Source organism: Pholis gunnellus (genome assembly GCF_910591455.1).
Source record: "Pholis gunnellus genome assembly, chromosome: 16".
Classification (NCBI taxonomy): Eukaryota; Metazoa; Chordata; class Actinopteri; order Perciformes; family Pholidae; genus Pholis; species Pholis gunnellus.
In genome coordinates, this window is record NC_136543.1 from 5,727,081 (window position 1) to 5,870,910 (window position 143,830).

General features: G+C 42.3%; 7 protein-coding genes across 9 annotated transcripts in view; 5 read left to right on the forward strand and 2 right to left on the reverse strand.

Moving 5' to 3' along the window:
- The window catches only part of epha10 (EPH receptor A10), a gene marked incomplete at both ends in the record, with an annotated part of 131,647 nt that extends 118,481 nt beyond the window's left edge, over positions 1-13,166 (forward strand). The window contains 9 exons of the mRNA XM_079176719.1: positions 2,575-2,700; positions 3,656-3,841; positions 7,228-7,289; positions 7,860-7,976; positions 8,313-8,399; positions 9,328-9,480; positions 11,574-11,764; positions 11,867-12,031; positions 13,052-13,166. Coding sequence (XP_079032845.1) covers positions 2,575-2,700; positions 3,656-3,841; positions 7,228-7,289; positions 7,860-7,976; positions 8,313-8,399; positions 9,328-9,480; positions 11,574-11,764; positions 11,867-12,031; positions 13,052-13,166 — 1,202 coding nt within the window. The remainder of the gene's footprint in view (positions 1-2,574; positions 2,701-3,655; positions 3,842-7,227; positions 7,290-7,859; positions 7,977-8,312; positions 8,400-9,327; positions 9,481-11,573; positions 11,765-11,866; positions 12,032-13,051) is intronic.
- A 9,237-nt stretch (positions 13,167-22,403) lies between these two features.
- On the reverse strand, positions 22,404-32,834 carry LOC306708788 (prolyl endopeptidase). The gene is made up of 15 exons (XM_079176722.1): positions 32,529-32,834; positions 31,275-31,349; positions 31,040-31,173; positions 30,793-30,923; positions 30,473-30,682; positions 30,229-30,350; positions 29,236-29,341; positions 27,979-28,170; positions 26,179-26,376; positions 25,989-26,092; positions 25,553-25,689; positions 24,774-24,868; positions 24,354-24,485; positions 23,176-23,332; positions 22,404-22,893 (listed from the first exon to the last, which is right to left on the reverse strand). The coding sequence occupies exons 1-15, from the start codon at positions 32,568-32,570 to the stop codon at positions 22,599-22,601; spliced, it is 2,130 nt and encodes a 709-aa protein (XP_079032848.1). The 5' UTR covers positions 32,571-32,834; the 3' UTR covers positions 22,404-22,598.
- Positions 32,835-49,594: 16,760 nt separating this feature from the next.
- On the forward strand, positions 49,595-56,887 carry prdm1b (PR domain containing 1b, with ZNF domain; the record flags this gene model as incomplete). Of its 2 annotated transcripts, none has more annotated exons than XM_079176723.1 (5): positions 49,595-49,711; positions 51,229-51,469; positions 53,233-54,152; positions 54,273-54,401; positions 54,882-56,887. In XM_079176723.1, 5 exons carry the CDS (start codon positions 49,595-49,597, stop codon positions 55,455-55,457), a joined length of 1,983 nt encoding a protein of 660 aa, XP_079032849.1. In that variant the 3' UTR covers positions 55,458-56,887. The 2 variants fall into 2 exon arrangements, with proteins under 2 accessions (XP_079032849.1, XP_079032850.1); XM_079176724.1 differs by lacking the exon at positions 49,595-49,711 and adding an exon at positions 50,757-50,891.
- Positions 56,888-64,710: 7,823 nt separating this feature from the next.
- Positions 64,711-105,152, forward strand: crybg2 (crystallin beta-gamma domain containing 2). Its single transcript, XM_079176718.1, has 24 exons — positions 64,711-64,983; positions 70,862-70,964; positions 75,304-75,459; positions 76,384-79,025; positions 86,501-87,668; positions 88,044-88,934; positions 93,926-93,973; positions 95,725-95,843; positions 97,476-97,728; positions 98,301-98,440; positions 98,583-98,709; positions 98,821-98,856; positions 98,950-99,089; positions 99,256-99,382; positions 100,419-100,576; positions 100,674-100,800; positions 100,892-100,924; positions 101,522-101,634; positions 101,760-101,889; positions 101,978-102,117; positions 102,362-102,485; positions 103,309-103,467; positions 103,593-103,752; positions 104,119-105,152. The coding sequence occupies exons 1-24, from the start codon at positions 64,817-64,819 to the stop codon at positions 104,205-104,207; spliced, it is 7,350 nt and encodes a 2,449-aa protein (XP_079032844.1). The 5' UTR covers positions 64,711-64,816; the 3' UTR covers positions 104,208-105,152.
- A 1,791-nt stretch (positions 105,153-106,943) lies between these two features.
- On the forward strand, positions 106,944-112,748 carry anxa14 (annexin A14). Its single transcript, XM_079176725.1, has 13 exons — positions 106,944-107,023; positions 107,273-107,312; positions 107,962-108,058; positions 108,197-108,285; positions 109,493-109,606; positions 109,714-109,804; positions 109,909-109,988; positions 110,210-110,248; positions 110,576-110,666; positions 110,781-110,876; positions 110,965-111,020; positions 111,844-111,951; positions 112,117-112,748. The coding sequence occupies exons 2-13, from the start codon at positions 107,286-107,288 to the stop codon at positions 112,174-112,176; spliced, it is 948 nt and encodes a 315-aa protein (XP_079032851.1). The 5' UTR covers positions 106,944-107,023; positions 107,273-107,285; the 3' UTR covers positions 112,177-112,748.
- A 12,253-nt stretch (positions 112,749-125,001) lies between these two features.
- LOC306708793 (mediator of RNA polymerase II transcription subunit 30) lies at positions 125,002-129,502 on the forward strand. The gene is made up of 5 exons (XM_079176729.1): positions 125,002-125,136; positions 125,467-125,702; positions 126,406-126,564; positions 126,666-126,755; positions 127,267-129,502. The coding sequence occupies exons 2-5, from the start codon at positions 125,481-125,483 to the stop codon at positions 127,360-127,362; spliced, it is 567 nt and encodes a 188-aa protein (XP_079032855.1). The 5' UTR covers positions 125,002-125,136; positions 125,467-125,480; the 3' UTR covers positions 127,363-129,502.
- Positions 129,503-130,390: 888 nt separating this feature from the next.
- The window catches only part of ext1c (exostoses (multiple) 1c), a 70,688-nt gene continuing 57,248 nt past the window's right edge, over positions 130,391-143,830 (reverse strand). For both annotated transcript variants that reach the window (XM_079176720.1, XM_079176721.1), the window contains exons 3-12: positions 141,964-142,057; positions 139,342-139,449; positions 137,268-137,387; positions 135,164-135,296; positions 134,721-134,839; positions 134,505-134,600; positions 133,978-134,064; positions 133,704-133,864; positions 131,165-131,336; positions 130,391-131,065 (exon numbers count right to left, since the gene is read on the reverse strand). In XM_079176720.1, coding sequence (XP_079032846.1) covers positions 130,880-131,065; positions 131,165-131,336; positions 133,704-133,864; positions 133,978-134,064; positions 134,505-134,600; positions 134,721-134,839; positions 135,164-135,296; positions 137,268-137,387; positions 139,342-139,449; positions 141,964-142,057 — 1,276 coding nt within the window. In that variant the 3' untranslated portion in view covers positions 130,391-130,879. The remainder of the gene's footprint in view (positions 131,066-131,164; positions 131,337-133,703; positions 133,865-133,977; positions 134,065-134,504; positions 134,601-134,720; positions 134,840-135,163; positions 135,297-137,267; positions 137,388-139,341; positions 139,450-141,963; positions 142,058-143,830) is intronic.

Genomic DNA, 143,830 nt, shown 5'->3' on the forward strand with positions numbered 1-143,830 from the left:
GTCCGGGGAAATGAATGGAGAAAGATAGCGAGGCGTGATGAAGGCCTTTTGTTTAGAATGAAAATATATGAGGCTGGAAACGCTCACTCTGTGGTCCACTGAAGGTTTATGCAGCCGAGTGTGAATACGCTTTAGTTTCCCCTCAATCGCTCATGACAGTGACACAGTTAACCCTGAAACTAATCAGCCACAGAGCCGATGAAGCGTGTGCGTGCGCGCGTGTGCGTGTGTGTGTGTGTCATACGTTTATCTGAGCATTTGTAGCCATTTTCAGACGATATTGGTCATTTATATGAGACATGTGAGCACCCCCTCTTGTGTGTGTGTGCAGGTATGGACTGCACAGCTGGTTGTAAGCCACAACAGTGGGTTTGGAAACCCTGTTTGACAGAAAAGAGTCTTCGATCCTTCACTCAGCCCTTGCCTTGAGTAGAAAAGGTTTAATTTGCCTCATAATGAATTGTATTTGTCGATGTGTATGTGAGTGTCCGTCTCTCAAACATACTGTGTGTGTGTGTGTGTGTGTGTGTGTGTGTGTGTGTGTGTGTGTGTGTGTGTGTGTGTGTATGTGTTGGATCAATAAGCCGTTATGAGGCAGCCAGTATATCCGTCAAGTCGATCTAGAGCTGTAATCACATTTCGGAGCCTCGTCCCGGGTTTTGGGAAAATGACCAGCCCCTTTCCTGGAAGAATAGCCTTAACGCGCAGTAACCACGGTCAAAGGTCATCTAATTGAGAACGGTAGTTCATCGGTTAATGGTTATTGGCGATCTGCTGGCTAGTTTATTTGCTAGTTGTTAGCATTCGGTAAATACAATTGGCAGTTGATAAAGAAAACGAGAGGCCAATGGAGGAATCCGGTAGTGCTTTTGTTTTGTTGTGTACCGTCGAACAGTCGGGGTGAATATCACTTACAGGTTTAAATGTCAGACGAAATTTGCAATCGCTGTGTCTCATCAGTGTCACGGAAGAGATTTTGTCGTGGTTCTTGAAAGACATTAGCTCTGGTAATCATTCATAATAGCCTTTTTTTCCTTTGAGGCAATATGAAATAATTAATCTTTTTAGAATTTAAGACTCTAGGTTTGTATTTTGACTGATATTAAACCCTTTTGTTGTGTGTTAACATGTTGTAAAGCCCACAATTCATCACTTGCTAGGCTACTCATCAAATGTCACATGATGGATAGAGGACATGCTATTTTTTTTTAATTCTTTTGCCTAAGCTGTCATTATTTTTGGGAATCCCCAGTAGCCAAACTCTAAAACTAACAACAAAGAAGCAAGCCTACTACAAGTGCTGTGACACTTTAAAGGTTTTCAGCCTCCGAATTTTACTGTCTAGCCTGAAGATTATATTGTGTTTGTCTGTGCATGTTATTTTGCATATGTGTGTGTGTGTGTGTGTGTGTGTGTTTAGTGAGATAACATTGTGAATGCAGAAAAGACAAAAAGCCTCGTGGAAGAGTCCTGTGATCTGACTTAAGCCGCATGGAGGAAACCCAAAGTCAGATTTGAACACTCAAAGCCTTTGATCTTGGTCCTCATCCTCTGGAGATGCGCAAGGTCAAAACTTACAAAAACAGAGAATTAGTCAAGTTATGAAAAGATAAACGGGAGTATTTTGTATCTTTTAAATGAAAAAAAAAAAGAAGTCACCCAAAAATCAGGTTTTTTTTAAAGTATTTTTGATTTTGTTCAGTTATTATAACCACAGATGAATGGCTAAACGTGTCAAACGGAGATGTTTAAAGTAGGCCCGCAGTCAGAGTGTGGTTTGTTAGCAGAAAATGTTACAGCTCTCTCAAACATCATTGGTAAAACTGAGGTATTGATTTCAGTCTCTGGATAAAAAAAAAGAGCACGGACATTCTCGGTCTTATGTTCAACAATCACACAGAGAGAAATTCTTTATCGAAGGAGACAGGGGTACCAATTTCTCCACTGACTGTAGCCTCAATAGAGCACAAAGCGATGCACACATGAGAAATGTTTTGCTTTGTGTCGAGCGAGAGGCACCGCCATGGCAACAGACGTCTCTTTTTGGTCAGCTCTCCGTATTTATGGTATTAATGGTATCTCAATCTGAGAGTGGCCCCTTTTTATCTGGATCGTGCCTCATGTGGACGTTTTGCCGCCGGGACTAGTGCCGACCTTTATCTTTTAATGTATTTTCTTTGTGCAGACAAATTATGGGTTGCTGTCCTTGTTGATTTTTATGGACTATGGAAAGCCTCACCGTTCTGTTATTCTTAATCCTCTTCGTCCCTGATGGGAATGCAAGCTTTGCCTCGCCCCATGTCTGGTCCATGTCCCGGCCGACCTCGATTCCTCTTCTCTGATGGAGTCCAAACCAGTACGATAGTTTGTTACACAGAACCGTCATTAGAAACTGTTTGGTAAAGGGGAGGCCCGTTCAAGGAAATACTTGGTAGGTGATCGGATGGTGCGTCTGGAGTGGCATTAATGCACATCACTTGGGTTTTGGCGGCACCGATGTTCAAGCCTAATTGTTCAAGCCTGCAATCCATTTCTGTGAGGAATGACTCATATTGCATGTTTGTGTGTGTGCAGTTAAGATCCCGACACGGAGGACCTACATTGACCCAGAGACCTGCGATGACCTGCTGCAGGCCGTGCACGCCTTTGCCAAAGAGCTGGACAACTCGAGCATCAAGATAGAGAGAATTGTGCACACAGGTACGTGATTGTACTGCACAGTACGGTAACAACGCATGATCGTTTGCACTTTTCAAATCTTTGATGTTGCTCTTTTTAAAGGGGTACTTTGACATTCAGCATTCAAGGCAGCAAAAGATGAGATATCCTGAGTTTCTTGATTGGGTCAAGCTCCTAATACACTCCACTTAATGTTTCCCAGAAGGCAACTTTTGTTAGAGCCTCCCTGCCTAGCGAATTCCCATGTCTTTCAAACTCCACATCCCAAGGTTACAAAGCTTAAGTTTCAAGCCCAATCCAGTTGTTTTTCAGACTTTAGAAAGAGAGACACAGAAGCCATTTCACTAGTTTTCACTGGCTGAGTAATACTGCTTGTGACGAGTAAAATGATCTAGTTTTAACTTGGTGTGCACAATTTCAGCACTTCATTGGGTATAGAAAGATACAATAGATATGAGTGCATGGCACAGTAGAAATTGTGCATTTCCCTTTTTCTTTACCAGAAGCAAAATCATTTTTAACCATTTCTATTGTAAAATATGGAAAGACCAGGCGAATGAAGCAAACCGAGTAGAGACCTTCAACAGCTGCAGTTGCACTTTACTTCAACCTGCCTTGAGACAAATTGGAAAAACCAGTTCAACCAGTCTGGCGACTTACTGCTCTGCCAGAATCCAGCACCACTGTTTGCCACCTGCACCCTACCCCCCATCTTTGGTCTCTCTTTGATCCCTTTGTATTTCTCTCTCCCTCAATAGTGTCTGTTCATTTGCGTCATCTCTCTCCCTCCTCATATTCCTCCATCTGATTTTGCTCCAACCTGATCCCCACCCACTATTCATTCCTTCTCACTTTCTTTGATTCTTTGCACATTATTACTCCATGTCGTCACTGTGGCCCGCAACGCCGTTTCCCCACTTTCTCCCTGGTTTCTCATCAATCAATAGAGGGATCATGTCCTCTGTTTGTCCTACAGGCGACTTTGGGGAGGTGTGTCGCGGCTGCCTGAAGCTCCCCAGTAAGAGGGAGCTGCCGGTGGCCATTAAGACATTACGGGCCGGCTGCTCTGACAAACAGCGGCGCTCCTTTCTCAGCGAGGCCGGCATCCTGGGGCAGTTTGACCACGCCAACATCATCCGGCTGGAGGGCGTCATCACCACCGGTAAGGAGGATGGGGAGGGAGATCAAGCAGAACGCGAAAGGCAGTTTGGTGAGCGGGTGAAGATGAAAAGAGGCACAGAAGGGGAAAAATGCCAGGTATCCAAGGATCAAAGGAGGAATGGAATAGTTTGACCACTTCCAGTATCATAAAGGGGGTTCGTCACCTCCATTACCGAGGAGGCAGGGGTGGGAAAAAGGGAAGTGAGGCTGTAGGGAAGCAGAACGGGAATTGGAGTTTGACCATTTCAGCATCACACATGCTCAGAGGGTTACCACTTCTGGTAACTATGGAGAGAGATGAGAAAGAAAAAAAAAACAGGAACAGGAGCATGGACAGGAGGAGAGAGGATCGGGAAGAGCACTGCGATACTCCACTTCAATATCACACGCGTGGAGGGGGGGGGGCGGGTCAACTCTCACAGCGTAGAGGGCGGGACGGGAGGATGGAAAAGAAGAAAAAGGTTGAATAGTAGAGAGTAGGGTTGCGGGATGGATGCCATACGCTAGCAGCAGCTGAGCGACATCAAGGCCCATTTTCCGCTGACAGATAGCAATTGAGGTCCTAGAGCGAAAACAGGATGGAAGAAGTGGGATGGAGGGGGGAACAAACGTGAAGGGAGGAGACGGAGGAAAGAGACGTGAGAGACAGAGAAGATGAGGTAGAGGTTAATGGGAATGGCAGGTGAAGGGAGAAGCTTTAAAGAGTTTGTGAAGTTTTTGTTACTGCCGCAGTGATGCTTGTTGTGGTGCGTGTGTGTGCGCGCGCGTGTGTGTGTGTGTGTGTGTGGGCATGGTGCCTGAACACACTCTGTGCTCAGTAGGATAGCAGCAGATGTGCAGGGTACAGTAATTGGTGCTAGAGACCCAGCGGGGCACTGAGATCCACTCCAATCTCTCCCACCATCACGTGCGCAAACACACACACACACCACGCACGCGCACACACACACACAGTCATTCATAGACAATTCACGTGCATTCTACCTCACACACCGTATGCTCACTTTCTCTTTCACTATCATTGACACACACACACACACACACACACACCCCTCACTTGGCATGAGGTACACACACACCCACACACTGTTAGGGTACAAATCACCTGCTTTACATCACTTACCCCCCCACCACATTCTCAATCAGCCCTCTTCCATCCCCTCCCCCACACCTCGCCCACCTGCAGGCAGCCTCCTGACTAATCTTCGCATCCTCGCGCCGTAATTCAAGTCCACGTGACAACATAGGTGCGTCCCATTGACTCATGATGTTTGGGGGGGTCTTTAAAACCATAAGACAATTATATGTAATTTGCAACGGTCACTAAAATGTCTTTTGAAAGCTTACTAATGCCCAGTATTCATTATTCGAACTGATAAATATTTATTAACAAATAAGAATAGTCGTAAATGTCACAGCAACAGGTAGTTGCGTCTGTTTGTGGACCTAAACGGACCCCTTTGGACAAATGTATTCAGTGCCTTACGTGAGAACCTGCAATATAGCAGGACATTGTCTGTCATCTTCTTGGATACCAGGACGGCAACTAGAAGAAGCCAGATTATTATCAGCTTTATGTTCTCAAAGTGCCCTGCGATCGTCTGGCCACCTGTCCTGGGTGCTTTCTGCCTTCGCCTTATAATGTCAGCTGGGATCGGCTCCAGCCCCCCCCGCGCCCCGGTTACGGATAATGGCTGGCTATCACAAGTAAAAGTACTCATTCGGATAATAATAAGAGCTATGAAACCATGGTTTACATACGTTTTAATATATAATCTGTGTGTATAAAGTTACCAGCAGGTCCAGTTGTCAGATAAAAGTAGTGGCGTAAAAAAAGTACAATATTTCCATCTGAAATGCAGCCGAATAGAAGTATAAAGTCACAAAGAATGGAAATACTCGAGTGAAGTACCTCAAAATTGTACACGAGTACAGTAGTAGAGCAAATGTACCAAGTTACTTTCCACCACTGATTGTGTGATATGACAATGAGGTGATTTGATACCGACCAGGAGTGTTTTCACACGCAGCATCTCAGGGTAGGAACTGTTCTTACCTCCTGTCCTCAACCATCGGTGTGTTAATCCAATCCACCGCGGTTGCTATTTCAGCGCATAATGATAAAGATCAGAGTAGGATTGGCTGTGATGATGTTTGTCCTCTTTTATGGGATATTTTCCCCTCAAGTGGATATTTCAATTTTCTTCGGCTCCTCCATTGAGCCCACACGAGATGTAGTTTTGCCGCACGCCGCTTCGAAGCAGGATTTGCTTTTCAATATGTATTCAAATTATGACTTACAAGTGAGTTTGACTTTGTCTGAATTTGTATTTGTGTGAGGAAGCAGAAAGCGCTGATGACCCGGTCCCTGTTTCTGTCACACAATACATTTTTCCCTCCCTCTGCATTTCTGTCAGACATCGTCTGAACACAGCGTGTTTCAGCAGGTAATCAGGAACACAGCAAACACAAATTGTATAATCCGTTTTAAGTAGCTCCTTGTTTGTAGCTAAATGTATCTGTCATTCCCGCCCTGAGCAACCCACCGACACAGTTAAACCCCCGATTCACTCTCCAACTCGCATTAATTACGTGATTGGCTGCCGCATTATGGCAGTGTCTCTGTGCCGACTCACAGTTCCCTCGTGTTGTTGGTAACCTTTTCCAAATGGCTTCCTGAAAGCCCAGTGATTCTGGCAAACCGTGAATTGTGGATGTCCCAATGCCAAGTTATCATTTTTCGTAATGTGCCTGCACAAAACTGCCAGGACTGATTGCGTATCACATTTATTTTCTACATATCTAGGTCTTTGCATTCTTAGCGGCTTCCATATCCGTGAAGGTTTATTTTACTCTCTCAAGCTCCCGTAATCCACTCCCCCCCCCTTTCTCCGTGTTTCCTCTCCACTCCAACTGCTGCAGTCTCATTTTCCTCCTCTGTGCACTTCATAGCACTGCTGGATCCCTGCCATCTGTGCCTGGCCACAGTGTGTATGTATGTATCTGTCGTGCGCGTGTGTGGGCTATACGAACGCGCACGCCTCGGGCCACATAGGTCTGTGTGTGTGTGTGTGTGTGTGTGCGAGTGAGTGTTTGAGGGTCGTTAAACTTGCTGAGACAGCCAGGGCAGCACACAGGTTCTCCTGGCTTCACCACAGTTCACTGGGTGAGGAATGGCTTTGCACAATGCCTGCCGTGCTGCCAAGTGGACTAGACTTACTTTATTCTCTCCCTCCCTCCCTCCCTCCCTCCCTCCCTCCCTCTCGGTGTCTCTGTCTCTATTACCTCTCTCTCACTTTCCTTTTTTCTCCCCTCCATTCTCTCCATTTCACCTCAACTTCACGTCTTCCTCTACTCTCCTGTCCTGCTCTCTTTCTCTTTCTCCAGGGAACACCATGATGATCATCGTGGAGAGCATGACAAACGGGGCCTTGGATTCCTTCCTTAGGGTAAGTTTTGCGCAATTTGTGTGCGTGTTTATGCGTTTTATCGTAAACGCACTTATGCAGCAGACGCGTTTGCTCATTGTCCAATCACAAAATTAAGCCCCGTCATTATCGTCCGTTCCGGAGCTGTTTTACAAACAAGGCATTTTGCTCCAATGATCCTAACTGCACTATTATTATAGTGCAGTCCTGGGGCAGCTGCACTTGCACTTATTACAGTAATAAGGAAATGCACCATAATTAACAGCACAAATGGAGTGTTTCTGCTGTAAGCTTCTGTAAACTGTTATTGTGCCCCTCTGCTCTGTGAACCACTGCGGCGTGGTTTATAATGATATGAATTAATGGCCTGTTTGTTTTTTATCCTCCAAATAAAGGGATTTAGCCCAGTGAGCACATCATTGTACTGTAGTAACAGATGTGCCGCCTCTTCGGATCACTGTACCCACACTATACATGCTCTCAACTCTCCTCTCTTCCTCTTTCATTCCTTTTCCATTCACCTCCTCCCTGGTCGTCTTTCCCTTCTCCGTCGCCTCTCTTCCTTTCCTTTTTGCCTCACAATAACCTCAGAAGCACGAAGGCCAGCTGAGTGTAATGCAGCTGATGGATATGCTGACTGGTGTGGCATCGGGGATGAAGTACCTCACCGATATGGGCTTCATCCACAAACGCCTGGCCGCACACAAGGTAAGGGAGCAGGTGGGAGGAGTTGATGGAGGGGACTGCAAGCGTCTTTGACAATCCCTTTTGACTGTAGGTTGTTGTTACAGTAATGCGCAAAACTGAAAATGAGAAAAAAACGCTGTCGAAAATCGTTTTGTCACATTCGGGTTTCACTGTGTGGCATTTCCCGTCTGTCGAACCTGCAAATGGCGGCGGTCACGTTGCAGAAACATGAAGGACAACTCAATTTGTTGTTGTAAACAATCAATTGTCCGTGGCGCGATAAGAGCTTTGCCCACGCTGAGATTGTTTGCTCTCCAAATGTGACCGATGCTAATGAGTTTGTTTTGCCCCTCTCAGGTGCTGGTTAACTCCAACCTGGGCTGCAAGGTTTCTGGCTTCAGACCTCTTCAGGAGGACAAGATAGAGGCCATCTACACCACACTGGTAAGAACAGAACGGTAACAAGTTCACGTGTAAACCTTATAATGTGTTATAATCTGCTTATAGCATTGTATGGTCATAGTTATAAGCCCTCATAAATATTCGTACTTTAATTGCACATTCTCCATAACTATTGGTCCCTCACTGACATTGTTTTTGAAGTATCATAGTTTTATAATTCACATAGTTGTAATACATTATTAAAACTGTTATAATAATATAATAACAATTATTATAGTATGATTATTAGTAACTCCAAGTGGTCATTGTTTGCATTAAATAAAGGTGAACAACACTCAAATGTAAAGTTAATTTTCACTTATAATAGTGATTATAATGCATTATAACTATGAGAGTTATAACGCACTAGCATCCTGAACAGTGTCACTGAGTGACCAGCAATGATAAAGTATTATGATATTTGACCTAATAAGTCATGATGAAATCTTTTAGAATGTGCTATGGTCGTTGTTATTAAGCATTATGGATATTGATGAGTGCTGATAGCGTTGATTATACAGTAAGCAGATTATAAAGCATTATAAGTGTGTCTTAGAAAGTGACACCAAAGAAATGATGGTAAAAGCTTTTTAGGTTCAGATTGTTAGATTCTACATTCCTAATTAATGACCGTCAGAGTGGCACAAAGCCTGTTGGTCGCAAGTTCACACATGATATTTTTATTGAGCCAAATGAGAGATGACGCATGGCGGTTGAGGTCATATAAAATGTAATAAAAAAGGTATTTCGGTGCTTTATTTCCGCGGATATTTTTGTGTTCCACTTAAGGTGAACTAACTCCTCTAAAGAGTCTTTTGATCTACTGAGAATATGTTCAAAAGCTGTTCAAAGAGAATATTAAAGCTTCATTTCTACGAACTCTCCACACCCTTTTTACTCCACGTCTTACCTCCCCGCTTCTCTGCTGCAGCATGGAGGGAAGAGCGTGGTGCTGTGGACCGCTCCCGAGGCCATCCAGTACCACCGCTTCTCCTCGGCCTCAGATGTCTGGAGCTTCGGCATTGTCATGTGGGAGGTCATGTCCTATGGAGAGAGACCCTACTGGGATATGGGCAACCAGGATGTAAGTGTGTGTGTGTGTGAGAAAAGCTTAGAGATAGGAGGGGGCTTTTCCATTAATCTTCCCAGTCATGTCCTTTATATTTCTCCCTCCCTTCCTTTTTTAGAGAATATCTGCACTTTAGCAGTCTCCGTCCCTCTTTCACCTCCCTCTATCAATGAGCTCCGTATTCATGCCCAGCTTGGATGTTATTAAAAGAAAGCCAAAGAGCCACAGTACCTCTGAAAGCTTTTGCCGAGCCTAAGTCCCCCTCTTTAAGTCTGCATCAGCTCCATGACCAATCCTGTTTTCTCGTAAGGACGCATTGACCCCCTTCTAGTGGCCCCCCCGTCGCCTGTCCCAGAATGCCATCCTGGTGTTAAAAACTCCTCATTCATGTAAATGTAAAGGGTTGAAGAGGTCGACCGGTCGACAGGACACCTGCCGCTTGTCACCAGAAACCTACGATTTCCAAGTCAATGTGGGTTGGTGCTCGGTTTTGCTGTCGTCACTCCTACATCCTTTGTCCTTCACCACAAAATGTGACTTTGTGCAGGAAGTCATGCTTGTAGAGTGCAGTTGAAAGTGTTATGCAAGTCTGCTGAAGAGGCAAGAGAGCAGATTACTCTTTGAGACTATTTTTCTTTTTATTGAAGCCGACGACACACGGGGCAGTAAAAGGATCATTTTAAGGATGATCATCCTTCATCAAGTCCAACCGCTTCTTCATGCTAATGCCCTATCAAGTGACTGGCATCAGAACACAATGCCTCTTCTTTATGCAGACAGGTGCATAGTTTAAAAAGTAACCGATTATTTGCATGTTTCTTTTCCGAATGTGCCAAATTGATACGCATTAGTTATTCAGCAGGCACAATGGTTTGTTTTGCTTTGTTGCCCTTTCACCAAGCAGGAGAAACTTTCCTCTCCGCCCGGTTCATATTATCAAACTTTCCAATTGAGAGGCCAAAGGTCAAGCTTGTAGAGCGCCGGGGACATTAGTCCACTTTAAATTGATACATTATATCATAACGGGATTGTTGGTTGGCCCGTCCAACCTGTGATCCGCCGTGCCCTTTACCTGCCGGCTTTGATTAAATGGAAAATGTCAAATGCTGAAAAGGCTTTCATGACTGCTCTTTAGTGAGATAGGAGCTTAAGGGGCTGAGAGGAGCGGTGGAGTGGGGCTCCGCGTGGGCGGGCGGAGAGAAGAAAAGAGCGTTTTAGGAAATAATGCCGCTGATGGATGTCATTTCTCTGATTATGCTTCGACTATTTCCTCCTTTTCAGGAGATTGTATCTCTTAGAGCGATGCGGGAGGAGGACGTATCGCGTGTCCCTGGGTTCACTGAGAGGAGATCTCCTGCGAGGTGTGGCAGTGAATGGGTTTTGAATGGGGACAACATTAGTTTGATGGAGGAACATTGAGGAAGTCTGGAGGGACGCTTTTCATGCGCTGCTATTTGAAGACTGTGAGGTCTCACGGGGCTGGATTAAAAATGCTGACCTGAGACTCGCTGTATTTAGTAGCTTATCTGTTAGAGTGGGTCCGGTATTAGGAAACAATCGCTCTTGCGGTCGGTTTGTTTCGTCTCTTTAATTTCTCTTCTGTTTTTTTCTGTTTTTTTCCATCCGCTGGCGGGCAACATATTGTATTATAGGAAATTCAAATGTTGGGAGTAAAATGTTCTGCTGATAGCAGCCCAACGTCGTGATACCCCATCAAATATCCTGTGAAGTGACACTGAGACATTGAATATCCTGTTAAGTGACCTTTCAATCCGCTGACAGAGTCAGTTTGCCAGGATACCTTTCTTCTTCTCTCTCCGATAACAGCTGCACACTCGCTGCACGGTTCTAGTTGTTTTTTTGTTGTCGTAGTAGTTTGGAGTCGAGACATCGCTGCGTGTTTGCAGTCGGCTCATATTGTTCAGGTCAGCAGCATCTCTCTGTGAAATTCTGTTTATTTTGCAGCTGGTGCCGACTCGCAGGGTGACCTTAAAGGACGCTGCCTCGAAATAAGTTCAATTAACAAAAAGCTAAACAATGCGATGGAACCTTGTAGGCAAATGTTCTAACCTGATTTAACTATTTGCCTTCGTCTGCACGTCCTGTAGGTGATCAAGGCCATCGAGGACGGCTTCAGGCTGCCGGCTCCGGTTAACTGCCCTCCGCATCTCCATCAGCTGATGCTGGACTGTTGGCAGAAGGAGAGGACCGAGAGGCCCAGCTTCAGCCAGATCCACTCGGCCCTCAGCAAGAGCATTCGCTCCCCCGATGGCATCGGTTCCTCCACGTTGGCCCGCAGGTACGGCCCCGGTAGTGCATCGGCTCAGTAAACGGATGGCTCTTTCATTTCAAGAGATTTGCTATCAACGTGCAACCAAACCCCCCGTTTCTTCTTCTGCAGAACCCTGAGTTCGTCCATTACTCTCGCAGAGAGGCCTCTGCCCTCCTTCCCATCCTTTAACTCGGTGGGAGAGTGGCTGGACGCGGTGGACATGGGCCGATACAAGGACAACTTCACTGCTGCAGGATACTGCTACTTGGAGTCTGTGGCACGAATGACTGTACAGTAAGTGGCTTTACGCGTCTGTGTAGCAGTGACCTTTCATTTCCTGTTTTAGAGAAGGCTTAGTTAGACAATTAAGAGAACAGATCATTAAAAAAATATATAAATATTCTAGTTTCTAAATTGTGAAGATTTACTGCTTCTACTGCAGAACATCACTGTGGGCTTCTGGGAAAGTATATAGACTTTTCAACAAACAATGAATTGAGAAAATAGCAAGTATAACTCTTGATAATTAGATTAATAATTTGTTGCAGATAAGGTAAATATACTGTATAATGGATAAAACTAACTTAAGATGGACTAGTATTACCAGTGGACCTCGAGTAGAAATCTGTATTCTTCTCAAATTTACTGACATTTTCCCCCGGATGTGATGTCAAGGCTCTGCCTAACATCTGCTTATACTAAAGATATTAAACAAGATCATTGATATTCAATATTATGAATACAATGATATTGCATAGGCCTATTTATGTTTGTGTATATTCACAAAGACCTCTTGTTTTGGTGTCCATGCTGTGTAGCGAGATGAGCCTCCTGAATTTTCACCCAAAATGCCGTCAGAACTTTAATGTATAATGTCCCACATGCTTCTCCGCTGGGTCATCAGGCAGGAGAAAACATAAAAACCCAAATCCCAGCGATGCCTATTCGCACGAATCTTGATTTCATCACATGAGCTCAGTGTTCAGTGAAGTGTAGCAGGTCATTTGTGGTGGGATTTCTAATTAAGGACAAAGCAGATTTACACGAGATTAAGACCACAGACAAACTCCACAATTATTACAAATGACTATTGGGCCCCAGGTAATACTAGTGCTGTGCAAATAGGGAGCGAGCACAGCCCAATCTATTTCTTACATATGGAAACTCCACGCAGCAGATACATGCTGTTTACACATGCAAAAATAAACCTCATTTATTTTACATTTACATTTTTGAGGAGCAACTTAAAACAGCTGGAAAACCTTTTGCTGATCTGATTGATCTTCCCTTTTTTTCTTTTTTTGTGCTCCACAGAGATGTATTGAGTCTTGGCATCACTTCCCTTGAGCACCAGAAGTTGATACTGGCTGCCATCCAGACCCTCAGAGCCCAGGTGATCCAAATGCACGGCCGCGGCGTGCAGGTCTAACGAGCAGTCGACATGCCTACTCTGCCACTGCTGCTGCAGACCCACTCGTGTGCACAGACGGATGACGGGGGGGGAGGGGAGAGAGAGAGACCTATTCCAAACTGAAGGAAAGATGAGCAGATCTTCCAGATCACCTGCACTCTATCTACTCCTCCTTCCCACGCTTCCTCATGCCTTCCTTGATTCCTTACTTCCTTTTTTTCTATGAATCCCCTCAGAGCCGAGCGGCGTTACCGTCGCGTTTGAGGGACAGCAGAGGAGTGACGTCACCTGACCTTTTTTTTTGTGACTTCTATCTGCATTTCAATAAACTGTCGGCTCCACCTCACTGGCTCTGGATCAGTGCGTAAAGACGTGTGAAATGTTGTCTCAGGCAGGAAGGGGCTCTGCCTGAAGCTGACCTCTGAGCAGGAGGCGGGCACGGATTCAGTGCGCCGCAAACAAAGAAACGTTAACATTTTGGATGGAATTTCCCTTTATCACAGCATTGAGTCACTAAAAACTTCAAGTCGCCAAAGCCAGGAGCGATTGTACCGGTCCTGGATCAAATCCCTCTCCTCTTATAGAACTGGCACAGCTGATTCAAAGCAGGAACTGATTTACTAAGCGGGATACAGAATCATATCATTGTACGTCAGAGCTGATCTCATGTCAGATGGTAAAGCGACGTGTTTGAAACCAGTTTAAACATGGCTGCAGTAGCTTAAGAAGACTGTGCTGTCCCATGTCAAGGGACAAGAGTGAGGTGATGAGAGTTGGATGAGGCCTCTAAAGAGGCTCAATGAAGCAGAGCTAGCATCCAGTCCTATAGTCAGCGTATAAAGTGTGCTGACGTGATGGACAACGCTACTGTAGCTTATGGGCGATGATATACTGTACTTTCAGGAACGTCAACCTGTGTGTTCTTTTTCTTCTTTGGGGCTACTGATGGTTAAAGGAAAGCTGCAGGATAGAATTGTAAAGGTTGGACGTGTGTTTGGTCGTCATTAGTTTGTGGTATGTTGTCTGTGTCACTCCATCATAGTATCTTCTTATTTCCTTTATATCCGGTTATTTCTGTTTGCATTTCAAACAGCTGCCGTTTCCCTTTAGCCTGCTGAATGTCATCTCGGTAACACAATCCTCCTCTCCAAAGCCTCTCTCACGACCATGTTTAATACTCTGCATCGAGCACGGGGCCACCTCTGGAAGATGGCCTGTTTCAGATATTTATTTATGTTTACAGACTGTAACACACACCTCTGCAGACAAGAGGTTAGGAGCGTTTATTTAACTTGTGGTGTTTGGAAGAAGAAGAAAAAAAAAAAGAAAAGTCAAGCAAAGGAGTTCATGGCCTCTTGTTTAGTTTCTGTTTAGTTGATTTTTATATGACTGAGTTTATATCTGAACAAATTAGTTGTTTGTACGCAGGAAGTGAGAGGAACACTGGAGGGTTTTTACTGTCAGCACACAGTATCTGTGTATTCTTGAACACTGGAGTTGGTACAGTTAGGTTTAGGTCCATTATCATTGGATTTGCTGTATACACTACGGTGCGTGTGTGTGTGTGTGTGTGTGTGTGTTGCAGTAAGGACACAGTATTAAGGAATGTCTAATGGACTTTTTTTTCTCTTTGTAGCTGTTGGATTATCATGTTTAATTTTATGTTGCTGTGAATATCATGCTATCATACTACATGGTTGCACTTTCTCCCCCAGATAACTCCTAACTTCTCTCTGTACAGTGATCTGCCCCCCCCCCCCCCCCCCTCTCCCCCCCCTCTGACCAACTCTATACTGGAGACTTAGAGGACGTTTATCGGGGCATAATTTGATTAGCATACATCTTCATTAAACAAGGTACATACATTTTTGACTGGAATATAGTTACTGGTTTATCTTTGGTGCAAAATGAGTTTTGTTCGTTCTCCTTGTACTCTCCTCGCTGTAACCGTTTTGTCAAATTAGTAAACTCATATGTCCTTATAGATGTTATCACGCACATGTTAACATCTGAAGAAACACTCTGATGGTCTCTTTGACACACACACACACACACACACACACACGCATACACTAGACTACAAACACACACACACCACAAACTGGACCTCGTCACCACGATGAATGAAACTTTCACATCTCTCTCTCTCTGTTACTGTGACCATTATGATATATGTTTAATACTGTAAATATGTATTTGAAAATGCGAAATCTATTTTTATAATTTGTTTGAAGAACAATGTGTTGAATATAATATATGCTGACTGTGTAAGGGTTTTATTTGTTTGAATTTAGGGCCATAGCCGAGAAACTCTGGTGTTTGGAATATAAAATTGGAAAAAAAAAAATCTTCTTTTTGTTAGTTTTTTGATGATTTCTACCTGTTAAAAGAAAATCTGATGGCTGTTGCAATATTGAAACGTGTTATTAAAAAATCTCCAATACAGGCACATGTGTTTTGTCCTTGTCTTCTATTTTAGGATGGAGTGTAAATTGCACTGAAATCATTTGTTAAACCTCAGATACACACGACGCATTTGAGGGATTAAGACTGAACAGTTTCCGCCAGAATATTGCAAACCTGCCGGGCCTGTGATTTACTATGCGACGGCTTTAAGATGACGTACTATGACTTTTTATGATATACTATGACTTTGTATTTGACATACTATGGTATGGTTTTTTTAAAAACTTTTTTATGACAAACTGACTTTTGAAAGCCTTTTAACGACATAACATGACTTTTTTGTGATATACTATGCTAAAACCTTTTTTATGATGTACTATGACGGCCTTTACGACTCCTTTTATGGCAAACTATAATCTGAACTCATTTGTGACATACAACACTGACTTATTTATTACTTTTTTATGGCATACTCAACGAGGACTTTTTAATGAAATGTATTATAACTTTTAAAATATATTTGAAAACAAACTATACATTGACCATTTAGCTGTTTTATGGCATATCTATTTTAAGATTGTTTTAGTGAATACTATACTATGACTTGTCTTATTATTAAAGACATTCAGTGACTTTATGACAAATTTGACTTTGACTTTAAAATGTGGTTATGACGATACTATGACTTGACATTTGATGGCATACAAGAAGATTTTTTTAGTTTTGATGAAATAATACTATTTTTATTTTTTACTGTATTTATTACCTTTTAGTACATTTTCAACGTGCTATACTATGACCTTTTTACTATTTTGATATACACAGCGCCTTTTAAGATTTCTTTTGACATTTGTACTGTAACTTGTGACTTTTGTGACAAACTAGTACAACTTAATGATTTTTTGTGGTAGTATTATTTTACCTTGTTTTGACTTATACTAAGTTTTTATGGCTTTTTCTGACTAAACTATGACTTTGTTGTGGATTTTCTATACTGTTACATTTTGATTTACTTTTTTCGACACGCTATACTATGACTTTTTTCCCCGACATGCTATACTATGACTTTTTTCCCCGACATACTATACTATGACTTTTGTATGACTTTTTTCTACATACTATATTGTGATTTTTGTGTTTGTTTTTACTTTCATTTTTCTACACACCATTTGTTACGACCCGGCTTAGGGTTAAAGCTGGCACAACACGAAAAGTGAGAATCCCCTCTGCCCCGTTTCCAAGAACCACCAGCAACCAGGAATATGAAGGCGTTTAATAGTATATTTAAAACTTGCAGATTCAGAGTGATTAAACAGCAAAACAATAAACATATGAACTACTGCTGATCTACTCAAACAATGAAACAAAAGACAAGCTGCTAACCTAACTCCTAAAAGGAGAAAAGGGGGTTAGCCAAAATGCTAACCACCCCTCAGAAACCTGGGCTGTGTATGTCAAATGACAGAATATGAACACTTCACAGAGAACATGCTGACTGGCATTTCAGCTGGAAGGGAAGATAAGCGAGTCCTGCAGGGGCTGAGGGAAGCCGGCCTCTTGAACCTCAAGCTTGGAGGCTGGAACCAATCCGCTCCTGGGAACAACCGACACACCAACAATCATCCACTCAGCCCATCAGCCCACCTCGCCTGCAGCACATCACACACCAGAGAGGGAGCTCAACAACACAACACAGAGCATGAGCATTATACACAAATACATGGAACAGTGCACACACAATCTCTGGGTGGATATGATACGGTTTTTCACTATACTATACTAAACTATACTATGACTTCTTTGTTTTTTTCAATGTACTATTCTATGACTTTTACATGACCTTTTCAAATACTATACTGACTTTTTTCAACATGCAATACTGTTTTTTTTCAAAAAGATTTCGACATACTATGTTATGACTTTTGAGAATTCTTTCCAGGTACTATACCACGACATAGTTATTTACTTTTTTATATTGTTTGTATTCTTTTTTGACATATTCATTTTTTTCAACTAGGACTTCAACATGCTATACTATGAATTTTTTTCAGACTTTTTTCAACTTGCTATGACTTTTCAGTTTTTCGACATACTATACTATGACTTTATTTAGACATGCTATACTATGACTTTTATTCTACCTACTGTACTACATTAGCAAACGGCAGTTTGTGGTCACGCGAGTATGATGTTGGCTGAGTAATTGAATTGCTGTGAACGTAGTAGTGCAAGGTGTGTACAATTTAGGCTGTCTGTGAATAAACGAAACTCCTCAAGACCCAGGACAACTTTCCATCTTTCACCTGCTGATCAAAGTGAGGGAGGGGGTTAGCGCCAAAGTTAGCCACAACCCGGCTCAGGTTCGCAAAGTTTTGAGCTATCCATCTGAGATTTGCGCCTCCCTTAAAGAGACAGTCACAGTAGATTCTGGGTTTCAGTGTCTTGCCAAAGGGGAACAGGGTAGATGCATTGAGCAGCTAAATTCTAAGTGAATGTGGTTGAAAACAAACTCCCAATGGTCCGTCAACTTTTTCACCTCTGGTGCAAAGACATGAACCGACGGCCTTTAGAGCTCACTCGGTCCTCTAACCTTAAGGCTACCTGGGCGTCTTGTACTACTTACTCATCTACGTGTACAAGGTTAATGCACGTTTCCTCTTGCAACACAATTGTGGTTTTCGCTCCGAGCCTACTTTTGAGGCTGGTGGGGTTTTTTTTTCTCTCTTCATGTGAACTTGAGTTTCTCTCTCTGGGACTGAGGTTACATTACTCAGGATTTATTACAAAACGCCCACCTTCAGACTAGCACTGTGCATATGGGAAATGATTGTAAATGCAAATTAACTTAGCGTGGGTTTGCTGTGGGCAACTGTGTGGGTGTGTAGAAGTGAGTGTGCCGTATGTGCCTCGGTGCTTGCTCGCACAGGTCAGTGTGTGTGTGTGTGTGTGCGCAATAAGGTGTGTATGTGCATATCATGTTTGTGCAAATGTACTTCAAGTTTGATGACAGTCCATGGGCATGCATTTGAGAATGAGATTTGTATTTATTTATCTCATACAGTTGCAGCAGCGATCCATACTTTTGATATTAAATTCTTATTGGAGCTGGAGACTTAATGAGTTTCATCTCGGAGCCGGCGCCGGCTACGGCGTTCTAAAGCTCCCACGCAAGCAAACATCACCTATTTCAGACGGTGCCGAGCAGAGCAGAGCCCGGCTAAGCAGCAGTTGAACTCCTGCTACAGTAACACCGGATTTTCATAATTCATTATCGGAAGCTTATCGGGAATTTCTTGCATGCTTTCAAGATATAATGTGAAGGAGAAAAACAAAAAAAAGCTCACACGTCAGGCTCATCAAGATTATGTGTGTGAGAATGAAACTGTGTGGCTCTAAACAACGTTTGTGTATTTATTTAGAACTAATAAAACGTGGATATGAATTAAAAAGTGTAAGTGCAATGCTGCAAAGTGCCATTCTATTTGGGTAATAAAATGTAAAAGCTGGTCTTAAATAAAGCCACCGGCTCTTATCTACATAATATAAATCAGGAGATCTTAATAGCCTCGACACTTGACTCCTGCCTGCTCGGGGTCATGAGCCATCTTCCAGCTGCACACATGCCAAATGAAGTGAGTAGCATTCCGCATTCTACTCTCTTGTGGTATAATATAATAAATGCCATTAGTTTAAGTGTGACATCTTAGTATGCAAACAACATAACTCACAGTAACTCTTCTCAGTGGCGACGGGGGGGTTTGTCGTAGCTGGTATTTGATCAGGCTGCTCACGGTTTGAGTGTAAATCTTCAATCAGATTTGCCTGTTTATTCACTGTAAATGAGACTGGGACAGGGATTCTTCAGAGAGATTAAAGCAAATTGTGTTACATAATATAGATAGTTTTCAAAATCAAGACCACACTCAAGATGTGTTTAAGGCCTTCAAATAACTGGTTAAGTGGTAGATTTCCTTTTAGAGTCAAACTCCTAAAGGCCTGGGCGGGAGGGCCAAGAAGAAAAAACCTTTTCAAATACATTACTTAGAGCGACCTTGAAGCGTACAACTATAGAGACAGCTGAACCCAGACCCTCCCACATACAACGCATGGATTCAAAAAGTGCGGGCCCTTTGTCAGATGGAGAGGATTACATACATATTAAAGGCTCTAAAAGTCCATCTCCACTAAGAGATGGAGCCCAGACAGACAGACAGACCAGAGTAAATATCACCCCTGTACTTTTATCTTACAGCGTATGTTAAATACTTGCATATCATGACATATACAGCTAGAAAATAAAAGTATATTGTATTGTTGATGTAAACTAAATATTAACCATGAATCAAAACGCAACATTTTTTTTGAATACTACTGCAAGAATCTAGACCTCTAGTGCTGAAACAGTTTATTAATAAATTGTAAATATGAATCGACAATTCTGATTTTTCAGAAATGCCAAATAATTGTGGTAGAGCTGAAATGATCAGTTGACAAATGTTTTAATTAAATATTTGAGTCAATTATCAAGCAAGAATGCCTAATGTCCTTTTGTTTAATCGAAACAATTACATTTTGAAGCGTTGGTTGGAAAAACATTTTTAAAGATGTCACCTTTGGTTCTAGGAACCGGTAATTGTAAAACTAGTAAATCCCCGATACACTCTCTACATAATGCCCTGGGCATTACACGGCTCTCTGATCTACATGAGCACTATAAGACGCAAACCTCACAATAAAAGAAACCTTTTAAGTTGGAAAGGCAAAGAACAAATGAGAGTCCAGAAATGTAAGAGGAAGAAATGCCAGAGAGGGAACAGGAAGAAGCCGGAGGATTCAAAAGAGGCACACGGGAAAGCAGACGACACCTCTGTAGAAACATTAGTGATTCCCAGCTGTGTGTTGAGAGCCCTCTCCCCTTCTTGTCCTCCCTCTATCCCTCGCTCCCTCTGCTCCCGTGTGAAGATTAAAGCGAGCGGCATAAAGGGGGAGAGCAGTCCACCTCTAAGCTAGTGTGAAGGGGAAACTTCCCCTCAGCACAAAAGTTCTGCTCTCCGCTCTTTGCCGAAGCGTGCCGCAGCTCAAATCGGCTTTGGGAAATTAATCCCTACATTACGGGGGGGGGGGGGGGGAGTCGAGTAAACAAGCGGAAGACAGGATGGGGACCTGCGAGTGTGAGACGGTGGGGCTTTTGTAGGTAAGAGCTTGTGTTCCTCCAGAGAGAAAGAGCTGTGTAGGCTGCATGTGCTTGTAACATGTGTGAACGGGGGGAGGTGGGGGTGATGTGAATGAAGGAAATGAAGCAGCAAAAGCCTGCTCAATCCTCTGGGGCACTCCTGGGAGCAGAGCGCCACAGTCTTTTCTTTTTTCCACCCTGCATGGTCTTAAACCTCTTTCTCCGTGTCTCATATGTCCGGCTTATTACTGGCTTTGTCTTTCCCGGCTTCATTCAGCCACTTTGCCCCTGTGGCGAAGAGTCATTGTCTGCAAATCCTCCTCCTGCAGCCTTCTCTGCTTTCCCTCTCTCCTTTTCCCATCCTATCTATCCACTGAGAGGGTACTTAGATAAAGCCCGGGGTTCAGTCTGACCAAATCACAACTTTCCACTGAGCAGAGATTAAACTCTGAGTGACCGAATAGACAACTTCTCTCACCGTCTGTGGTTGGACGGCAGTGTTTCCATCTTTTCTTTTCTTTTTTTTTGACAGTTTAAACACCCGTCTGTCCCGAGACTCTCCATAAGTGCACTTTCAGTCTCTCTCTCCGCTTCTTGCTTCTCACTGTCTCGCCATATATCTGCCGTCTGTCATCGCTCTCCATCTCTCGGCTTTTTTTGCACACTTTAAAGGATTTCCACCCATCCTCCTCTCCGTCTCCCCTTTATACAGACAAGCCGTATGTCGTTTCATGCGCACGTTTCCTACTCGTCTCAATCCACCAGAAGACCGACCGTATGAAGGACTTAGAGTGCATCTTGCCCTCAACGAAGCAGCCGAGCAGAATGACACTAAAGTGACCTTCAAGTGTTTGGTACACAGTGAAGCCTACAGGGAGTGTTTGTGTGGTCCCATACTGCCACTTGCTGAAATATATGAGAACTGCACTCTACAGATAGGACTTGTGTTTTGAACAGTGGTGTAAAGCAACTAAATTCACTCAAGTAATGTACTTTTACCTGATTTTTTGTTTTAAATGTTATGGTACTTCTACTTATGTTACATGTCAGAGAAGTATTAAACTTTTAACTCCTAATATTTGACAGTAAAAGTTACTAGTACAGATAGATATTGCATATACAAAGCTAATTATTACTCAACAAATCATTGGTTGTTTTTCACAAGGGGTTTTGTGGAGGAACAATTTATTGACCAGGTCACAAGTTTTCTTAATGGGCGACATTTTACAAGATATACTGCGTTCATAAGAAGATTTGTTCAAAGCCAGTCAGGTCTCGTGGAGAGTGCTCTCGTCTAATTCTTTTCAGATTTACTGATTAAACCAAATAGCAAATAAAGAAAGCAGTTTCAATACATTTTTACTTCAATCAGCTGCAACAATAGAATTCAGCACTAACAATGTATTCAAATATACAATATAACACTCGGGGGGGAAAAGTGCCATTTTAGTTAGTTATATATTATTTGGCATTTTATGCCTTCATTCGATAGTTAACTGAAGTGGAGAATGTCATGAAATAAACAGGGGACGTAGCAGTAAATAGACTGCACCCAAAACCCCGATGTCACCAGGGCACTTTTGATACTTAAAAGAAACTTTTGATGAACTTTTGTCCTTTTTCTTAAGTCTATCTTTTGTTATCTATCAAAAAAACAAAACATGTTGATGTTGAGAAAGTGCTTCATTTACTTTATTCAATACTTCTTCCACCAATGATGCTGTACATCTTTCTCTAACCGTTTACTTTAGTTGCACCAGTGCATTCCTCTGTCTTTCACTAACTAGTAAAAGCATGTTTCCACAGAAATAAGACCGTAAATCATTCATCCTTTAAACAGCCCCACTTCATCGTGCATCATCCTTCTCTCTTCACTCGATCCAGCTCAGCCCAAGAGTCTCAGCGATGAAGGAAAAGATGTGCGTCTCCTCCAAGATGGCCTTGGTGGTGGGCTTCCCGGCACCGTGCCCACTCCGGGTGTCTACCCTGACCATCAGAGGCTGCCGCTGCACAGGGCTGCTGCCCACCCCGTGCTGCAAGGCCGCACAGTACTTCAGGGTGTGGAGAGGCACCACGCGGTCATCGTGATCTGCCGTTAGGAGCAGGATGGCAGGGTAGGGAGGGCCAGAGTAAGGTGACTGCGGCAGATTATGGAGAGGGGAATACCTGGAGAGAGGGTGAGAAAGACAGGTTGGAAGGATAACTGGAAGGGAATCCGAGAGAAGCGGGATTTGTGAGCTGTAATGTGTGAAGCTGATGCTTTGCTGCTAATTTATTACTTATGTGGGTAGGTTTTAGATTATTAGGGATGTCCCGAAGACCATATTTCGGGCTCCGGAACTTCGGTTGTATAATTATTGACATTTAGTACATCCGGAGGATCCCGGAGGAACGTGTTCTCATGCAGCAGTTTATTCTAGTGATGTGCTGAGTCTGTGTTTTTCGTACTTGATGAGCCACTTGAACTGCTCCGGGTCGTCTGAACAGCCGTAGTCGGTGGTCCAGGCGTGGCCGATGGTGAATTTGTGGAACTTCAGCATATCCATCACCCCCACCTCTGCCACAGCACAGCCGAACAGTTCTGGACGCTGGTTCACGCACGCCGCTGTGTGTGTGTGTGCATTTAAAATTTGCGTAAAACATTCCATTTTGCTTTCAAACTCACACACATCCCCTTTGCTTCACACGGTAGGACACAATCACTCCTACATCGCCACTTACACACCAGGGGAGAAGTCATTAGTTGGGTTTGTGCGACGCCATATGGCAGCCAGCCTTTTGGTAAATGATGTGACAAAGCTCGGTTTAATGTGCTGTTTAATAGCAAAATTAATTGAAGCTAAGCAGCTAACTACTGTTGAATTCATTTGAATTCATTTTACATTATTAATGCCAAAGATGTAATAGAAAGAACACATTGTGATCAATGCAGCTGAGACTTGCAATGGGCCAGTGATCTTAGCTGGCTCTTAGTTTGCTTTTATGAAACTGTAAAAACATGGCTATGTCCAGTAAAAGTGTTGCTAGTAGCCTTGAAGGATAAACTGCATAAAAAGGGCCAAAAAGCAGGACAATATACGCAGCATCCACACCCATCCCTCACCACACACACAATACCACCACGGCCTGACCATATACGCCCTCATATATTATATTACTTTTTACTTATTTAACTTGTGGATCTTACAATAAGCAATCATTCTGCCTCTCTAGCACATCAAATAGGGCTCATTATTAAGCTTTTTTATTGTTGTGGAGGAGAACTCTCCCTCAAGAAAAGTTTTTGGGACTTTTGGAGCATTACCATCACCATAGACAACACCCAAAAAGATTAAAGACAATACTTGCTATTGGTGAATAATTATTCTATCATTTACACATACCACAGCCTTTGTCTGAACATGCTATGTTGCCCTCTAAAATCATATTCTGTAAATCAGAAGAGCAGACTTAAAACAAAAAAAGTAAGATTTCCCCACTTTCAAAATTCCAAACCCCTAAATGTAACATAATGTACAGCGGCTGCATAATAGTTTCCAGGGTGTACCTTTAAAACCCTTGTACTTGTTCTCCATGTCTGGCTTTCACAGTAAACACATGAGGCACACGGTGGGTCCTGTACTCACCCACTAGCAGTCCTCCATTAGAGGCTCCGTTGATAGCGATGCGGCTGGCTGTGGTGTACTTCTCCTGGACCAGATACTCTGCTGCACACTGGAAGTCATCGAAGCAATTCTGCTTGTTCCCTAATGTACCAGCTGCAAAAACACAATAATCAGCAGAAGTTCTTGTGAACTACCCGTAGTTGCCATGATCTGAACAGACAACAGCAGGCCTGGAGGTAGCGTACAGTTCACGGTTTGTGTTAAGCTAATGTTAGCACTCATACGGAAAAAAGATGGAGCGAACTGCAAAAACACGCTTCGTCTGATTAGCGCATGAAATCACACACTGGGGCAGCATTATGGCGCCATTGTTTGCTTCACTGTAAAAAAAGCAGTCTGTACAGTAATGTCTGTCTGGGTGCATCCCTTGGTTGTCTGTACCTTTGTACCAGGTGAGGCCGTACTCTCCTCCCCCTCTGATGTTGGCCACTGCCAGGATGCCTCCCAGGTGTCTCACATACAGCAGGTAAGCAACACTGAGCACAGACAAGACAGACAGAGGAAATACAGCCATGAAAGTACAATCAATGTTACAATAGCAGCATAAATGTGGAAAATCTGAACAAAAATGAAAAATATGAAATGTAGTTTAAGTAGGATACAGTAAAACCTATTAAAATATGACTTTAAAATCTCAATGTTTGATTCTTGTAACGTCACACACAACATGGAAGTGACGAGCCAGCAGAGGATCAGGTGAAGAGCAGAGCAAACATGGCAGCTCTGTTTTATAGAAAGTTGGTATATCCGCTACTCCAGTGGTTCTCAACCTTTTTTCAGTGATGTACTCCTTGTGAAATATTTTTTCAGCCAAGTACCCCCTAACCAGCGCCAGATCATCAGTGTCTGATTTATTAAACTGTCAACACTGAAGATTGCATTGTTAAACTTTAGGATAATGAAATTGAATAGCCTACTGAATATAAAATTCAGTTTATGAACTTACACTTATATTTTATTTTTCAAGGATTTTTGAATGGATGCTAATTTTAAATCTATTTAAAAAAAATCTCACGTACCCCCTGGAGTGCCTTCACGTACCCCCATTTGAGAACCACTGCTCTACTCCGTTACCCCCACACTTGAGGCATTTTGGAACGGATTAGTGTTCGTCTGTGTCAGTGAAAAACAGAAGAAGAGAGTGGTCCCATTGTACTTACTTGTAGTACGGTTGGATGGAAGCCTCAAAGCCCCCATAGCCATAAAGGAAGACGGGATGAGTGGCATCCTTCTTTAGGCCCTTGGCGTGAACTAAGAACATGGGGATCTTGGTTCCATCTTTACCGGAGTAAAATACCTATAAATGCAAAAATATGTACTTTTTTTTTTTTTAAACATCATTTACGTCAGTGTTCTAAAGTTATACAGATTTCATAAAAATGAAGTCTAAGATAAACTGTGCACAAAAAACATTTACCACTTCCTCAACCACAGTGAATACAGTTCTGGTAAATATGAATCATGATATGAATATGCAGTAGATGCAAAGAGACGACACGAACAAGAATAACCTGTAGGATGACGGGAAACTAAATAACTTAGAGGGTAATGGGGGAAGTATGGGGAAGTAAAAGAGATAGAACAGCAGGGCGTCACCTGGCTGGTCTCGTAGTCCTCTTGCTTGATGCCCTTCACCTCCACCTCCCTGAACACGCGGGGCTCTGGGTTGGACTCGCTCAAATCACAGTGGTAAATGATACCTGGCCACACAGGTCAGAGGTTACCGTGTTACGCATTGAGAGAACTAAAATAAAATGTATGGAATGAAAAGAAAGAGAGGAGTCACCAGGTGTAGTGAAGGAGGTGAACTTGTAGAAGAAGTCAGTGTGGTTCTTCTTGCAGCTCACTCCGGCCACTGAGCCGACGTCCAGCGGCAGGTCCCTGACCACCAGGCCGGTGGACAGCTCACACAGCTGCAGGATATCCTTCACGTCGTGCAGATAGTTGACCACCAGGTGGTGCTGGTTCACACAGGAGACAAAGCCTGCAGAAGGACATGAAAAAGGAAGTGATAGAAAGTGAACATAACATGTGAAAGCTGCCTGGTGTTATTGAAAACACCGTGTCCAAGGGAAACGGTGTACATGTTGCCTGTTTTCCTTTCTCCGTTACTACCGATGTCAGCTTCCTCTCTGCCAATTATCCCGATATATCTTGAAAATAAGAAGTACTCTCATGATCCTGGGATGAAGCCAAATATAATGGATAAGCATTGAATATGACCAAAAATCGATTAGTTCAGTTAATTCAGATGTTAATGCACAGGTAGAGCAAAGAGTGAATACAGGTAAAGACTGTGGACTGTGACGTGATGAAATCTCATCGACTGCCAGCAGGAGGCAGTCTTAAGATACAATAGATGCTACACAGGCCGTCAAGCTCCTCTCAGTTACACACAGCAAGCACAAATCCATATATGGCCTTTTGCCTTTGAGAGCCGTCAGTGTCAAGACAAGGACAATGCAGAGTGAACTGATGAATCAGTGGCTTCATACTTTAAATCAGTTAAAAGGCTAGTGTAGCACAACAGGTGATTTATGCAACAGTAAGAGCTCTCTTTAAAAGGGAACGACATGTTATCAGACGCAACTGTCAACTCCTTAGTGTGGACTGTGTGTACCGTGAACATTTGATGTGTGTAGTGCTGCTTTACTACTTTTAAAAATGGCATACATTAATATTGATTGTATATGAATATTAACATAATTCAATTCCTATTCATTTAAAAACTTGTAAAAAAGGGAAATGTGAGAAAAGATCATTAACTTGCGTATCACTGATATCACTATCATTGACTAAACATGCAACTTTACTGCTACACTCAACCACGTTTAGAGAGGCTCCAAACATTCAATTAAAATAATGCTTTATAGCACATTATTAAGTAGCTATTAGGACATTTTAAGTGCTTATTAAAGTGCAATAATCGTCAGCAATTATAAGTTATACTATGTAGACCTATCTTACATTGTTAGAGGTGCCATTCATTATCTGTTTATACCCCAGGCTACACTTATTGGTGCCCGCAGATGAAGTGATTGCTGTGTCTGCTTACTTATTATAGTGTGCTATAAAACATCGACTGAATGTTTAAACACGGTTTATAAATGCTGAATACTTCAAATAGAGTGTTGCCCAAACATTCAAATGAGCTTCCTTAACATAGTTTGTACCTTTTTTTATATTTCTGATGGTGTGTGCATGAGTTCAGCACATATTTAAGCAGAAACTTGGACATTTACTGCCATTTCAGTGATGTCTTGGTGCCGTTACCATCATTCAAATGAGTCATAATTTAAAAAAAAGACGACGACAAAGACATATAAGCCAAGTTTCACTTTTTGAGCAGACATTCCTTTGACGACAGTCTTTGACCACAGACAGAACTTCCCCAGTTGTTGTGGTTGGACTGTCATCACATTACGACAGGATATTCTGTGAAAAACTATTTTGCAAGATTCTTAAAACAAGCCCACAGCTGTCGTGCCAACGAAGGTCCGTTTTACAAATCGCCAAACTGCTGTTTGGACTTCAAGACTTGTAGTCTTCTCCAGCATATTCTACAGAGGTTTCCTCTCGCACTCACCCAGGACATCCTTGTCATGCTGTGGGATGAGGGTGGTCCAGTGCTGCCTGTCTGGTTTCTGGATGTCTATGTTCAGGAGACAGTAGCGAGGAGCATCCAAGTTGGAGCGGAACGTGAACACAGATCCCTCGTTGGTGACATACGAGTACTGGGCGTCAAAGTTGTCTACAAGTTTGACCCACGGCAGCAGACCTGGAGCAGAAGATGAATAAAAGAACAAACAAACAAACTCCATTATAAAAGATGCATGATGTTCCTTTCATTATTATCACTGACCGCTATGAGTTGCAGTGATCTAAACTTCTAGGAAAGCCAAAACCACACCTGTCATTCTGAATGATGATGGCGTGTAAAGAGGCTTACACTAGAAAGTGTCCACATGCCTTTGCGTGTGGGAGATTGTTGTTTTTTTTTTTAAACCAGAAAACATTTTGCAAAGTGAATTTTGAAATCTCAACATCTGGTGAAGTAACCGGTGAGTCAGCGGCCTCGCTCATGTGGTGCCCTGAAGATGCAGAGGTATCTTAGAAATCTGTTGGCGTGGTTTTCCAAGAATGTTTAATTTGGGAAATGACACACTTTGTTTTTTTTCTGCAAACCTTTTGCAAGAGAAGCAGCACTCACTCATATCCAGAATGTGGTGAGAATACTTCATAGCAAAACAACATAAAAGAGACCCAAACCTGACAGATAACTCTGCTTTAATGCTGCAGCTCGGGTGCTACTGACAATTGAAATAAAAACAATTGGAATTCTAGTTTATCAATTAATTAATGATTTCTGGTTCAAGCTTAGATGTGGAAGAGGTTTTGCTGTATTTATTTATTTATTTCTCATATATTATTGTTAAGTGAATAACTTTGGGTTTTGGACTTGTGATTGAACAAAACATTTTACTGGCAGATTAATCAAAAAAAGAATGCCTTTTAAAATAAATAGACACTTCTGATGATGATGACTTTTTCCAGAGACATTTACTTCTCACAAAATGCTTTATTCTACAAAGATATCTTAATTTGGGGATCAATATTCATCAATACTTGGGAGACTTTGACGACCTAGTTGACAGCTTACATCAACTTAAAAATCAATTTAAGAGTCACAATCATATTTTGTTTTTGTGAGCAGGGAGGGGATTGTTGGGGTGAATAGACGGGGCATATTGCTTTCTAAGAAGAAAGAAATCCAGAATACTATATCACATGTGTAGACAGAGGGCATTGTTCTCAGTTGGGAGTGCTTCATAAGTTTACAGACCTGCGATGCCATCGGGGAGCAGCTGAAGGTCACAGTACCACAGCTGGTTCACAGGTTCACAGCCTTCAGTGACGGACAGAACAGCGAATCGGCCGTCATCAGATATCTGGAAAAGGGAAGGAATGAAGACGGGAAATAAGTCTTGTAGTCTTTGCTATGACAACTTTTAACTTCCGCACAGCAACTATTGCTGGACATGGCACACGCACTAAAGTGTACATAACTTACAGCAGAATTTCTCAAATTAGTTTTTGTCTATTTGCAATTCTGTACAAGAACTTCAAGATGAGCTCTAATGAAGCTTTGAATTAAGTTGATTCAGTAGTGGAATGTAACTAATAAACGGACTCTCAAGTACAGCAGTTAAGTAGAATTCTGAGGTACTTGTACTTTACTTGAGTATTTACTTAACTACATTTATTTGACAGACCTTAACTTCTTACTTTCATTTGATGTACAAAATCAACTGATGACATATGGTTCGATGCCAAGCATTACCACACAGGTGTGTGTGTGGTTCTAAATCCATCACTGGAGACGAGGTAGACTTCACATGTATGAAGCTTTGTCAGCAATGGCACAAGTGATCTCAGCACAGAATCAGATCCATTGTTGTATTCACATTAGAGAGATCATCACCACTTCTACACAGGGATTCACTGCTATGACTAATCGTTTCAGTGCAGATGGAAACAGTGAAAGCTTTTTCTTTTTTGTTGGAAGGGCAGTATTTCTGCACGGCTGCAGATAAATATTAGGCCTTGGTCTACCATTACAGTAGACCAAGAACCACTAAGTCGCATCTACAGCAGACGAAAGGACTACAAATAGCTTCCATCTGACTCATTAACGCCCGCGTTAACTTGTGTGCTTGATCCTATTTATTATTCATTTATACAGAATGTAAAGCACCCTACTAGTGGACATCCTAAACGGTTTTAAGCTGCACTTGTGTGTTGTCGGTTGATTATAATGAGTGAGTCGAGGACTTACGGTTACTGAGCTGTGCCACTTGGGATGTTCGGGGAACTCTGCAACCAGAACGTCCTCTGACTGCTTGGTGCCGATGACGTGGTAGAAGAGCTTCTGATTGATGTTGCAGGTGGTCTCTGTGCCTTTAGTGGGGGGGGAAAACACAAGAGGGGTTAAGCCTTGAATGCATTTGTAATAGGCTTGTAGAAAAGGTGTCGTTTCCTGGATGGAGCATGCGTTTGAGAGTACGGTGAATCTTCCTAACCGTCAGTTTTGCCTTCCTGGCGTAAGTAGCAGTTGTAAAAGATGCCCTTGGCATCGTGAGTCCAGGCCAAGCAGCTGAATTTAACCCTCTCCAGTACATCGGGCAGCACCGTGAGATCATCCGCCTTCATGAAACTCACCGTCACCCAGTCTGAACCACTGCTGCTCAAACCATATGCAAAATATTCACACTCCTCTGACAGACGGCCCACTGGAGGAAGAGAGAGAGGGACAAAGAGGAGGAGGAGGGGATTCAGCACTGAACATCTTTACGTCTGTGCACAATAAAGGGCAGCACGTGTGCTCTGCAGTTGGACTCACTCTTCAGTGCCACAGTGCCATCTTCAGAGAGTTTATTGGGGTCAAAGAATACAGTGGCATCTCCATCCAGAGAGTCCTGCACATACAGCGCATCCTGGTTCTGGAGACCTTTGTTGTGGAAGTAGAAGTACCTGGAAATAACATGACAAGTATAGTTTCTTTTCTGTTTTTTTCAAATTCAAGTTAGTCCCTCTCATAAGTGTTTATCAGTCCATGCAGTGCCTATTCTATCAATTTCATCTAGTACCTCTTCCCTCTTTTGTAAGGGCAGCTGTATTTGGGATAGTCATAGAGCTCAGTGAGACGCTGGTGGAACTGAGCCCGGACAGCACACCGCTCCAGGTACGGCATGGTCAGATCGTTCTGCTCCTCAACAAAGGCCTGAGATACAAAAAGGAGAGAGAGAGAGAGAGGAGTGACGGGATTTGCAGAGATTTTGGTAAAGACACAGCTTCAGCTTTCTGCAAGAGACCAATACATACCTTCGTTTCTGCACTATTCGGGTCTTCCAGCCACGTGTAGGGATCGCAGATCTTAGTTCCATGGTGGTCATCCACCTACAAGTTAGACAAGAACAAGCGCACACAACACAGCTGCGTTCAATCCTCAGTATTGAAACTGGACTTTCCTCGACAGAGAGGATTCTCTTGTGCAGTGGTTGTAACTTCCCTCCAGGAGCTATTTTGTGCGGAACTGAAGAGCATGCGTACTTCTGCCAACTGTCTCATCGATACTTTGGCTTGTCGGCTTAGGGCTGTTCAACAATGGTGTACTCTGAACGCCCACCCAATAAAATGCTGTGGCAAACGGGCAGGTTTCAGTCAGATATGACAAAAAATGTATATCCAGGGCCGTACTTACCATTTAGGACACTGGAGGCATCACCTTAAGAGGAGTGTACATTCTACGATTACACAGAAGTGAGGTGACTGACAGTATGCTGGGTTTGAAAAGGATCCGTTTCTTGCGTTAACCATTACAGGCAAAAAAAAATGATATAAATAATCAGTCATTTATTCATTCAATTAGAGCTGAAAATATTTTTGACAGAGGCAACAACTTTTTATAATTGTTTTCCTGCAATTTTTAAGAGCCTAAAATTCTTTGTTCCAGCTTTTATTTTTCCCTGGTTTTCTTAGTTGTCTTTGGTAGCAAATTAAATATCTTTACAGCACTACATTAAATTCATATTAAACAGATTTCGACCAGTAATTCATTCTTTGAAACAGCCTTTAAACCAGCCTGTCGGCGGTTAATAAAAATTCTGAAAACCAAGCGAAACAGTAGAATGAAAGGGGTGCTTATTAAAATGCTTTTACGTGGCTGGGGATGTTTGCAAACAGTGACTCGGCAAAGTCCTGACTACAGCCCTGCATACAAAGTAAACGTGTATTATCAGAGAACAGTGGTTATTAGGAAGCCTAAAGCAATGCTACTTTGACTGCGACACACCTCAATGGAGCTCTGTCAGTATTCGCATTATGACCACATGTGTCTCGTGGGGTGCTAATGTCAGGGCGTTTGACTCATTTGTCACGAGGAGGCAAAGTGAAACAGTCAACGTTACTTCTCGAAGTTTTGTTTTTGATTCTCTCTCTCAAGTCAGTCGCCATTTGGCCTTTCTAACCCTCAGCCCAGTGTCTGCCGCTTCCTGGTCTCGCTTTTCTTGCTCGTGCGTTCCCACCAGATCATTTCACGGAAAGACAAACGGACAGAGAGAGAAAGCAAGCACTGACCTTTCTCTCATCTCTTCGTGCAGCCGGGTACTCAAACGCCATCTTCCTAACGTGTTCCTCTGTCTCCCTGAGTTGATTTTCTGTTGCTACTTTGTTTGTTTGTGTTGTTTTTAATTGTTGCAGCGTCACCACCGAATCAATGGCGCCTTGAAGTGAAAGTGAAAGAATTATTTTCTCGCACACGCAAACCCACACGCGCGTTTGTACAACCCGCTTGCGCTCGCTCTTCAAACAGGAAATGATGTGTCACCCGAGACAAGGCATGGCATATCGGCACGGCCGTAGTACCTATGCACGCGCGCATTTTATTTAGAGGATCCTTTGCGCAATTTATAAAACATCCCCCACCCAAAAGAATTAACCCATAATTTGTGTCCAAAAAAGTAGAACTGCTAAAAAAATGTTTTTTTTAAATGAGATGAAAATGTAGAAAAGGCACAGCAGAAACGCCTCAATCTACACTAAGCTGACTAAAACCCACTGAGAGTCTTAAACTGAACGGAGAAAGGGGGATGTGTTTGCAACAGGTCTGCATGCAAGCACGTGACAGAGCATGAGCAAGAGGAAGTTGTACATTTATAACAAAAAAACTTCAGGCTTCAGGCATAATCACTGAGTCTGTTGGATTCGTAGGTAAGATGAGAGAACCTGCTTACTGACATCCAGTCATCAGAAAACATTTGGCAAACCAGTGTCTCTCAAAACCTGGCAAGTTTTCTAGGCTGCACCTAAACAATGTTTTACTGATTGTTTAATTCATCAATCACAATTTTCCAGATACGAAGATTATGTTTTTAAATGTCTTGCTTTGTCCAACCGTCAGTCTGGAACCTTAAGATATTTGATTTCCAAGGACATAAATCTGAGAAAAGCAGTATATTGTCACATTTGAGAAGCTGCTCCCAAATGTTTGGCACTCTTTCTTGACATTTCACTTCAATGATTTATCGATTATCAAAAGAGCTGATTATTTTCAGACGACTGATTAAACAACTACGAGCTCTCACAAAAGGGCATTGTCATTATTCCTTTGATAGAGTGAACACGTCATGTGTTTTCCTGGTAAAAGGTGTTTCCAATGAATTATGACTTCAACCTGTGATTAACATGTAGAGTGATAATAATAATGACAACCATATTACTGATCTGTCTTTCTCTTTTTTTCCCCTGCTTCTTTCTTTTTTTCTTTCGGGAGGGTAGAGTAGTATTTCTGATGACAAATCAAATCACTATTTATATCATCTGACAACAAAACTAAGGCCATTGTGACACCTGGATTAACTGGAACACAAAATAACACATACAACCTGAAAACCACAATCATATGTGTTCCTGTGTTGGGGAACATCCACAATTTTCAGTGCCAAGCCAAAGAAGCACTTGATGGCATTTCCATGTTATTTAGTTGTTGTACAGTGGCACAGTGAGTCTGTCACTGTGCCACTCCTAAATGTCAAACCACTTAAAATAATTCCCAAACGAGTTTAAAGGTTCTGTATTTATACAGTTGAGCTTCACTTATTCCCTAACTGCTTTTCCAGTATCGAGGTAAATAGTGGCAGCTTTGTCTCACAATATAAAAATGAACCCATGTCATTCCACCACTTTAGCCATTGATTGATTACTGAGCGGGCACAGGCCCAGCGCCCAAAGTGGCGGGGGACCCACTGGCCTTCACCAAATGTCAGTCAAAGAGACATGTCCCAACCAGGAATATACTTAAATGACCACAAAGGAACATAAAACAACTCAATGAGACACAAGAAGACCACAAAGGAACTCGCGACGACTATAAAGAGGGGCAAAACAACCACAAAGAGACACAAGATGACTACAAAGAGAGACAAAGCAACTACAAAGAAACGCAAAACAAACTACAAAGAGACACTATAAAAGGACCACAAAGAGACACATGTCATGTGTTATAAACTCATCTGTAACAGGTTTCAAGGCTAAACAAGTTGAGACAATTTCCATCCTGGCTTAACACCCCTCAAGATGGAAAGACGGGGACTGAAACAGAGAGAAAGAACAAAAACAAAGTTTCAGACGAGTAATCTGTCTAATCCATAAAGCTGTAAAAATGACTGGGGTGGAAAGGAGGGGAAAGATGGAGGACAGGGAGTTAGAAAGAGGGCTAATTTCAAACTAATTTAGCTAAGGTGATTAAGTGAGACTGGCTTGATGAGAAAATAAGCTGTTAGAAGGCCTCTGACCTTGAGTCGGTGTATTTACCTCTCCGTCTCGTCAGACAGACGCCATATAAAATAACGAGGACATCTACAATGTATGCACGGACAATGCAATTTATTTTATAAGTAAAAAATCGAAATAATTATTAGATCACATTATTTCTACTTTATTTACAAATAAAAAAAGCAAAGAAGCATCTTTATAAGTCCTAAAGAATAATATAATGCATGTTACATGCTCAATAGGTCATAGACTTTAAAATGTTGAATACAAATATTATGAAAATATACTTATAATAGCCACACCTAACTCATGTTATGATAAATTGTGATCAAATTTGCATATATGAGTTTAAAACCTTGTTACTTATTTCTGACCGTCTGAGGTTGTTTGAAGAACCTGTACTGCTGTATTGTTTTTTTCTGGACTACATCCAAAAATGTAAATGCTGAAAGTTCACGTTGTGAAATGTCATGTTGTCTTACTTTGTAGAAAAGGAACCTTTTCTGAATTGTAGAAGCAATATTGATAAGGAGACATTTGGTGTCAAAGTAGCCCATTTAGCCACAACTCACTGCTTTCGTAATTGCCTTACAACTCTATGGCAAAAAGTGCTTTAATTAGCAGTTAAGTTAGGGGAGGATCCCTAATCTTTTGGGCCACAGGGGATGAAAGTGGACCAGGCCAAGCCATGTGCAGATGGGCTGTTATGGAAGCAGCTATATTGGGCCCTAGACAGCCTGAGCCCTGCAGCGGCCCGACTTGGCTTGCCGGGCCTCCACGGTGGCTGGCTTTGACCTGCATGGCGTGCTGTACAGATGGGCCATAATTGGCTGGAAAGACCCAGGTAGTTTGCCAATCTGCGAAGACAGAGAGATTAGATTAGCCATGTCAGATTACAGCAGAGCCGAGTCAGACCGTGTCATCTGACTGTTATGCAGCTCCAGACTCACCCACTGAGAGAGAGGGACAGAGGAGAGGCGGAGGGAGGGGCTGAGCTGTTGATGTTGTAAGACGGGAAACAAGGATGGTGATGACAAAACTGTGTTGATTAATAAAGGTGTGTTATTAGAGACGACATTAAAAAAAAAGAAATAATAAAAACTATGTGCCAAGGAGTGAGTTGAAAATACACGAGGGTAAAAGAAAAAGGAGAATTCTTATTCAGTGGACACACAACATCTTGAAATACTGTAATGGACCCAAAATTACACACATATGCATATTGCAAAAAAAATATATATATACATATGCCTACATGTAAACACACTTACACACACAAGTGCACACATTTAATCACCCGCTGCCCCACTCCTTCACAGATGGTGCAGAGTGCAGCCACTGAAACAGATAATCCGTTATTATTCGGAATATTTTGATTATCATCCCGGTTGTCATTTCAAAATCACACACAAATCACCGCCTAACCTCCGCTTGATCCTGGGCTTACCGCTGCTCTGAAGCTAATATCTTTGGCTCAGGGCCCAAAGCCTTATTGTAATATAACTGAGAGTGCTATTCCATAAGCTTCTCATTTTAGAAATTGACAATGTTCAGATTTGTTTTATTTAGAGAGCATAACAAAAGGGCTTGGGGAAGATTTGAAGGTGTTTACAATTGCTGGCTTGTGCTGCTGCTTTCAGGTTGGATTTAATCCCCAGATGCACAAAATGTGGATATTATCTTCACATTTCCAAAATTTGAAATATGTTGTCCTTCACCTCGGGTCTTACTGGGATTCATCTCTTTATTCAATGTTGCTCTCCATGAAACACTGAATGATATCAGATCCTCTCAGTGAAATATGATATTGAGATTTACGAGATTCTTCGTTGACAAAGGACAAAGATTATGTTCTCTATTAAAATTGAAATGCCCTACCCCCTTTATGTTTTAATTAAATCCAGAAGCAGTGCAGCCTAATCTTAAATTAGTGAGAAGAAAAAAAATCAATAAAGACGGTGGTGGAAGTTGCGGCCTGATGCCAAGTATTGATCTGTGGTTAATGTTTTTGTTCTGCAGTGCGCTTGACGCCCCGGGGACAATAAAAGACCAGTGAGATTAAGACAATTAGGGGGTTGATTGTTATCCAAAAGACGAGGAGAAGAAGATGAAGATTAAATAAGGGGATTTAGGTCAAAGCGGTGATGTCCAGAGGAAGGAAGGAGGAGGGGCAGGGAAAAGGTGGGAGGAGGAGGAGGAGGAGGAGGAAGGATTGGGGTCAGAGAAACTGATCGCTGTAGCCTGGGAGGTTGCCTCTGACTGGGGAAGAGAGTGATGGAGGGAGGGAGGGCCAGCCTGATTCCTGGCAACCTTGGCTTGATCCAAAGAGCGAGGTGAGCCGTCACCTAGTGTGCCTCACCTGATTTCCACAGCGGTACGCCTGTCTGGGGATTTTCCTTATCCGTCTAGACTTCTGAATCAGCACTAGCTGATCTGATGTTTTTCTTTTCCCTTGTCTTCTCCTCCTCCTCCTCTGTCTCACTCTCATCCCCCCACCTCCCACCCCACCTCCTTTTCTGTAGGGCCTAATTAGCAGACATTTTGTATTGATCCGCTGGATTTGGTCCTGAAATCCCCTTCTTTGTCTGCCAGACAGATCTTGGCTAAAGTCTTCCTCTTTGGCTGGTGTTCTGTGAGATAGGGGGGGGTGGGGGTGGGGTGCATTGGCCCACCTGTTGACCACAAGCCAGAAGCGTGCAGATTTTTGCTACACGCTTATATCGCCCCTTTCTTATCCCTATTCTCCCCATCACAACATCTTTAAGTCTCCAAATACCCGCTGTAGCCCCTCACTCTGCTGTTGGTGGAGCTCCTGTAATTTGGGCCCGCTAGATAGTAATTGTACATGCTGTAGGGCATGGCTAGAGTTAGCAATAATTAGGGTTTCAGGCTATTAGAGTCTCATTAGTTCAGAGAAAGAGGTGGATTCAAATAAACACCCTCTGTTAATTGAGTGTCATGGAAAGATTATGCAAACTCTCAAAATCCCAAATTAGCCACCGTGCACTAGCTAATAAAACAAAATCTGTCAGCGCAGGCGTCATTTGTAAGTTTCCGTTCCTAGCAGCAGATATAGATAAAGTCTGCAGCAAGTTACAATATGTTTTTTACCTTTAACTGAGGTCAACTGGAGCAAATAGACAGAGATATTAAAACCAATACCCCCCCCCCCCCCCCCCCCCCCCCCCATCTAATCCAATACTCCAATACTGTACCGAACGTTTTGAGGGACCTGGACTACTTGAGTGTTTCCATTTGCAACTACTTCTATTTTTATACTACATCACAGATTACAAGCTAAAACAACCCAATATGAATAAGAAGGTATTGTAAAAAATCGAGCAACCGCACAACGGCATCGTACATTTCTTCAAACCACGGCTGTTTGAATAACATGATTCACATCAGCCTCATATCACATATTGCAGAAATGCACAATGACACGTAGTTAGTGCTGTGCAACACTTAGGTTTAAGCAAAACAAAACAACACTACTTGTTTAAGAATAGAAAGAAATCATGGTTTATGTCAAAATAATAATGTAAGAAGGTACCGGAAGAACAACAGAAGATTCAAATTTCCACAGGTGGAACGGGGTCTTGGAGCTTTTTCATTTTACAGTCAGTCAAATGTGATGACTCAGAGAACAGGCACTCATTACAGTAGACCAGGTGTAATGTGAGATGTGTATATGTACCTGGATGTCCAACACAGAGTGTCTGCATCGTTTGTTTGTAGTACTGTGCTACTAACAATTTTTGTCTGACTCGACACACATTTTTGAGGAACAAAGATTGCAATCTAATCTAATCTAAATAAAATGACAATCATTTGAGTGCAGTTATAAAAATCAATCCAACCCCGTCAGGTAAAGAACATACAAGCTGGTAAAATACATTTCTTTTCAGAGAGAAGTAACTGTTGTAAATCGTGTGCAAATATCCCCCAACTGGTCCTGTGCTGCACCATGCATATGTTTCCCCTTCTGCTACAAGTGTGAACATTCACATGTCTAAACTGAGAGAATCACAGCATCAACTTACAGATACGTCTCACACTCATCCATTGGTTGAGTCTTTTTTTTCTCTTCTTTACCGACAAATGTCTCTCATATCACGCACAAAAAGGCAAGCGCTAAAAGGCTCGTTGTGTTTTCTGAAAAAGAAGAAGAAGACTGTGCCACAGAACAAGAGTAGCCAGTAGATGAACATCACTGGCTACTATCACTGGAAAAGAAAAATAATCCGCCAATGTTTGTGGTAGCACATTTTAAGAGCAATGCATTCCGCTCATTGCTTCATGGAAAGATACAAGGATGCGTTTGCAGTGGGGCATGGATTTTATACAGCCTGCAAAGCAGAGTGGGAAGACAAGAGATCATATCAATTTACTTTTAGAAGCAATTTCATGTAGAATGTGGATGACTAAATAGAAAACAATTCACAACACCTCTTCAACATACCAGATATACTCTGCTGTTAGACTAAATTAGAAGTGGTCAAAAGTCCCCTGTACCAGCCCTCACACGGTTTAAAGTTATTGTATGCACAGTAAACGGACTGATACTGATGATGATTGCAGATAAGGATGTTGCTTGTTGCCATCGTCTTCCTTCCTCCTCTGTGATGGCGTGCAATCCAGAGGAGGTGTGAAAATGACAAGTGTTATTTTGGTTTATCGGAGTCAGCCTCTGAGAAACATGTTGACATATTGCAACAGATGATGATGAGAAAGTGTGAGCTCTCACTTCACGTAAGTGTTTTAGGATAAACAGACATGCAAAAGGCAGGCAACGACATTTTTCTTTTTTTTACTGTTTTACCATGATCAGTTTATTCAGTGTTGTATTTTCATTTATTAGGTTTTTTTTCTTAACTTTATTTGGTGTGCATTAGCCTCTCCACCTTCTTTGCATTTTCGTCTTGTTTTCGAATCGTCTTGTAAAGCTCTTTGAATTGCATGTAGTTTTGTAAATACAACACATGCTCCTCTATTGAATTTGTGTAGATTTTGACTAATTGTAGTAGTTGTAGTAGTAATTGTAGTAGTTGAGTTATGCGTGTGTGTCATGCACAGTTATAGAAGTTTTTTTTCGCAGTGTCAGCTTTCTCAGCTTTGAGTCACGGATGAAAGAGTTTTCAAAAATGCAAAAAAAGCAAATGCATGTTCTGAATAAATCCAGTGCCGGGAACACAAAATGCAAAGCAATGTGTCTGCAACAGAGTGATGCAATGGTTGTCGGCTAATAATAGTCACGCTTTGGCTCACGGACGAGAAGTACATTTCATCTCTAATCTGTACCTTGCATCCCTTCATCGCTATACCACAGATTCAATAAATGAAATAAGATGAGAAGTCTAAGTCATTTCGAGGCCGCAAGCCTGTTTTAGCTTTTTCATGTCCACCAATTGCTGCAGCTTTCACATGAATCCACTTTTCAAATGCTCATGTTGAACCTGTAGCAATAATGTGACCTTTTTCAACTGTTTTGTCGGTTGCGTTTCCAAAGAGCAAGGCGTAGTTCCACAGAATTTAATGATCATTCATCCGAATAGAAGAAGGCAATGAGGCGGAATATGACCGACGAAAACAATGTCCAGCACATTATGCAAATCTTTAGACGGATAAGGAGATAAGGAGAAAAGATTTAGGTCTGTTGTTTGTTTTTTGAACCTCTTAAGGAAACAAGCATTTGACAGCACATCTCAGAACACCGGAGTTGCCCATTGTCCTGGACTGACAAAGATTATACGTCAAGATTAATATGATGATAATATTTCAAATCATACCTGGATTATGTATGTTGACAACCTTTGACCTGTAGATACCACATAGGATGTTTCCCCCCCCCCATATATTTACATGATTGCTTCCATAAGCTTGGGAAGCACTACATATTTGTCATTTCATTGTTGTTGCCGCACAAAGGCTTCTTCCAGCGAATTTTCCTGTAACACCTGGAGCCGTAAGCAGGTCGGACAAGTTCAGAATTACTTGATGGATGCTCACCAAGTCACACTGATATGATGTGTATGAACTGGAAATGAAACACCCTGCAGTATAAGAAGATGCATTTTAACTTTCTGTTGACATCACAATACAATAGATATGAGAAGATGATTCATGAAATCAAAGCATGTCAGGGACAAACTCTGACTTCAGGATATCCCACTCACCCACTGATAACAACGTGACTTCCGTTCGCTAAAGACCTCTATCCATTAAAAAACAAAGATGCTTCCAGGAAAACAATTGCCCCTGCTTGTTGGTATTGAAATACAATAATGTAATCTTACATATTTAAGGTTGAGCCAGCGGGGATAATCCCTCCGGTTAAAGGGATCTCATGTAAAACTAAGCTGGCCAGGCTTAGTAAACAACAACCCCCTGAAAAGTGATGTTTCTAGGGCTACTTCCTATAGGCCATCCATTTCCTTGTAAAGTCAATGTCGTTGTTGCCAGGGACAACATCTACACGGTAACAATGCATTATCAGCCAAATAATCCTCTGCCGCTCAGCTGTTTACTGTTTACTATGGAGGAACTGGAAAAACACCAAGGGAGGGGAGCACCAGTACAATAAGAAGGATTGGGGCCCACACAGAATAATGAAGATAGAGTGAGGGACGTTGACATTGTCGTCAGCTATCCATACGTTTCATATTTACAGTATATTGGGGCATGTTTCCTCGACAGAAGGACAGCGTACTGACTCTTTGCCAACAAGCAACAAGAAGTAAACAAACATTGTGAGCGGTCACATTTCTTTGCATGACTGGTTTGCTTCCAGCTTCATTCTCCCTCCAAGACAAACATGTCCCTGGACTTGAAATTATAGATTACCTGTTAACTTTACAGTATGTAATACAGCATAACGTTTATATCTTTAAAGGGATGGTTTATGATGTTTTGAAGTGGGGTTACTTAGTGTCTTGCCCACAGTAGATAGTAGTCAGCATGCCCTCAGCTTGGAGAAAAGCAATCTACTCCTGTCAACTTGGGGATGTACTATAGCCTATACTTTAAAAAATCAATATCAGTTTAACTGTTTGCTATACTTGGAACATTTTCTCTGCTTTACCTTGCTGCCACACATCTCTTTCTGACTCTTCGCTGTCTTAAAATCTGCTGACTCCTTTTGACAAAAACAGTATTTCGACCTCGCAGAATACAGGAGTTGCTAGTCTAACGCTGCCTTGAGCAGCTATCCATACGCCAACGTTAGTTTGTGTTGTTGTATGACTTTGGTGAATCGGAGCTAACCTTTTAAAACACCAACGTCAGGTAAAATTACTGTTTTTGTCAAAGAAGTCCTATGATTAGATATATACAGTTGGAATTTTCAAAAATGAAAGTAATAGGGCATTTAAGCTTTCCTTGTCACTTCCTTCATTTTATCTTGATCTTGTATCTTGAATTGTGTTTAAACGACACCATCAAACTTGGATTCAATTAGGCAAAGGTACAGCTGCACAACACACATTTTAAGAGCTGGTTGCCCATTGGTTTGGGTACATGTGGACAGAGGCTTCAGGGTGGTGCTAGTTGGTGGAATCCCTGGTTATTGATGGGTAAACAATAGGATTATTTACTTTATACTCCTAATTGCCCTGTTTGTTTTCTTGTAGCATATTGAAACAGATGAACTACGTCCCAAATGCACCATTAGTTCTTTGTTGTTCTATGATAATGAATACATTATTTCACATGGTATATCATGTTTATTCATATATAGGGCTGGGCGATATGGCCACAATCTTACATCACGATATATAGGTCATTTCACATCTTGATAACAATATACATAAGGATATTGAATGTTCTTGGTAATTCAATAAATGAACAGTCAATATGAAAAACCACATGGGTTGGTAAACTCTTGTGTGAATTAAATGCATGACAACTGAGTATTTTGTTATTTTATCAAGAATTTGGCCAATTTAGGTTAGTATATGCTTGTTATTATCAATTTAGACGACGTAATTGTGTATCAGAATATCTGGATATATGATTTCATCACAATATGACACCAATGAAAGACGATCGATTATTATATCGAATTATCGCCCAGCCCTATTCCTATGGGTTCACTGGACCCCAGAACACATTATGTTGGTCGTCCAAACATGAGAAATGAAATGTTATTACATTAGCAGTAGTCACAGTAGGTTTTGATTTGCTCTTGTTGGATAACCCAAACGACCTTTAGTCTAATGAAATACTCTACAGTGTCTCCTTTACCACAGCAACTTTAAAACTCTCTTGTTAAAACCTCTTTTAACAAGCAGTTAATAAAACTTGACTGTGTAATCAACAGTAACAGGTGGCAGCTTTCTCTGCACGGTTACTGACAGCAGTACAGACTTAGTCTATTGCATGGCAACAGGTGTTCATTTAAACTAGACTATTACCAAACACCCAGGTAACATTTACTAAGTAGCATCACGTCTTCGGCCACATTACTTTGTCTAATTTTCTCTGACTCAGACAGCTTCCGTTTAGCCGACCTCAGGTCTTTCCTCCACTTAGCCTTTTCGGCTCTCCTGGTGCCGTTATCTCTCTCCCTCCCCTTCTGTGCATGCCCTGCATGTGAGGTTTCCCTCCCCGGAAAAAAAAAAAAGTGTGTCTGAAAATATCTAATATCCCGGATGTGATGTGTGTCCAGTGTGAGATGAGTCGGCTAGGCTGCTATCCTGGAGTGCCGGGTCTTTAGGCTCTGAGCCCTGAGCCTGAGCCCAGACTGTCTGCAAATTAGAGAAATTAGCCCAGCCAGTGAAAGAGCCCAAATCCGTACCCTCCCTCTCCACCACACACACACACACACACACACACACACACACACACACACACACACACACACACACACACACACACACACTCCTTCTACCATCACCATGAACCCCCACGCCACACCGGGCAGTAAAGCTCCACTCTTGCCATATGGCAGCCAATTTACTATTTCACCAGCCAAGTTAGGATAGAAAGGGGGGAGAGGAGGGGGGCTATTTGTGACGGACACGAATACAGTTAGTGTTTAAATAAATATTTGGCTACAACCATGTAAAAATATATATTCCATTCTTTGCACTTCAACAATATTCGTGAACTACATTTTCCTTTTCTCTTTAACTATTACCTGAGTCAAACATCTTGTATTGTATTGTTTAAGCTTCCTAATTGTTTTCTTGTGGCTTTTGTGGTAAATGTTATATTCTACAAAACAAAGAAGAAGCAATTGGGAGTTGAGTCCAGCATTGCATCCGTCATTTTAACATTTTTAGCCTGCAGGTTATGTAACATTTGATCATTTAATTTGAATGTGAATTACAGTAACACAATCTAAATGGAGAAGTAACTTGTGTTCTGCAGTTATGTGTGTCATAGCTACAGGTGTTTGATTTGTAAAATGTCAAGTGAAAAACTTGATTCCACATTATGTTTTTTTATGTCAAGAAAAACTGATTTATTTCACCTGTGATCATTTTTTGTGGAATTTACGCAAATGAAAGCATACTATATATACATGTGCATCGCCAAATATAGAAGAGTCCACATGTATCAACCGCTCTCTCCTGTCCTGGCTATCTATATGCAGGCCGCCAGGTAAGGTGACCCAGAGCTCTGTATTATTAGACTGTGCGTGTGCGTCTGAAAGTAAAGGGGATGCTCCCTAGACACGTGTAAGTCCTGCGTGTGGGGATGACCTGCCCTACATCTGTACCTGTGAATGAGCGAACGCACCAACCAGCCCAGGCCACGTATCATTGCATAAGAAAAAGAAAACATTATTATTCTTTTTTTTACCTTGTTCTTTCTACTTTTTCCCTGATTCAAAATATAGAAGAAACATTGCGTTCAATGTGTGTTTGTATAAGTTCTGGATTTATTTTGTCATGTGTGTGTTGCAGGGGTCTTAAGACTCTTTAGTTAAAGATGTTCTACAGTGAGATGTAGGTCAAGGAGATACAGTGGCAGCAGATTGCTCATTAAGTGCCAAACCAAGCAAAAGTCTATGAGTGTGTTTTTCAGTGGCAACAGGCCAGCCATCTGCTCTTCCTTTATTCATTCATTAACATGTCTTCTTTGTGTGCGCATGGACGTGTGTGTGTGTGTGTGTGTGGTGGTGGTGGTGGGGGGGGGGGGGGGGGGTATCAATGTGTAAGCATTCATCACAACAGCCACTTGCTGGCTAAATGTACAACGTCACTGATGTTGTTGTCCACAGCCAACAGTTGTGTGTCAGATGGCACAATCACATGACCACAGTGGCTCGTGATTGGCCGGAGCGTTGAGCTAAAAAAGGTTGGCGCAATCCAGGCTCATGAGTTTCTGGTGATGGTGACAGAGTGGCCACAGCAAGAGTGGATACCCAGAGGATCTAACTGACAGGCATCCCTGAAGAAAACACTGGAGAAAGAAGAGAGAGTATAAAGAGGAGGAAGCGGATAAAAAACAGTCAAGGGATGACATAGCCAAAGGCATGAGGATCCTACAGCTGAAGGAATGTGTGAAAGTAAGTCAAGTCTCCTTTTTATTTTTATTTTTATTGCTGACAGAATGAGCAGAAAAGGACAAGATGACCTGCTGGCTTCATAAGAAATGACTGGTTAAACTGAATGACGAGTGCTGCATGGGACGCCAATGAACTTTGGCTTTTCATGAATGGAATCGGCTTCCTGAATAATGAATGGCTGCCAGGAGGCATTTTAAATAATATAAAATATTGAACATTTTGCATGGATTTCAAACAGTTTGGATACTGAGATTACTTGTATTCAACTTCAGGTCAACCTACTCTAGTTGTGTCTGACTTATATAAATAAGTCACATAAAAAGGCTTAAACAGGCTTTACAAGAAGAGTCCTGCACTGCATATTTTCATTCTATGCAAACATGCACTTTGCCTCAAACTCAAATTGATAACAGTTGATTTCTGTGGCACTAAAATCTGTTTCTCTCTCTTTCCTTTCAAGATCTTGAGCTTTAACCAGCGTACCTAAGACAAGGGACCTACCCGACCAAACCAAAGTACTTCTATACCAAAGCAACCAAGACCAAACAGAGCCAAACCAAACTAACGCTCTATAAAGCCTGAGTCCATCAGCTACTGTATATTCCATATTGTCAAGATGAAGCTGGAAAGCACACCAGGAGACATGAGTGGGTGGCGGGAGGTGGACTTTGTCCTCAACTGCACCTACATTGTGCCAGACCAGGTGTCGGACCCCAGTTTCAACCTGCCCAAAGCCATGACCTCCATCCCACGCAACCTCACCTTTGAACACAGCACAGACAATGAGGTGAGAGCAATTCAACTCCTTCTCATTGGAGGTACAGAATAGAGTACTCATACATTTAATCAAAATACAAAATCAAATCTCGTAAAATCAATATTCATCATTTTCTGGCAGCCAAGCAGCCCACTGATGCTATAGAATAAAGAGAAAGCTCATATTCTAATCTGACAAACCCCGACAACTTTAACCCTCCTTTGCGTTCGCTCAATCCCAGATGCCGTTCTTGAATGGTCAGTTTTCTCAGATTAACGTTTTTGTGTTTACACTTCCAAATATTAATTCTGTGTTGCGTAACATTCTGTTGGGCCATCTGCATTGGGCTCCTTGGAACAAAAGATCTGCTGACTAATGAGCTCTTCGCACATACAGCAGAGTGCACCACGCAAATGAGCATGTGGGGGCGCGGCCACTGGCAGCTTGAGGTCAGGGGCCTTTTTATGTCTCCTGGCCACCTTAACTTCCATTACGTCACCCCAATGTTTCAGCCATTGTGCAGCTTGTTTGCAATTCTGTGTTACGCATATAATAATGCCTGCAGGCACTCTCTTCCTCAGAATACACACTTGTAGACACAGAGTAAGTTGTCATTAATCAACTTGGCTTCCACCACGTCATCCTCTCCCATTTATCTCCTACGTCCTCCTCTCCCACTTAGGTGAGTTAGGAGGAACAAACGCAATACCCCTGAGCTATTTCCATCAGCTGACTGTTTGGCTGGCAGTGCAGTAGGATCCGGCATCTGCCCGGACATGTCTCTGTAAAGCACCGCAATCATGTCTTCAAGCAGGGTTGTAAAAGTGCAATTTGTTCTGTAACTGAAGAGAGAATGCTCTTCTTTAAAAAGGAAGAGAGAGAGAGAGAGAGAGAGATGTCACACTCACTTGTTTTGGAGACAACACTGTGATGTTTGCGGTTGACTTCGCTGTCGCCTTCCTCTTTCTGTCCTGTCCCAGGCGACACTTTCTGCCGTCGTTCCCCTTCTCTAGTTCTCTCTGCCTACTTTCTGTGCAGCATTTGCTGCTGCAGGAAGAGAAAAGCATGCAAGCAAACAATCAATTTAAGGGCTACTTTCAAACCCCCCCAGCCCTCGCTAACACATCTTACAAACACCTCACACACTTGCACTTGACGCAGCCGAACTTGACGTCCGCCATTGTTTGTGCCGACATGCATCGGTACTAGCAATTAGGTGAAGGTGTGTGCATAATGTGATCAGTGACATGAAAACGAGCACAGGCACAGACTCACATGCTTGCCGGTAATCAGCTTTGCTTAAACTTGCCCTTGTCCATTGAGTGGTTTCCCTCACTGAAGACGGTTTCGTGTGAATCCTTCTCCTCGGACTCGCTGAAGCTAATGTTGGGAAATACATTTTCTGCAGTGACCATGAAACACAGCCGCTACTGTCTGTGGTTTTGAAGGACAGGCGCACGTACATGTTTGACCTTAAATGTAAGGCACAGTTGACGTAGCTATCAGGAAGGTTTGGAAGGGATTTTTTTAAACACAGGTCTGATGCACTTGTTTCAGTTTGGCAGATGAGTCAAATAGAAAGAGTCTGTATTAAAACTGAGAACGTAGTCAACACACGTCATCATGCACATCCCCACGCTATCCATACTTGTTCAGCACCTGCTTGGCTACCAGGAGGGATGTCATTCATCCTTCTATTCCATAACGTTGCCACACTTTTTCTAAACCTCCTTTTCCTCATCCCGAAGCGTGCCAGGAAATGCAAAGAAAGGTGGAGGGGGCACGTGGCAGATGGGGTTGTTAGCCAGTGAGCTGGGAGAGAGGGCAGCGCAGGGGACGGATTGGGGGGTGTGAGCTAGGGAGAGGAGGGTGGTGTGCTTTGGGGGGGGGGGATTTAGGTTAAAACCAGATGATTAACTTTCGTTGGGGACAGGCAGCCAGCCAGGCAGCTCGTGTGTCCGCCCGGGCCTCAACCTGGCAGGCGCACAAGCTATTTCGAGGGGGTTAAGAAAAGACAAGGGATTGGGGGAAGGCAGGAGAAAAGGAGGGCGTTCAGAAGTGTGATAGAGCGGGTCCATTTAAGAACGCTCATCCTCCTTTCTTCCGTTCTTCAACACGCATCCCCCGCCACACCCCTCACCCCAAACCTCCCTCCCTCTCCCATCTCCCCAACCTGGCTGAACTGAGCGGTTATTAAGCTACAGCGGCGGCCACAGCGACTCGTTAGTCACGCAACGCCAGCAAAGCACAATGTCCCTGTCACACTGTTTCATCGCATCGAGGAATCACCTCACTCGCCTCCATGGCCGCTCGACCCCCCAAAATGCACGCACACACACACACACACACACACACACACACACACACACACACATACACTCTTGCCGCCCTCAGTGACCTGTTGTTCTTCTAATGAACTGCGTTTACATAATTTGCAAAACCCGACTCCTTCCATCGTCTGATAAACAACTGCTCGGTGTTCAGGTGTTTGTTATTTTTGTTTGCTCAGGTTTGATCTTACAGGATGCCGTAAAAATCCTTTTGAGAGTCAGTTTGAATTAAAATGCCTTAATGGTAGGAAGAAAGAGTGTGTGTTTATTTATGGGGGGGGGGGGTTAAAGGCCGGGGGGGGGGGGGTTTAAAGATGGAACACAAAGCTCCTCAAGACACGGAGACTGTGCGTACACCGCAGATGCTGTTGCCGGATGGCTTGTGTGTGTGTGTGTGTGTGTGTGTGTTTGGGTTCGTTTTGAGAGGGGTTGACCCTAAGCCTGTTCACTTTCTATGAAAGTGTGAACCATGAAGCTGTTCTGAACAACAAAGACAACACTGTTCATCCTCGCTTTTGATTTCTTAGTCTTGCCAGCACACTCCCCTCAAAACGTCAGAAATGACTCAATAACCTGCAGAACAGGACACGTTTTGCTCTTAACATAAAAAAAATGACTTGCTCATGATGAAAAAACAAAAAATCCATGGCACACTTTCTTTTTCCAAGGCTTTGTTTGGGCACGCTTAGAAACACCTATTCCAGAGTATCCCACTATAGACAAAGGTGTGACTAATTTGACACATTATATAATCAGGCCTTTGATGCAACCGGTCTAACAAGCAAGCCGAGTCAATATTATGATCTTTTTTAATCGCTTCATATGCTTTTGTCTTTGTGGTTTTAGAATCAAAAGTCTAGTATTGTCCTTTATTACCGCTGAAACAGCTGACAAATGAGAGCTCAGCATTCACGAGGTTCACAAGACAAACAGGTGACACGGCTTGCTCTCTCTGGAGTTTCTGACGGCCGCAGGTCAGAGATCAGTGGAGTAGGTCAGAGAAAGTGTAATTCTCTTCATTCGATTAGCTAGTTAGTGTCGAAAGTGTCTCACCTTGTGGGTTTTAACCTGGCTGGAGAGCTATCTGAGGCAACATGACGAAGCCACCACGATTACAGCTCAGGCCTGCTGGACACAAACAATGGATAAACAAACGTATCGAGCTATTCAATATGTAGATTTAAACGTGTTGATGTGTAATATTCCTCACAAGAGGGGAAAGATGGAAAATGGATGAATCTAATGATGTATTTGGTCTGTATTCCAGGTGATGGGCGTGTTCAGCAAAGAGTACATTCCTCAGGGGACTCGCTTTGGCCCTCTGCAAGGAGTCATCTACACCAAAGACAACGTTCCCAAACAGGCCAACAGGAAATACTTCTGGCGGGTAAGGGATACGCGCACGGACATGAAAATATACATACAATATATACGCAATCTCTATACATAATCACATTTATGCATCAATACTGTCACCCAGCTCAGTGTGATACTAGTAAAACGTGAGAAAGTCTCAAATCTGGAGTAAGAAAATGACCCTGGGATCAGTCGAGGAGCAGCTTCTTCCTCTGTTATTCATAAAAAAAAGAAAAAAAAAGAGAGACATCCGTTTTTCAGAAGTTTCCCATCAAGAACAGATCCATACGTCAATAAGGGGAAGATAATACTTTCACACACTCCACCGCCGTACAGGGATTTTGGTCAAACTTTCAGAGGAAGTTAATGTCGCTGGCACGTAACAAAGGGTTCAATCTCACACAGTCATCGAAGTCTTACCGTCACAAAGGAAGGGACTATTGTTCAACATACACGAACACACATTCAGACTACCCTCGCCCCCCCCCCCCCCCCCCCAGTTTAGTCTTCAAGTCTCTTGTATCTTTCCTCTCTCTCTCTCTCTCTCTCTCTCTCTCTCTCTCTCTCTTGCTCGTTCGGTCATCCAGGCACAGCTTGTGTCACTCAGGAAATTTTCTATTCTTGCTGAGTCAATTCCCATAAGGAGTTTTTTCTGCCATCGTACGTATTTTCCTTCCGGCTCTATTTCCTGTAAACCTGTGCAAGGGGCGTTGCAGCGGTGCAATAGTGAAAGTGTGACGTTCTCTGGGAGCGATAATGTTTCGACCTCATGACACAGGTGGAGGGACGTGCTGCCAAAGGCATGCCTGCGATTGCGTTTGGCTGCCTGACAGACAGCTGCTGGCAAACAGCCACCAATCACAACTTGTTTGTTTTCATAAGCAAAGGCCTACTTCTTTTGATCATAGTTGAGTGTTCCACTTGCATGTATTCCACTAAACTAAATTACAACACAGGAACAATCATAATATTCTCCAAAAAAAAAGTGAGAAAGAGAAAAGGAGGAAAGAGAGGAAATGAGAGAGACAGCCACTGCGGTGAGTGATTGACCACGCCTCCACCATGCCTCACCGCCCACTTGTATCCTCATATAAGTATACACCGACACTAACTCAGCACACAGAGAGCAGAGCTGTTGGGTGCAGCAGGCCAAAAGACCAACAATATACTGTGACTGACAGCTGAAGGATATTTAACTGTACATGGCAGAGGTGATCATTCTGACTGTTTCCTTGATAATCTTGATTGATTTGAATTGTTTTCTGTAGTTTAAAAAAAAAAAAAAATTGATGATGATGATGATTTTATGTGGATTTTAATCAGCTTTTGTCAAATTTCAAAAATTCGAGCGTCACATGCTGCAAAGTCTTTATCAATGGTGGATGTGGTCACTGCCATGTGAGCAACAGATGGCCAAGCATTATAATCTATGGAGCTTAATATGATTAAATATGTAACCATTTAATATTTTAAGGACTACAAACAAATCAGTTGCTTCAAGTATGTACATGTTTTAATCTCATCATCTCGCTATTTCTTGTCCTGCAGATTTACAGCAGTGGGCAGCTCCAAAACTTCATTGATGGCCATGACGTCCACAGGAGCAACTGGATGCGTTACGTCAACCCGGCCCGCTCTCTGGCCGAGCAGAACCTGGTGGCGTGCCAGAACAGCCGGGACATCTACTTCTACACCATCCGACCGGTGGAGCCCAACCAGGAGCTGCTGGTGTGGTACAGCCAGGAGTTTGCCCAGAGACTCTGCGGCCAGCAAGTTGACATCAAACAGAGTGAGTGCAAGATTTAAAAAATATCTTGAGGCAGAGGAAGGAATGATTTAGAGGTGATGCAGAACATTGACACACACTAGATCTGACAAAGTGACAGATTTACATCTGTGGCCATGACTAAACACATAGCACAAAGTCTGTGTCAGGAGATGAGATCTATTATCAGCAAAATGATACGTCCTCAAGATGAATAAAGACATGTTTATACTTCCTTCTTGTGAATAAGACCTGATGTTATCTTTTACCAACAGTAGAGATAGTTGGTTTGATGCTATTTCTTCCTGTCTGTGCTGACTGTAGACAGGCAAATATCTATGCAAGATCATGGGGGAATACACGTAGACCAAACAAATCTCCGTAGATGTGATGAATGACGTGGGATTTTAAGGAGAGAGGAGAAATCTAAGAGGGATATGCCTGGTCAAAGTACCTTTGTGAGTCATGTGTTTGCAGCCATTGGTAGAACGGCAAGTCATCATCCTAAATGATTGTCTGTTGCCACAAAGTCCGATGACTCATACCAACTGGATACACCAGATGGGTCACGATTCATCCTGGTGACTAATTCTAAGGCGGTATCATTACGTTTTTATCAACATATCTTAAAAGCTTTAGCTTTCCTTTCAAGTTCAGGTATGCTCATTGTTTGCCTCCCGGGGTTTGATTTTCTGATACATCTACGTCTCCTTTGGCAGTTACTGGCTGTACTGGAAGCTTTGGGCGGCAGCGCTAGTACGCTCAAAGCCAGAAAAACTAAAATACAGCTTGAGTCTCTGCAGGTTCATTTTAATACTCAGCTAAAGGAAAAAGGAAATTTCAAATCGCATGTAGAAATGTACTACATTATCGTGTGATTTAAAGCTACATTTGGTAACTTAAATAACAATAACCTTTTGTCATTTCTTCTCAAACTGTCACTGGATCCTGACAGTGGTACATAAGGGAAATAATCTATGAAGAAAGAAATCTGGTTCCTCTGCCTTCTTTAGTGCCCCTAACGGCATTTGCAATATTATATATATTAATAATATTCAAACAGAGTTGAGGAGCCTCTAATGTACATCGGTGCTGGTTAAGTGTTTTGTGGAATCTTGCAAATGCCACTAGGGGCACTAAAAGGAAACGGAGGAACTTGCTTTTTTTCACAGATGTACTACTGTCAGGATATAGTGACAGTTTGAGCAAATATGACAAAAAGTTGTTTTTATTAAAGTTACCACCTGTAGCTATACAGTACAAATCAATCATAGTTGATGAGCTAAACCGTGCAAAAACACTGGTACGGCCTTTTAAATTACCCTGTATGAATTTTCACCTAGTTAACACGGTACAATAACATGACGCGTGAAAAAGCAGTCGACACACTCAAAAGAGAACAAAAAGAGAAGGGAAAAAGGAAGAGCTGTTTCACATTATCTTGTGGCGAGTACGACAGCTATACCTAGAAAAGGTTTCGCAAATGAAACTCAGAACACACATGGACTCCCACACACTTTACCACTTAACTTATTCTCACACATCCAAATCACTACTGCGATTGACAAACCGAAACCTATACCTTATGATTTACACGTCAAGTCAAACTGAAACTACTATCATTTACCATAAGAGGGAGTGCCGTTTGTGGGTGGATGGGTGTCTGAGTGTGTAAGGCACTTTAATTTGAACCAGATATTATAATGAGCTTTTTCCCCCTGTTTGATGCTGTTATTCACTCATCAAACTCTGCGACAATACTCAATTTTGATTTAATTTCTTTACAGAATACATGAGTTCGGATGAAGACCAAGAGACGGAGTACGCCAAACAGCACCTACCTCAGCAGACGTGGCTTACGGACAGAACAAAAGAGGAGGTGAAAGAAGAGAGGGATGAAGATGGAGAGGAGAATATCGACGTGGAGATTTTGGAAAGAGACACACCGCCTGACACGCCTGATGACCAGATCATGGACTTCAGCAAAAAGGTTGAGAAGGAGGAGAGCGACAGACATCCAAAAGACCGGGTGATCGTTCCTTCCCCTAAGCCCGAACACAGAGAGCCCAGTCTGGGTTTAAATCACCGGTACTTACCGGATCTTCATCCTTCGCTCCCATCACAGCACCGAAATCTCCCTCTTCACCTCCACGGCCTCTACAGGGAAGGTGTTTCATCCTACCCCATTTACCCCCAATCCAGACCCCTCCAGCCCAACTACCAGCTCCTTCCTCCCTACGGCCCACACTATCCTCGCCTCCTCCTTCCCTCGTACTCCCCTCCCTTTCCTGGGATGCTGCCCTCAAGAGGATCCCTCCGATACAGCAGCTACCTGGGCACCGACGGCCTCCCGTATCCACCCATCGGCCCGCCTAATCTACTGCCAGTGTCCCTCCCCTACCCTCCGTCTTTACAGGGAGGTCTGAAAGAACTCAAAGCAAACGTGTCGCCACCACGAGGCGCACCAGCCACCCCGGAGCTCTCCCCTCTCCCCAAGCCCGACAGTCAGCACCATTCTGCCGAGCAGTCTCCCTCTGGTTTTGAAGAAGCCATGAATCTAAGCCTGGCTACGATCAAAAGCAAAACAGCGACACGCAACGGCCCCGGCCACAAATCGCTGCCCTACCCACTGCAGAAGCAGAACGGAAAGATCAAGTATGAATGTAATATCTGCTCGAAGACTTTCGGACAGCTGTCAAACCTCAAGGTAACCGCTTCAATTCTCTGTCTTGCGCTTGAAAATTGTGTTCATTGTGTTCCAATTTTTCCACACCAGTTGACACCAGTGCTCATGATTTTTGTTTTTGTATGATCTTTGTAATTGTAGGTCCATCTTCGAGTGCACAGTGGCGAGAGACCGTTCCAGTGTAACCTATGTAAAAAGAGCTTCACTCAGCTGGCCCACCTCCAGAAACATCACCTGGTCCACACAGGGGAGAAGCCACATGAATGTCAGGTATGTTGAGAATCACAATCTAAGTGCGGGTCCTCTTCTCGCACTACACGCTTCTTTCGAGCCGATCTGAACATGAATGACGCAGATGTCAAACCGAGAGTGTGTAAGACACAAATAGAAACACTGTAAACACAATACACCTCTGACTCACATACCTTCCTGGTAAAGCATTGTCTGTTTAATGTTCAGTGAGCCATTACCCACTTGGTCATGTAATTGTTGACTAGTGTGACTCCGTGGGTGTGAGTGTTCAGAGTGAGGACAGAACAAAGAAAGACATTTTGCTTTATGGAGGAACCCCACAAAACTGGAATAACATGGTCAACCCATATACTATAAAGTACATGACACATCAAGATTACATCATACTGTGGTGCTCAGTTTTTCCAGAATAATCCCAAACACAATCCAAACGTGTTAATAATCAGCCAAGTGAAAGTTTCTCACAGAAGCCTTATCCTTTCACTTCATGTTTTCCAGGTGTGTCACAAACGCTTCAGTAGCACCAGCAACTTGAAAACACACCTCCGCCTCCACTCCGGGGAGAAACCCTACCAGTGCAAGCTGTGCAACACCAAGTTCACCCAGTACATCCACCTCAAACTGCACCGCCGCCTCCACAGCAGCCGCGACCGGCCCTACCGCTGCCAGCTATGCGCCCAGGCCTTCTTCCACTGCTTCTCCCTCAGCATGCACCAGTGCAGCTGCTGCCTGGCAAACACCAACATGTCCGTCAACGTACACATGAAACAGATGGTGGAGCGGTTCGACGCCAGCCAAGAGGCTGACATGCTCACAGAGGTGGCGTCGGCACCGCAGGTGGAGGAGGCGGTGGAGCGCTGGTTGGAGCGCACCTTGGAGGGCGAGGGAAAGGAGTACCAGAAGGAGGCAACCCTACTGCTGAAAGCACTGACGGCGGCTATTAACTCACCAGCTATGGCCATGGCCCAATCAGCAACACCCGCGTCACTTCACAGCCCTCCACTGGCCTATCAGGAGAGGGCCAGCGTTGTTCACCTGCACCAACGGCCAACAGTGAAGACAGAAGGACAGTGAGAAGGAATAGAGGAAGGACGGAATTTGAAAAGGACATACAGCATACCAGAAACCAAGAAAACAGACGTTTCGCCAAATAAAACTCCCTAAATAGTCCATGAAGGGTATTAAAGGGAAACTTTTTATAATCAAATGAGCGCAGCACCAAAACAAGAGCATTCCAAAGACTGGGCGAGGATATTCAGTGATTGTACTTCCTCTTAAAACTCAGTTTAAAAAATGAAAATAGAGGACGATGTTGTTAAGCTGTGAAGTATTGAAAACTCTTTTCACTCAGGTAGAGAATTGTTTGCTTTTTTTGTGCTTTAACTTATTACTGTTCTTAAAATTTGAGTCATCTTTATTTATTTAGTTGTATAATATAATAGTTTTTTTTCTGTTAGTGTTTTTTTTCTGTGTGTTGACACTTTCAGAGATGTGATCTGTCAGGAAAACCACAAATAGACTCAGGAACAATGATGTGGCACAAACCGGGGATTGAGTCTTCACTTGTTAAATTGTGCAGTGTTTTGCTTTGTGTGACAGCGTGTTTGAGCTTCTGGGTGCATGCGTACAACGAGTGGACGTTTGTACGAACGACGAGGGCACAGTGATGATGGCACAAACCACATTCCTGCTCTTTAACTGTTTGCAACTATTTTATTTATTTATGATTTTAAAAAAAAGGGAAAAGAAATCAGGTCTCTTAAAATTGTGTGTTAATGAGCAATTGCCAAAACTACAATCAAAGAACATGAATGTGTAGTAATGTTTTTTGGATCATTATTCAACTTAGTGAAGAAAGAGGTTAAGAAGGAAAGCATAACCTTGACTTTATTATTCAGCAACTTCTCGCAGGTAATTTAGAAACCAATGTACAGTATTAAAGACACACTGTGCTGGACAAAACCAAATACCACCAAAAGAAACAACAAATCCAATGTGATCACAGTATCACAATGAAATATGTACACAAAGTCCTTTGAAAATGGCTTTTAGTCTTTCTTATTGCAACGTTTTTTTATGTCAGTACTGTCAAACTAAGTGGATTGCTGTGTAGCTTTTTACTGGATTCATGTTTCAGATATTTCCTACGTACAAAGCTTTACTGTGAACGTTTTGGACGACGAAAACGAGCGACACAGGGGCACAATTTTCTAACATTGTTAATATTTTTCTCACTCGGCACTGGACACAAATGCAACCAGATCTGTGTGCTTTTGGTTGTTGCCCAAAACCAGAAGGCAGGTACTGTTCTTAAAAATTGTACTGCTGAGTCAGTGATGTACTTCTTCTATGATTTTGGTAGTGTTTTTTTACTTTGTACAATATGTTTGTCCATGTAGTTTATTTTTGCAAACATGATATGAGATGTTAAGAATTTATATGTGAGAGACTATTTTGATGATACTTTTATATTTACATGATGTAGCATATTAAAGATATTGTTTCTATACATCCTGTATTTTGCGTGTGTTTTCATACCGGTATAAGATTTGATTAGGGGATGAAATATAGCTACTGGGATGGCAGAAAATAAATCAACAACCCTCCGCAACACAAGTCCTCCAAATTAAATGACGAAATACATTATTAGTCCATGCCCAGAACGACACACAAGAGTTTTTTTGTAATGTCTGGCCACGACCTCCAAAGGAATGGGGGGCAGCATTTCACCTACTGGGTCAATACAATCGACATTTACAGTTATAAAAAAAAATAGAAGCCTACTCCTTATGTAGTGTCAGCCTATAGTTTAAAAATGATGAGTCATGTTCTTGTTTCTACCACTTTGGATTTAATCCAATAAACAAAAACACACACCTGTACCTCCAACGGGATTACCACCCCTCGAGGCAGCTCTACTTCGTCATCTCATGTTGAACTGAGGGCAGACTGGACGTTATGGAGACTCTCTATTGCCTCTTGAGGTACAAGTGGTATTACAAGATAGCTGCTTAGCGCACTCATTTCATTGGATATCTCTGCAAAACAAGACATGTGTTATGTCTTTGACATAACATCAACACTGTAACTGTAAACTTAGTTCATCGTTTATGTTTTAAACCAAAATTCTGGCCAGATCTTACACACTGCCCCTTTAAGGTTAGGAAAACATCGTGCTTTGGGTTAAAATTAGGGATGCACTTATACCAATACTGATATTGGTCCAATAGCTAGGTCAGGTATCGGATACCATTATCTCAATAAATCACAATTCAGTACAGGTATATCTACTGTATGTATTTAGACGTTACACTTTGTTTTTAGGAAACAATGTTTAAGTTGAGCCTGTTGGTGCCTTACAATTAAGAGAATGATTCCAATCGCTTCTACACAGTGAGGCATACAGCTTATTAATTAAATACTGGTATCAGATCGCTACTTGGTATTGGGAAGGCATAGTAGCTATTGGCGGCCACTAAATGTGACTTGAAATGCATATGCATTTTAATTATTCCAATCCTTTCATATGATGAATCCCCAAATTGTCACTTAGTCATCAAAACTTTGAGAACCACCGTGTTAAAGTCCAGGTTGTAAAAGCCTCGTCTCTTCTTTGTCTTCTTTTTTAAATTCTTATTATCTGGTAATTTGATATGAGACTATCACCGATATCTCATAACAAAGTAGCCAGATATGTGGCAATTCTAACAAAACGCTCTTTCCCTGAACACAATAACTACATAGTTACTGGACCTGTGTATTGTAGGCAGGAACACAATGCATACGCCCTTGCGACATCCTGCTTACTAACCCTCTCTTGCTGGTAATAAACTCTAGGAAGTCCCACGTTACAGTCCCCTGATTTGCTCACTTTTCAAGCTCTCTCTCCTTGAAAATACAGGAAATGAAACTAGCCGGTCACCAATGAAACTCAGAAAAAACACTGCTTACGTCACATCATTTTTTATTTCACAAAATCAATGAGTGCGACAATAGGTACTCCTGTTTCATCATGGTTACTTACTGTCAAGTAACTTTGCAGTGTTTAAAAGTATAACCAATGCCGTCATTAAGTACAGCAGGTGCTGGGTTGTATCACCTGTTTTGATTCTTTAACTCTTCAGCTTCAGATTTGAGTTTGATTAAAAGACATTCATCGGAAGAACTGCTCTGAGGTCAGAAATCGTATTCGCTCAAAGTAACGGATTATTGCCTCGAGAGCACCTTCTTCTCAGACCCGACATTTGTAGATTTTAAACCTGAATCTTATCCTCTGCTTTTCTCAACAACAGTGTGACGGATTTACGGGCACAGCAGGCACACCTAAACGAACATGAAACCCCAAAAATATGATTCTAACTTAATCATTGTCGTCCCATGACAGTGAGACATACTTTCAATCTACAACATCTGTAGCAAAGTTACTGTCAGCAAGGTTTGCTCTTTACAGTAATTCTCTCGCAGTCTCCCTCTCTCTCTCCTTGTCTTAACCACTTTCTTTTTGCCGACAACTTCTCATTCTGCAGTGTTTCCTTTTGTGAGCTGTGTGGGGGAGAACCCCACAGCAAACACCTACGCGCCTCTGACCAGAATAAAGGCACCTCAGACCTTTAAAATGCACAGTCAAACTGCAGTGGTGACAGGAAATCCTCAACGTTTGGCAGGCAGCCAGTTGCACTGCCAGCTACAGGTTCACTCTATTGCGCAATCAAGCAATAGAAGCAGAAGCTGTGGTGAGCGTGAGAGACAATGTCAAATACCTGTGTGCTGTTCTGATAAAGCGCTGGAGAGAACAGAAGAAAGACTCAAACTGCAGACAGCCTCGTAGAAGCACTTGCACGTAATAATCCACTCCGCCCTAATTCAAATCAATTCAATACATCTTTATTGTCCTTGGAGGGAAATTGGTGCACTAAACAACAAAGAGAAACACGGCAGAAACATGGAAAAGAATGCCGTTCGGTGTCTGTTGTACAGAGCTGAGAGGCTAATAGAAAAGATCATAATTAGACAAAACCAAATAAATTAGAAACACCGTCAGTAATTAAACAACATGGCCGTTGGAAGAACTGTTGTCTGCCCGGTTGAGAGGACAGGGCTAATGCGAAGCAGACATCCTGTTCTTAATTTCTTCCTCTTATTCTTCGAAAACAGACAGCCCATAGTTCCCTTCTGCAGTAGTTCACGCAGGCCCTGAGAATCACAACAGGACATCCTTTAACTTGTTACATAGGTAGGTTGACAGGCAAAACTTAAAGAAACACACCAAACACACCACACCAAAAAAAACAAAAAAACATACACACACGTGTCTCAGTATTGTGACAGTTAATCAAGTAAATGTAAAAACATGTTCTGAGTTATCGCTTCACAAATTCACACTTCACAGTCACTGGGATGTCTAGTGATGTATGCATGCACCGTGCTGTCTGTCTGGTGTGTTCTTCAGAAGGAAGTTGGCTTCTGATTACACATTACAATGACAATTTCCAGGGAAGTCACTATCTGGTCTCAGATCGTGTCAGGCATCTAATTTGCATATAAGGAGCTTCTCCTCTTTACACTTCATGACTCCAATGAAGTTTCCAGTTTCTCTGGGAAAATGTACTCTGAGAGTCCTGAGTAGATCCCTTACAGGAAGCATCATCAGCTGTACAGCACGATGACATGTCCAACTGGCGTCATTTCTTTTGCTTTGACTATTCCAAAGACTGATGCAACTTTGGGGGAAAACGCACTCGCACCGAGAGCTTTAAGTCTCACTCACAGTGCAGAGAGCTGGACTGCTTTCCTCATTTGCATGTGTCCAGTCCAGTCCAGCCACAAGACAACGTGCCGTGCTTTGACATTTACTTTCAAAAAAGCCGTTGCCACTCCATTGAGCGTATTGTGCACCATGAAGACTAAACCCCCCCCCCCCCCCCCCCCCCCCCTTTATTTTTTGTTAACATATAATGGATGCTACAGCGACATCCCTGACTCTGGTGCGTGGCCCAATGTCCAACCTGCTTGAACTGTGCAACTGATAAAGAGGAGTGCAGGAGGAGTTCATCCGACTGAATTAATGCTACTGCAACCCACCAATTCCAGACAGATCAATGCGTCATTACCATTATGTTAACAGGGTATTTAGAAGCATTGACATCTGCCAGACATCACATCCGATCCTTTCCTCAGAAATAATGACAATACTAAAGTGAATCATTCTATGACAGGGACAGAGAGAGGAGGAGAGACACAAAGGCAAAAGACAAAGAAAGAAAAGAATTATTATTATTATCAGTTATGATGACCCTTAAATGAATGAAAATAGAAATAATAATAATCAGAATTATGAACCTGATAGAAAATAGCAAGTAACTAGATTGTGTTTTATAACTTAAAGCGTGCAGCACTTCAATTTCGGGATTGCATCATGATTTTAAATGTTTGTGTATTAACTAATTGATGTGGCTATCGTAAAAATATATTTACCATCACAGATGTGACAGAGTAGTAGAGGTTGCTTTTCCACGTAGTTTCGACTTGAGGATGCGTTCGAGCGGTGGAGCTACAGATGCACCGATCAGACGTTTTCTGTCCCGATGCCTTTGGCCATCGGCCGATAACGAGCACCGATACACCGTGTTTAATTATTAAGCTGTATGCCTCACTGTGTGGAAGTGACTGGGTTCATTCTTTTATGTGTGAGGCGACATCAGGATTGGATTAAACATTGCTCTCTTAACTTTGTAAAACTAAATATAACAAATAGATACATAGATATACATTGAATGAATTGTAATTTATTATTTAAAATCATACACCAGCAACTCGGTGAAATATCTTCAAAATGTATAGAAATTTCAATTCATTTTAGCCAAAACTTGAACAGGAATTAACATTCCGCTAAACAATGTGTACAGTGTATAAACAGAATGTAATCAAATAGCTCGGCCCCATTTTTACAGATACCTGAAGCAGCTATTTGAGTCAGTCTTTGCACAATATCCGATATCAGTATTGGAATCGATGCGGAACATTGTAAAACACACTTCATTAAAACTCACTAGAAACAAATAAATATTGTTTGTAGTATACTGTTACACTACATCTATTGAATTACCTAAATGAAAAAATAAAATCAGCTGTGAGCTTTTAAAATAATGTCCTATGATTATTAACAGTCAACATAAACTGGAGGTGCGTGACAGCACCTGTTTCTACCTTTAACTCACACACACAGTCACTTATGTCAGGTTTTTTTCAATACCGTAAATAAGCAAATGTACACGATATGATAACCATGAATGTATACCGTTACAGCCTTAACTTGAGGTGCTGTGCTGTTATTGTGTTTCAGCCTACTTGCAACAATAGTCAGAAGATGCATCACATATGCAGCATACCACACCTTCTTTTGGACATAAATCTGATCCATACACTGCATTATGATGATGCAACTCAGTACTGCTGTCTTTGATAAGTTTCCAAATAGGGACACATTGTATAGAGAACATATGTGTCATGTCTATCGGCCACTGACAGTATCAGTAACCCTCTGCTCATGTAGTTCTGCATCACATTTGACCTCACGCCTACATCTTTTTAACAACTACTAGCAAACACTTCACATACATTTCACACTGGTTTTTAATGTGGCAACACCCATCCATCCATATGTATTTGGTCTAAGTGTTTTCTACATGGGGTAAAGTGCTGAATGTCCTGTAGTGTGCAGTTATGTCATAAGTATGTGTATTAAATGTAAATCTTAGCCAACTTTGGTTACTGCGCTATATTCTGAGAATATAACCTTTTTTTTTTTAAAAGAGTTTTTACAATATATCTAAAAAAATGAGGAGGGGATTTTAAAAGTAATTACTTAAATTTCAAATGTTTTCAATTGTGTACATCCATACAAACTACATGATCAAATGATAGTGGTTTAGTAAAATAATTCTATGTAAAAGATAAAAACATTTATACAAAACTTCCATTTAATACATGGTCCTCTTGCAATACAGTAAATGAAGTGAATAAACCGGTGCAGCAGCAGTCGTTTTGTCAGTTGCCAAGTCCACTTAGTTACTTGGAAGATAATCAAGAAATACCTAACATCTAGTAGCTGTAACTCTTGAGTGTCACTACAGGAAACTTTCTGTTTTACTTCAACAGAAAGATGCCGAAGATAATGTTAAATGGCAGAGGTGTGTGTGTGTGTGTGTGTGTGTGTTTTATGAGGGTGCATTGTGCGTGACAACATACTTTGTTCTGATACCAAAGTTCACTTGTGGTTTGAGTTACTAATAGTCAGTGATTGATGTTTAAAAGACAAGGTGCACACCTTTAATCCGTATATATCATCAGGGTTCATCCCTTCATCATTAGCTTCAGTTTGACCTCAATGTTTGACTTTCGATTGTATTTCTTTTTTTAGTCAGCAGTAAAGGCCATATACATGGGTGTAGGGCTCTGAGTAACAGCACGAGGTGGTGACGCCGCAGCAATCAGCTAAATGGGTCTAAAGGTTTACCGCGTCGAGATAATAAATGCTGGTTTATAGCACCACATTTGGTCAGTTTAAGACACATAAAGTAGCTATATTCAATCATTCTCTGGCACACATTCCTGAATGTACTTGCGTATAATCACATTACCAAGCAGCAAACCAAGGGAACATGCAAAATGCCAGCATAAGAATACTGTACACAATGCCCTAACGCATGAATCCAGCCGTGGATGTGTACATGTGCAGAGATCTGTCTTTTTAAATGTATCATTATTAGATTTTGTTGACCATGAGCTAATTCAGTGTCACTGGAGGTTGCTGCAGGGGAATTCCAGCACAATGAGGGATACCATGATATCACTTTAATGACCCTTACTGTAAGAGATAATGTAGGATTTGTTTTCAGTCTCTTATCTCCTTGTGAACAGCAGTGCAACCAACGTGGGCGGCTACTGTTACAATAAAGCAATATAAGGCCAGTGTTACATTATCAAAATTATAACATTTTACAGTATCACATAGATTGCAATTCATCACTTTTTGCATGTGCATATATTGATCTGGGAATTTAGTGTTTTTAATGATAAAAAGGTACAGAAAATATTGACAGTAATTGGCAGACATTTTCATATGTCACTAAGAGGGCAAACAACTCATTGCGTCAGTATGTTCATGTCCTTATCAAACAAGTAGCACACACTGGAACTTACTTTTACTTGTGACGCAGCAGGTTGCCGTCTTTGGTTGGATTCAGCACGCTGGCAGCGCCATCGTGAGGCGGACACGCACATGAACGTGTGCACATCTGTGATCAGGTTGCGAATTGCACAGCGACCGCAAGATGTCACTGTTCATCCGCTGTGATTGCACACTGTGTGTGGAGGTACACATAATTAGGAGACAGTATAAGATACCAAATCTGAAAATGACTATGTTAATATATGCTTTATAAACGCATATTAACACTGCAATTCATGATTAATTCAGGTAGTTACTAATCATTAGTAAAGTATTTTGTGTGACCTCATCTAAAGTGAGGACTATCTATGCATTACAAAGCATTTATTAATGACATTGAAAGGCCATCAGTGCCTCAAAACCCACACAAGTCTCAGTTATCTTCTCAGCAGAAAAGGCAAATAGACAAAACACAAAGTGATCAAGAACATATCAATATTTATTGCAAGATGCCAAAAAAAACATTTATAACTGTTGTAAATTCTATAATAATGAGTGTTAATGTAGGAACAATGCTTTATAAATGATTAATTAAGTGTTTACTCATACTTAACTAATGCTTCATAGTGTGTAGTTATTATAAAGTGTTATATATATAATTGATAACATATTCATATATATTTATAAAACATGACATCATCTGATTTTTGTCAACATAAACTGATAGCCAGGGTCTTATTTCCTTCCTTGGTGTTTAGTCCGTCGACCTTTATCAAAATGGAGAGACAGATATTCCATACCTGACCTATGAAATACTGAAAGATAGGAAAACTAGGAACATCTTATCAGAAAGACAGACTGCCAATACAAAATAAAACATTTCATGCAACTTGGGCTTGCAACTTGGAGAAACCCGTCATCTAACATCCTGACTCATTAGAGGAGTCATTTAAATTCCGACTTATTATTTGTGCGTAACACGGTAGTGGACAAAGGGTGATCTGAACGCTGTTATTGTAGGCTGTCTGGGATCTGGGAGTTGCTTTTAATGGGCGTGTCGCAACACCTGAGCTCTGCACATTGCACAGAAAATGAGGCAGTAGGAGCAGCTGTTATCTGTCAACAAGTGCCACCCGTGCAGTTTTCTCCCACTCCATGATTATTTCCATCAACTTTGAATGAACCGATCATCCTTGGGAAAGCGGTTTTTGTCTCGCGCATCAGTCCTGCTCTGCCCCTCGTTGTCATCACGCACAGTGTGGAGATGGCGAAGAGCTCGACCATAAAGTCTCTGAAAAGTTTGTTCTCCAGGAGCGAAGTCAGCCTGGACGAGTCGGTGGAGAAGGACGCGAATAAGGGAGAGAAGACGAAGTTTAAATTCTTGAAGTTCAAGAAAAAGAAGGCGGCGAATGAGATCCCGCATTCGCTCAGGTACGCTTGCATAATGCAACAGTGGCATAAGAGCCATTATGTTTAAATGGACCCGTACTGAGGTTGCAGTCTTTATTGTTAATACACACAATGTGTGCGTCTGGGGTGAAGTTATGGACTTTTGGATTGATGCTTTTCTCAGTTGAGCCGTTCACATACTTTCGTTGAATGGGACATGCCCTTGTAGGTTAAGTCAGATGTCATTCATACAGTTGGCTGTCCAGCAGTCAGTGCGGAAATGTATCAGGCAATAAAGTATTTAATGAGGTTAATGACAGCTGAAAAGGGTTATTTCCTGCACCATGCCAAATCCATTTCCTTAGAATTAACATGACTTTGAAGATGATTGAGTTGATGGAGATTTAGATAGCCCACAAGGGCATCTCTGTCCAGACAGGACTGTTAAAAAGGGGGCTGTGAAATCCATAATATGCCAGTCCATTCTTTCAGTCATTATGCAATTGTGCAAAAGAGCAAATGGAGTATGGGGAAATTAAACCTCCTTCATTTCTCTGAAAGCTTGTAGAATCCTTAAGGGACATGCAAGCAAATTGGTTTGTGAAACTTCTTTGGAAAAGTCAAACATGTAGCAGCTACAGCACTTTAAAGCATTTGTTTAGCCGAAGACAAAATACATGATTGAGTATATATTTGTAAGGAGAGCGGGGTCAGTTGGAACACTTTTGTGCCCAACCCAAAAGCCCAATTTCGTTAGTTGCACAAGGAGTGCATCGTCTGAGTCTCCATCTGTCGCTTAAGTAAACATTCTCTCAGTGACAGTGTAAGAAGGTTTTACTCAGAGTATTTGTCTTGTCTTTTGTTTGGCATCAACCGGTGGGACAGAAAATATGTTTTTTTGTTGTCTGTGGCATAGCCAAAGAGCGAAGATGGCAGAATAAAAACAACAAAAGACCCCAACATTTTACTTACATGCTATAGATTTCAAAACGATCAAAAACATGTGAAGAATAGTCAGAAGGTCTCCACTCTGAGGTTGAAAGTGAAGAGGGCGCTGTCCCAACTGTCCGCCTGTCCCAATTGACCCCGCTCTCCTTATTTCATAATTTTGAGGGTACCAGCAAGAACTGCTACTCTGATCACGTTATTAAGAGCTGAAGTGAAAATACCTGAAGTTCTCTGGGTCTAGCGTCTTCATGTTTATATTTTCTGGTTTAAAAGTCTTCTGTGATATTAAATACTGAATATATTTGCCTTTTGGACCGCTCTTTGGGTGGAACAAGCAACTTAAATAAGCCAACGGTGGCATTGAGCAACTGTATTGAACATTTCTCACAATTTTCTGTCATTTTAAAGACCACATATCTGATTAAGATTAAGATAGGCAGCAGATTCATTGATAGTGAAAATAATTTGTTGCAGCTAATCTTACAGAAAAGATAGATAAAGAAAATGGCAGAAAGAGACACAAAAACAGAGCGATGCATAACAGAGTAACAAGTACAAAAGGCTAAACAACTCTGAAGTCCCTGTTACTTGCTCTGTCTTGTAGACTGCAGTGTCACACATGCACATAGAACCCTTTTTTAAATGTCACTTTTGACTGTCAACTTCACCATAGAGGCCTGGACTGTTTATAAAGGAGACGCAGTGCTCTGTGGGAACACAATACACACAGTATATAAGCAAAGGGGTGTGAAGATACACACAGGTGGTTGAGCCACTAAGTCAAATGCCGGGATGATGTAATCATGTTGTCCGTGTGGTTGTAGACCAGACTCGGTGACAGTTTGTGTTTGCACAGGGACCTAAAGAAATGATGGGCTGACACTGCGAGGAGCGCCTTTGCATACAGCAGCTGCACACAGGGGTTACGCAAAGCTAACGTTTAACAGTGCACACATTCAGTTCAAACTAAATAAAAACAAGCTTAATGTTAATATTCATTTTTCAGGACATCAGCCTCTCATCCTCTGATTGTTGATCATAATCACTTCTTGAAAGCGTCAATGAGCTATTATCTTATATTTTCTGTGAAATTGATTTGAGTGCGTTCCTTAATTGTTGACGTCAGAATGAATGTCCTAGATCAGACTTCAATCCAGACATAGACTAAATCTGTTTTTGTTGTTAGTTAAGGATTTATTTTTAATCCATGTCCAGGGTCTTATGACTTGAGGATTTCAGGGTCTAAGGAACATATCTTGTCGTTATTTTTGTTTGTTTGTTTTGACTCCATAGCATTTCATACAGTTCAAGGTGATGTCAAAGTCGTAATGGACTCGTTTGAAACTGTACCCCTGCTGTATAAGATGACGGAGGAAATACTCAAGTTGCCTTTTCAAACAAGCCAAACACACCCTGAGTTCTGGCTAGGTTTGTCTGGCTTTCGAGTGAAGTTGTGGAGCAAAAGAGGTACTGTGTAGAGAAACCTGCCGCTCCACATGCCTGCTGTATTGTCATGGGATTACGTGCACCATCATCATTGTGCCAGGGATACATTTGTAACATATTAGTCACAGTTGAAGCGTAGATGTCTCAACTCAGCTATGGTTACATATCTGAAATTATTTAGAACAATTGTGGTCAAAATGAGTCACCGTATCGTTGGACCTGTTGTCTTTGTGTAGAAACTGTGGTTACATAGTGAGTGTGCTGCACACCTCTCAGTTTATTGAAGCAGAGTGAACTATAATTGAATCCAAGTATCAGACCAATGTGTTGCAATATCATTCATAGAGCTGGATTCAGTGAAGTTCTAGATAGCTTTGTCAGTAAAATCAACTGTGGGCTTCAAATAGTAAATTGGGTTTTGGGTTAATGTTTTATCTGTTCCATTCCGTCCATTGCTTTTTGTTAAATGGGGGCAAATGACATGGCAGACGAAGCAAAATGCCTGACTTACATCATTCAAGCGATAGTTTGGTTTCTTTGAAGAGGAGATGTATGACATACGTAGCAGTACATTGCTTTGCTCCTGTGCGGGTAGTCCCGTCTGCTCTGGGGGCGCACAGACCGTCCTCTACTGTGGGTGACAATATTGGATTCATCTGATTATCTTGCACGATTCACTGCAGAGCAAGAGGCAGCATCAATCTGCCGTGTGCTCTATCTATTTAAAGCAGAATGAGCAAATAACTGTGATAATGAGTCCCAGCATCAGTTAGTTGTGACAGCTGTGTGCTCTGAACAATGAAAAATAGTTCAACATCAACTTAACTACATCCCTTTCAGGCAACTTGTGTGATGATAGTAGCACATGTGGGAATACTGCAGTGAGGCCCTCGACAGATGACGGCGATTGTGATGCTGAAAACCTTTTAAATTTAGTTGCATTTAGGGCCCGATTAAAACGCCATTGTTTGGCTAAGGAGTCATGGCATCCTTTTACTAAACAGACTGTAGCTATAGTACATAGGAGGATGACCTACATTTGTCTGTCATCTTCCTACGGTCCGGGTTACGCATGTCTGACAAGCTTGAATGTGGCAACATGCCTAGCCATGCATACAAAGGTTAACCAAGACTGCTGAGGTATCGACTTGGCTTCCTAAACGTATTTTTTACTTTTATATCTCAGTTAAGTCATCCAACCGAATTTTAAGAGGAAATAGTTATTTGTATAGTTTGTGGAGAGGTAAATGAGAAGATGGATACCAGCCCTGCCTGTAAGGCAAATATGAAGCTGGAGCTAGCAGTCGGGTAGCATAAAGACCGGAAAGGGGGAAGCAGCTGGCATGGGGCCGAAGATAACGAATTTGCCACCAACCAGAAACAAGTTTTAGAGGTGCTGGGAGGCATTTGTTATATTAGTACAGAGCCAGGCTAGCGGCTTACCCCTGTTTCCATTCTTTATGCTCAGCTAACAAGCTGCTGACTCCAGCTACATATTGACCATGCAGACTTGATGCAATCACGCTTATTCCCGGAATTGTTGAACAGTTCCTGTTAGATGAACGAGATCCTTCCTATTTAAGTCAATCGGCATACAGAAAACGTGGTTTGGCTGTATGCTGATTGTTTGCTGCGTGCAAGTGTCTGCCAGTTTGCAGATACAGATGCAAATGTGTACGTTTCACTGCTGGAGGCCTCACTTTCTCTCTCTCTCTCTCTCTCGTTCTCATGCAAACAAACATTGCTACATTTTATTACACAGCCAGAGAGAAAGTAAAGAAGGCAGTTACATCCTGTTGAACTTCATCCAAATCAAGATCATTTTTTCAGTATGGCAAGTGTCTGCGTTGCAAGTTCTCAGAGTGAGAGGCTTGTCTCTTTGTGTTGATATGTAAACACACACCACCTTGGGAAAACGATATGACTCATCCTCTTATCTCTCAACATCTTTTATGTCCCCAAAGCAGCTTATTTCTCTCACAGACCGCAGCTGTAAATCACTTGCCTGATTGGGAGGGCTGCTGTTGGCAAAAAAGACAAATGCACAACTTTTGGAAGCTGTTTAAACTCAAAAAGTGTGTGTTTGTCTATCTGCAAGTATTTGTGTGTCATATCATTTATCAGTGTCAAATCCCATCTGTTGATGCTGCATTAGGCCTTTATACATAGATGGAAGGGTGTGATCAGTTGTCACCTATTTGGTTACAGGAAAATGTCCCGCTCCTACTTGCACCACAGCAAATGGTGTTCGTGTTTGCTGCGTGCCGACTCGTGAACATGCATGGGTTTTGAAGTCACAGTGTTCTATAAATGGTGGCTCTGCTACTAATGTTTGCTCATCCACTTGTGCAAAGGAAAAGCACCTTTGTGTTTACAGCAACCTTTGTTTGAATTGCTTGATGTGATGACAGCTCGTGATTATTGATGGCGCCTCTCTGTTGACTTTGAGGCCCCTGTGGCCTCACACTGAGGCCGACGTCCCAGGATATGAGTCAGGAAACAATTCTAATGACTGAACAAAGCCAAAAGCAAGTTGCTTCACACAAAGAGAATTTAATTCTCTTAATAAAAAACTAACTTAATAAAAGAATTACCTTCATCCTCATTGCATAATCAGCCTGTGCTCTGTATAAAAGTCATATTTAACATGGAACGCTGTTCCAAGGAATGCAAACTCACTCTCTGCTCAGCCGGTTCCATTCAACATTCCCTAAGCAATGATTCACTACTTTATTTTGCTCAGCAACATATTTTCCTTCTTTTTAAAGCCACTGCTTATACTGATGCACAAACCGGATGCCCTGTATGTATAGATTTCCCCCACTCCCTCATTGTTTCAGTATACTGTAGTGTATATGGCATATTAACTCATTAATTCCAGGGTTCAACATTAGCCATGGCCCCAAAAATGTACTCTGTGGCCACTAAATATGTAGGTGGCCTCCTGTGGCCGCCAAGTTTGATCAGATCCCTCCTGGGAATGAAACTGTGTGTCTCAATGACATCACCTCTCTAAACAAATAAATTGAAATTACCATACTGCCTAAGGCAAAACAATGTTACCGTTCTACAAACACTGCGAGTCATTTGTGCCTTCAGTTCAACATTTGATTAAAAACACAGCACTCGTCGCTTGGCAGCAACTGAAATGTCGGGGCTACTGAAGTATGGGTTCGCTAAGCCTTCTCAAACTTTTAACGCGATCCTTACAGAAGAACCACAAACACAAAAGAAAAGAAAACAGGAATGGAAGCAGGATATATGTCACATTTAAGGGCATAATGTTTTACGATGTGCTTAGAAACATGAGCGTCCGTCCGTGGATTCGTCATTAAAGGTCTTCTCTATTCATATAATTTGAAAAAGATTGTTAAAGTGTCAGATGTTTGACCATACAGCTTGTCATAGCTCACGCTATTTACATATTTTTTTCTGCTGTGGGACACATTCAGCTGTAATTAACTTCAAAGTGCTTTGGTTGGTAAAAACTTTACTAATTTCACATTTTTAACTGTGTACCCCTCAGTGCTGCTGAGCCCAGCGACACTGCCAAGGATGGCGAGGCCTGGGTTGACACTATCACAGCGGACAAGAAGAGTTCTATCTACGCCACCACATCCAGGTCAAAGGTCAGCCAAGCTGTTTGTTGTGCATTTATAATAGCATAATCTGGTTTAGTGGAACCATATGAGTATAGTATGGTGAACTTGATTGCCTTTACGGTTTTTACAGTCTGTTAAACTTTGACAAAGTCTTACAGTTACACGTCTTTCTGTTATGTGACGTACAGTGAAATATCCTTTTTTAAGTAGTTATTCTTATGGGCATAGAAGCTGTATAACAGCGTTTCTGTCTGAGTTTGCAAGAAAGGTTTGACATGAAATAAAGTGTCCTATTTTCATTGACATTATTCTGGGTATTTGAAACAGACGGATACCGCTTGTATTAATATATAATAATAATAATAATAATAATAAGCTTTATAGGACCAGATCAGCATTGGTTTCAGAACCTTCCCAAGATACAAACCAGATAAATAAACCTTACTTTAAAAAAAGAAATGTTAGAAACCTCAGGAGAGGCAGTTTCAAGAGGGATAGTCCTTCCTCTGATGAAGGGGGATGCAGCTGTAGGTGGGAAAAGGAATATATATATATATATATATATATATATATATATATATATATATATGTACGTATATATATATATATATATGAACATGAATTAACTGTAAAGCAATCGTTCTTCCATTGAACATTCTGGGCAGAAGCTCCATAGTATGTAGAACTTTCTTAGAAACCTACGGTAAAACAGGATTGTGAAACTTTAAATAAATAAGGTCAGCAAGGTCAAACCCAGCAAAACAACCTCTTGGCAAAACAATATTAATTTGCTTGATTTTTTTTAAAGCAGGTAATTGTTCTGCATATTGTGTGTTTACTTATAGATAAACTTGCAAAATGCAGTTTGTCTAAATGTAGCAGGCTAATGTTAGACTATCATTATTTTCTGTAGAAGTGATGGTAAAGCTGAGCCATTATTTTTGTGTGTGAGACACACACAGAGAGAGAGAGACATACATTTGTGCAAACTTAAAATAGGTTTAATCATCCTGAGGATCAGCATTCCTTTATGAAATATGGCCTGTAATTACACACGGCCATTATGAACACAATCATAAGCAATACATATATGTCAACTGCTCAGTCTAGGTTGTCAATCAAAAGCTGATGTCAATTGCCAGTCTGGTAACCAGTTTTAAAACGTAATGCTTTGCCCTGCCCTGAAATGTTTTGCATTTAATGTATTACCAATTTCCTCATCAGTTCACGTCGTAATTATAAAATTGTCTTCAGCACAAACTGTTCCCCTGATTTGACCAATCCACAAAGGTTTAGAGACAAAAATATTGAATGACTGAGTTCTGACAAGACAAACTTTTACCTCTGTATGTGAATGATGCAAAAACATTTTAGCTTTGGGTGTATTCATATCTGTGTTTTGCTCCGAGCTAGCAGAACGGGCCTGTAGGTTCTCTTTCTCTTCGTACTTGTCGAAACAAGAATATCCTTGGGGCCGTTTGAGAAAGTTGCGTACCCCTGTCAGACGACTTCATGAACCCCCCTCTTCAACGGTAACTGCATTCCACGCTATGTAGATTCTCCCTCCGGGTCTTGCTAACTAAACTATAACCCCCTCACACTCACAAGCACACACGTACAGGCGACTCTAAAGCTACGTTCAGCCTGCTGGCAAATCTTTTTCTCTTTCATCTCAGATCTTCAAGACAGATGGCACGCACAGTTATTTGCAGGTGATCAGATCGGATCACCAAACCCATCGGCATGTGTTGTGGTAACGATGTAGGGGTCAGTAGGAAGCATGAGAAAGGGAGGATCATTTCAGCCTACAAGACTACTACATGATACACCCTGAAAACGGTTACATTCTGGTTAGCCTTAGGCTCCCAAAACTACTTGCTTAGGTTTGGCAGATAGATCGAAACCTTGTGTGAGTGCGTAACTCTTCCGTTGCTGAGTTGGTCTGGTACAGCGGCAGACATTGCGATGTTTAGTGCTGCAGTCTGCAGGCCTCACTGTGGTGGTAACAGGTAGTTCATCGGGATGCAAAAGAGAAGTTCGAGATTCGACGTGTGTCGCTAAAGCGTCCTGACTGAGACGCATCTGGAGAAATCCAATTGAAATTGCATTACAATCCAAAGATTGCATTTCAGGTGTTGATCTATACGCCAAAAATTGGATTTGGACTGACAGTCTGAAAAAGGCCCAATAATATGTACTGTGCAAATAAGCACAATCTTACTATTTATTATTATTCTAATTAATATTATTGTTGTTGTGGTTGTTGTTATTATATTGTTATTTAACAACACTTATATTCTCAATTGGGTTACACCCACAAAAAGACATCATATAGGACTCCACTCACTTGTGATTGTTACATACTTTATGTCCACAAAGTTATTGTTTAACTGTATCTACATTACTCTGGTCTTGTTTCCCATGTATGCCTGCCCTAGATGTGACACAGAGTTAAACAGGAGAAATGCAACAAATGGTTTTCATTCCCTCCAGAAGAGAGCGCCATTGCTTTACTAAACAGCAGCGTCGTTGTTGCCGCGAAGATCAATTCTGATCTGACTGCATTGTAGCTGAGACCTGCAGGACAGATTGCGTTGAGGAACAAAGTAATCCCACTCTTATGTTTTACTTCTTAAATTGTAATCCATTGGTTTGGCAGATTCTAAATGCAAAGCAACAATAGGGGCGTGAAATTCAGGAGGTCTTAAACTGAAAGCTCTTAAACTGGAAATGAACAGTGATCAGATCGCTTTGCGTGTGAAAAATGATGCAGAGTTTAAAAAAGGGCGTCATGACGCACAGCAGCTGCGTTTCTTTGATCATTACCAGTGGACCACAACATGAGATACCTTATCTACACTTGTGGGTGGAAACCTTTGGTGGACATGGGTCATTTCAAGGGGTTTGGGTCATGTAGAGTCACTCACATTAAATATTGGATTAAGGATCATCCAGGTGAAATGCATCCCTGACCTCGCTGCTACAATCCCTCATTAATGCATTGAACACCTTGGGGATGAACTCAAATCCACCATCAGTAGAAAAGAGCATCTCATTCGTCTTTTGTTTAGCCGCATAATCCAGCGATGGTCAGGTTTAACACCAATAAGGACTGCTACAGGTGCCTTGTGTGAGTGTGTCGCTGCAATGTATTATTTACATTGTGTATTTATGTCACCAGTAATAATGAAGTTTCCACTCGTCATCTTAATTAGTACGTGCTCATGTGGCCACCTGACTGCACTGTGACTGACAATTGCGAGAAAATGGGAAATGCTAATAAAGTTGCGTAACAGTTTGTGATTTGTTTTTAAGGAAAGGACCTTTCTTATTGATTAATTAAGGATTTTTTTTTGCATTTAATCATGAAAAAAAGCCAGTGAATGTTTTATTTAAACTTGATCTGCATTTGATTGATTGCTTACATTGTTTAATGTTTCATTCACTCCTTCAGCTGAAAGTCCACTGTGATTGTTGACTTTGCTTCTAGTGCTTTCGAAACAACAGAGAAGGAAGCATTTTGACAGGCACACCCAGTTAGACATCTTGCAGATGGCAGTGACCGATGACCTTGAGTTCCATTCTCCCTCAACAAAACATGCGCGCACAATCACCAGAACAGCATCGCCTCTATCTTTGCAATCAGTGTTTGGGCTGAAGCGGCACGCTTAAGCGTCTTTTTAGAATATCTGATAAGGAAAACGTGGGTCATAACAAAGTGCTCACCCAAGATATTTTGGCATCTTTTAAAACCTTTGTGTAGATTCACACTTATCTCAATAATTTAGACAAAACATTTGTTGTAGCAGCAATGGCACTCTGTGACAGTTGTGACTTGTACTTAAAAATCCATGATTTGTCACAATTATTTGGTGATTTCACTTGCTGCAGATGTAATTTGCCGTAAGTCTATCTACTGTTGGTTACAGGCTATGTAACAGTATACTGGATTAATTGGAAAAGGACATCAGGTTCAGTAAATCATGTTCTACAAGTCTGTCATTTTTTGTCAGGGTGGAGCAGCTGACATCCTTGGAATGAAGTTAGGGTGTCAACTCTTGTAAGATGTTAGGAATCATCTTTCATTGTGCATGTCCTTCTTTCCACTCAAAGAGGCAGTGTGTGGAAGTTTGTAAATTGTTAGGTATGTTTGGTATGTTTTTGCTGTTTATATGTTATTCAATAAATGGTCAAACTCACAATTATTAATCACAATGTACAGTTTGGGGTTAAAGCAATATATATATATATATATTTATATATGCTTTTAGAAACATGTCATGTTTATGGTCTTGCATTTTGCACTTCTTGCTCTCTCTTACCCCGTTTAACGTTCCATCCCTCCATCTCTCCCTCATCCTCTCAGGGCAAAGAATTCAGCTACTCAGAGTTGGACCTCCGTAAGCCAAAGAGGTTTGCCACCTTCTCCTTTGGTTTTAAAAAGAGAAGGAAGCATGATCAAGGGAATATGTCCAAGAGCAGCTATGGGCTTCATAGCACCAACATTGAAGAGCAAGAGGAGGTAACCCCTGTTTCCTTGAGTGTTGTGCTTCTCAAATTCATGTGTGGCAAATGATTTTTAATGTAACTTATTCAATTTGGTGAGTCAACTGCATAGCTAGGATCAAGTTTTTTTCTGATTCATGAATAGCACCAGTTTGTGCCTCTTATGTATCATCATTATATTTGTGTAATAACCAAGCAGGGTTCAGCCTTTTTTTTCTTCACCCAAATAATATTCCATATACGTCATAATTAAAATTATTTTTAACAACACAAAAGAAATGGTAGAAAGAAATTAAATATTTCCACAAAAAGCTAAATTTATTGCCATAGTGATGAAACTACAGAGAATTATTGCCCCAAATCTGCAGCTCCCTTTAGCTTTCACAGAGCTCGATGGGGAGTTTCAGCTCATTGTTCAGCTCTCAGGCCACAACTTTACTGTTTTAGTTTGCAGCCACAATAAGCAGCTGTTATCAGTGAAAAAGCCTTAAAAACTCACCGTACACAACCTGTTCAGCAACAAGAGAAAGATAAATACAGTTAGAGATCAGCTGGTGAACATAGTGGAGAGGTGGTATAGAGACCAAAAACAGAGCAAAAGGAAAGTCGGTTTAGACTTACAATTTCCAGGTGGCCAAAAAACTGCAGGATGTATAAATAAGCAACTGTATGCCAACAAGTTGGCAAATCAACCTAAGAGTCAATGAAATGTCAATTTTGTTCCGCTGCCCGAAAGTGGCCAAAACCAGACAGTTATTGCAGGTTTAAGGATTCTAAAGACTAAGTGTTGTTTTGAAAGATCACCAGGGATTTTCTTTTTTCAGAATGACATGAGGCTTGGCCCTGTGGTTCCATTGAAATGATAAAACAAGAGAGGTACAAACTGAGGCTAACTCCTCCATATCTAAGATTTCAAATTCTGTAAATTATCTTTTTCTAGACTCCTCCGAACCACAGTCGGATGGATTTGGATGAGATCAACGTAAACAATTTTTTCAGCATGTCTCAACCAGAGCTTGACACCATTGATGCATTTGACATCCCTTCTCCTCCCCCTGTGGTCACAAACCCATCAGAATCAAATTTTGCTTTCCCAAACCAATCGCAGTCAATCGTTGCCTCAAACACCCAACCAGAGACGATGGAGCGTCTGACAAAGGGCTCCAATCTGTTTGACGTACATGCGGAGTCGCAGAAAGCACCGATTGCAACTGTCGATGAGCTGCAACTGGATTCAGACTCATCAGAGGAGAAACTGGATGATAACACCAATCCATCTGCCTCCACGACTCGTACAGAAACCAGCCCTGCTGTTGACAACCAGACTGTACTTAGCCTTCCGGCTAGCCGGCCTCCAACCGTGCTTGACACCTCGGATCACAAAGCAGCAGTTGTTAACTCCGTCGCCACAAGCAACGGTCCGTTCGAAAATGACATCCTCTCACAGAGTCAGTCTCGCACAGACACAGAAGTCTCTCTTACTGGATCCACCAGAGTCACATTAACACATCATCAACCTGACGCCCCTGACGTAGTTGACACTACAAGTCAAAACGGTAAACTCTCCCCGGCAAGTGCTGACTCCAAAATTGACGGCGCAGTTACACAGTCGACCCCTGTTCATCGCGCCGACGACTCGGCTCTCGACTCAGACCCGGCTCTCGACTCAGACTCCGCACCTCTCCATCAAGGAATCTCAATTTCTCACACTGAAAGATCTGCTCCCGTAACCGCCGGGAGTGTCACCCAAACCTCGGCTGTTAGCGGTGAGAAAAGTGCTTCACCTGTCAGGCAAGATGTAGTTTATGGAGAGTTGTATGAGTCCCTTTTCCCCCAGAGTTTCAGCTCGGCGGTAATGTCATCCGTCTCGAACCCGCCGCCTCAAATCATTACCGAGATAATATATCATAACAGCAAATCAGAACCTGTCATTGTTAAAATCCTTAACGAATGTCACACAGAAACTAATGTTCAGTTTGACTCTGCTGCTCCCAGAGTGGATGATGCCGTCGGTGGTGATACTAACGTAAATGCCACCTTCAGCGAGACAACGGAGATTCATTCTAGCGAGAGCTCCAGATTGAGCTCTGACCAAACATCTACTGCTTCGGAGCCACTAAGACACCCAGATATTTACATCAGTTATGTACCTTCCTCTATCAATTCAGGTTCCGAACCAGGTGATGGCGATAAAATTCCTTACTCAGAGCGGACCCGCTCCCTTTCGGAGGTGAAATCGGACAGTTTTAGCCCCATTCAAGACAATGCCAGGTCAGTCCCCATGGTTCAAAACTCTGCCCCTCCCGTCTCTGACTATGTAACATCCCAAGGGGGAGACACTCGGGTTACTCGCTCCAAACGGAGAGCGGTCCTAGTCAAAGAGTTAGTCACGGACGAGGCGAGCACCGATCCTGTCTGTCCCTCTCCCGTGGCTGAAGAAATGAGTGCAGCGAAGAGTCTTGTGTTGAGAATCGAAACAAGAGAGACTGTTTTCACTCCTTCAAGACAAGCTGATGTGTCTGATGGGCCTCTAACTCCAGCATATCTGAGCGTTGGATCGGATGACGGCAGTGCGGTGGAGATCTACTACAGTGCCGAAGAGGATAACGGAGAGGGGAGCGGGAGCGAAGAGATGTACACGGTGGACGAAAGAGTAGAAAGCTACGCGGTAGACGGGGTGAAGGAGGCCGGGCTGTGTGAGGAGGTTCCACAGCAGGGGGAGATTGCAGACAGAGGCATAAGAAAGGGAGAAGAGGGAGAATTTCGGGTGGTGATTGTTAAACTGCAGAATGAGGGAGACATAACGTCCAACGACGAAGAGAAAGAGGAGGTTAATAGCCAATTTGAAGTGGAGGAAAAATATGGAGGTCAGAGGTCAGAAACTCCAGTGCAGAAGATTGAAACGTCTGAGTTTCTTGTTGGCAGTGATACAGAGAGTCGGGAAAAAGAAATAGAAACCATGGTGTTGCCACAGGCGAGAGATGAGGAGTTACCTGCCACACCGGTTCAGCAGGCGATGGTATGCGACTTTGCTCCACCCTCCAGTGAGCCGCATGGGCAGGGGGAGGGGTTGGAGGGAAACTTGACCGAGGGGTTGGAAACAGAAGACCACCCTAATGGAGAGACGCAACTCCCAAGCCAGGAGATAATCTACCTGGCTCACAAAGACATTATGAGTTCTGAGAACATACACACTGCTTTCAGCAGCACAAGAGAGGGAGACAAGTTCACACCCAGATTTAGTGAGTCAGAAGAGCAAGTTTCACTGACAGCAGAGGCAGCCCAAATAAGTGAAGTGAGCAAAGACGGCACAAAAAGTGCCAGTAACGCCACAGGTAGCGCTGTCACGGGCACTCTGACACACAGCGCTGAGCTGCAATCAGATTCCACAGAAGTTGAACACAATAGGGCACCACAGAGTAGTGAGTGGGAGGATACAATTGCTCAGAGCACAGACAGAACCGCAACGGCGCAAGAACAGGTGGCAGCCAACGCAGACACACGCCGTCCTGATTCGGAGGCTGCAGAAACGCGATCAGAGACACATCCATCAGAAGAAGTGCAACCTGATCCGAATCAGGGGTAAGTGGAGAGTCTTGTCTTCCTTGAGAAAAGACACAAATGATATATGTGATTGATCCGATTGCTCTTAACTATGTGTGTAATTTATAGTTTGCTTGTCGGTAGAGTTCAAGTTTAGGGGGCATTAAGGGTAAGAGCAACTGGAGAAAGTTCTGTTACATGTCGATTGGTGTCATTTACTTAAATTGCAGGTCTGTCGCCTCTGTGCAACGTGTAGCCTGATGGGGATTTCAGACACATGAGTGAGCGTTAAATTCTTCTAAATGTGTAAATCAATGTACCCGTTCAGCCAAGATGAGGCACTTTAAATGAGGAATGTTAACTTTTTCGTCTCTGATAAATAAGTCTTGTTTACCAACAGAGCTTTCTACCTGTACAGTTTTGAACACACCCTTTTTATTGCACCATATGTCAAGTGATAGAGGGCTTACTGTCACATATAGCCTCAGCTCTGTGCACTAATTGACTAATCCAAGGAGCATGTGCAGTCCATAAATCACCTGTCACGATTCACATGAGTTTGTTTATTCTATTTGTTCAACCCTGAGCTATCACTCGTGTAACAACTCAGTCACTGTCTGGCACAATTTACCACAGATTCTCAAAGTGGGGTCAGTGACACTCAAAGTTTTAATTCATCAATATGTTTTTCGTTCAATCAATTAAACGTTTAGATTATAAATGTCAGAAAGTAGTGAGAAATGCACATCACAAGTTCCTCCATGGAGAAGGCGACGTCTTCATGTAGCTTGTTCTCCGCGACCAACAGTCAAAACATATTTTACAATAATGTGAAACCGAAAACAGCAAATCCCCTGATTTATTTATGATTTTTTTTTCTAATCAAAGTTTTTGACGGACTTACGATTTATCGATTACACTATTAACTGTTTCAGCTTTTGTCACAATATGGATAAACCCTCCATACCTCCATGTTGCATTTGAAAACAGTGAAAACGACGTACTAATTTATTGTTACCGATATGATTTCATGTCCCCCACATCTGCTGGTCTCTTCATGAAGAAACAATACCACGCTGTACAGCCGCCCCCCTTTCAAGCAATGGGTCCAATGGTTGATTCTTAAAGGATACCTTTTGGTGAAAGCACCACTTAAAAAAGCCTTCTTTTCCATACACAGTATATAATGTATGACCAATTGAGCATAATAAAATCATTTATAATCATAATGAATAGATTTAGGCACTTATTGCACCGCAGCACCCTTCCCAGCAATATGACCTGCCTCCATCTCCCCAGAAGAGCGTTCATCTCAACATCTGTGAAGTGGTTCACGCGCTCAGATTCTGTCACGCTTCCAATTTTCTTTTCTCTTTCTGGCGTTATCGCTGGAGCAGAGCCACACAATACCCACATTGTGTCATTGGCGCAGTAAATGTTTACAACTTAAGATCATCATCCTTTCTCCTGACACCCGTCGCGCTCGGTCTCATGCCAGAATGTTGGGGACTTGAAGCTGAAACCTTTGATCAAACATCAGAATCCACAGGCACAAGCGACGTGTGTTGTTGCTCATGGTCACGTGTTTTCTTGATGCTACTGGTTTGTTTGGTGTGTGTCAAAAGCGTTAACAGTTGCAGGTAACGACCGTGGCTTCCGTTGTTTTTCTGCCAGATGATCGAGAAGAAAGATTTCTGAGGAAGGGTTTTCTCAGGAATTTGGGGCAAATGATGACAGACGCAGATTAACTATCGCAGCTACAGAATGTCGCGTAAACACGACAGGAGCTTAATTTAGCACACAACCCAAAGAATCTGCCTGGTCTTACTCGCAATATAAAGGAATCCAGTGGCTTTGCTTGCATCACTACGTGTGTACTCCTGTATAGTATGCAGCTACTTTCTACAACTGCTGTGGAACCAGTTGTGCATCAAGTGAAGTCAGTTTTAATTTATTTCTCTATCACAAGAGGGCAGCAAAGACGTGTCTTTTACTTGTTTGGGAAACCGGGTAGGGAAGAAAAGGACATCTATTATATAAGTAGTAAAACAAGCCTCTTATTTGTGAATGGACAAAAAAACGAAACGCATGAATAACAATAGAGAACAAAAGGTAGTTTCCCAAGCCGTAACTTTATCGCTGGCTTTTTATTCATGTTTTTTTTGTTGCTTTTTTTTAAAGTAGGAAAATAGGAAAACAGTTTTCCTCCGTGGTACAAATGGAAAGGACAGATTCTGTGGAGCTATAATGCAGGTAGAGTGAAGGGGAAATATACCCACAACCTTAAGGCAAATAGTGTAGGAATGAATAAGCACAAAGAAGGAGTTGTTCTGCAGGTTTTCTCAATACGACGTGTGCGTCTTTTCTTTCTCCATAAACCTGCCCACTAACTTGAACACTTAAAACAACACCGTCTCCAGTGAACAAGCCTGCTGATGCACATTGAAAGATGAGTTAATTGGCCGGCCCCACCTGTCTGGTTCCTCTGCAGCGTTGTCACGAGGAGAAACACTGGGCATCCACCCAAGGAATGTAGTGACTTAGGAACCACCCGCCTAGAACATGTGGAGAAAAGAAACAGATATTTCCTAGCTTTTGAATTAGGTCCAGCAATTTACTTTTCTTGTTGTTTCTATACCCAAATCCGACAATCTGCTAGGATAAGATCTGAAGCCAGTCGTGCCTCTTGTGGTACGTAGTCAGAACTCTGCACTGGCAGCTTCATCCTTTATCTTCCTTTCATCTGTGACAGACTGGCTGTTGCCTGACAACTTACTTGAAGCACAAGTGGACTGACAAACTTGTGGCAAATTCTTTCTCTTATAATTCACCTAATTCAAGATTTTAGGCCTGGAGTCCGTCTGAGTCCCTTTTTATAGAGATTATTCATGTAATTACACCATTTAACAATAATCAGACCAACAGAAATATTCCATTTTTTTCATTTGGTATTGTCTCACGACCACCTTTTAAGCCAAGTTCACGATGAAAGACTATCAAAGTCTTCAGATCGCTGTACTGGTTCACGCTGCACAACTTGCTGTCTTGTAATCTGGGGTCTTGAAGTCGGTGTGGTTTTCTGGACGACACACCACAAGATCTTTCACCTGGAAAGTAATCCGGGGGACTGCTATAGTCACGCATGTTGATGTTGTAGTTGGCACACGTGTTCACAAAGTCTTGCAAACTTTCGCTTATTCATTTTCAATCTTTCATTGACATGACTTGAAGCAATTGACCTAATTTGGCACACCTTCCTTTGGAGCCACAAAAGACTTCCTGCTACTTTTTATTTCACAAATGTGATGGCACTCCCCAATAAACAGTGTCAAATCTGTGGAATTCCCCTTTTAATGTTAAACCCGTATGATGTCCAATGCTAATGCGTTATGTTATCAATCAATCAAGTTTTATTTATGTAGCACATTTCATATATGACAGGCGTATACTCAATGTGCTTTAAAGACAATGTTTAACAAGGAGTCATAATGATTACATTCAACACAATGAGGAATGAGTGCAGTTACCTTTTAAACACAGCAGTGATTGATGGTGTGTAAACTAAACTAAGCTCAGCAAAGCTGCAGGTCTTGCTTGGTGTTTGACAGCCGCACAGGTGGTAGAGATCCGAACAGTCACAAGTTACGCTACCGTACACTCAGTCAAGCGTTCTTTAATCCCCTACAGAAATGTTGAGAGGAGGGAGGCTAACGAGAAAGACATGCTACTGGAAAAAAAACGTGCCCTCTTTTCCCACGCATAGATTATTAGAGAGAAATCATATATTTGTAGACGTACAGACTAAACAAGATCTAACAAGTGTTCAATCTGTAATTATGGAAGGAAGCACTTTTCGCCTGCATGTGTTCTGCTTGCTTGAGTTCAGGTATTGGCACAGAACTCTGACTGGCAAAAATTCAAAATCAATGTTAATAAAGGCTCCACCCTAGACGCCGCACTGTTTCCAGTTTTGGATTTGCCGCAAAGACTAAAATATTCGAAGCTTCCGGCTGCACTTGCTTGACATTCTCTGACCAAGATGCCTTGACAGGGGAAGGGTTTACAACAAAAGGAGTGTTTGTTTCTTGCTATTGTTTTGCATGTTCGGCATGGTCTACAGTAGGCCTACAGAGTGTGTGTGGTGACTGCATTCCAACATCTTTGTTCACCTAGGCGGGGACATAAACAGCGAAGTATTGTTAGGATGTTAATCAGTAAAAAAGAGTTTTTTTCTGTTAAAAGGAGTTAAACGTTGACTCAGAAATGACATGGAGGAAGATGTTGTTCTTTGATCCGCAGAGCTGTGTAACCAGGCGAGATGGAGAGCTGCAAATTATACCATGCTCAAGCGTAATTACGTTGTACTTTTTACTTTGATGTGCGACGCCCACATTCCCCAAGTGTCACTCCATGTACTAGTACATATGAACTCCCTGTTGACGCAGGTACATGTTCTCGCACATGTGTATAGGTTTACAGAATGTCCCTGTGCACACAACTTAATGTGCTAATGTACGTTGTGTGCCCCATCTTTATCCCTGAGGCTCATGTTGCCAGGTGGGATATCATTTGCATGTTAGAGTGCAGTCCATGAGAATGTTTAGGATCACTGATATAACTTGTAGTTGCCCTCAGGGAAAGGGGTGGTTCTGTGGTTTGAGCAGCAATGTGCTCATTCTGTCTGAGGAGGAGCTCTTATCCTCCTGGGTGACCGAGGACATGACTGATATCTACTAATGATAGGGGGGGGGGGGGGGGGGGGGGGGGTGAAACATGCAAATACAACTGTCTGTATTTATAATGAGATATTGTTAGATGGATTTAATGGAATTACATTTATTTTGTATAGCCCAAAATCACAAATCTCAAATTTGCCTCAGAGGGACAGACATATATACATATATACATATACATATATATATATATATATATAACAATATATATAATTAAATATATAACTGCTGACTGCTATATAGCATACATGTATTTTTTGTTCATTTTGTCCCCTTCACTTCTGAAACCGTACCTACTCCTTTTGTGGGTGAACGAAAAAATGGTACAACAAAGTGGTTGTCAAGAATATATTTTCAAACCCGGAAACTTGATACGCCGTCCCTGACTCCAAAACTGACGCTATAGGTACCTAGAGCTTCATAGTTTGAAGCGTAGGGCCACTGACCAATCTGCAGTATTTAAGGAGTTGCGAGTGTGAACATGTTGTACGTTACAATATCTGCCAGCGATAATTCTAGATTTGCATTTTAGAGTTCAGCAATGACAAGTAGCTGCCTTTAGGCTGCAAACTAAAGAGTAAGTACACTCTGCTTTGTGGTTTAGTTCCCATTTGTTATGTAGATCCAGTCTTGTCTTTATACTAGCAGGGAAAATTTACCAGCGTGTTCATTTCATCATAAACACCGTCTCTATTGACTCTATGTGACCACTATGACCTTTTAGCTTGGATGTGCATAATAGACAGAGATACAGAGAGTGACTGTTCAGGCCCACTGATACTCAAATGTTTTACAGCCATGCACTTAATGATGCTTTGCAATGCAATGCACAGTCATTTAAAAACAAAAACAACTGCAGCTTTCTCATGTAAAATGAACTTTTGTCAAATACTTCAAAAAACAAGTGACTATGTGGCAAGAGAATAAATAAATACTTTTGCTTTTTGTTAATTAGCAGCAAATTCTGCAAAGCAACTCACTGAAGCATTTATATTCTCATGACCTTTTAAATAATCTTCCTCTGGCATTGCGTTGATGAACGCCACCTGTTTGATGGGACTGAGTCACGCTGTGCATTCTTTGTGTAGTTTCACAACAGTTTCACCTTTTACTTAGTTAGTCAATCACACTGTGAGAACAATGTGAAACCGTTTGCCATTTAAATGAACAGAGTTCATAATCTTACCACTCCTTGAAGCGTGTGCATAGTTTCTGAAGGTCTATAAAGGTCAAATGATTCACTGATGAAAGCTCAACTGCTTGACTTATGACTGCTTTATGACATTTGAGCTAATGCATATTTTGGTTTGGCAAAGAATACTGATGACTGATGATCTTTTATTGTACTTTTGTGCATGCAATTATGCCAAGCCTACCACTTTCAAGACTCCACAAGTCAATAGAAACCATAGAAGTTCCAGTTTGCCAAGACATTTGCTTCTGGATAAACCTGGTATAATATATAATTCAGAATTACGTTTTCACTTAAAGGGGTATTCAATTTAGTATTGCACTTTAATAAAGTTGGGCGACTTATGAGAGACATTAAAAAAATAAAAGATCTATTTTGAAGCAGCAGAGGCAAAGATATCCAGACTTGTGTGGATCAAACTCAGGCGGCTAACGTGAAAGTGCCTTTTAACTTGCATTCTCTCTTCTGACCAGCAGGGAGCGACTCCTCTGGTTGCAAAAAGAAGTCGATGAGAAAATGACCCTACTTTTCACTTGATTTATGACCTCGGTAAACATTATAAACATGAGTTTATGGTCTCAATCGCTAATTTCAAGTCTACTTCAATACAGCAGGATGATCATTTATTTAGTAAATTATAGTCCCATTCACAGTAAAATAGACGATAAAGCAGGGCATGCTTCAGGGTGTGGATACATTTTGGTTGGCTAAAAATATCTTGTTCGTCGTTCGGTTGTACATAGCTCCATCCTCTTGTGTCCCTTCTGGTTCCAAAAAAACAAGATGTCCACAAACCAATGGGTGATGTCACGGTGACTACATCCACTTCTTATGTACAGTCTATGGTCAAACTCTTTAGACTGCTAAATGCCCACTTTTTCTCAAAATCCTTAACTCCAGTTTTTAACACAGACACAGCGTATTATTAACACCATCTTCATGGTGTTGTTATCTTTTTTACCATAATGTAAATATCCAGCATATCACTCTTATAATCAAGCATCACACAGACAACTATGTAGTATCTCCGTTTATGGATGCTACGATCTGATGCCACTTTGCTGGCTAAGTGTGTTGAATGGCACTTGTACAGGAAAAGAAAACACACACGGTGTTGAGTTAAATCGTTTGGTTTGCACAGTTCATACGCTGTAAATGTCATTTTGACTTTGAGTAACCCTGAAAATGTCAGCAGACAGCATTTTGCTTTTGCACAGATCCTCCCAGCGCAAACCGTTTGTTGTTTTTACGACTGTGTTTGTGCAGATTAAAGTTAAACCAGCTGAACTGTTGCGTCATTTAAATGTGTTACTGTGTTGTTCCAAACTCCAGTTTCTTCAAGACTTCAACCATGTCAAAAATGCAGATAAGTAGTAAGCAGCAAGTAAACAGCAGTCTGCATGCAAATCAAGCTACTCAAACATTCTTTGTGAGCTTTGCATAGTTAACATTGAGGGACCTCCATACCCTGAAGGCACTGCAGTACTTGATATACTGTGGATCAGTCACCACTGTCAATCCCGACTCTCCTCTATCTTTTCTGTTTTTGTCATCTTTGTCTGTTTTTCTTTTTCTTTGTATTCATCCAGGACCCTGACAGTGTCAAGGACGCCCACAGCAGCTTCAGAAGTCTTTGCTTCAGTAAATCAGCCACCTATAGCCGAGAAGGAATTGGATGACAAAATGAATTCAGGCTACAGCAGCCTAAGCACCAAACTGTCCACAAATAATTCCTCTCCCCCTGCAGAGGATGAATCCAAATATCGTTTCCGTAAATTATCTCTGGTCAACGAGGCCAATGCCACCGAGGGAAGCCAGGATGCAGTGGACTTTAGCCAAGATAGCGCCACTGTCACTGAATCAAATAGAACAGACATCGACTCGGATTTCAGATGGAGGAATAGATTTGATAAGGTTTCTCAGTATAGACCATACAAAGCAGAGAGTTCCTCCATTTCTGATTCTCTGAGTTACGGAATGTCTGACTCCTACTCCAGTACCTCCTCCTCCTCCTCCTCTGCTCTCTCCGATTATACAACATACAAACCCCTCAGCAACTCCTCCTCCTATCCAGAGGAACACGTTACCATTGGCAACAGGCTGAGTGACATGACCAAAGTTTCTCTGAGCTTCGACAGCGAGCCAGCGGGAGCACCAAAAGATGAGTGGAGGAGGAGTTTGGTGGAGCAGGAGGAGCCTGCTGCACCTGCAGGTGAAAGAGCAGGACAGAGAGAGGCAGAGGCAGAGAGGTTTCAGTCACGCTGGGACTCACATCAGCTCCCTGTGTCCAGCACCTCCTCGGCTCACGGCCAGGACGCCATCGACGGTTGTGAAGACGACGACGACGATTCATCCTGGTTCAAGGCCACACTCGTGGAGTTGGTCTCCGAGCCTGCAGCTCCCTACTCCACTCCCCCAGCCTCCCCCGACGACGACTCCCCCATCCAGTTCGACATGGACAGTTTGGTGGACACGCTGAAGAGCATGGGACCCTCCCTAAGGCCCAGGAACGGGAGCCTGCGCGGGGCCCCTCCGAGCTTGTACTCCTCCCTGCCACCAATTGTTGAGGATGCTCCCAGCCCCGTCAACCCTGGCATCCCTGCCTCCCTCATCAGTCCCACAAAAAAGATGGAAGCAATGGGCAACCCTGCCGAGTCCCTCACAGGACTTTACACTCTGCCTAGTGACCTTGGACTAAAGAGGAACTCCACCAGAGACACTCGTTCACCACTGGAACTGATGAAGCAGAGCCAGCAGGTACATTCAGACACGAAGTTCAAAGTAAAGTCTTTGTCTTAGTGAAAAGCTTTGTATCTCCAAAATGCAATAGAAATGAACAGTGACAGTGAAATGTTATTTTCAGGACATAACTATATTATTTGTATTATTATCTATCATATTAAGTCAGATTTGTCTGGTTTTGTAAGTTTGATTGCTCTTTAAACGTGTATCTTCTCATATCCCTTTGTGGTTTATCCTAAGTAACAGGGGACAGAGTGCATTTTTAAAACCAACAGCAAGCTGCATGACTTGATAGCTTTTCTCGGTACATGATTGAAAACATTTTAGTTTTGTTTGTTTTTACAACTCGGGTGCATCAACCCTTTAACTCATTGCTATACTCACCTGCAGGACCAGCAGCAGTCTGGAACAAGAGGCCTGAACTTGCCCACGAGAGCATCTGTTACCAACAGTTTCACAATGAGAAATTCCTCTGACTCTACTCCTGAGGAATTCAAATCACCAGTGCAGAATGGAAACGGACTTCCCACCCCTTCCTCCCGCCTGGACAGCAGCGTCATCTTTGGAGGCCACAGGTCAACGTCCATAGATCAGACTTTTGAAAACGGAATGCCCAATCGCCCGATCTTCCGCACCAGCTCGCTACCTGATAAGGGGCCTTCAAACGATCGCATGAGTATGGGAAAGAAGGAGCTTGGTGAACCGAGAACTAGAACAGAACCAGCCGGGTCCCGCTTTGAGCGCTTCTCTGCCCTTTTGAACTCCTCTTCCTCCCCGTCGAGCTCCTTGACCGGAGCTGAAAGCCACAACGCTCGTATGAGTCTGCCCCCGCTGCGGGGCATCGTCTCGCCGCTCTCCACCAACAGTCCGACCCAACTCCTCATCCCCAACGGCTCCATAGACCTCCAGAGGCGGTTCAGTACCACAGACTCCCCCTTAAATATGTTTGGTCAGACACAGGGGATGGGGATGGGGATGGGGATGGGTGCAGGTACTGGGGCAGTGGGCTCTCCCATCCTGCAGAGGAGCTTCAGTACCACAGACTCCCCCTTAAATATGTTTGGTCAGATGCAGGGGATGGGGATGGGGATGGGGATGGGTGCAGGTACTGGGGCAGTGGGCTCTCCCATCCTGCAGAGGAGCTTCAGTAGTGACGGCACCGTGGGAGCCCAGCAGACTTCACTGTTCAACAGTAGGCAAGGAGAATCTCAGTTCCAGAGCCAAGAACTTGAGACTGTGAAGAATTTAGCATCGAAATACAGGGCCTTCCCTGATGCTTATGTGAGTATTACTACTGCTGTTCATTTAGTCTAACTATGTATTATTAGTATTGGATGACATTTAAATATATAACAATTCAGGCGAGAAATGTCTTAATTAGATAAAGTTACATGAGCTGCACAAGCATGATGTTGCTGAGGAAAAGGGGGATCTTTGAATTGAAAAGGAATATTGCATTTCCACCTTTTTGGTGGATCACTTGTAGAATTAATTTATATTAATTAAAGCAGGCCTACAGCATATGAGTATTTTTTGTCTGCACCCCAAGGAAAAGGTAAGTGCAAGAATGCAGTAGAAGAAGCCATTCTCTTGTTATTTCACACTTTGACTTCTCTTTTGTTAAACAAAGTGCACGGTGTGCAAACATTGGCATGTCAGTTCAAGGTGGTGTGTGGCTTGAAATGTTAGCTAGGTCTATGGTAACGACATGAGAGAGAAAGTCTGCTACACGTGTACATTCTGCCTTTGTAAAATATTTACTCATCATGTTGGCAGCTCTTCGCCTCACTCGAAGGTCTATTCTCCTCGCGGTTGTAAAAAAATGACAAACAGCAGCTCAGGTGTCAGCTCAGAGACATGACTTCATATGTGGCTTGCTGTGCACACAGGAGAAGTCCCTCTTTGTGCTGCTTTTTGTAGGTATCCGTGTACCTTCACATAGTGTAGCGTTTGTAGAGCTTCTGATTTCAAATGTTTGTGAAGCACCACCAGGCATTAAAAGTGGAAGTGGCTGGTGCCAGAAAAAAAAAAACCGGTGCATCAGTGGCGTCCTTGGCAAAAACTGGAAATGTATTCAGTTGAATCCAAACCTGTCCGGTACATACCGTCACCGCCGGCACTGAGCATCGCATAATCACACAGAAAAGGGCGTCTACTCAAGAGTGCGTTCAGGCATGTATAGACTCGTTAATCGCATGCAAAGCAGCACATTGACGGGAAGGGCTTAACTATTTTCCCGTCCTTTTCTTTCTGTCAAAATAATTGTCACCTCAGCCAAGAAACCACAAAATGTCACAATCCCAAATTTCACACTCACCCGTTATATATAATGAGTGCAGGTATGCCAACAGTTGGGAAAGAAAGAAACCACAGAACTTTCCCCTTAGGGAAGGTTGCGGACAAGCTGTAAAAAGGAGGTCCTGACATTGTGATTTTTTTTTTAATGATGCTGTTCTCTGCAATATACCGTGTGTTGGTCTTTTTTCTTTCGCCCCATAACACAGTGGTGTTATTGATGTCCTCGCAAATACAAAAGGAGTGCTATAGCTGGATGCTCAAGGTGTAACTACTCATTAGTCGACAGCTGTCCTGTGTAGTTTTGATACAGATGTTTGCACAGGATGTTTGCTTATGTTCCAACAGCGCAGTTTATCTCTGCTGCATTCAGTAGTCGTGGTTGCAGACGCTACTTTTCCCAGGCGAAAGCATGCAGCCTGACCACAGCTCATATTACCGACTGATTCACTGAGACTGTTACTGACTTCAGCTGATGGCTTTGGGAGTTTTAAACTGTCCTCTCTGTCACAAATGCACAGCAGGACTAATGAAGACGGTATGGAGAAAAGACAGACAAGTGATGTTTGTTTAATCTGGAAATTCATGGACTTTTTATAATGGTTACAATAATTATAATGCTAATTCACGCTCACATCCACACCGTCACACCGTTTCGAGTGGGAGGAAGCCGGAGAACCCGGAGAGAACCGGGGGCACGAGGAGAACATGCAAAGTCCACACAGAAGGCCCGTCTAGCCCGGGAATCGAACCCCAGTCCCCTCTTGCTGTGAGGCTACGGTGCTAGCCACCACACCACATTGTACTATAATATAGTAGTATAATGTAGATTTTAAGAATTCTCAATTATATGACATTACATGCATCTCTATAAACAAGAGTATTGTACTTGGCCTGGCTTTTATCAGTAAAAGTAATGTGTTCTATTATGCAGTGGGTGTGAACAGGAGATGCTTTTACAGCCTCATCCTTTTTTGCTCCTGTCAACTTAAAGAAAGAAGAATTAGGCATTGTCTTGTAAATGTAACTACCCCGAAGAGAGAGGCAACTTGGAACACACATGCATGACTTTAATGGGACTTTAAACACGCTGCTGACTGATGCATATACGTCTATACATCTAATCATTATTACATGCTGTAAAACTCCCCCATGCATTGAAACCACCAGTGGCACTTTCTCAGCCGGTGGGTGTGAGACTTCTCAATAGTTGAATCCTCGAAGAACAGTTTCTCGTTTCTTCTCTTTGCTTATTTTTTTTCTCATTATTTTCCTCCACCGGGCTCCCCACCCATTCCAGCTATCTGTCTTTTCCTACAGAGACACGGTCACACCTTGTCTTTTGTATTCTTTCTCACATTTCTCTGCTTCGTGGCTTAATATTTGATGAAGTGGAGGTGACAGGCAGAAATTTGAAGGTGGCAGGGTGAGAGAAGATGACAAAGAGATGGAGTTTTTATGTGCTGTGATCGTCAGTTACATGCAGCACGCGTTCATGCGTTTATTTAATTGTTTTTGAATGTGGGATTTGCTGAGACGGCACATTCCACCCGCGTTTTTTTATGGGAGAGCAGACCGTGTGCCCGGGCTGCTGGGAGGGAAGGGAACTCAAGGGGAAAAAGTGTCTGTTGGAGTTTATGTTTCATAATTCAGTAAACACATTGCTCCCCATGAATGATGCAGTTGTTGCCTTGTTTGGAGCTGTATAGTGAAGGCTGGAAGGGAAGTTAAGAAGGAGGTATGTGTGTGTATATATACGGTATATACTGTATATATATATGCAAAAAAAATGGCCAAGATGAGTAAGGCATTGACAATACTGCACTGGATTTGTTTTTTCCATTAAGATTTGTATTGTTTCCTTTACAAACTGTCCCAACAGTCCCATTTGTTTTACAGATGAATGTCCACATAAAACATATTTAAATAAATAGATACGTACAGGAAGAAAATTATCAAATTTAGTTAAAATAAATTAATTGATGAAGATTAAAAACACAAAAACAGTAGATATAAATTAACAGCACTTCACTGGATTTTTTTTTTCAGGGAAATGCTATTTGTGATTATGTTGATTATGTAAGACAGCCAATACAAGTGTGGAGTTTAGTTTAGAAGCAATACTCTATAAATTTTAATTCCTACATGGGTCAAAACAAAATTCTTCCAGTCCAGTTAGCCTCTTCCAATGGCTCTTAGTGTTTCTACCGGCACTGTCCTGTAAATCAGCTGTAAGTAAAACCTGTGAGACAGACTCAAGTGTCACAGTCGGACAGGTTATGATAGCCTTCCTTGTCAATACTCCTCCATTGTCTAGTGTTTGTCACTCAGTTGTTCAGATCAGGATTTTTTTGCCCAAGAGCATCAACATACAGCCATGTCATTATGACAGGCAAGACAAATGTAAATGTTGACTTTAAGTCTTTGTTGGTTACGCAATAGCAGCATGGCCGATGACAACATTGGCACTAAGTAGACTGAAGTATTGAATAGAATACAACATTATTGTCAACCAGGGTGGACAATTAAAATGTATACACACGGCACAATACTTCAATTACAAAAGTACATGCAATTAAAAAAGGGGTGAAAATAATCTCAATTGTCATTGTCTATGGGATAAATGAGTAAATGATGAAACGGCTTTGTTATTTGTTGACAAAGGCATTTTGTAGTATTATTTTTAGAAATGAACACGTATATTTTTGTCGTGGCAAACACCAAGTGGAACCAATGTGTTTTTATGAAGAAAAAAAAAATAATAATAAGATTTACATTGACTAAATATTAAAGCCTCTTGACTCAAAATGCAAGTAAAATGCAGGGAATTGAGAGATGAATGGGAGGTCAAAGCTCTTTCTGAAAAGGCCCCATTCATGCCCTCAGCTTGCTTTCACTGAAAATGTAAAAAGGTGTTCTGTTGCTCTTCAGGAAAAGGTCAAATGCTATTGTGTCCTACACAGTTAAGGTTCAATTTGGTTGAAATTGGTTATTTATTTCTCAGAATGTATCTAATTGAAACAGGGTCCATAGTAAATTCGGGCAATGTGGGACACTAACGAGGACTGTTGAAATAAGAGCTTCTGTAAGAGGCCCTCTTTAGTTGGTAACATGATCCAGATGATAACCTGTTTCCTACGGCGCTTCCAGAGAACAGAGGCCAGGTGATACCTGACTCCAAACACACAATCTCTCTGCTAAATGTATATGTAAATTTCATGTTCGCTTAGCTGCAGCCACATTCCGAGTTGTAGAAGCAAACATCCTCAAAATTCCGGCATACTGGCTGAAGGCTCAGAAATGCACACCGCACACACAGGTCAAAGAGAGAGTAAAATCCATCGCAATGTCAGAGCAGATCTCAGGTGAGATCCTGTTGTTATCGGTGGGAGCAGCACTAGAGGACATCAGGTTAAACAGGTATAGGGGAGGAATGTTTGGCTTTCCCACCTGTCAAAGAGGTGCGTGTGGATGTCCTCACTTTGACGCCACCACAACCTGTTGAACTGTGTGACGTAAACATAAACAATGTGTGGTTTGTCTGGCATGTTTGTGAATGACAGCCTTTGTCAGCGAATGGAAGTCCGCTCAAATAAATGTAATAGGTGGGGGGTCTAACCTTAAAAATGTGAAAGAGGGGTTATTTGGTGCGGAAGTACGTTCTATTATTTCACATAGATCCGTATTAGGGTCATTGTAAATGGAAAATAAATTAAACAAAAAAAATCTATATAAAGTAAGAAGCCGGGATAGTCGTAATTTACAGAGAAAATAACTCTGAATTTCCAAGATTAAAGCCCATTTTTTTTTTACCTAATAGCATTGAACATGAACATGAACTTGGCTTTTACCTTTTTAATCATATAAATGAAATGTTTATGCTGTCAGAAAAAGAAAAAAGGAAATAAAATGCACTGCTAAACACTATGTGTCAAGTAGAAAGTTTGCTGAAATGTATTTATTTTCTTTGTCCACAGCTCACTAAAGAGAAGGAGCATGGGAAGCTCAATCCTCGTCCTGGAAAGGTGAGTCTCCACACGGCACACACAGCTGAGCGTTGTCACTGATTACCTGGGACCAGGAAGCGATATCTCTGTGAGGGATGTGTTTCTGTGGAATTTGACTCTGCCTAGATAAACAATCACTTCTTTTTTTTTTTTTTCGTGCTGACATTTGAGCCTCTGGACTGTAGAATAGAAAGGAGGCAATAGAGAATAAAGTGTCTGAATACGAAAATTGCGATCAAATTTGGTACAGATAACTATGATGCCCAGAGGATGAATCCCAGTGACTTTAATGGCCCACTGTAAAGCCATCATCGACATCAGGTCAAAATTTAAACATGTGCAACAATTTAGTGAATGATCACCGTTCCCATCAGCCTCGGATGTACTTTGTGTGTGGAGCTAATTGGCAAATGCTAGCATGCTAACACGCTAATCCAAAATTGTGAACATTGTAAACGTTCGACCTTGCCATTGTGAGCAGGTTAGGACGCTGATGTTAGCATTTAGCTCACAGCACCCTGTTCCAAAAGTGCACAGATAGCCACCATAGACCAACTGATATACTCTTAGGCTTATAAGTCACAATGCATTTCTTATTACAGATTTATTTCTTAAGACGTAAATACATACAATTTATGCAGAAAATGTAGACAGATTGTTTTTGTTTTCTATAAATGATGACGAAAAGTGTAGAAGACAATATTAATCTTCTGCAAAACATGAATCACTACATTTTAGAAGCCATTTTCAGTCACTGAATTGCGTCCGCACGTAACAAGTGTAATAGTAGAGTAGCTTTAAAGAAGCAGAACGGCAAAGACTGCTGTTTGTTACCAAAGCTTTCTTGTGAAGCTTGCTGTGGGACGCTCATCATGCTGTTACTCATTCACTCATGGACTGCATAAGTGCTTTACCTGAGGGTAGACTTCTACTCTACTATTTCTTTCATTTAATTTGTGTGCGATTAATATGTGTCTACCCATGACTGCTATTTCATAACCCATTCAGAGTAGCCGTAGCAGACTGTCTGGTTTAACTCTTCGCTCTGCACCAGATAACCAGAAAAACCTCCCAGACGTCCTCTTTGGTATTTCAGGCTGTGATCAATGCCAGTAAACTGCACACGTATGCCTATTCCATGCCACGTATGTGATTAACTTTCAAATGTCAGGCCTGCCCCTGCGTGCAGCTCCGGATGATCCTGAAAGCTAGAGGTGGAGCTGACATTTAGGATCAGCTCCTGGGTATTGTTACATGCTCCAGGGCTTCAGACCTGAATGAACAAAACATGTCAGCACTGTAGACGAGAACAGGGTGTTTTAGGAGCTCTTCTAATTCACTCTCAAGGAACAAAGAACCTCCTCGAGGAAGTATTCATCCGTGTTTAAAATGTCTTTATCTCTTTGTTATGTGTGCCAAATTTCACTCTGCTTTTTCGTTTTGCAGCTGCTAATATAAAATATTCCGGACTTATGCTACCGTGCAACTCTACCAATATACTGTTACTTTCTACATTGCACCATTCTTGTATCAGATGTCTGAGGGGGTTTAGCATGAAATGCAATATTCATGCACCAATCTGCAATTTTCCATAACCACATAAAGGATTCTTCTGCAGCAAGTTGAGCTCTTGGCTGCAGTAGTTCCTTGTCATTACTAGTAATCGTATCCGGTCTGCCATTGTATCATTCTCACCGGCCAAGCAAATGACAAACGTCTGCCCTGCTGAAATGAGCAACCCCCAGCGTGATCTATTCTGTTTTCTCTAGATGTATATCTTTGACCAGCCAGGGATGTGCGGCCAGAGGATGGAGGTGCGCAGCGATGTCATCGATGCCACGTCCTGGGAGCTGCAGGAGACCATCTCCATCAGGGTCGTCAGAGGAGGGTGAGTGGCCCAACTGTACAAGTATTTGCTATCCAAGATTTTCCAGGTTTTTGCAGTTAGTATACAAGGAAATCTGCTTATTGTTAAATAAATGTCGTTTTTTTTACAGGACATGCTATTGTGCCAAAGAATTAACTGTTTTAACTGTTTCACTATCATAGTTTATTTCTTTGCAGCTTTGAGTTACCTACATTTCCTTTGTGTATTGCATCGTGGGACAACACTGTACATCAAGAGCACACTCAAAAATCAGTCAAACAAACATCAGTAAATCTGCACCTCATACCACCAACAACAAATATTTGACACTCCAATAAACACAAGTATCTGGAGATCGTAAGAAGTTGCAAAGGTAGATAGAGTGACACCTCCACACCTTGTTCCTCTTGAAATGTAAGGTGTGTAATTTGTTATAATAAACCCCTCTCTCCGGATGGCCTCATCAAAACAAAACAGCCATTGATGTGCTGTAGACAAATAGCTTAAATATTTAACACACCCACGCACACATGCTGAAGCACACACTTGTGTCAGATGTGGAATGTTTTATCTAACACAGCCAACAACGTGAACCAGCACTCATGATACTTCTGCAACACTTGAATGGCTTCGTACAAAGAGATAATTATACTGCCATCTCATCATCCTGCTCCTTCTCTAATTAAATACTTTTGTATGTACTTTTTTTTTTTTTTTTTCCAATTGGGCCCAGATTAAAACTAAGATCTACTTTCTTTTATTAACAGATTTGTCTTGGTCAAGCAGCACTGTCCTTAAGTACAATGTAAAGTGTTTCCATTTCATGGTACTTTCTCCTTTTAATGACTTTTTATTCCATTACTTTTATTTGACAGCCTTGATTGCTGGTTACTTCTTAGACATACACAACATTGGATAAGCTTAAAAAATACAATGAAATGTTAAGTATTAACCCAGCGGTTCTCAAGCTTTTAGACGGGTGAACCCACTGGTGACAGTGTCTAGTCGGGGCCCCTTCTGATGTTTCAGATGTCCAGGACAAGTGTCAAATATGCGATAATGCTAAAACCTGTTGTAACAGCGGAGAAGAGTCACAAAGTCAGTGAGCTGACTGAGTAGTGCATCCTAACCTGCTCACAATGACAGCGCTGCTTTTGCTGATGTTTAGCAGATACAATGTTTGTGTTAGCATGCTAACATTTGCCAAAGAGTTCTACACACAACAGGCTGATCAGAATGGTGTTATTTTTGCAGATTTTTAGTCAGAACCAAAACGTTACACAAAGTTTGGTAACACCAGCTAACTTCAGCCACAATAAGCTACTGGTCCTACCAGTGTGTGTATTGAGTGTATTGAATCGGTCAATGGTGGATTTTATTGCGTATTAATCCAGCTTTTGATCTGTAGGAGGGAGAAAGTGTTCCTTCTTTTAAAAGTAACATAGTCTCACTTTAACCAATCATACCGATCCCTTTGTCTCCCACGTGTGAACACCGCTTTGTTAGATTTCAGAATAAAGATGCAGCGATGTGATGTGACACTGTTTTCAATCAACAGGGGGCTATGAGTTTTATACAAACACAGGCCCAGAAGCATAGATCATAAGTACATTGGAGGTTTTAACCTTGTGTCCCTTTTGTCCCCCCCCCTAGATGGGTGCTGTATGAGAAGCCTAACTTCAAAGGCGAGAAGATCGCCCTGGACGAGGGAGACATAGAGCTCACCTACCCGTTCGGTCCAGAGGAGCAGCTGCCAAATGGAGAGAAAGAGGCCGGAGAGCAGAACGCAGAGCAGAAAGGAGAGCAGACCGGAGAGCAGAACGCAGAGCAGACCGGAGAAACCAGTGATGTGCCGACCAAGCCAGCCAGGAAGTTCATCATCGGATCTCTCAGAAGAGCTGTCAGGGTAAGTTCACCTCACTCTGTTGTTGACAAAAATAGTTCCGTCCTTTTAGATCAGTTGTGATGAATTACAGTGGAAATCGTTCTCTGTTTTTTTGTAGGCTTAAGTATTTTCTCTTTAACATTGTTATCTGATGCTGAAAGGCTGAATAGTTCTCACAGATGTGTTGTACTGTAGCTTGTCAGTGACAATGTGTGCTTTTAACTCAGTAGCACCATCTAGTGTCAAAAGTAGGAGCATGCACCTGTTGCTTTGACTTTCAGAAGTCTATGAAGTGTCAAATATTTCAAGGAGTGATTTATTTGATGAACTCAAGCAAATGTTTTATTTGTTTCTGATGTCGTTCACATCTCTTTAACTGTATAGTCACAGTTTTTATAGTCCCGAGACCTTTTAACGCTGCAACAAAAACCAAGCAGCAACATCTTTAGTGTGCTCTGTGTCTGTAACTCAGTACAGTTCCCACTGAGCCAACCACTGCATATGTTTCCTCAGTCCCTGCAGGACTACAGCATTACCTCCTGTTATTTCCTCCGTTATGTGACATTGATGGATGCTCTCTGTCCCCCCTTCAGGACTACAGCGTCCCAGAAATCGCTCTTTTCCCCGAGGAGAACGCAGAAGGGAAGAAGGTCATCTTCAGAGATACGTCTGAAGATGCCAGGATTTTTGGCTTCCCCATCAAGGCCAACTCTATCATCATCAATGCTGGGCTGTGAGTTCTCAATTATGAGCTATGAGAGATTGCATGATCGTGTGGAGTTTGCATAATAATGTTCACGTGATAATTAATCTGATTTGAAAATCAAACAAATGTTGCTTTCTTTTTTCTCTGTCTTTTTCTTTCTCCCGCTCAGATGGCTCGTGTACGCACATCCCTTCTTCCAGGGCCTACCACGTGTCCTTGAGGTGGGGGGGTTCCCCACCCCTGCGGCCTGGGGAGTGGAACAGCCCTATGTGGGATCCCTACATCCACTCAAAGTAGTAAGTGGCGCTGTTAGAAGCATTTACAATTTCTCTTCTTTACGTATTCTGTAGAAAAGTATGTCCCCTGACTGTTTGCAGCAAGTTGATTTATTCATTCTTTTATCACAGGGTGAACCAAGAGTGGAAAATATGAGTGAACCAAAGGTAACAGAGCACAAACACTGCTAATGAATTGCTGCCAAATCAAAGTAATACTTCAGTGCACCCTGATTGTAACTGACACCCTGTTGTCTCCAGATGGTGATCTACGACAAGCCCTACTTCTCTGGGAAATCGAGGACGATAACCACCAACATGAGGGACTTCATGACCAGAGTAGACCCGCAGCAGAAGGCCTTCATGTACAACGTCGGCTCCCTTAAAGTACAGGGAGGAATGTGAGTGCTTCGTCGCAACGTTTGTATTCGCTGAACCATGTAAAGACTTCTTAGCGATCATTAATGATTAAGTAGCACTGCGGACAGCCAATATCAGATAGCTCAAAATTGATGGGAGCATATGCATGTTTCTTTTTAACCCCGTGCCTCTTCTGTGTCGCCGAAGGTGGGTGGGCTACGAGAAGGACGGCTTCCGGGGCCACCAGTACCTGCTGGAGGAGGGAGAGTACCAGGACTGGAGGGTGTGGGGAGGCCAAGATGCCGAGCTGCGCTCTGTCAGGGTGATACGAGCAGTAAGTTGAGAGGAATATTTCACTGCAGTTAGTTAATTATTCAAATGTTTGAATCCACATTAACAGGGAAAGGTGTGGCACCCGCAGAATGCAAAATGCAGATTTAATTGTCTCTTTGTAATGAGAATCCAATGACATGTACTGTTACCCACAGTACAAAAAATGCCGTCCTCTCCGTGTTCTTTTGTTGGAACTGCATATGTTTTTGCGTGCATGCAAATTGTGCTTCATCCCTTTCTGTTATTAATATTTAGTGTTCTTTTTCTGGGCTTATGTACTGCACTGTATGTGCGTGTTTCAGTACTCGGGCACTAGTACACACATATACAGTATACAGAGGTGAATGAAGAGGAATCATCGTTTGTTTTCTGTGGTTGTTCTTATGGGAATGTGGATCTTCCAGATCAAGTTGAGGAGTGCATATATATGGTTTGCATGGTTTCACATTGTATCGTAAGCGTGTCATGCAGAGTGGGGCTCCCACTGGTCTTGGTCTTGACTTGGACTCAACCCCTCAGCTTCGATACACTCCGGTCTTTGTCACGACATGGCCTAGGTTTAAGTGGGCTTGACTTGACTTTTGTTGCTGTAATGATCTCATTTTATCGGTCTTATCTAATCTAAAAAGTGACTTTGCACTCCAATAAACGGCCGCTGTAGTCCTGATACCAGTCGCATGAAACTGCGACTGCGAACTACTCAGGACATCAGAGTTATGATTCAGATTCAGATTTATTAAGACAAGACCAAGTTAAAATGGTGTGGTTTACAAACAACAGACAGTATACAACCATAATGAAAACACATAAAACATAAATGACTTTAACAATCTTCTAAAACCATGATTGACCTGAGTCATACATGTAATGAAAGGATCTTAAAACATACAGGCCTGGTTTGAATTTCAAGTACTGTTTCCTAGTCTTCACTATATTTGCGTTCTAACGTTGTCTCTCCGATAATTGTCAAAACATGACAGAATCCTATTCCAGCCAGTAGTTTCGCTAAGTCAAACCGTGTTCTTGCTTTCCCGCAGGACCTGACGGACCCCTTGATGGTGATGTTTGAACAGCCAGAGGAAGAGGAGGATGGCCCGCAGGAGGAGAACACCTTCGAGGTGACGGAGGCCATTCCTGACGTGGAGCTGTTTGAGTACAAAACCTCCACGAGATCCATCAACATACTCAGCGGAGCGTAAGTCGGATTCGGATTCTACAGAATATTTATTTACCGCTCAGTGAAGGGGAGATGTATCACAATTACCATTGGGAAATGTTCGTCATCCTTACAGATGGATAGCCTACTCCCATGTGGACTACTCTGGTAACCAGTACATCTTAGAGAAAGGCTTCTATAACAACTGTGCCGACTGGGGCTCTCAGGACTCTCGCATCTGCTCAGTGCAGCCCATCCTCCTGGTGAGGACCGCTGTGAAGGCATCAAACTATTCATTTGATCAGTGTGTTCATGTTCTGGTGGTGCTTACATTTGTGTTGTGTTGACTTTTAGGCCCCAAGTGACGACTCAAGCACCAGGACTGAGGTATTTTGACTTGACTTTCTCCCTTTTTACGATGTTTTAGGGCATCTTAGTCTTGCGGTCCCTGCATAATATCGGCAGAGAAAACGTAGCTATTATAGGTGTCAAATCAGAGAGAAGAATACAGAAAGTAGGGATTTTAAAACGGATGCACACACATCTCTAATAAAAGCTATGATATATAGCCCTAATCACTTTCCTTCAGTTGTCCTTTTTCTCTATCTGGGGTCTGTCACAGCACACAGTGGAGCAAAACTTTAATTTAAAACTTTTGGCACAAGCTGGATCATGTGCTCCATGCTGGGAAAATCCCGTTTTAGTTTTTTGGGCACTGATCCATCCATGAATCTGCTGCGCTTCAGAGCACAGGGGTGGGTTTTAACCTTAGTCAAAGATTAATGTTGCAAGTGAAATATAAAATAGTTAACACTATATTCTGTATTGTATGAAGAACCTGTAATCGCCATAGTTGCTATAACTTCACCTATTACAGCTGAAAATAAGATAATAATAATTCAGTTTAGGGGGCAGCTTAGAAAAAAAGGCTTTAGGTCATAAATGTGTTAATCTATTTCCTTTACCTCCATCTCTTCTTGTTAGATAATACTGTACTCTGAGCCAGACTTCCAGGGCGAGTGTTACATCTTTAAATGCAACCAGGATGCATTGTCCGAAAAATCCCTGACCAAGTCCTGCCGAGTGTCGGGGGGAAGGTGAGAAGCCTTTACCAAAGCATGACAGTTATCCAAAAAGAAAGGAAACTGGAGTCTGTGAAAGAGAAAAGAGCATAAAGAATAATGTGTGAAAAGGCTGAACAACAACATAATCTGTGTTTCAGCTGGGTGCTCTACGCGAATAAAGAGTACTCTGGAAACATGTACGTCTTATCCGAAGGAGACTACCCCAACTTAACCAGCATGGGATGTCCGACCGGCTCCACCATCCGCTCTGTCAAGGTCGTGCCAATGGTGAGGAGGCAATTGTGTTTAAAAACAAAAGAATTCTGTGTTCTTTCCTTTGCCTTGCTCTGATCCCCCTCTGTCTCTCCCTGTCTAGACGCTCTCGGTTCCTTCCATCTCTCTGTTTGGCCTCGAGTGTCTGGAGGGCAGAGAGATCACCATGGACACAGAGATCCCCAACATGGTCGAAGAGGGCTTCAACAACCACATCCTGTCCATCAAAGTCAACAGCGGCTGGTACGTGCTGGTCTCTCTCGTCGGCTTGTGTTTGGTCGTGTGTTTTTCCATTTGAATTGTCATGAAGCAGCTGTCCAGCTGTTGTTGCGAGCGGCGGCTTCTTTTTATGACAGGAAGCGAGTTTAGAGAAGTGGACATTTGTCAATAATTGATCGTCAGCTGTCACAATGGAACTCCTTATTTCGGGTCCCTGTGTAGGCCATGTGATAGTTAGGCGCCTAATGTTGTCTCTCTTCCTTTGCAGTTGGGTGATATATGAACACAGCAACTACAGGGGGCGCCAATTCTTACTGGAACCAATTGAAATCACCAACTGGCCAAAGTTCAGCTCAACACAGAGCATTGGCTCAATGTTCCCAGTTCGACAGGTTTGTGAACAAGTCATCTTTACCTGTTGCCACAGCGTGTGGTTAGTATTGTTTTCACCTCATGACTCTGTGTCATCGTGGCAGAATGCGGTCTGAGAGACACCTACAGAGGCGGCTTTGAGCACTTTGCCCGGTGTTGATATGTCCGTATGTGGAAAGATTTTGTCACCGCGATACCGTCACAACAGAAACACCCAAGGGAAATTTGATTTCCTGACACAGCGTGAAATGCAGTGTGCAGTCCGTTAGTTGACTGATATTAAGCTTGAACATCAACAAAAGGTATAGATCGTTTATTTAAATGGTAGGATTTTCCTTACGATTAATAAAGAACAAATAAGTAAGCCTAATCTACTGTGGTTGGTTGGCTGCGCTGGTCCTGAACGTTCCCTTGACGTAGCTAGTTAATCAAACACAAAGGCCATGTCGAGTAGTAGAAAAACACGATTTACACCATTAATAAGAATGATTGGATAGAGCTATTGGATGGAGCTTTGGGAGACTTGTAGGTAGTTTTAGAAGTGTTATTTTACCACGTCAAAGTATGTGAAGGAGCATCGGTTTCATGCTTTGACAGCACTTAATTAATATCTCAAACAGCAAGATAGACACCATTGCTAGACAAAGCTTGTTTCCCATAATACCTCTCTCTAAAGGGCGGAAATTATGTAAACTAGTCTAAATGAAAAGACAAATGTAAACCCATATGTGATTTCTTGGGTATTTAATGATGTGATTTAGTTGTGGAGTGTCAAAATACTCAAAGCTCCACTGATCTTTGACTCTGTGATGACAATGTGTTGTGATGTTTGGCCTCCCGCAGAAGCGCCACCTTCTACGCATCAAGAACAAAGAGAGAGGTCACTTCCTGTCCGTCCAGGGCGGCGTGGAGGAGATGAAATCCGGACGAGTGGTGGTGACACCAGAGGTGGAGCCCATGAGTGACATCTGGTTCTATCAGGACGGCTTGATCAAGAGCAAGGTAATGCGGCATGATTGAAATGTAGTTAGTGTTGGCATGCATCTTTCCAACCAAAACCTGAACTTGTCATCTGACTTAACAATGGGCTGCTCTAATCATGTACTGTGTGTGTGTGTGTGCTGTAGTTGTCTCCAACCATGAGCCTTCAGGTGATGGGCAACATAGAGCCGGCAGCCAAAGTGGTTTTGTGGACAGAGACCCGGCAGCCTATCCAGACTTGGACAGCCCAGATGACAGGCCTCATCACCAGCCTCACTTTCCCTGGCTGCGTGCTGGATGTTAAAGGTATAAGGAAAGAAAAAAGCCACATGGGCACTGGCTGAATTGCATTAGCATTTATATAACAATTTGCTTCCTTTAATATGCTAAAAATGTATGCAAAGTTGTACGAGTAATTCCTTTTTCAAAATAAGGTTTGAAATTTGATAGCCTTACATTTATTTCTTTTACATGTAAAGTTCTTCGTGGTAACTTTAACCACTGTATTTACAGCCGGGTAGTATTGCTGTCGAATAAACAGTAGTTGATTAAATGTGCTCAGTTACGTTCCACCACTATGTGCCACAAAAAAACTGTTTTTCTTCTTCTGGATGTTCATTATTTATTAACATATTAACTTGAACTTAACATGATTATGTTCCTTTTCCTCAGGTGGCAAAACTTACGACAAGGACCACGTGGTGATTATGCCAGAGGATGACGAGAGGCCAAGCCAACAGTGGGAGATAGAGCTGCTGTAACCGGCTGTAAAAACCTCTTGTTTCTCTTCACTAAGCTTTGCTCAACAGCGCTTCTACTCCACAGTTTCTCCTAATATATTCTTGGAGCCATTTCTTCTTTTTTTTAATACGTGATCCATGTAACTAGTATGAACACTCTGACAGTAAGAATGCAGTTGACGCCCTGGAAAGCTGCACCAGACAGTTGAGTGCTTTGTAGAGTTTTGTGTTGTATTGTTGCATTTTTCTCCCAATCATAAGGATTTGTTTCTGCATGCAAAGACCAAAAAAAAACAGAACACTGTCAGTGCCTTGACCTGCTGCAGCGACTGGGTTTAGTTGGAAAGAAAGAATGGATGTATTTTGGAGGATCTTCTGCATAAACCCTGACACAAGAACCATTCATTGGTATCCAGTTGATGTAGTACTGTACTTTGACTTTGACCTGTATCCGACGTTAGCATTTGTCAACAATTTGAGTGTTCAAAAGGAGAATCTCCCTGCTGGTATGATTTCAGGCTCCTGCAAATTCCCTTCCTTCTACAGCAGCTGTCGTTGATACTTTTATGTTCTTTACAATGGAGCAAACCAAGCTCTGGTTTACCTGGAGCGAACAGCATGTGGCTTACCAGTGCTTTCTGCAGATAGTGGACAAATGAAGCCAATCGAAGGCGTAGTGTGCAAGAAACGAACGCTGCGCTCTTTTTTTTTTTTAAAGGTATTTTTTTATATGTACTGTGTGTTTGTTTTGTGGGAAATGTTGCTTGTATGTACGTATGCCATATCCCATTGGATCGTGCTGTGCAGCTGTGTGTGCAGCCATCCTGTTTCTTGTTTGTTATGAAGTTGCATGTCCGCATCAGCGTGTGTTAATATTTGATACTAAAGTGGTGACGCCAGATGTTGTGTAAGAGGGAGTGGTTTTGAAATATTGAATAAAACACAAACATTGTTAAATAAAACAAAGCTGTCTCGTTGATTTCAAAAGAATCATCAATAATATTTTTATTTTTGCTCTAAAATGAATCCTATCATGAGGCAAAACAAAGTGCTAGGTCAGCTTTGTTTGTAATAAGTACGCGGGTGTTATGTTTCCTTATGCTATAATAATAATAATCGAAAGGGTCAGATCGCTGTTCAGCTCTGATCACATGTTTCCTCTCAGTTCTGATCAATATCAAATAGATGTCTTGTGCAGAGTTAATTATTTGGTTGATGTCCTTCTGGCTTTCATTCCACTTTAATGGATTGTTTAGTTGGTTCATTTACTTCCATTATACCTCCCATCCCTGCAATCGTCCATTCGTGCTTTAATCTCTTTGCTTAATCGCTGTTTGAAAGCAGGGTGAGGGGTTGATTTGTGTTTCTATGGTTAGTGGCTTTCTGAAATGCACCAAGCCAACAAGAAGGAAACAGTGCACCCAATGCAAAACACCTGCTAACGGTCCAGTATTCAACGTTCATTATTATTGGTGTATCTCCTATTAGAGTTATGCGGAATTTCAAATAGTTACAACCGTTAATTAATTAATGACCAAACGAGGAAAAATAATAACTGAATATGTAACAAAATACTAATTTTAGTCATTCAACTATTTCAATAATTAATACTTTAAATTACATCTCAACTGCTTTCATCAATTTCTCTGGTAATTCAACCGCTTTCACCATTTACACGTCAATCGTCGTTCCAGCTGCTTTCATCTCTTTCTCTTCAAATGACACATCAGCTGCTTTTATCTCTTCCTCTGTAAATGACTGCACTTCCACTTCAACGTACACTTCATTTACGTTTTCTTCAGAAAGTGTTGCCTTTTCTGATTTCATTTTTTCCTTTTCCCTTTTTTTGTTGAAATGGATGTTGAGCGCAGCCGATCTTAGATTCACGTCACCAAAAGGCGGAACGGAGCTCGCTGTTGATCAGCTTTGTTTGACCACACAGGTCTCATATTTCTTTGTGCTCTGCAGGTGAGCAGCAGGTACAAGTGAGAGCCGCACAGAGGATTGGATGCACTTGTTCAATGGTTTTATCATGCTGCGTATCCTATTAGAAATCCCCTTATGGGGCAAATGGTGTTCTGCTGGGTGTTTCAGTGAGACACAATAACTTACATGAACTGTAACCTGTGCCTGCTGAGTTTGAAAGTGAATGCGATACGTCTTTCTTCGTCTCTGGCCCTCTGTCCCTTCTCTTGAAAAAACTTTTGTTATATTTTGTGACACAATTCAGCCTTCAGGTTTTGGAGCCAAAAGACAATGGGGTTGTACGCGAGCACACCGGTCTGAGGGAGATCTGTTTTACTCTGAAACTAGAGCTGGCCACTCGCTGACGTACCTGGCATGTTGCCTGGTGGGCTCGTTTATCAGATATGTGCTCCATCTTGGTAAAAATGGAGCTGTAAAATGACAAAGCTGTAAGTTGAAAACATTCTACTAAACAATCCTTCAACAAAGAGGATTCCTTGCATAGTCTTAACACAAAAACAATTCCTCACATTTTCAGCCAGACCAGCGTCGGGATGTACAGCTCATGGTCATTTCACAACGACGGCAACCTGTAAACAAACCTGCATGTCTGGATTCCCTCCCTGTGAGGAATGTCAGTATTTTACAACTGGGTTGTCTCAGTACCTCTACCGACCAATGGTGCCGGCAAAGCTGTGAGGGTGCTCAGCAGCGATTGGTCAGCTGTCTGATCGACAGTCAGGTGGGTGATCTGCAGCAGGTGTGGCACAATCAGGGTGGGACTGAGATACAGGGCTGATTACAGGAGGTTGTGAAAAGAAATCTCCTCTGCCGCCACACCTTCCTGCAGCTGCCACAGCGTTCTGTTACAGGTAGGAGAAATAAGCATTCTTTAAAGGCACTGTGAGACAATGTTCTTGTGTTATTTTGTCATGTGTTTGTTGGCATGTTGGGCTTCTTAGTCCCTTATGGACAACACCTAAAGTCTTATCATTGTTTTGTTGAGATAAATACAAGTCATGAATGGTGTCATTTCATTTCTATACTGTGCCCTCGTTCTTGTACGTGTGCTGTCTATTTACTCTATGTCTGCATGTGGATGGACCATTAATCTCTTGCAGTTCAAACAAAGCCATGGACCCCGAGTACTTCCAATCTTATGTGAGTAGACCGTTTCCTGCCCCGTCTTCCCTCTGCCGTCTCTTTGTGACTCAGTTACCAAGACAACACCACCATAAAGTAATCTGGTGTTCTCGGATTAACCGCATGCCTTCTGACGTTATCAGCAAGAGTCACTGTGCGCGTGGTGGAATGTGATGTTCAAGACTCAGCAGCACAATACTGTGTTACTAGTCCAGCACTTATGTTGTCGAACTACTTCTCCAAGCCACTACTACCACCCCACCCCCCCACACACACAGACACACAGACACACACACACACACACACACACACACACACACACACACACACACACACACACACACACACACACACACACACACACACACAGACACACACATACACACACACACCCCATTAGTCAAAGCAGGAGTACAGAATATTTGACATTTTTTAAATTTCAACACGTTCCAACACATACTATTATCTTTGCTCACCTTCTGCCCACACCTTCATGGTATGTCTGCGAAAATCATCATCTTCTCTTCTTTGACATTCCATTGATATATATATATTGTCAAACAGACAGGATTTGTGTCAAGTGTCAGGATTTATGTTGAATCTTCCTCTTTTTTGACTTCCAAGTTGTTTGTTTCCCTCTCTCTTACTCTCCCTATTCATCATGTAGATCATGTCTTGGGGAACCCTTGGAACGGTTCGACCCTTCCCCAATTTCCACCCTGACGAGGATGCCATGGAGCTCCAGGCGGCGCTGGAGAACAAAGGTACTTTTGCTGATAAAACTGGTTTTACAAAGCGCTGTTGTCGACCATCAATGTTGCATGAAGCTGTACTCGGTCCTACTGTTTCATCCCTCTCCCCGTGATTAAATATAGTTTCCTAACATTGTGTACCTGGCTCAGATGCGGTGACTCTGGTGAGAATCCTAACCAATCGGACCAACGCTCAGAGACAAGCGATCGCCGAGACCTTCGAAGAAATTACACAGAAGGTCAGGACACGCAGCGCTTCTTACCGAATCTGACAAGATGAGAATGGTTCTGTAAAAAGCATGTAGAAACTAAAACATGGTATTCAGAGCAACAGTTTAAAAGTTCAAAGACACAGCAGCAACCCCAATGAAAAATATTCCTCACAAGAATCCAGGTTGTGCAACACAACAGAGTGTTGAGTTGCAACGACGATACTGTAAGTTGCAAATGTGTGTGTTTGTCCATCTGTAACCTCCAAGTGTTTGCTGCACAAACATTACCTAGACCGGTTTCTAAAGGTTTAGGACACACCTTTGTTTAGAGAGGGAGCAGGATACGCTCAAGCAATATCACAGAGCATGAATATGATGCTGTAGATACATAAACGGTAAGGGATCATTAAGTCAACTATTTATTTTACACAATGAGGTGATGGCATCTGGCAGATACTACCACACCAAAACAGAACTGGTATTGTTATTTAAATTGACGGTGTCATGAAGTGCACTCTTACGAGTCCGTAGAGTGGTGAGGTAATGAGTCCTGAAACATCAATCAGCATCTTTTCACTTCCTGTTCCCTCGCCTCCATGTCGGTGGGTTCAGGGTGATATGTCTGAAATAAGGTCTGTGTTTAACACAAGCTTAAGGGATTTGAACATTTTGTTCTACAATGTAACGTATGTCAGTAAATACCCCTCTTGTTACATTTTAAGCTTTTACATGTCTTAGTAAAGGCGGTTGCTAACAAGCGGCTGAATAATACTGCGAAAGGGCAAGAATAAACCGAATGAATCAGATTAAAATACAGCGAGGCGTCCAGCGGTGGAATGTAACTAAGTAGGCCACAAGTACTGTACTTAAGTACAATTTTGAGGTACTTTGCTTTACTTGCATAATTCCATTTTATGCTACTTTATACTGAAGTCACTAAATTATGGAGACCAATATTGTACTTTTTACTACCACTACATTTATTTGACATTATTTATTGGCTACTTTGCAGATTCGGATTTGTAATATTAAAATATAAATCAACACATACATTATGATGTATTATCATGGATTAAGCTACCTCGTTAAAAAGTTTAAGTTTATTTTGATACTCGTACACATGAGAATGAGAAAGAATTTTGAATGCAGGACTTTCACTTTTCTGTCTTTTTTTTTTTAAAAAGGCCTTCAGTGATAGTCAGCAGAGAGTTTATTGTCTATTCTGACTTGGCAGGACCTGGCAGCTGGTGTGAAGAAAGTTGTGGGTGGAGAACTCGAGCTTCTGCTGCTGGAGCTGCTGATGCCTTCTCTGCAGTATGAGGCTTATCGCCTGCAACAGGCCATGGCGGTCAGTGGGTGTTTGTGTACATATTTTGGGTGGCTTTTGCCTTGCCTGTCTGTCTATCCCAGGATATATAGACAGTGTGTGTGCTGTGTGTGTGTGTGTGTCTGCAGGGTTTAGGCACAGATGAGGAAACACTGCTGGAGATCCTGTGTACACGATCTGAAGAGAAGCTTCGAGAAATCAGCGCCACGTACAAACTATGTAAATCACAGAACTTTTCTCATCTTTCTCCCATGTGTGTGTGTTTTTTTGGCGAGGTTGATTGTTTTTTAAAACCCATTAATCCGTATAATCCCTTGTTTCAGTGTTCAAGAAGGACCTGGAGAAGGAACTGAAAGGAGAAACCAGCGGAGACTTTTGTAACCTTGTTTTGGCTTTGTTGAATGTAATTTATATATTTATTTGCTTCATTGTCACCTTTAACCTCAGAAGTAAAGTTAGAGACCTTAACACTGTCAGTAATTAGTAATCAATCAGCTTCAAACATTTTACATTATTGAAACAATGAATCTTGCATATGAAGCAGCAATGGAAAACACTAGAGAATATGGATTTCGATTTTTTTTTTTTTAAATTGCAATTAAAGGTGTTTTCTCCCTCCGACAGAAAGAAGCTGTTGCTAGTGGAGTTCAAAGAGATATTGAGGTAATATTTTCCATGATACTTTTCAGCTTTTAGTATTATATTTTAATTTGATAAAGTAGATGTAATGCAACATTTGAACACTGCACTGATATGGTAGTTTAAGACTCATTAACATTCATCACACCTGTGATAAACCTGGGAATAAGGGGCTAATCTGTCATCTTAAAGGAATCTGCCAGAGCATCACTCATTTTGGGTGGCACTTTATGAAAAACAGGCATACCACAAAACTACTGTACTAGAGAAGAAGTCATTTCCTCCTGGTTGTAAGCCAGACAAGTCTGAGGTTTCCCCTCTTTTTGATTGTGTTTTATTGTTTTCATCCAGTCTCTCTCTGCTTCGCTGAATGGGAAAAAAGCTGAAGCGGGACCGTGGATTGACATACTGACCTCTAGAAGCTCAGACCATCTTAACAAAGGTGAGGCTGTAACACATTGTTCTGACATATAACCGTTCTTGCACATGTGTTTCTGTGTGTTTAGAAAGTCTTCACTGTTTGAAATATGAATGCGTTGGTTCCCCTCGTTGACAGTGCTGGATGGACTGGAGCTGCAGAGAGGACAGACGGTGGATCAGGCTCTGGAGAAAAGGTTCACAGGGGACCTTCGATTGGGTTTGAAAGTTTTAGGTAAATATTGTTTGAGATACTGTGTTATAAGTATGGACTGTCCATGTTGATCAGTCACTAATATTTCTTGATATCTGTGCCATGACAGTACTATGCATCCAAAACCCTTACGTCTACCTCGCCAAAAGATTAGTTAACACGAAGGTAAGACGCTGACAAAATCCTTTTATTCTGATTATGTAAATTGATGATCAGATGATCAAACTATACTGTGACTGTTTGCGGGATGGATGAAGTGATTGATCATCGCATTTATCCGTACAAAGACTCTGAATCATTCTTCAAGTTTAAATAGGTCTCATTCACACACCACTTAATGATTCAATCAAGTAATTATTAAGGAAATGGTCTTTGTTTTTTATCTTGCCTATGATATTCTTTTTCTACTTCAGACATAAACAATATTCATAAAAATAAATGAACTGCATTGTTATTGTTATCTCGCATGTGCTGTTTATAATAATAATAACAGTATAGTTTGTTTCCAACCCCTTTTAATCCCTTTAAATTTGAATGAGATACCTCAGAATTCCAAGCTGTCACACCTGTAGTTTATTCCAGCACTCACATCCCAGTGAATGTGTAACTGGGGCACAACTGCACAAAGTTGGCAAAAATAATAACAACGCCATCTATACTACTTAAAGTGTACCAATGTCTCAGACGCAAACCAAAATCAAACTAAACAGATGGGACGTTGGCTTCTATGAAATCAAGCTCTCAAGCAAATGAAAACGTCTGTATCTCGTTAATTCAGAAAAACAGGGTAGAATTTAGTTTTTCACACAAAACTTTCTACGAATTTGGAGGTAATAATCTTGTTAATTCAGACAAACGGGGCATATTTTTCTTTCTCAAGTGAATGCATAACTAGTATGTAATGTAATTGACATTCTATACATGGGAAATCATCAAGTGTCTGAGATTTTTAAAAGAAATTCACTCAGAAAACGTTTCACTCTTTCAGACCCCAATACTGCAGGGGATCATGGTTTCTCACGCGGAGGAAGATCTGCTGTGTATCCGAGCTGCCTACCTCAAATTAACCGGCACTTCTCTCTACACCGCTCTACAGGTGGCTCCCACACATAAAACTGTATTAATTACGCCTTTAAATACTTGCATAAGTGTTTGTGTTCTGTTCAGATAATGCGTTTTCTTTCCAAATAGAATATTTCTTATTCTTTTAAGGGGAAAGTATAGGAATGTTTTATAATTGAACTTCAATTCTTTCCAACAGAAACAGTACAAACGAGGTCATCTACAGGCTCTGCTGGCCATCTGTCGATCTGAAGATTAAACACAAGTTATACACATTTTGAGTAGCTGCATGTCTATATAGTTTTTATTTTCCTTGAATCAGTCTGTTGTAATAGAATTAGAAAACTTTATGCTCTATTGCTACTTTTCATGTTTTATGGAATCTCATTTGATTGCATGCTTTGCATAAGCTTCTTTTAATGAATTATACAAATATATGCACCTAAATGTCAATAAACAAGTCATGTGGTTATTTGTTTTTATTACTCTATACTTCTGCTGCACAGTTCTTCTTCATCATGATGTTGTCTCTACATGCAGTATTTTTTCCAAATGGTAACCATTTTTACAATATTGTTTGTTATTAATGTTATAATTTTGGATTTAATGTCAATATATATTTGTACATACGGACACTATAGCAATCACAGTTGTGTCATCACTGACTTGGTCCAACATAAAGCGCTTGCAGCCTTTAGACTGAACAGGTTTCTCTGGTGAGCTCCGACACACGTACAGTATGTAGCCTCTGTCATCAAATCCCTTTCTCAATAACGGCTTATTCCTAATTCCACAGAGACTTTAGGTCATCACATCACATGTTGCTGTTTACCTGATTTAACAAAAACCTTAAGTTCATTAATATACACAGTAACTTATTTAGGAACAATCTGGAAATGTTGTACATGCTGCATTGTACATAGATTTTATTAAATCTTTCAGTATTTTCTTTGGATCTATTCAGTTCAACTCAAACCTCATTTAAAAGCAGAAATATTGACCGTTTCTTTTTGCAGCTCAGGGGCAGAGCGTGTAGAGCAACAACGGCACAACAGAAAACAGCAGAGAAGCTTTGATTTCTGAGCCATTGGCTGTGGGGGTGGTGCGGGGGTTAATTGTGGAAGTAGTTGCATTTGTGGTTGTGGCAGCAGTTGTAGACGTAGTTGGGGTAGTGGTTGCTGCTGTGGTCGTACCACTTGCAGGAGTGGTTGGGGCAGCAGTTGAAGACGTAGTTGGGGTAGTGGTTGCTGCTGTGGTCGTACCACTTGCACGAGTGGTTGTGGCAGCAGTTGTAGACGTAGCTGGGGTAGTGGTTGCTGCTGTGGTCGTACCACTTGCACGAGTGGTTGTGGCAGCAGTTGAAGACATAGCTGGGGTAGTGGTTGCTGCTGTGGTCGTACCACTTGCACGAGTGGTTGTGGCAGCAGTTGAAGACATAGCTGGGGTAGTGGTTGCTGCTGTGGTCGTACCACTTGCACGAGTGGTTGTGGCAGCAGTTGAAGACGTAGTTAGGGTAGTGGTTGCTGCTGTGGTCGTATCACTTGCATTAGTGGCTGGGTCAGCAGTTGACATATTAATAGCAACAAGTGGAGCTATGGTCGTTGCTCCAAGTGGAAACTGATTGGGAATAGAGTGAATGATTGAGGTCAGTGTTACGAATAAAAGCTATAGTGAATGCCAACAATACTTTCCATAGTTACAATCTATCCATCTATGAACATGATTTAGCCAAGTCATTGTGTTAGAGACTTCTTCGTTTTTTACTTGTTTTCAGTTATAATTTTGTCTTAATCTGCAATTCCAGTGAATGCATTGGCTCTCTTGTCATGTTGCAAATTGAGATTAATCTCTGCTCTTATGCTTACCTGTAATGTATTCCATCAGCACTCAAATAATCATGATTCTCTGTTTTGTCTTGACTACTTGCACAACAATTACATAAAGCTGGTTTCTAGTTACTATTATAGCAGTGTAATAAACATTTGATAGCTGTACACGACCTATTGAACAACATGGAAAACATATCGAACCTTTTCAGGACAATGGGACAAATCTGCGGGATTACTCAACCACACTGACTTTGCCAATGATTTTATGACAAGTATAATTTACCAGTTACTTGTTGTTATGTGCAAAGTGCACATAAAAAAAAATCTTTACAGAAATAGTAAAGTGTTTTGGCATATTTTCTTGAAGAACTTTTTAAAGAATTACCTTTCTTAATGCCAGCAGAGCCTGTAGGCAAAATCCCAGAGCCAATATCTTCATGGTGGAGAGTCAAGAGGATGCAGAGTTGCACCAGAAATGTTGCTGAAAATGTCTTATTGCACAGGAGGCAGGCTGATGTGTTTGTATAATTCAGTGGCAGTTCCTCCACTGGTACCTGCTCTAGTCCTGAGATGAAACCTTTTGTTCTTGCTTTTATACAAAAATATCTCGTTCCAGGAAGGGTAGGGGTGAATTTATGACGTACAGTATGACCTGGTCAAGGAAGTTGGTTGGGGAGGTGTGTGTGTGAGATGCATGCCTCTATGTAACTATCTTTGTACTTTGCACCAATTAATAAGTGCTCACCATCGTCATGACACATGTTTCCGAAGTTAAAACATTATAGTTAAGTTACAGAAATCAGACGCTCAGGCTTCACAGTTTTTATGACACTGGTCTGTTATAAGGAAGTATGACTTCTTAAAATATAATAACAAGCACCTCCAGCTAACCCCTCAATGACTGCTCATCTTCTTTGACCCCAAACTCAAATCCACTACTGTGCATTTTAGAGCACCTCGCAACTTTAGTATACATTACATATTTAATATATTCTAGTTTTTTTTCGTCTGGAAATCTTTTACAATAATGGAAAATATTCGGATCACTTCCTCACTGTGATGTTGACATCTGGTTTAATTTTTAACTATAAGCAAATTTGTCTGAAAGGCTTCTATGCTGTACAAACTTTCCTGTACTTATATAGCTTCATGTCATTGTATTATTCAGATGTGTGCATTTATGGCCAAAGAAAAGGATGCAGTAATCATGAAGAGATGAATGGAAATGTGAATACATCCCCCTTCCTCCTGGTAGATAATTGACAGTTAAAATATTATTTCCTCATATGCGACAGCTTAAGTTTCAGGATAAAGGTCATTGTTAAGATTCCATTCCCGGAATAATCCTTAACTTGGACCCTAAGCCTTTTTTTAGGCCTCTTCTCGAAAATTATATAAAAATTATATAAAATCGAGAATTTGCAGCTGTTCCATTGTACTTTTATATACTTTATAACTATATATTTCACTATTGGCACCATTTTGACCCATTTTGACCCATTTTGACCGCTCTTATCTCTCCTTGATGCATTTTCCTCGTCTCTGTCTGTTTGTCTGGAGCCCTTGCGCAGCCTCTGCCGGGCGGATCTTGTCAGGTGACCACTCGTTAGATCCGGGTGCTTATTGGGAACACACTTGTGTGTTCCATGAAGTGATTGACAGAATTTCAATAAAACTCCAAAACCGTGCAGCGGTCAGCCCCCAAGCCCCAAGCCCCCTGTATGATTCGCCGCCGGCATTCTGACCACCATTTTGGCTCAGATGAACGGAGAAACGCCATTTTAAGTTCCAGACGTACTCACTTAGTAGACAAAGACAATACTACTAAGGAATAATTGCGGATTTCACCTTTTTGGCCCTCAAAACCGACTCAAGGTATGATACAGTTCTAATATTTTCGCAGTGTAGGAGTTGTGCTTTCTGTGGCTTGTTGGCTGTAACTCCCGAACGCTTTGACGGAGAGTAATTTGGATGATACCATTGAAATCTGTGTAAAATGCTAATGTTGCTAGGTGTGTGATATGCTAAGGGAGAAGCAATTTTCTCCGGTTTTCGAAGCATTCTCTGAGTTGTTGGCTTGCTGGCTCTGGCGTAAAATGCATGATATTGTGGCGAATCTTCTTAGTTAGTTAGTAGAATAGTTTATAATGGTGTTTGCAGTGTGTAAAATGGTTAACATGATTAAATTAAGGAGACTTAAAAAAAAAAAAAAAAAAAGTTATTATTTCTTTTATTTCTTTCTTTATGAAAAGTCCATTCTGCGACATTCGGAACCGAGCCTCGGAACCGAACGGAGACCATTTGGGCTCCGTTCAGGTCCAAGAGGTAAAATAGACAGATAAAAGCCCCTTAGTGTACTTGGTTTTTGGTCAGTCTTCAAACTCTACCACTGAGAGACTTAAATTTAGCATTTTGGTTATTTTATAGATATATATATATGCAAATATGCAATCAGTAGCAACTCAGTGCATTTCGGCATATAGATACGGTCAAGACGATCTGCCGAAGTTCAAACCAAGCATCAGGATGGCGAGCAAAGGTGGTTAAAAGTGACTTTGAACGTGCCAGACAGGTTTGGCTATTTCAGAAACTACTGATTTATTGTGATTTTCAAGCATCAACCGTCTCTTGTGTTTACAGAGAAAGAGGAAATATCCAGTGAAAGAGGAAATATCCAGTGACCACCTGGTCAGAGGAGAATGGCCAGACTGGTTCGCGCTGTTATAAAAGGCGACAGTAAGTCAAATAAGCAGTCTTTACAACAGAGGCATACAGAAGAGCATCTCTGAACGCACAACACGCATGAGCCTTGAAGCAGAAGGGCTAAGCAGCCACACCGGCTGTCACTCCTGTCATTTAACAACAGGAAACTGAGGCCACAAGTGGGTTGGAGGTGGGGTTGTAATGGTGCTGGGGAATATTTCCTTTGCAGACTTTGGGACCCTCAGTACCAATTGAGCATCCGCTTCAATTCTCGCATCTTGTTGCTGACCATGACCATCTCTTTATGACCACAGCGTAGCTATCATCTGACGGCTACATATTCCACCAGGATAAAGCGCTATGTCGCTAAGCTCAAATCATTTCAGGCTGCTTTCTTGAAGTCAATATGGACCAAAAGACATGAATAATTCAGTTTATTCTGTTTATTCTATTCAGTTTATCATCTTTTTGAACACACCAAGACAAAGCAAATACTTATACTAATGTACAAATAATTATACAAACACACACACACACACACACACACACACACACACACACACACACACACACACACACACACACACACACACACACACACACACACACACACAGGTTGCTCCAAAGGTCAACACAACTGCTATGGTGTATTTCCTCAATTACAAATCGTCTAAGAAGGAACTCAGATTTACAATGTGTTCAACAGTACTGTAGTTTAAGACTCACTCAAGCTCTGGGCCTCAAGAGGGAACTCACTGTCAAAGTCCATGAAGAACAAATGATCCAAACAGCAAACTGACAGAGGTGAAGATGTGGCTCTGTCCGCTCTTCGTAGTCAATCCGCCCGTGCCCGTCATCGATGTGGATCTGGTCCCCATCGTTGTGGTGGCAGGGATGGGACTGGTTGCTGTGGTGCCAGTTCCTGTGGGGTCGGTTGATGTGGTTCCGGTTCCTGTGGGGCCGGTCCCTGTGTAGCTGGTTGATGTGGTTCCGGTCCCTGTGTGGCTGGTGGCTGTGGTTCCGGTTCCTGTGTGGCTGGTGGCTGTGGTTCCGGTTCCTGTGTGGCTGGTGGCTGTGGTTCCGGTTCCTGTGTGGCTGGTGGCTGTGGTTCCGGTTCCTGTGTAGCTGGTTGATGTGGTTCCGGTTCCTGTGTGGCTGGTGGCTGTGGTTCCGGTTCCTGCGGGGCCGGTCCCTGTGTAGCTGGTTGATGTGGTTCCGGTCCCTGTGTGGCTGGTGGCTGTGGTTCCGGTTCCTGCGGGGCCGGTCCCTGTGTAGCCGGTTCTTCTGGGGCTGGTTTGTTCTGTGTCCTGTGTGATGTGTGAAGAAAAGAGGGACGAAACAAACAGATCTATGACATAACATGGCATTGATGCTATGGAGTACAATATTTTAATGTAGAAAAAGAACTCTTCGAATGCATGTTTCTAATTTTGGCATTGATTAAAATGACAAAAGGTATCAATGAAAATACAAGAGGATCCAAAACATAAGTCCAAAGGGTTATTGGAGTGACTTTATTTGAGTTTTGGCGTACAAATTGGGTCCTTTTTACTAAAAAGAATGCATAACATCCAAATTTTCTTCCATTCAATTTAGTTTTTTTCCACACTTATCTACTTCGTACTACTACAGTGAAGAGGATTGTTACCGGTGCACAGACGAATCCCAGCAGAGCCAGTGGAAACAGCCCCAGGAAAAGATACTTCATGTTGGAAGAGAGACGACTTCCTGCTGAGGACAAACGACGGCCAGAGAGTTCTTGTGAAAGCTTTGCTGTTTGTAACAGCTATTCACTGTTTTTTCCCCCAGAGGCTGGCCTTTTATAAGGCATTCCGTTTTTTAACCTGATACCTGTTTGAATTTAGGAAGCCTTGCCCCAGTCTCCACCCTTTTGACCGCACATGCAAAAAATGAGCCAGCTGAAAAGAGCTCCCTTGTCTCTGCTGGTTTTGTTCAGCAAAAAGGCCTCCAATCACTAAACTGCAGCTATTAATATTATCTTCTTATGGCTGACAAACTCACAGATTAATACTTGACGATATATTTTTGGCTTCACCATTGTTGAATGAAGTACAATATAAAGCAGGATTCCCCATTTGAATTTGAAGCTGCATGGAAGTTCAGTATCCCAGTGAAAAGACGTCTTAATCTGACGATAATTAAGGTCAATTAATAAACACTCAGTTGATATCAGAGTTTGGTATTTGTGAAGGTGACACTGCTTGACCCAGAGCGGACAACATGTTCATTCTAAACTGTAAAAGACATCAGTTTGCAAAGATTACACATGATGAACTGAAATACACTGTGAGCAGATTCAAGAGAGACGAAGCAAAACAAGATGGCTCACGACAGACAGTCTGAATTTGAATGTGATGTTATTTGAATACAATGGGGTATCCTTTTTATACCGAGACCAGTGCAAGTGCAAACGGGGTGGATAGTGGGAGAAGCGCAGGTGAAAGTGATAACTTTAATGACGGCTGCAGTGAGTTATTCCAGTGAGCCAGCGTGCACAATACCAGGACCTCACCTATGGGATGCAGCTATCATTAATGCAAATAAATACAGCTGTGCTTGTCCCACTAAGACATGTCAAAATGTCTGCTGTGGAAAAGATTTATTGACATTTTCCCCAAGAGGTTCCCGTTATTTCCCTCCCAGTTTCTAAAGTTTGTCATTAAAAAAATACATTTAAGAGTCCAATAGTAATTCAATTAGCATTTAATTTGCCAAAACATCCAGAGAAATGTCATATCCTGTGTTTATGTAGCTTACATCTGAAGCCGAGCATTATACATCATGTCTTGGGATTGAGAAAAAAAAGTCACAGCGCGAGCCAATGGCGAAAATCCAACGTTTCTATTGAGGAAAGATGAATCTGTGATACAATATTAGCCCAATGCATCGCAGATCAGAACAGAGATCGCAGGCACCAGCAGGGGACTGCAGGGCCCGAGCAAAGAGGCAGACGCTGCAGCTGAAGCCGTGGGGCCGCTGGTCACAACGCTCCCAGCTGAAGCCGTGGCTCCAGAGGACCGTGTGGGCTGCTGTGATGTAGTGTTGGTAGTTGTGGGGCAAGCAGCTCCTGTCAAGCATTGCACAAGAGATGTGATAAGTCACTTTGACTTTTATATTCAAGGGTCAGTTCATTATAATAAAACAAGATATAACAAATACTTCAAGAAGCTGTGCACAGTCACCGCGCCCGGCTGCTTGATTACGAATCCTGCTATGGTGAAGGCCTGACCCAGCAGCAGGATTGACCAGAACCAGAGGCAGATTAGGGCGGGTCATGCCCTCGCCATAGCAGAGGGGAAAATATCCGTAACTTGTCTTTAGCTAAGCTATGCTAACCACATCCGGCTCCGACTCCGTACTTGGACACAGTCATGAGATTGATGTTGACGTTGGGGTTGTACAGATATTACTAAATAATATAACAACAGAAATAAGAAGATGGAATGATGTTCTTTTCTCTCTCCACCCTCCTTCCTGCCTGGATTGTACTCTCAGTCGATGCCATAGAGCTGCAGCCCAGTTCGTCTCTGTGTCAAGTCAACAAATCATTGGTAGCCACACCATGCAAATGTTAAGCCCCCGCTGCTCCAAGTGCACTTCATGAGGCATGAAGACATTCAACTTTGCATATTGCTGCGGCCAGAGATGGGCAAAAATACATCAAAATGTATTTTGATACAAAATACAAAATACCTCCAAATAAATGTATTACAACAAAATACAAAATACAAAATACTGATGAAAGAAAATGTAACAAAATACATGTATTTTGTATTTAAAATATAGGAAATACTTTTTTCTGGATTTTCTGTTTTCTCACAATTTGGTATAGCAGAGCATTCAGGTTTGGGCTATAATGTACACAAAGCTCTGGTGAACCCCACAAAAAGGAAGAACAGTCACAGAATGTCAGTGTAACTAAGCAAAGCTATTAAAAGACAACAACTTGATTGATTATGTATATATATATATATTTATTAATGGGACTTAACAGCCCATAAACTTTGGCTTTGTATCAACAAGAAAATATTCATCACATATGATACAAGCTCCCAATCTCCCTCTTCCTATAGCTAGCTACTCGACTGATAAGTTAACTTGCTAAACACTGGCTATGCACTAGCCTAGACAGCATGCTAGCGTCATTAGCATGTTAGCATCGCTCGCTAGCTTGATATTATAACCATCACCATGTATATACAATAGGCTATGTAGCCAGACCCAGCAAAAGTTTTAAGCTTGATCAAGCTATTTGACATTAATATTTACAATATTTAACTTGACAGATAATCCGTTGAACTTGAAGATCTGAAGACTGAACTCGTGAACTGTTTTTTGATTCTGGAGAAAGTATTTTGAGTATTTTAAATACAAAATTACTCCACTCTGAAGTATTTTGTTATAAATTACATTAGATTTTGAATCGGCCCTATCAAATACAAATTACAAAATACTCAAAAGTAATTGAAATACGTATTTCAAATACAAGTAATAGAAATACTGCCCATCTCTGGCTGCGGCTGGTGTAGAGGCCTGCAGTACATCTCTGCACTCAAATAAGTGTCCCCTGACTGCACACAGTATGTATTTGCATCCACCTCCTTGCTGTACTTCATCTCTCCTGTAGTCCAAACCTACTCTTTATTGTTCCTGATAGGTCGAATTGAGTTTATCTGAAAACACTCTTCTGGCTGAAGACAACGAAAAAGTGAATAACGTTCGGCCAAAATTATTGAATTTTACATAAATATAGCAGCGGAAGAGCTATAAATGCATTTCCTGGTCATAATTACCCAGATGTGGAACAGCTGGGATTAAACACATTTGTATTAATTATTTCACTCTTTGCAAGAACGATACTTTGGTCTCAGTAAAAAATAAAATCCAAGCAGAAATGTCTTCTCTTTGTACTAAAGAAACCAACAACTCAGTTTTTCTATTTACCTGCATTTGCCTACTTGAAGATGCATTTAAATGTTTCATTCCCCTCTGACTGATTTGACTGGGGTCAAATGATTTGACTGGGGTTTGACTGGGGTCAAATGATTTGACTGGGGAATGATTTGGTGATTTGACTGGGGTCAAATCTCCTGTTTGTCTCGCTCACACTTGAGCGAGACAAACAGGAGTCATCTGTGCCCTGTGCTTAAAATCAGGGAGGCTGGACTGTTGGCCCGGCCGTCACAGCTTCACCACAGCCCTCCGAATGTGCACACGAAGGCAGATCTTCAGCAACAGGTGTCCTGAGTGTCCCTTACCTCAGTGAGAGGGAAGAAAAACATATGCTGTGCTCTGGGTAATTTACAATTTGACCTGCAGCATTATGAGAAAATAGAGAAAGAGAAGTGAAATGTGATTTAAATTAGAATTATGGCATGAGGAAAAGGCTTGTGGGTATAAGTCTAACACTGTAATTTCATCAAAAATATATCATACTGAATGCCTTTTCTAAAGCTTGGGTTACATTTTGGTTTTACCCCACGCCTATTAATTCCCAGTGCAACCCTGGAGATTAAAGCAAGCTGATGAAATGTTGCCGGGGATCTTGACATTCATGGACTTTCCCACATAATAAAGTAGAGTGCTATATTACCAGATGTATTAAGTTACCATGTTTTATCCAAGCTTAACTAGCTGTGCTGTTTGTTTTTCAGTAGTTATGGATAACACTAAAAAAAGAGTTAGCAACTAGCGTTAACAATAAGCTATGTAACAATGATCCCGACAACTCAGCTGGGCTTTTAGTCAAGTAGATCATTTAAGTTGACCTGACTTGAATCTGAGGAACACAATAGCACATATATCATTGATTATGATAGTTCACAGTGTAGAGGAGTCTGTTGGAGGATATCTCCCTCCATTCCACAATCAAAGAACAACAGGTTAACAGCTCTTAACCGCTTATTGATTATTGCTGCAGCTACATGTTGTTACTGATCATTTATATCATGTTTGAACAACTTATACTAATCATAGTAATATAAATCCTTATTTTTGACAAAGAATGCAGGTTGATGTTTGTACAGCGCATTTTTCCTCTTCCGCTTTCGACCAAGCCCAGATAGCTGGCTGTTTCTCTGATAACACAGGAATTCTACTCTGCTTACTTTGACTTTTTTTTTTTTTCTTACCCCAATGAACATAATTCGGATGAAAGCACATTTGATTTCACCTTGCCTGTTGTTGATCTGTTGGGATTACTGAAGCAAGCCGAACGGAATGTGAAACTGTGATGTTTAGCTTTTGATATCAAGTTTGTGGGGGGGGGGGGGGAATACTTGAGGCCCCTCATCACTTTCTAGGAAACGACACAATGATGTGACCGCCTTGCATTTGTGCATGGAATACATTTTGGTGTGCCACTCAATATCAGCATTACAAAAAAAAGGTATGCATGTTGACATAGCGTTGCATACAGTTTCTGCTTAACGACCCAACTTATCTTTCCATAGAAGTGAAACGTATCTATTTGTAAGGAAAGGTAAACAGATGGCCCCGCTCGGTTTGGTTTTATTGGGTTAGAGACAACAGAGATACGGGTGTGACAGAGAGGCTTCAAGAGGTTCTCACCGGGACTCTGTGTGGCATAAAGATTAAGACGGATACAGTTGACCACAACGTTCCTCTGATCGCCATCACACAGCCTCGAGGACAGAGAGGGAAACAACACTTGTCCGTGGAACAGGTTGTTCTGGCAGCAGTGCGTATTTCATTTGTGACACCACTACAGGAGTCGCTCAGAATCCCTTTCTGAAGGTCCTTGTGTTTCTCTAACATCTAATGTGTAATTGAGTCCTTTTCTATTGCATGAGGTAATGTTTTATTGCCTTGGTAGGTTCGTGGAATTCATCCATAAAGATGAGGGAACGCAGCTGGAAGCAGGAGGGGTCTTGTAAACATTTCATTTGATGCTCAGATGTCAATCATGTGCATTTACACTCAAGAATTGTGAAACTTTAGTTGCTGCAACAATGAATCAATGGGTGAAGTTTGAAAGAGTGACTTTACGTGAGACACGTGTGTATAACTTAACATTGATATTACCGCTCCTCCCGGCTATCTCGTGCTGTACAAAGAAAGGTCTGAATGGTAGCAACGGATGCTTGCAAAATATGGCATATGGGGAAGGAACCCAATATGTTTTCATCTGGAAATTGTATTAGTCGGTAAGACAAGCACAAGTGTTTAATATTATTTCATTAGTGTACTAATTACCGTATTATTATTGTTTAGTATTATTGTTATTATTACTGTTATTATTGTTGATCAAAATAATCAAAGTGTTAAGGAAAAAGAAGTTAAAGATTCCCTCAGACAATAGAGATGTTGTCTTGATGATTAATCTAATGGAAATCGATTTGAACCTGGATGTTTGTTTCTTTGTTTCTTATAACTTGAGTTTGTTGCATGATTGTCAAACCAGGCGTTAAGTATTTGCAATTGTCTTCTGTAAATCATCGGCCTGCCAATAAAAAAACCCCAAAGAAACAAAGAGAGTGAAATGAAAGCACGAAACGTTTAGAAAGCCATAAAGTGGAGCTGGAGCCGTGCTGCTTCTGATTGTCTCTTAGACGATCCCTGCTGTTCATTGTCATCAGTGTGTTCCTTCCATGCCTGCCTGCAAACCAAATCTCCCCCGAGGACACTATCACGGCTCGAGCTGAAGATCTGCAGTGAACACACACACACACACAGGACCATTATGAAAATAGTGGCTACACAAACACAAGGAGGAGTTTGAGTTTGATCAGACAGTTATACCTAAATGGTTATTTCATTTGCATTTGTTAAGGTTAACACAGGGCCTTTTAAAGTGTAAGCCACAGAGAAAAAACTAAAAATACTTCCTTAAAGGTTTTAGCCCGTGACAAAGACCTTTGATCTTATGTAAACCACGAATGAAGTCGGCCGCATTGATTTAACAAATAAGGAAAGCAGGCCAGAATGATAAATGATTTGCCATTACCAAATCTCACTGGGCGGGCCGGGCTTCAACCACTCACTCATATGACCTTCATTTAACCCAGAAAGCCTACTATTATTATTGTTGTTGTAAGTTTCTTTTTTTAAATAATTGTGTAAAGCGGGACGTATACACTTAATTTATGTGTATCACATGTGTATTAAAGTGATGAATATATGATGAATTGAATTGTTAAATGACCCAACAGTGCTATAAAGTATTTAAAATTGGCTCCACCTCAAGTAGCTACAACATAAAAAATGCTGCTTAAACATTGATGCATCAGTAACATGCATCCAATAATAGACCGATCCATACTGATAATAGGCGTAGTCATGCAATTTCACTTCAAATGTCGATTGGAGGACTTCAACGTGAGTATTTTTACACTGCAGCAGAGCTACTTATGCTGATGTAAAGGATCTGAATACAAGTTCAAGATAATCGTGTGGTAGCAAAGTTGGTGTTTACATTTTCCTTAAGACCTACTGTCTCCATCTAGTGGCGGGAGATGTGTCCGACTGCGACCGGAAGTGACGCGTGAAAACAGTAACGTGCAGCGCTCTCTGAAAGAAATGAGTGGGAAGGTCTCATTATGTCGTATTCAAATTAATAAATAAGCAAGCGTTATTTTATTTTTTTGCAGTTACTAGTGCAAGGTGGAGGTATTTGGACGGCGCTTACCTGAAGGACCTTGTTTTTGGTAAGCGCTTTTCTGTACTCGCCCCCAGCTAGTTAGCTAGCTAGCTGCTAACTAGCTAGCCTCCATTGACGTTATCGGCTACCTTGTTTAGCCACCAAGATTAGCTTTTGGCTGTTAGCAAACACGCGATGCTTCTTTAGTATCTCGAGTGCGTTTATGAATAGACTGTGTGGAGTGTGTTATAAATAACAGTTTACGTATAGGAGATAGTAAGTTAGAGCGACGTTACACATGGTTTATTTTGAAACTCGTTCAAATATTCAAATTCTGAACGCTGTGGTCTCACGTGACCGTTTTGCACTTTCTCTCGACATCATTCTGTTCACCCAGATATTTGCGTTGGGATGGCAGCCTCCTTACCTCAGAAGGCGGGTGGGATGGCAGGGATGCCCCCTCAGCAGCAGCCACACCCGCCCCCCGGTGCTGCCTCGGCCGCAGGTCAGCAGCCCCCCCAGGGAGCCCTGAGGGAGATCTCCCCAGTGTTCCTCTGTCGGATTGGACAGGAGACTGTCCAGGACATTGTCACGCGCACTATGGAGATCTTTCAGATCACAAGAGCCACACAGGTACTGGACACGCGACTGATAGCTGGCTAGAAATAATGAGTTCAATGATGTTTTAAATCCAGGAATCTGGAACTGTTTTAATGCTAAAATCAAATGCTCACATTTGACTTGTGGATCTTACAAATGTGCATTTAGTAAATAGTTAAAGTTGCTGTAGATTGATTGATTAAACAGTCTTAGATGGATTAGGGTCAGAATATTAGCATTCAGTCATCAAATCATCATTTTAAGTTTCCCTTTACAAAATAAAGTACAATAATTTCTTCTCTAAGATATCTTGCAATAGCTACTGTTAGAACACTTCAGTGTATGGTATACTGTGTGTAAAAAGTAATGAAGTACCATCTGGTCCTTACTGCCTCTTGTCAGCTGTGTGTGGATGCAGTTTTTCTAGCTGACAGGGTTCCTCTGTTGTCTGTCAGTCTGCATTTGTCCCATCCTCCTCTCTGGCGTATCTGCTTGGCATGCTTGTCAGCATCTGTCTTATTCATCCTTCCATCTCCACCTGATCTGTGTCTCTAATTATCTCTCACTGTGCGTCTCAGTGTGTCACTCACCTCCTCCAGCTTGTCCTTGTCCAATTAAAATGAGCAGAGTTTTTGCTAGTTTTTGCCCGCACTGAAAACTCTGTTTGCTATCTGAACTGAAAATGTCCACGAGACCGTTTTAACTGACGAGAAACGCGCCGTGTCTTTTGACGTAGCTTCCCAATGGTGTGACCCAGAGCCAGGCGATGTACCAGGACCGCTTTGGGAAGCTCCAGGAACACCTACGGCAGCTCGCCCTGCTGTTCAGAAAGCTCCGGCTCCTGTACGAACGCTGTGTGGAGATGACCTCTGACCTGCAGGAGGAGTCGTCGGAGGTCAGTAGGGAGCATTAGATTTGCCACTTGTTCCACTTTTCTTTCATGCATTCATAGACGGGAGGGGTAACAACCTGTCTGTATGTGTTGTGCCTCCTCAGCTTCTGCCGTACGTTGGAGAGGAGCTGGTTTCTGTCAAAGTGGAGCCCTGCAGTTCTGCTGTCAACCAGGAGAGAAAAGAGGTTCTAGAGGTGTGTTCCTGCTTTCCTTCTTTGTCACATGAATGAATTACCACGGTGCTGTTGTCACATTGCAATACAATTAGTTGTAATATATAAAATACATGCTTAAGTAATTACAGATTGGTGGCATGTGCCTCGTATTGCCAGATATTGAAGTGAGACTTTGGTCTTGGAAAATATAAAGATAATCCAAGTCCAACACTGCTGCAGATAGCGAGCAAGACAACATATTTAGCTGTTAAAAGTCCCCTCCAAATGCCTCTAGATGGCAGTGGTGAGACGGGCCGAGGGTGAAATGCAGAAGCCGTGCGTCATGTGCAGCATTAGTGAATTTAAAACCAGGGTGTTTTTGTAAACAGTGGAGCCGATATCCCAGCGGGATGAAGATTTCTGGCAGGTTTGGAAGTTGCAGAATAGTGGAAAAGTTTGCCAGGTGTTGTCATGATTGTAAGGATTGTTATTGCGAAAGAGAGAGGAGTTTTACTGATGGGTGCCATGTGTGTCTCTGGTTCTCCTGCAGAAGGTACGTCAGAAGAACCAGGAGATGAAGGTTCTGATGGATCAGATGAGGAACCTGCTGTGGGACGTCAACGCCATGCTGACGCACAGGAAATGATGTTCCCACCAGATCCACTCTCTTTTTCTAGAGAGCCGTTCCTCCACAGACGTACGGACTGCATGAACACAAAGCAGCTGAAATGAGGGGATTTTCTCTGTGATTTGGAACACGGGACCTTTCACTTCATCACTGAAACTCGCTCACAGAACTTCCGCCGTTTATTATTTTCTGTATTGGAGTTGTCGGGGGGGGGGACGGACTATTATTAAGATGGGATAATGATTTATGAGCGCTAAAAAAGGGGCAACCTGATCCACTTCAACTCCACGCATCGTTCTCTTTCTGTACAAGGCAGCTGACAGCCCAGTTTATGTTCGACAAGTGCTCCACAACTGTTATTGTGTCACTGCGTTTATTCTAATAACTCATGGACTCTTGAAATAATGAGTTGAAACCTGTATTGCCTCAGGTGAAAACGGTTTTCTTTTTGGTATACTGTATTCATGGTGTATTTTCCCCCGGGTGCCGACTTGACACCAACTCGGCAGGTCGTTCTTCCAGAAAGCACAGGCGCTGCTCTGACGACGACGACGACTGTGTTTACAATATGAACAATTGGCCTTATTAGGTTCCGTCAGTTGTAATTAATTCACATTAGCCCATTGGCAGCTATGTATCTCAGGTGCTTTGTACATAAGTGTGCGTGCGTGTGCACATGTGTGTGCACGTGCTTAATGAGATTAGCTTCCTGAGTGCTAGACAGTGCACCTGTTTACCCTGAGGGGGGTGAGACTTGCTTGCCTGTGAATATATTTTTGTAAACTCTGGGACTAAATTAGTTATTTTCTCTTTATTCTGCTCTTGCTTTGTGCAGGAAAGCTTAGCAGATAGCTAACAGTAGATCCGTGTAAATAAAGACCATGGCATCTGTCGAAGAGTTTCAGGACTTTAGTGTGAATCTTTCTTAATTCTTCAACTTGCTGTTTTGAAGCTGCTTCCAGTTGATTCTGCTCATCTGTAAACCGCTGCAGCTGCTGGTCAGAGATCTGCTGTTTGTGTGCCAACTGTTCTTTCGTCTGTCCTAGCTGGCGCTCCAGTTCCAGCATTTGTCTCCTTTTCCTCAGCCAGATTCTTCCTAAGCTCAGACACTTCCTCTCTCCGCTGATCATCAACATCAGATGACGATGCTGAAGTCTGCAATTCCTGCTTCAGGCTTTGAACTTCTTGCATCAGGGTGTGGCTGTGGGACGTTTTCTCCAGGATCTCCGTGGAGTGTTTGTCCAGTTGTGCCTGAGCAGTTTGTAGTTGGGTTAACACTTGTTCAGCGCTCTCTGTCCTGCCGGTCACCTGGACAGTCAGCTCTCTGACTTCAGCTCTGACCAGCCAGGTCACACAAACACAACTCGCTGACTGCGTGGACCCTCGGAGTCCCAATATCTTCAATCCTTAATATACAAATGGAGAAAATACTGTGACTCCTACTGGGAGAGCAGGTTGAGTCGGGTGGCGGAGAAGCTCTGGTTCTTCTTGCCCAGCTTCATCACCTTGTAAGCCTCTTCTGCACTATTCACCTGAATCCATCGCAGATCTCTGACAAAGGCGTTGCCCTTGACGTCCTGGGACAGGCGCAGTGCGGTCCTCCTCGGCGCCCCGCTGGGTACCACCTCAAGGAGGTCGTGAATGTTCTCATTGTAGATTTCACAGAAAGAAACCCAAACAGAGAACTTAGTGTGGGAGCTTCCACTGCCAGGCTGATTTTGTCCTCTGCTGCTAAGGTCGTGCCCAGCATGGAGGAGCCTTCAAGGAGAGTCCTCTGGCTGGCATTGCTCTTCTCACTCTCTTTAAATCAACTGGAAGCAGCTTCAAAACAGCAAGTTGAAGAATTAAGAAAGATTCACACTAAAGTCCTGAAACTCTTCGACGGATTCCACGGTCTTTATTTCACGGATCTACTGTTAGCTATCTGCTAAGCTTTCCTGCACAAAGCAAGAGCAGAATAGTAAAGACGTGATACATTAGTGCAGTATGTGCAGCGTGTACTCTCATCAGAATCCCAAAACGAGGCTAACTACGGCAAGAGAGGAGGGATAAATATGAGCATGAAATGCTATAACATTATACAACACAGAAATGTGGGGGCAGAACACTCTTTTTGTATGAAATAAACTTTTTTTTTTTTTTTTTACATAATGGTTGAACATGTACTTTTAAGTCCTGCTTTTAGATACAATAGCTCTGACTTTGTGGCCATTGTTTCAATTCCAACCCCGAGGGTCGATGTGGGAATGCATGATTGAGATTGTGTACAAGTACATCAAGGCGTATCCACCAACACGTAATGATACACGTTTTATACTTCTGTGTTCATCTGTCTTTACACACCGCAGCAGCTCATCGGTGTAGCGCTCCGACGCACCGAGGCATCAAAGACCACGAAAAAACACAGGGGACACGTTGTGGAGCAGCATTTTGGTTAGAGTAATTTTACTGCCAATGCAATCCGCCCCAAGGATTTCTCCATCAAACTGATTGCTGGGACAATAGAATCCCAGGATCTCGACCACTGCTTGGCCCGGCATCCATCGGACAGGGAAATGTGCAGGTCTCAGTATATATGATGTGTTTATATGAACTGGGCTCGTGGTCATTTATTAATGAGCTGTGGAAATATCAAGTAGTAGTGCGGTTAGTTGAGAGCAAAAGTCAAACAATTAGTCAACACAAATGGTTTGTAAAGATTTTTATAACTGATATCAGAATATCGTTTAAAAGCACTTGTTCCTGCTTCTCAGGTGAGACTACTGCGGTGGTTTGATGGTTCTCAGTATTTATGGACGCTTTTGCACTCACTAAATCAACGTATGCTTTCTACTTTTTCCAAGGACATGCCAGATGGTCTCATCCTACATGTTGCTGATCTGTTCAACTACTTTAGTCTTAAAATGCACCATGAGGCATTCTGGGTTCTTCATTCTGACCATATGTCTTCAAATAGCGTATGCCAAGTAAGAGGAGAAAAAAAAACCCGGAAACTTAATGCAGCGTCATGCCAGAGTTCTCATTTATAAATCTTTTTATTGGTTTTACAGTTAGCTTTTTGATGGGAAATGATCCGTTTCCATGGCAACAGTCCCTGCACAGTAACGCTGAAGGAGTGCATGGCACCAATACCAGTCCCTCCTGGCAAGAGATTGACATTTCCTTCTCATTGTCACAGCAATAGCAGACATCCCGAGTGTTCACACACCTTTCTTTCTTTTTTTTGCTGTCCATTAGAGATTGTCCTTTCTCAGTGAGAGGCCCCTAAATCTCCTTGTCTTCCCAGACTCGTGTGGGGGGGATCATTATCATTCGAAATTTCTTTCAGACTTGTAACGGCCCCTTTCCTCTTCATATTTATATGTATATAGTCCAGAACAGTCCACCAGGGTCTGTCTGACGATTGTACTTTGTCCACATCCCAGACAGTCTTCAGTGTTCCATCTTGGCCGTCCTCCACGGATTGGTCCATTAAGGCCATTAGACCAGAACCTCGATGCTTCCCAGCCACTCTGTCCATTTTCGTCCTTCACTTTTATGCTCTCTCCAGGTCTTTGTACTTCTTGCGGAGGACAGACACTTGGTCTTTGAAGAGCACGGGGTCCAGGCGAAACTGAGAGTGGACCAGGGGCATGTAGCCAAACCAGTTGGCGAAGGTGTTGACGCACTCCTGCCGCTGGTTGAAGTGCTCCGGGTTGGCCCAGGGGACACTCTTTGTACCCTGAGAGGTAGAACAAGACACCGTCATTTATCAACCAGCGCCGACCGGACATTTCAGTCAGCAGCGTCCACAGACTAATAAACACAAGCGGCTGCCTACCTGTGGACTGGGCAACTCCTTGTACTGCTTCCTTTGAGCCACTTTGATTGGCGGCAGGCGGGTCACAGCAGAGACCAGGAAGTTCATAAGGATGTCCTCGCAGTTGGAGGTGCGATCCACCAGAGTGCGCAGGGACTGGGGCAGGTAGTGGGTGAACAGGTAGTGGTAGTACCTGTGGGGGATGGGGAAAGGGTTACACGGGCATTAATAATGTAATTAAAATATAAAAAGAAGAGGATAGGATATCTGCGTTGAGTGTATTCTTTATGAGAGCAAACAGGTTACAGTACTTTGGAGATAAAGAGGACATTGGATGAGCCTTAGTCGCTAATCACTTCCAATAATTAACAGAGATCACAGGTTCAACCCCCAAAACACTAATAATGAACTCATATAAATACAGATTAGAAATTGGGGGGAAAAATAGTATACAAGCTAAATTATGGGTCAATTTGTAAAGCCTCTGTACACCCACACAGGTGTTTATTATTCTGGCTGATTAGACCTCTGCTCAGGCTGAAGGTGAGCTGGAGCTCTGATGGGAGTTCATGAGGTCACAAATCTTCATCCACCAATGAGGAGGATAGAGGTGTAACTTGTCCCGCCCCTACAGGTTCCAGTGAGCCAACGGAAGAGAAGAGGGCTAATCAGACAGGTAACTGAAAACACCTGTGTGGTTGTCCAGAGTCTCTTCTTGACGGTTCATTATGCAGAACACACTTTTCTGTTGGTTTTGCTGCAGACATTCACCACCTGAGCTACTTTTCTGGTTGACAACAAGAGAAGAATACCAACAGATAAAGGGGAAAGGACGTGCTGACACTGCTGGCTTTTCTTATGCAATAACTTAAGTTAACTTACTGTCTTATAAGATGAGTTCTGCAGTGGGCGATCTAAAATCAATACACATGTCCTCCGTTTTTGTCATATTTGGTTTTAAAAAGGTTTCTTTGCATCAATTAAAAAATAATAATATATATATATATATATATATATATATATATATATATATATATATATATATATATATATATATATATCGCAACCAAAGGATTAAGGAACATTTTCTCACCTCAATTACACATTGCCATACTCATCTTGCAGGAATATTTTGTCACACCTATCGCCGGTGTGAAAAACCTGATGTTCTGGCTCACTATTATTAGTCTCTAATCTCAATTCTAGCCTCTTGTTCTTGCACCCACAGCACAGTTAATCCCTTTAGACGAGCACATCAGCTAAACACCGAAAATAAAAATGGATCGCAGCGAGTAAAGAGACAATGTGATTTATCACCGGTGGAGGCCAGGCAGCCAGCACCTGTACGGCAGCGGTCATGGTAGCATCGACAGGAAAGGAGTAGACGCTGTGATGTATGTTGATGATATGTATCTGGGACAAGTTAACCATTCCACCGCCAGTGGGATTAGATATTAATAGTGCACAACAAACTCCACCCCTGTGGTTCGATGCATATGCTCTCCATTCCTTCAAGAGCTTTTAAAGAAGCGCTTTCTTTACAGCTTCTGATTTCGCACATTTGTCAGACCTAGCACCTGTCACCGTCTTATTTTAAATATGTTTTAATTGGGCTAAGAAACTACATATAACTTTCTGTAATTAGCAAATGATTCTGGGAAGTTGCTGTCATTTTGCTTTGGATTGTGTCATATTTAATGGGTTTTTTTTGTAAAGCAGCACTTTACCAACACAACATACAGTAAATTAGATTAGCTAGTTTGCGTGCAAAGGACTCAATTGAGGGTTCTCACGATGAGTAAGTAGGTTTTAACTGACTATTCGTTTGTATTGCGCAATGTAAGTGGTGAGTGGGCCTAAAGTGTGGGAGAGTGTATTCAAATATAGAATAAAAATGTGTTTTCATAGAAACTGTTGACAAGATGACCACTGCCTCAGAACATGGCTGGTAAAGTGCCCTGCCTGTGGAGTAATTGCATACATATTACATATTATTGTACAACAGCTCACATCACTCCGCCATCGCACGCATCTACTTCAGGCTTTTGGAATTGATCAAACTGTTTGAAGTAATTCACCCTCTCCTTTTCTTTTTCCTCATGCTCAACCATACATATAATTATCCTCCTTGATTCTGTTTCTGTTTGATTGTCCCCTTTTGCTTTTCATGTTGAGATTCATATCATTATCTCTGCTGCTGCGGTTCATAAAGGTGTCCCTTGTTTTTCGTTGTTGATCTTTGAAAGACAATCTTTTTTTATCTTAGCTGCATAACCAATGTGCACGGTATAAGCCCGTACATATGTTATAATAGAATAATGGAAATGTATCCGAGGAAAAGCATATGTAGCTCTAAATGGTACCTTCCGTTTCTAGCGGAAATATCTCAACTACTATTGGATGGATTGCTCTAAAATATTACCCAGACATGCATGGTTCCCAGAGGATGAACCCTAATGACATTGGTGATCCCCTGACTTTTGCTCAAGCGCCACTGTGAGGTTGACGTGTGACAAGCTTTAAATAGCACTAAATAGTCTGCTACAGTCTGTTGGTGTACCTGTGGTAGAAAGCAGCTCCAGTGAGGACGATGGAGTAGTCGTTGGTCCATTTAGAGGTGTAGCCCCAGGCGCGCTTCAGGGGATCCCAGAAGTGGCTCCTGGGAGGGTAGCCCACGATCCGATCGGGGAAGCTCCGCCACACCAAGAAGGCGAAGTTCACCTACAAGTACAGACATAGAGCGCTTATTTATTGTTGCTACTTTTTACAGGAATATTGATTTTTGTACGTGTGCAGTTCTGCCGTGTTTATTGCTAACACGTGTACACACACACCTCGCTGGTCAGCAGAACCGTATCCTCGTCCAAGCTCAGCACTGCTTCTGTCTCTATGGCAACATGAGGTAGGAACCGACTGGTGGTCTGAGAGGAGAAATATGGGAGTAAGTCGAGGTTCTGGTACTGTAGGCTCCACGTTGTCTGGCCAGTGCTTAGAGACTTTATGGGAATGAGTGAGAGATGATCACGTTACAGTAAATCATGTTGAGTGACAGACGAGTGAATCACTATAGATTTTTCCTTGGGAGTAAAAACAGAGAGACCGACAGAAGAAAGGGAGACGGAAGAAATGTCGAGGATGAGTGACATCTATGAAACTGAACGCCGCACGGATCGGCGGACATGTCGGATATACATGATAGTAAAAAGGACAGAGAAAAATAGAAAAGAAGGACCAGAGAAATGGAGCAGCAGAGATAGAGAATGAAAAGAAAGAGATACATAAACAGGCCGAGCGACTGACGGTTTGTCACGCTGTCACTCAGCCGGCTTCAGTGTGAGTTGCGAGTGGCCTTGGCTCTCACCTTCCTCCTGCCGTCTGTCACGGTGAGGGGGACGGGCATGGGAGGCCATTTGCTCCGACCGGGCGGCGGCTTCTCGCTGTTCCAGAGAATGATGATCTGGACGAGGAAGGGGAAAATCATTTTACATAACATAACACAGATGCAGAAATAGCAGCTGAGGAAATAATGCTTCCTTCTTTTCTTTTATCTGTGGCTACATTTGAGTTCATTCTTTACCTGGGAGCAGTATTTTGACTTGGAGACCACCTGAAGCAGCTTCATGATTGGCTGGGACTGGGAGACCAATGGGGAAACAGCATGGATGACCGCAGTGAACTCCTGACCTGGACTGACCCCTGAGCAAGGTAACACAAAGACAATATAAGGGTAGGAGAGAGTTGTGTTACATGTGAATGTATACATATACATGAAACATATAAAAGTGTATCTGTATCAGTGCATCAAGGATCATCAGATCAACTTAAAGCTGCTATATGTCAGAGAGGGAGGTCCACAGCTTGGGGAAATAAATATTTGTATTTGATTATGATTTGCTGTTGAGTGTTGATTGCTCGACTCTACCTCCACAGCTCTGACATAAGAGCCTCATCAACACATCCTCAATGTGCAATCAAGATCTGCATGTTGTGCAGACTCATTTAAATAAAGAGTGTGTTTACCTAATCCCAGGTAATAGAAAGGGAAGTGCGTGAGGTGAGTGGAGTACTCCGGTAGGACCAGCAGACCTCCTGGCAGGGAGTTCCACATGTACTTGTTCCTCGATATGTGAGAGAACACACGGTCCTTAATGATCTGTGGAGGAGAAAAGAAAAAAAACAGGATGAGGGTTGCAATGTGAGGCGCAGAGAGAACACATAAGTGGCTGCTGTGCTCATCTAGTATAAGCCTGCACCACATTATTTTTTTACCCCCTCTAAGCCGCTGGATGAGAGTCTCCGCATCTCAAGTAAACTCAACTGCAATTCCAGACCTGACACACTTGTGTTTGCATATTCCAGCAATGCTGAAGGATGTATTTCCCATTGTACACCAACAGGAGGTGTCCACACAGCATCCGCTCTGCAGCCCTCTGCCTCACTGACCTCAGGCTGACTGCACAGCTGTCTCCCATGGGGGAGAGGTTCCCCTCTGCATGCTGTATGTATATAAGCAGCTTATCACCAACCTCCAGAGCCTCTCCTTTATTATCTCTAGCATAAATCCCCCACAGCAAATGCATCAGGGGCTGCCAGACCTGCCTTTGCAAACATCAGAGTGCAAAGCCTACCACTCACAGCGTGATTTTCTTCAGATTTCAGAGGGGTTAATTCTGTTGTTTCCTCACGGTTTTTTTCATGCGCTAAAATTGACACCGGTAGTAGTAGTGTGGGCGAAAGATATGAGGGCCCTGTTATTTCTTTTCAAGTGTCGTCTAACCCTTGGGCTAACCTTCAAATGACATTCTCTTTGCTGGAGCAACTACCCCTTTTTGAAGTGCATTTCTTCTCCGCTTGTTCAAAGGCAGCGGGGTAAAACAAAAGACGGACAGAGAAAGATGCATGTTTGAGCAAGACTGGAAAGCCAGAGCTGTGAAGTTCCCCGACTCTTTCAAAGATGAAACTTTTTCTGACCTGCAGTGATTTCTCACAGTCTGATAATAGCAAGCAGTGAGGTAGAAACTGGCAGGTTGAGACGGATATAACGTAATGATATACCATTTCTATATATTAGGGGATTTCTCTGGGACTTCAGGCGGATCGCATGTGGCCTGCTTTGAAAAGTTCCCGCAGTACAACACAGAGCCGAGTTCGTAAAAAGAGTAGAAACGAGGAGCATGGGCCCAACCCCATAATCATAATGTTAGAAGGGTGGTTTGATTCAAATGCGAAAGGCCTTTTCTGAAAGAGGGCTGATGATGATAGCACACAGGCAGCAGACCGCAGAGAGGTGGCAACTACAGCATGGCGGAAAACCGCTGTTTACAGCGGAGGCTTCTTTTGGGAGATGTTTTCACTGCACATTCCTCGACACAATTGTATGGTAGCAGAAACGACGAGTCCTGAGAGTTATACATTATGTCAATTAGTCAATACTCGGCAGCCAAAAGCAACATTATCCCAAATGGATTTGTGGGCGATGGACAGACGTCTTAGTGGTGGCATGAGGGGACAAAGTTGTACTGACTTATATTACTGGAGTTTACGACCAGCATTCAAAACCGCTAGATCGTGAAGATTGTTGCTTCGACGGGCAGATTTGTGACGAATAGTAAACCTTCGTCTGCCACAGGTTTGTTGGCTCTTCTGTAATTTCAGTCACCAAATGGGAGATATCGTAGCTGTCGGAAAGTCCTGATGTCTCCAATTTGGAATTGCATAGGAGGCACATTTTCTTTTCTGACTTGGTTGCTCATACGCCTTTTTAGTAAACTGTGCAAAATGCTTGTTCTGTTTAGTACCGAATGGGGTTGTCCCCATGTTCCCATGGTGCTATGTTCTTGATACAACATTGAAAGAGATTGGTGAGGGCTATATTTGCAAAACAAACTGCAAACAAATGAAGGGAGATGGAAGTTTTCAAATGCATTTTGAATGGTAAATGTTCCGCCACTGTGGAGGTATCGATGCTCCTGCCCGCAATTTCGAGGTTGTAGGTTTCAAGGAGTATGACGTTGGTTAAAAAAAAGCCAGGGGCGAGTAGAGTAGAGCCACACATTTGACAAAGACTTTCTTTCACGAAGCTTTCTGTGACGGAGGTCTTTGTGCTGCTGAGGCTGAGGCTCACCTCCAGTGTGGTGAGGACTATCTTGTCCACAGAGGACAAGTAGGCTTCCCACAGCATCTGGGTCCTCTGTCTGAGGGCCAGGACTCTCTCATTCCCGACTGCTCTCACGGTGGATGGCACCTGTGAACAAAAGGTTAGACGAGTAAAACATCAAGACAGTGGGGGGAAAAAAAGACATTAAAAAAGAAGAAAAGAGAAAAATTGCCAAAGAGTTTTACTTTGAGAGTCGCGTCTCTTAATAGACTAGAAAAGAGAAAAAATGGCAATTAAGTGATCAAAACTGTGCAAACCGCATCGGGTGGTTGTTTAATCTGAGCCCCTTTTTAAAAACCCACATTTGACACGGAGCTGATTTGGGGATCTGTTGTTCAGATAATTAACCTTTCGCAGTGAGGACCACATTCGTGGTTTTCAAGTGAATCACCAAAATTGATTTAATCACGTCGAGAGTTAAGCTCAGCGGCTCAATCAAAGTGGAAGAAAGCCATGTTTGAACTGAGAAAAGTGGGAGCGATTGACTCCTTTAAAGCCCTTTGACTTCACAGCTAACACACTTTCTAATGAGCACCAGTTAAAGAAGTTGGGAGATTGTTTCTTTAAATCTTTGTTATTTCAACCTCTCTGTCTCTCTTCCCATACCTCCCTTCCGCTGCATGGCACTACCTTGCTCCCACCTTTCCCTTTCTTTCCAGCAAAGAACATCTGAGGAACGGCTTCATTATAGCGCCGGCCTCAGTTTGTCTGAAGTGTCTGCACTCACTCAGCCTCTCCTGCAGAAAAAACCTCACACCACTTAACCTCAGATCATAGACGCCGGGAATATTTGTGTGCGTATTACAGAGTTTTTTTTTTTGCAGATGTGCAAAAATGCCACTGATGAGGTCAGCGCATTCGGCCCACCTCTGCCCAAATTGGAAAATGTCTCCCCTGCTCTGAGCTCTCAGGGGCTTGTTTCTGTTCATTAGCTGAATGCCAATTCATGCCCTCTACTGGGCGAAATCAATGCTGAGGAGACGCGATGCACTTTGAGATAAAGGTTGTAACCGAGAGTGAGCCGGCTTTGCTTGCTCATTGTGTTTGTTTGTGTCGATGTGTGTGTGAGTGAGAAGAGACACAGAACGCAGAGGTTGTGCGAGTGCTTTTGAACTGAAGCTGGATTAACGCCTCTGTGGGTGTTTAATCTCAAAGGGCTCCGACCTGTAACTGCTCCGCTTGATAGAGGTGATGGAGCGCCGCAGAGATGAAGACTCAGTGCTATCTCTTAGTCTATTCTTGTGGTTTACTCTCCATTTTCTAAGACAAATCGCCGTCCACCAAACCAACAGCTAGAAGAAACTTCAACCGTCGGGATTTTAACAAAGTTGAACGTTTACTTCGTGATTTATTTTGTCTCCCTATTACTTTTTTTGTAGCCCTGCATGGTGAATGTTTCCCACTGACTATGTGTAGCATTAACCAACATTTGAACCTCTATATGCACTGATTTATGAAGGAAAACATTGACCTGCAGAAAACAACTGTGACCACATCGACTCTACACGTAGCAAGCGCACCGACTGAGCAGGCTCTGTGTCTACTAATGATGCGTTCAAGCGTTGTATTGTGTGTAGGTCATCTGAGTTTAGGCAGTCCTCAGAACTGTATTACTGTAGTTACGTGTAAAAAAAAAACAATAGACGTGAAGGGAAAAATATGCTTCAGGTCACGGTTTAACACGTTTGGTGAGTGACTAATGCGCCGAGACAGATGACTGAAAAACACGGTTGAAACTTGATTATTGATTCTTTGAATTTACTCTTGTGCACGGTCAGCAACTCATTTGCATTTTATGTCAATAACTTGCAGCATCTTCTGAGGTTTGCTCAACACAAGAAAAAAACTGCAAAAAAGTCCTTAATGTTGAGCCTTACCTAAAGATGGCTCTGTACCAACACATGCCGATGATTGGTCTTTCCTTTTTTGTTGTTTTTAAAGTGTAGTAACGGCCCACTAGCATGCTGGGGCCATCGGACACCCTAAAGGTGAACCCAGCCATCAGGATGTCCGTGTTAGTGTGCACCTGTCTGTGTGTTACCTGTAGCAGTAAACGCTCATCTCCCTCAATGACCGCCTGGTTCCACTGTATGACATCGGAGAACGGCAGCTCCCAACCGTTACTCAGCAGCACTGGGATACACGCCGCCTGGAGACAAGCACATAAGGATTTAGCGAGTCTTTGACACTGATAACACACTGAAAAAGTCCATGTATATATATATATATATATATATATATATATATCCCTTTTAATTGTGATCAGCTGCAGTTTGACTGGGTTTCTCCCTTGCTTCCAGCTCTTCTTTGGCAGTAAACAACATAACATGACAAACTACAGCTGCATGAATATAAAGTAATCCGTATGAGTTCAGCCACAGCTGCTTGGCACTGCAGGCTGAGCAGACAATACGATCAATACACTTGTGTGTAAATGTATGTGCAGCTGAATGTGTGTGTGTGTGTGTGGGTGTGTGTGCGCGCGTGTGCGTGCAAGACCCCGATAGGGTGGGTGGAATGAGTAATAATTCTTATCTCTCCTTTCCCAGGAAGCCCCAGAGGTTTGTTAAAGACTGTCACTCATACACATGCAAACACACAGATGTGGCTGACAGGGCTGACTTTGTGTACTAATTAGGTACAACCTCTGAGGGGACACATGCAGGGAAGTAGCAACACTGATAGGAGGAAAGAGAGGGATAGGAGGAGAATACGAAGGAACCAGTTGATACGTGGAGGCATCATGCTTTATTAAAGCAGATTTTTGATGTTGCCTTATCCGCTCCCTCTCTGACAGGTTTTTGATGTTGTTCCACTTTTCTTTTTTTTTGCTTTCCGAGCCTTCCTTTGGTCTCCCCCCTTCTCACTCTAGGTTTCTCTCTCTGACCCCCCCCCCCCCCCCCATTTCTCTCATCCCATCCTGCTCTCTTCCTCTGTATATGTGGTCAGGAGTGTTGATAGGTCTGGGTGTTATTTTGCACCCCCTAACACACTTTTTCTAATTAAACCACCAGAGAAAAGCAGCAGCAGCCAAAATTGGTGGAGATCAAACGCTCTCTCTGGCCCACCGGGGGCTTCCACGCTACTGCATTTCATCCGAGAATAAACCTGCTGAAGGACACTCGAACAAATAGGAGCACTTGTATGTGTGTGTATGTGTCAGAATGAGCCGCGGGTTAAAACCAGGTCACGCGAAGACTCCCAGAGTGTTAATCCAAGGCCTCAAAATTTGAAATGCAGCCTGAGGCTCGCCTGAGTATTACCCCCCCAAGAGATGAAGCACTCTGAGGGTGAGTTTCAAACATCTCAAGCCCTCCCTGCCTGGAGGTAGGCTAACATGAAAGCCTGTGTGCTGTGTAGTTGTTTTTGGTTTGTTTGCATTGGGAAATAGAGAAGGGGGAGGGTTTAAGTAAATGTGTGTGTGTGCATTGGAAAGATGGCAGCAAGTTTCCTACCACACTGGTATTGGTAATTGCCAGTTCTTTTGTGGGCTTGGCTGGCACCAAAATGAAAAAAGAAAAGAAAAATGCACGCAACTGAAAAATCTTAAAAAGAGAGAGATGTAAAAGAGAGAGGCCAGCAGGGAGGAAAAGACTAAGAGAACGAGAGGACGAATGAAGAGGACAAGAGGAGAAAGGGACCATGACTGCTGCCAAGTGGGTTGTGTGTGTGGATTTGTCCATTCAGCAGACATCAGCGGTGGGGCAGCACGCACGCACGCACATACACACACACACACACACACCCCAGAGAGCAGTGTTCGGCGATTCTAAAAACAGCCACTACTGCTTCCTGCACCGGTGCGAGACCGTCGACTTGGGTGGCAGAGAGAGGACGACAACAGACGGACTGGTTTGAACTGCTCTCTCACTCCGCTGCCTCTGCGGTTTCTTCATTGTTTGTGTACACATTTCACTGATGGACATAAATGATAGTGTATGTGTGCGCGTGTGTTTGTTAATGGACCCATTTTAGTTTAAAAGGCCTCGCCAATAGCAAATAAAGCCTTTATGGTTGGATCGGCACTCAACACAACACAATGGTCCGGGGGAAAACACTTGCAGATGTGACCATTAAGGTGTCAGTAACCAAAAGACTACATAAACCACGGCCCTGGAACGTAAACATTCTGCACCGCGGTGCATTTCCTTGTTGACCGAACGGTATATGAGCTGGAGCTCAGTGAAGCAGAGCCGTTTCCTGGAAAAGTGTAATTTGGACACTCTCAACAGCGTTATCCGGAGGGGAAATGCTGCAGCTTATGTTGTTCTGATGATTGCTGTGTTGGCATGTAGAGATTTCCGTCGTTTGTTTATGTGGGCGTCAGAGAAACTGGGGAGTCGTAGGGCACTCAGGCAGGATGAAGAACACTTCTTGAGAGTTACTCGTCAGAGTTATGTGTAAGTGAGTGATTTATACTCGTTAACATACAGTGTTAGATTATATCAGTGGTTGTGTGCAGTCAGGCTTCGTGCAACTTAAAGCCCCTGAAAACTTGGTTTTGCGCGATGGCATTAAATATAGACAAATACACCGACAGTGAGAGCAGAGGGGTTCAGGTTGATCACAGTAAGAAGCTGAGGAAAATGTTTTAATGCAGAGCATGATCACATGGTTGACTTCTAAACTGACTGTGTATCACATTGAATAATATAGATGTTACCTGTAGAGACTCCAGGAAGCGAAAGGAGCCCAGGCGTCGACCTCGAGGCACCAAGCAGAAGGTGGAGTTGTGGAGGAGCTCCTGGTAGTCAAACCTTAAAAAAAAAAGAAAGAAGAGAGGAACAATTATAATACACGGATCTGTAGATCATATTTCATTTTATTTTCGCAGCATTAAAAGCAGGTATGGGGTCAAAGTTTAAGATGCATCTTTCAAGCTCTACTGAAGACTCCAACAATTGGTTCAATAGCAGCCATGCGTCTGTATAACTGCATGAAAACATGTGTTGGAAACAGAATAAACCTGATTTGACTTTAAATATGTAGTTATCTCTCTGAATATGCTCTGTATGTGTTGAGATAGAAGCCAGGATGTTTGACATTCTTAGCCTCTGCTTGGCCTACACTGTGGGTTGAAACACAAACAAACGTTTTCTGGGAAAATGGAAACACATTCATTTCTTTTTAAAATGATTTATTGTCAGATGGTGTGCCTGAACCCAGTTAAATACGAAATGAAAGTTAAAAAAAGAAGTGATTATAGGAATGAAAAAATAATAAATAAAAATGGACCAATGTCCACTGATATGTCAATGATGAGTACATTGATGTGTGGACGATGGCAACAGGAAAGCACCAACCCCTAACTACTTAAATAAATAAATGACAGCAAACGTATCTAATAAACAGGCTGCCGGTGTGGTGACACGCGCCTCTAAATGATATTTAACATATGTCACACAAAAAATAAACCAGGACTTGTGTGGCTTTGCATTTCTGATATTTAGTTATAATGGCTCAGATTATGAGCAGCAACGAATCAAATAAAGTCCCCACTCTGCTGACATGTTGGCACCACTACAGATAGCTACAGAACGGTGGAAAATATATCCATCACTGAGCTCATAAGTAAATATGCCCTAATCTCTGTTCGCTATTGATTTGTGTGGCAGACGAGAAGGCCTGAACTGGTGCCACTACTCCCACTGACGGATGCCACATGTCACCCGGGCGAGCTCCGCCACTCCGTGCTCATATTTCAAACCGGCGCTGTGAAAAAGAAGCCCAATGGAAACCTCTGCATCAATGCTCGCCTTCATCCGCTGAGTGGAACAGCAACGGACGGGTGGCGCAACGGCCTCCTGGTAAAGAGCTGCGCAGTGGAGTAAACAGATGGGGAAACAAACAGGCTCTTATGGGAGAGCTCAGTCTGCTCCTCCTCATCTCATTACTACCCCCCCCCCCCACACTTCCTTTAGGCCCTGCTCCCATCCCGCTCCCTCCTCGTCTTCTGCATCTAGCTCTCTGCTTGTTTATTTGCAGAAGGGACGTCAGTGTAAAATATGCCAGCCATTAATCTTCTCACTCGCTTTGGTTTTGTTTCGTGAACCCTCCGTGAGTGACGAGATGCAGGCCTCCTTTTTTTTTTTTGGCTCCCTGGATGAGAAAATTGGAGATTTCATTGCTGATGTTGGCATCAATTAACACGGATACACTCAGTCCTGGACTTCAAGAGCTGAATGGCTGTCGCTGTGTATTCAATATGAACGTGTCAAAACATGGGAAGCGGACACGCACATGCATACACAAACATAAGCATCGGTTTACTGAAAGGCAGCCTTGTTTGGCGTTTGCTACGCTTCTGCACTGATGTTCCTCCACCTGTTGATAGAGCCTTGCCATGGCCACTGGTGCACCATGCGCATGTGTGCGTGGGCGTGCGATGGATCCGTTTGCATCCGCAGCAGTATAAACCGGAGCGTTGATGTACATTTGAAACGATTCACGAAGCCAAAATACCAGTCATGACGGTTTAAGAGATTTACACAATGTATTTCTGAGGGATTTTTTGTGTATAAAGCTTGTTC

What these genes read in the sequence shown, in the direction of transcription:
- LOC306708788 (XM_079176722.1), bottom strand. Translation starts at nt 32,570, where the DNA reads ATGGCGTTTGAGTACCCGGCTGCACGAAGAGATGAGAGAAAG. An exon ending in CGAATAGTGCAGAAACGAAG is followed by an intron (nt 31,174 to 31,274) that starts GTATGTATTGGT and finishes TTTGTATCTCAG; the next exon opens with GCCTTTGTTGAGGAGCAGAA. An exon ending in CAGTTCAAGTGGCTCATCAA is followed by an intron (nt 22,894 to 23,175) that starts GTACGAAAAACA and finishes CCCTCTCTCCAG; the next exon opens with GTATTCCCCTCTCCATAATC.
- crybg2 (XM_079176718.1), top strand. Translation starts at nt 64,817, where the DNA reads ATGGCGAAGAGCTCGACCATAAAGTCTCTGAAAAGTTTGTTCTCCAGG. An exon ending in CCCTACATCCACTCAAAGTA is followed by an intron (nt 98,710 to 98,820) that starts GTAAGTGGCGCT and finishes CTTTTATCACAG; the next exon opens with GGTGAACCAAGAGTGGAAAA. An exon ending in AAAATATGAGTGAACCAAAG is followed by an intron (nt 98,857 to 98,949) that starts GTAACAGAGCAC and finishes TGTTGTCTCCAG; the next exon opens with ATGGTGATCTACGACAAGCC.
- anxa14 (XM_079176725.1), top strand. Translation starts at nt 107,286, where the DNA reads ATGGACCCCGAGTACTTCCAATCTTAT. An exon ending in GAGTTCAAAGAGATATTGAG is followed by an intron (nt 110,249 to 110,575) that starts GTAATATTTTCC and finishes GTTTTCATCCAG; the next exon opens with TCTCTCTCTGCTTCGCTGAA. An exon ending in ATTGGGTTTGAAAGTTTTAG is followed by an intron (nt 110,877 to 110,964) that starts GTAAATATTGTT and finishes GTGCCATGACAG; the next exon opens with TACTATGCATCCAAAACCCT.
- LOC306708793 (XM_079176729.1), top strand. Translation starts at nt 125,481, where the DNA reads ATGGCAGCCTCCTTACCTCAGAAGGCGGGTGGGATGGCAGGGATGCCC. An exon ending in AGATCACAAGAGCCACACAG is followed by an intron (nt 125,703 to 126,405) that starts GTACTGGACACG and finishes CTTTTGACGTAG; the next exon opens with CTTCCCAATGGTGTGACCCA. An exon ending in AGAGAAAAGAGGTTCTAGAG is followed by an intron (nt 126,756 to 127,266) that starts GTGTGTTCCTGC and finishes GTTCTCCTGCAG; the next exon opens with AAGGTACGTCAGAAGAACCA.